Here is a 122,162-nt window from a genome sequence, read left to right as displayed (position 1 = left end):
CTTCCACCACAAGGTGAGAACTTGCAATTGCTACTATTCATGTTTTTCAGTAGAAAATGAAGATGATTATTTTGTTTTGAATATTGTAAATTACCGTTTATTTACAATTTTAGGGAGCATACTTTCATTTGTGCTCAAGCTAGATGAGTGCAAAATTATGAAAGGTCGGAAGCTGGAACGTATGAGCATTACGCTCATGATTTGCATCCATCTTATTAGCCGCTAAAGCATGTGTAGTGTAATCTAAAATATAAAATGATCTTATAGCCTGAACCCAACCCAAAAATCCTAATAGCTTCAAATTTCTCTATAGGTATAACTCTATTAGTACTTGAGGGAATAATAAATGAACCCAAACACCTTCTAACTACCCTAAGTGCTAGTAATGTAACCCAGATAGCCTAAACCCAACCCAAAAATCCTAATAGCTTCAAATTTCTCTATAGGTATAACTCTATTAGTACTTGAGGGAATAATAAATGAACCCAAACACCTTCTAACTACCCTAAGTGCTAGTAATGTAACCCAGATAGCCTAAACCCAACCCAAAAATCCTAATAGCTTCAAATTTCTCTATAGGTATAACTCTATTAGTACTTGAGGGAATAATAAATGAACCCAAATACCTTCTAACTACTCTAAGTGCTAGTAATGTAACCCAGATACCCTAGTACATACCCAAAAATCCTAATAGCTTCAAATTTCTCTATAGGTATAACTCTATCAGTATTTAAGGAAATAATAGACCAACCCAGATACCTTGTAACTACCTTAAGGGCTAGTAAATGAAACCTTATGTCTGTTGAGTATTTGCCCTTGTAACTACCTTAAGGGTTAGTAATGCAACCTTATGCCTATTAAGTATTTACCTTGTACCTACCTAAGGGCTAGTAATGCAACCTTATGACTATTGGAGTATTTGCAACCCAAATACCTTGTAGCTACCTAGTAATGCAACCTTATGAATATTGGAGTATTTATAATTAAAAAATGGCAAGAACTCCTTTGTTCATTTTACCAATATAATGACCAATCTCGGGGTCCTTGCCAATTCTTCTTCCTCAATTTGCACTAGTTTGTCCAAGAAACTCATTAGCATCTTCAGTCTCAAGCTAATAAAAATAATAATTCATTAGATTAAAATTTATGAAGATGACCTGTAGTACGATAGAAATGCATCCAAGGGACTCGGACGCTTTCTCTTCGCACCTAAAGCATGTTTGCATGTCTGAGATGATTCTCCTCCCATAAGTCACTCTTCTGTTTGCATGTCTAAGATGATTCTTCTTTGGTAGACTCTGGTATGGTTGCTCTCAAAAATTTATTAGTTTTAGCCTCTCTTGAATAGTATAGTATAATTTTTTTTTCCTATTGGTGATCCATTATGAGTGTAATTTGATGCTTTCTTAAATAAGACATTGAGGGCCTTAGATACACCAATATAATGTTTTGTATCAATTTCCAAATAAGAGAAGTTAGTCTTAAAATCCACCTAATCCTCCTCATCTTCGATCATCTTTGCAATAGCACCAAGAGAATAATCTTTCCCCTTAAGAAGAAAATGATTTGTATATCTAAAAGTAAGACAAAGTCCTCAATAATGCTAGGAATGGCAAGTTCATTGATCTTTCTAATTCTTCTCCCCACTGACATTCTCCTCCTCAATCATTGTGCTTGCTTTGAGTTGTGTAATGTCAAGTTCTTTACTAAGCTCTACTCCAACATCAAGCTCCAGAGGGTTCTCTATCTCCTCATCTTCTATTATATCTCTAATACATATATTAGTTTGCAGCGACATCGTGGAGTTTTTTTATTGTGACAATTCTCATCTCTCAAACTTTCAAGTATATCTAGCATATTAGTGAACATTAGTGCAACAACCTCGAATAGAAACCTGCACTTTCTTCCTCCATTCGCAATACATGTAGGTGTGCACTTTACATCCTTTAGCAAGGAAATCTATCTTTTTATGAGTCTTGACATTTCATTAGTAGTCGACATAAGAGACTAACATGCACACAATCCTTAGACTTAATAACCAATGAATAACCATATGAAATCCTTTAAAATTCTAAAAAGAGTTCTTTATAGTAGTAAGAAAAAGTTTTGGTTATTAGGTCGGCTAGATTAATCTTGGGATTAAATATTTCTCCTGTTAGCTATAATTTTTTTGTCTGCTTAACTTTATAAAAGAAATCGAAAAGCTTCTCACCAAGACTCTCTTCTTTATAATTAACTCTTCAACATCCTCTGACTGTATCATGTGTGAAGAAACACCATGAACCTGCATTTAAATAATTGTTATATATTGTTCATATATCCGTGTTGTTGAAGGAGGTGTCTCATCCTCTAAAAAGAAGAATTTTAAAGAACCCATGGGCCTTCTCTTTAAATGGTAGAGTACCCATATTATCTTAGGACTAGATGTTGAGAAATATGGTGCCATTGAGCACAAGGAAGAGATAGGGAGTGAGTTGAGTATGCCAAAGAAGATATTATCTAGCAAGAAGCCACATGAGCAAAGTTGAATTATATCCACATTGATGTACAAGCCCAAGGATGTACCTCCTCATATAAAAGGGAGCCATTTCAAGCAATGGAAAATGAAGCAAGATCTTAAGCCTCTATGTCAGTACAAGTCTCGATCTTGTAACCTAAGTATCCTGCTTAATTAGTTTAGCAATTTGTCATTCTGAGTATGCTTAGATGTCACCCACCTCAAATTAATTTAATCATTAGACGATGTAGGATTAGTACTAAATCACTTTTCACATGCATGATATCCATTATTTTTACATGGTATTAGAGCCTTCCCTATCCCCAAACCACTAATCTCAACTCACATTAGCTTAAGAAGTTCACTAATTAAAAAGTAATTAGCCACTAATCATAACCTTATCCAATCTTCCAAACTTCACGTGCTTGGCATTGCTTATTATCTCAACCATTTGATAACCCCTTTTAGGAGATTATTGGTAGACTCTAGCTGAATCTATAGCCTGGAGGAATTGATGCAAATCGATGCGTACGGCCAAAAAATGGCACTTTAGCATATGGGCACTGACTTGTTTTCAGATTCATTCTCCATCCACACTTGCAATTGGACTAATTCCTCTTAGAACTAGTTTAGAAATGCTATAAGCTATTTACATCTCAAATCTTGTACCATCATATCCACTATGTGAGCCACAACAAAGCAAAAACACACTCGTGGATTTATGCCATGTTTGACCTCATCTTTGGTGGTTTAATCTAGAGATTCTTAGTGTGCCACTTGTCCTCATCAAGGATAAGAAGCCTATGCAAAAATCCCCATCAAATTTACTTTCCACAAAACTCAATTACAGACTCCAAGTTTTAGCCTTGTTAATCATTGTTGTCACGATTAACACTTATAACTATTATTAGCAATCAATTAGCAAAAAATGAGCTTAATTAAAGCCAAAATTAAAACATTAGAGTAATATTTCACTGTAAAAACCCTCTCTTGCATCACAATCCATCTCATCCACTTGCATTGCTCAATTTAAGTATTTTTTACCGTATTTAGTTCATTTTTAGCATGTAGTTTGTACTGTAATCACCTGCATCAGCTCAAAATCATTATTGCATGAAAATCTAAAGCACATCGCCAACCTTGTAAGAGATTAGACACTACTAGTGAAGCAAAACACAACATCATTTTAGTAAGACCTTGTCAAATGGCAAACATTTTGCACTTTAAAAAGCATCATTTGGGGAAGGGTTAAATCCTTGGAAAACACATGTGCATAAGTATCAAAAGGAAAGAAAAGGTGCATTAAACACTATCCTAAGCATGCCCAAAGCACAACTATGTGAGATGATGACAACACATTGTATGGCATAGGCACATAAGGAAATCAAGAACAAAGCATCAAAGGAAGCATAAAAGCACCAAGCAGAAGCATCAAGTGGCATCAGAGACAAAGTTTACACCAAAGACACAATGAAGAAGACAATGCCAAAATGTGGACACGAAGACACGCAAGGACAAGAAGTCAAAGTGCAAAGAGTCAATTAACAACAAACAATCAAAGAGCCAAGAGTCAAGCTAAAGAGTAAATACCAAGAGCCAAGAAGCATTCAACAATCCGAAGGACATGACATCAACATAAAGTATAAAGTCAACAATAAGGGATTTTCATCAAGCAAAAGCAAGGGGATCTCAAGCAAGCAGTAGCATTGAGGAATAAAGGCACTGCCCTAACCTAATCGATTCATATGTTGTAGGCCACCAAATGAGTAGGCAAATCTTTGCATTTGAGCATGTGTCAACAGAAGGATTAAATTGCACCACGGGAAAATAATACTTCAAAATAAAAAAACTTATCCAACAACGAGGAATGAACAAGGAATTGCACCATAGGTAAATAACGCTTTTGAATTAAAAAAGAAAAAACCTTATCCAGCAAAATGAGGAATGAATATTCATGATTTTACCTCCTGTAGAGAGTTCGTATGTTTATAGTTTGAGCTCTCTTAAAGCAAAATCTAGTAAATTAGGTAAGGACTCCTAGAACACTAAAGCGTGTAACGTAAATAAAATCCATGTTCTTAGGGTCATGTTATATATATTTACACTAGCATAAGTTTGTAAAATATTACAGGAGTATAAAACATTACACATTTTGTGCCTAGTAAACCCTAGCTTGTAAAACAAAGACTTTTTTTTAAAGTGATACAAGTATAAAAATAATTTATTAGCTCATTTTCCAAAAGTACATATGCCGATTTGAATAGCAACAAAGCTTTCTGCTTTTTTTAGCTAGATTTTCTTTAGATCAAGATAGATTTTTTGTAATTAATAATGAAGCTCTTTCTTGAAAACACTTAAGGTTCTTTTTCCAAAAGAAAATTTGTCTTTTCCAGAAAGAACAAGGGCTCAATTCCTAAGGACATTCATTGGCATTAAACTTTTCCAATTTTTAATTATGAATGGCTCATTTTTTGGACAACAAGGCTACTTTTTTGAACACCAAGGCTACTTATCTCTTGTCTCTTAGTTTTAGATTATTGAACCTATTTAAACCTTCTGGATTTGGCTTTATTCTTTTTTTCCATTCTCTAGATTCCCAATAGCCGCACCGTCTCGGAAATGCTCCATAGGCAAAATTGGTACCATCGGCAATAAATAAACCGTTAGCATTATATAATAGCAAAACAACATGATGTCTGTGTGTGAACATTTCATCAAGTAATTGTTTTTCATTTTTTCACATCTAGGAAATAAATCTTGCATTACTTAGGGTTTTAGGGCATTAGAAGAAGCCCTTGAATTTCCACAAACTGCTCAAGGAACCCCACCGTGTGATAGGCTAGGGCCCCAAATGTATTGGTGGAGTACCTATTTTGCAGTTTACTTATATTCTTTGTTTTGTTTCTTAGATGGCAAGAAAAAAGAATACATAAAGAAAAGTGGGGTAATAATAGGTCTTTGTTCTAAGGCAAAACTTATAAAGGTACAGCATGTAGCTACAAAGGGGAAATTTATAGACCTTTTGATAAGGAATCATGGAAGGACTAGTTTGTTCTCGTAAAACGTGTTAGGGCTTAGAGACATCAGAAAAGCATAGAAGAAGTCACTTACAAATGTTTTCGAAAGCCTCCTTTCTAGAGATTATGCAGGAGCATATGTGATAAACATGAAACCTTACAAGCTTTTGAGTGGCACAGAAAAGCTCTTTATTCTTTACAAGGGCTTCAAGTTTTTACAAGATAGTTATGTATTGGTTGCACATTTTCACAGGGTTACCCCCTTGTAAAGATATGCACTCTCTAAGGAGAGTGTCATATAGATTTGATAACTCAATTAAGCTCGGCCCATGGATAGATTTAAAAAACTTTTAAAATACTAACTAAATTACTATGGGCTACCACACCTTCAAGAAGGAACTCTATGCATTCACCTTTGGAAGAAGCAATAGAACACAACTATCATAGGGAACTTACCAATGCTTCGAGCTCATGTCCCTTGAGGTCTCCAAGCTCACTTGAGAAGCTCCAATCCTCCAAGCTTCACCTCCATGTTGTCACCGTAGAGTCGCTCACACCACCACACAAGGCAATCTCTTTCTCTCACTTCACCACCACACAAGGCAATCTCTTTCTCTCACTTCACCACATAAGTGTTGAGATTGTCAATGCCAAATTGATAGGGGTGAGAGATTAGTTGATCAAATTGATTGGAGAGGTTTTATGCACACACCCAAGTTTACATTGAGGAGGGGTGTTGAAATGTGCAATGTAAAATGAATGGATTATTTAGTTGAGTGTTGGAACACACCCTAGAGGTGCAAGATATTGTGGCGAGATAAGAATGCCATATGTAATATTGTATGGTGTGTGAGTGTTGACAAGAAAGAGTGGAAAAGGAGTGGCCACATTGATGATATGTAAAGTGAGATAAGGCTAGAAGCCTATATCATGGTTCATTTTGTGAATACAAGAGAGAAATAGAATTGAGTGTTGCGTGTGCAATCTCTCTCTCTCTCTTATGGAGTTCTTAGTGTGGTTTAATCCACCCTAATTATATTGCTTAATCTATGTCTATCACCATGATCAATCCCATTTTAGGATTGTTTAACATGGTATCAGAGCTTGGGTGGGCTCTTGGTCAATATTTATGTATAGATTTCTTGGTTCTGTGTTTATTTGATTAAGCATTATTTTCATTTATTATGAAAAAGAATTAGCACACTCATATTATCATTTGGATTTGCATTTGCGAGGATTTGAGAGAGATTTCATTTGCGAGGATTTGAGAGAGATTTGGAGCTATCATTCTTAAGTTTGAGAGGATATTTGCAAATGGGAGTTTTGCAACATGGAGAGCATGCTCATCATCAAAGAAGCTGAAAATGAAGATTTTCACAAGTACGAAGACTATGGAGTCTTCGGTATCAACAAGGAAGCTGCCAAGAAGTTTGTGGAGGTAATTTGTGAAGTTTTACCTCAATGTTTTTGGTTTTTGAGCATGTGAGAATGCTCTTGTGGAGGTGCATGCTTGTCAAGATGATGGCAAGTGAGATACTGGACTCAATGGAGTTCACATGTGTGTGCATCAAGAAGAGGATGCACTTTGGATGTTGCTCAAGGAGATGAGAAACGTTGTGAAAGCTGTGGGAAATTTTAAAATGGTTTATGCACCTTGGTTTCTTGTGGGAAACCTTAAGTGAAGCACCCTTGAGTGGTTGCATGAAAAGGTAGAGCATGCAGATTTAAGAGCTCAATGGTAAGCCCATGGAAGTAATAGGATGGATGGCTTGTAGCATTGAACTAGGCCAAGAATGAATGTATGGAGCCTAATTGTAGAGGAAAGAGGTTATTAAGGCAAATGTTCAATCTTGTGAAGATGCAATTTGGCAATTGCAGCAAAAAGAGAAGAGGAGCTCGAGAAGAGCCCTGGGACATACAAAAGCAGGAGTTATGGCGACTTGTTTGATGGGCATGGCAACTCCAATAACAATGTACACTTCACAGAAGAAATAGCAAAATCAAAGGGCTTGCAATAGGATAAGAGGTTTAGAGCTAAGGTCATAGCCAAGGTGAAATCACCTGCCCACTACACAGATGGCCATCTAATAGGAGGGATGTGATAACCTTGGCTGGCAAGTCATGAAATAAAGACAAAGTAGAAAACCTCCACTGCAGTGCAATCAACAATAGATGGACAACAGCTGCGCAGGCCTCAGAGACGTCTTCTAGATCAAGGTCCGAGAGTGGCAATGGTGGCCATATTGTTGCTAGTGTGCTACAAGGAGTGTGGAGGATGCAGAGGAGGTAGTGGGTGGATAAGGGCCACCCACCACAACCCGTGCAAAGAGAGTGCAGTGAAACCAGATAAGGTTTGGCGCCTGCGAGACCATCAAATTTTTTACTAAAATAAAATAAAAACAAAGTAAGGCTTTAAAAAGCCTTAATCTTTAAATTTGTGTGTGGTGTAAAGAAACCCAAACTAAGCTATTTTCATATGTCGCTTATGGAAATACTGTGGTCCCATTGGTGTAAAGATGCCTAAGTGGAGGCATCTTGCTATTTTCGAGGTGATCAAGAACAATAATCTTTGTTCATTTGGCATCTTTAATGTGTGGAGTAGTATATTTTTTTATCTCTCTCCTTAGCCCTGAAAAATCTAGTGGATATCAGCTTTGAGAAATCCGTGGATTATTTTGACCACATTGGATGGGTTCTCTACCCTTGCATAGCGCATAAAAAGGTTTGTAAAATTAACTCACCCATAATTGAGATGGGTAACCGTACCTGAGATTGAAGCTCAAAACGAGATATGTATATTTTTGTTCTCACTCATTGGTATGAGGGTTGCCTTGCCCGAGCTCACCGAGAAGCTCAAAATTGTTATTGTGATGTGTGCATGAGCGATGCACATGTGAGCTGCATGCGCATGGGTTGGTTCCCACCCAAACTTCTATGTTCAAATTGGACTCAGTGGTTTTGCTCTGCTGTGAGCGAGTCGGCTCAAAATGGACTTCGTGTCTAGATTGGCTAGGCACATGCACACACACTTGTTGAGAACACTCTAATTTGCATTGAGAGGGAGTGTTGAGATTTTCAATTCCAATTTAATAGGGGTGAGAGATGAGTTAATCAAATTGATTGGAGAGGTTTTATGCACACACCCAAGTTTACATTGAGGAGAGGTGTTGAAATGTGCAATGTAAATGAATGGGTTATTTGGTTGAGTGTGGAACGAACCATAGAGGTGCAAGATATTGTGGCAAGATAATAATGCCACATGTAATATTGTATGGTGTGTGAGTGTTGACCAAAAGGAGTGGAAAAGAAGTTGCCACATCGATGATGACATGTAAAGTGGGATAAGGCTAGAAAGCCTATATCATTGTATGGCTCATTTGTGAATGCAAGAGAGCAATAGAATTGAGTGTTGAGTGTGCAATCTCTCTCTCTCTCTCTCTCTCTCTCTCTTGTGGAGTTCTTAGTATGGTTTAATTCACCCTAATTATGTTGCTTAATCTATGCCCAAAACTTACTAACTAAGGCCTTGGGGTGGCCAATCTCTCATAATGTTACAACCTCTATAGTGCCTTTGCATGACAATTATTAATGTCCTCAAATGGAGGAGTATAATTGTTAATCTCTTAACTGGGATTAACATCAACCCCTACCTAATGTAGCTTCTGTCCTCAAATGGAGGAGTATAATTGTTAATCTCCTAACTGGGTTTAACATCAACCCCTACCTAATGTAGCTTCTGTCCTCAGAACCTATCATCGAGGCCTAAAGACCTGGACTCCGAACTCATGACGATAGACGTTACAGCGTGATTGAAGCTTTTTTAGGGTTCTTGTGAGCAAAGTGTGATCTCCAGAACCCGGTGTCTACCATATCTTCAAATGTGACATGCATATATGGTGGTACACACCTAAGGCGATGATAGTATATCATGCCTCTATCAGTGGGACCTTGGTTCATAGTAGACCTTTGATTTGTTTTCCTTTAGATAGTTTTCCATCTCCCTATGAATGTACCACGCCCAATCATCTTCTTTTTGTTCATGTACTTTGGCGATTCTATTAAGGGAAACCCTGTTGTACCGATCCACTTGTTTCACTTGCATTATGAGTGACATGGCTCTACAAGCTTTCTCTATCATCTCATCTCCGATATTGTCATATTCAACTCTGTTGGAGTTGTAAGAGATTTTCTTCGACATGCCATCTAGGGGCATCTTCTCGTAGTTGTGAGAGTGGATTTTGATAGGTGGTGTAACTATAGAACTTCCCATATCAAGTCCTCTGAAAGTAGTACATGTTCTATTGTTCCATTTGTTTTGGTCACATTTCCTCTCTTAGTGGCCTTGTCATAGGACTTCATGTACCTTGCACATAATTCTTGATTGATGGTCCAAGAGGGCGACACTCTACCATTCATCCTAGGCCAACTTTTTCTAGTTTGTCTTTGACTTCTAATTCCTCCAAGATCTGCAAAGCAAAAGCACTCCAAGCTATGGTAGTACAGACTTATCTTCCCACGGGTAGTCTGGACTTCCTTGCTTATGATTGATCCATGGAATGTCTGTGCATACTAACCCTAATAGCTTAATTTTGGGCCATGTGTTGATCTTTTCTTCCTGCTTATTGGTGATCCAGTTGCACGGGCTTGTGTTACTGCCAGAGCCTCCTCGGATTTCGGATTAGAAGTAGCTAAGGTTGACATATGTAATAATGATAAAAAGGTCAGTCCTACGACTGCTATTAGCACGTGCCCATTGCCTCCTTTAAAAAAAAAATTGGGTGTGTGTGTAAGAGTTATATTTGATGAGAAGTGTGTTAGTGGTGTGGGCAATAAGAAGGTATGAGTTTATAGGCGAGAAGGTGCACACCGTGAGAGTGCAGGTTTATGCACCGTGAGATGGGTTGGATCCGTGAATCGTGAAATGGGATAAAATCGTGAAACGGTTAGGAACCTGGAGCAGTTAATCCATGAGATGGTTTGGATCCGTGAAATGGGCTAAAACCGTAAAACGATTAGAACCCTGGAGCAGTTAATTCGTGAGATGGTTGGATCCATGAAATGGGCTAAAACCATGAAATGGGCTAAAATTGTGAAGCAATTAATCCGTGAGATAGATTGGATCCGTGAAATGGGCTAAAACCATGAAACAGTTAGAACCGTGAAGCAGTTAATCCGTGAGTTGGGTTGGATCCATGAAATGGACTAAAACCGTGAAATGGGCTAAAATCGTGAAACGGTTAGAACTGTGAAGCAGTTAATCCATGATATGGGTTGGATCCATGAAATGGACTAAAACCGTGAAATGAGTTAAAACCATGAAACAGTTAGAACCGTGAAGCAGTTAATCCATGAGATGGCTTGGATCCGTGAAATGGGCTAAAACTGTGAAACAGTTAGAACCATGAGAGTGCAGGGTATGAAACCCATGAGACAGTTTAAAACTGTGAGAGTGCAGGGTACAAAACTCGTGAGATAGAAAGTGCACACACCCAGTTTTATTTTATTTTTTGATCAGTTAAATTGTGATTGTAGGGTTTTATGAAATGGTTAGAACCATGAGAGTAGATCAAGGGATCAAGCACGTGCATGTAGCAATCACAGTTTGGGTTTTTTGCAATAATTAATCCTAACATGCAATTTGATTATGTAAAAGAAGGAAAGAAATGAAAAAATGAAAAAGGCACAAGCTTCCACCTTAACTCAAAGATGTCGATCATGTAGGCAACAATCAATTGGAAATTGAGAGTGGGGAGATGCAATGCTTGGTGATGACACACAATCAAGAATCACAAATGAGGAATGCACAAAAAGGAATGAAATTGATTTTATTACACAACCGTCAATGGCATTCCACGATTGGTCAAATGAAGGTGATCGTTTTATGATATGTAGTAAGGTGGTTCACAACGTGAACCATTTAAAACCAGTTCATGGCGTGAACAGTTTGGACTCTTCATGGCATGAATAGTTTGGACTGTTTCACGGTGTGAATTGTTTTGGAACCAGTTCACAGTGTGAATTGTTTTGTATAGAGTGCGCAAAGTTGATACCCTATATTCCTTTCATGCTCAAACACTCGATTATTCAATCAAAAGTTGGTTTAATGATGTGAATGATCATGTTTCATTTTAAATTGTTTTACCTTGCAAGGCCACTTTTGAGTAATGGATACCTTTGTACTTCCTTTTTTATTATTGCCATGGAAACCAAGGTGGTACTTTGGCACTTCTGGGCATTTATTGTTTTGCAATTGTTTTAAATCCGTGTGAGAGTGCTTGATCTTTCCTTCCATCCAACTGAAGAGTGCATCTATTGAATCTTGTTGATTGGGATTTGTCTCTGTCTCCATTGCTTGCACCTTTTCTTTTTTCTTCTCAATAACATTGCCCAACTCTTCTATTTTGGTGGGTGAAATTGGCGAGAGTTCTATCTTCAGTTAATCTTATTGAATTGGCTTCTTTCTCCACCCCAATATTTTCGCATTCCTAACATTAGTTAGGAGAGTTGGCTTTGGTTGCTCTTACCGTCCCTTCCTGTGTTTTTGAAGGTATTTGCAGCAATGAACTTTGGGTGGGATTTTGGCACCCATACTGTTGTATTTCCATGGTAATAGCCTTGTGTAGCTAGAAAATCCCTTCTAATCCATTGCTTATGACTGCCTTGTGGATTGCGGCTTCATTTGGAACACTATTGGCTATCATTTAAAGGCCATCTCTGTTCCTTGTCAGTAATTTAAACTTTTTTCTTTGATTCCTTAATTACTCCTTTTGCATCACTGTATAGTTGGTTTCCAAGTTGATCCTTAGGCACCCACTACTGAGTACCTAGTGAATTTGGCTATTTTTTGCATATGGATTGTGGGGTTGATGTCTTCTCTCGTACGTGAGCTACTTTTGCTGCCCTTGGTGTTTCCATACCATCAATCATAGCTTGCTTCCCCTTGTTTGAGGGCACACGGTAATGCCATTGTTTCCCTCTTCCAGTTGTGTCATCCTCTTTTCCCACTAGATATTACAATTATTGGCACAAATCCAAGATCGTCCCAGGATCATTTCCTTCTCCATAGATCTTGCATGCATAACAAACACCTTTCCAACCAAGGGATTATTTCTAACGAAAATATTAACACTGAGAGATCCCTCAGCTTTGGTAGTTGACAAGTGCACACTTCGTACTTGTGCATTGGTGGCCTTAAGGTGTGGTTTGTTTAGAGTTACCCATGTCTCATAAGAGATCAAATTATGACTTGATCTTGTATCTATTAATGCAATTCTCATTGCATGACTTTTAGTCGTAGAGATTTTTACCCTGAACCATGCTAGTGTAATGTCCAGGTCATCCTCATCAAGGAGGGTTAGTGAAGCCATGTTCACATGCAATACTCTCTTTTGAATTATTTATTTGTCTTTGGTCTCTCTTCCCTTAGCTTCTTCCTGAGCTTGCTTAATGTTTTCTTAGGCTAGCACCTTCCGTTGTTTTAAAAGATGCTATTGCATGAGCATATCTTGGGTGAGTGGTCCATAATATTTTTTAAGCTTGCTTTCATTAATGTAACCCTCCATTTGTACGCCCTCAATTGTTTCAATTCTAACTGACCCTTAAGGTGTGATTTTGGACACTCGAAAAGGTCCTAATCCTATGTAATTGAGTTTCTTTTTTCTAGTGTCACCCACACCGTCCATGAGGACGAGGTTCCCCATTTCTAGTTCCTTTTGTTTCAAGTTATTGTCAAACCAACACTTTCTTCGTAATTCTTCGACCATAATACCATGTAATGCAATTAGTCAGGTTTCATTAAGTTTCTCTAAGTCAACCAACCTTTTCGCTACTACATTCTCAGTCAATCATTATTGCACCACAATTCTTAGGCTTGGAACTAAGTACTCCATAGGCATTACCACCTCAACACCATAAGCTAGATGGAAGGGAGTATATCCCATTGCCACCTTATACGATGTTCGATATGCCCATAAAGATGCAGTAAGATTATGTTACCAATCCATTCGACTTGCTTCTAATGTCTTTGTCAAGATAGTACACAAAATCTTATTTTATTGTCTGCTTGACCATTTGCTTGTGGATAATAAGGGGATGACTTCGGTGGACTACAAGGAATCCAACAAGGAAGTGATCAATCGCCTCATTAATGAAGTGTGAACCGTGATCACTGACTAATTCTAATGGGCATCCGAATCTTGAAATTATTTATTCATATAAAAACTTAGTCGTTGTTTGTGCATCAGCTCTCTTAGAGGCTTTAGCATCTGCCCATTTCGTGAAATAGTCTATGGCCACACGATCACATATCGGGCTTGTGATTGATGCACAGCTGAACTAATAGGTCCAATAAGATTAATTCTCCATTTCTCAAAAGATTGTCTTAAACAACAGGGGTAAGTGGCATCATGTCTCTTTGTTGTGCAGAATAGCAAATGGTTAACACTCTTCGCATCTTTTTACAAACTCCATGGCATCCCTGAATAATGTAGGCCACCATAGTCCCTCTTGAAGCCTTGCGAGCTGTAATTTTCCCAGCAGCGAAGTGTCCTCTAGCTATCCCTCAGTGTGCTTGAAATCTAATATTGTAACAAATTTATCTTCCCGCACACATCTCCTTAAGACATTGTCCTTACCTAGCTTGTATAGTTCTCCAACAATTAATTGATAAGGTGCAACCAACTTAATAAGCCAACACATTTTATCTTTGTTCAAGGGTCATTTTTGCAGAAAACCATAAGCTAGATAATCTGATATTTCTTCGCTCCATTCAGGCACCATGTCTAGTTTTTGAACAAACAAGCATCTGGGAGGTCATCAATTCCAGTTGCCGGTTTCCCATTTGGAATTCTCGACATATGATCGACCAACACATGCTGTGTTCCGCCGACCATGAAGTCAAATTCTAATAGTAATACCAACCAGCATGTGATTCTTCTCGTGGTGCAAAGCTTGTTCACCAAGTATCATAAGGCCTAATGGTCCACCAAGAATATGTGAGAACCTTACCTTCTACAATCTACCAGCGGAATAGCAACTACACAAGGTGGTAGAGTATCCCACTCAAGGCCTTGCCTACGTCTATCCGAGCAAGACACTATCTGATGACTCTTCCCTAAGCCAAACTCTGAAAAAGTTTCTTGCTAGGAAAACATGGGTGATTCCTCCAAGGAAAAATCTAACACAAACTATCTAACGTGGTCATTTAGTCTACTGGTCTTCTAGTCTAGAGACTATGTCATGTTGTTGAGTGACCGAGCCCGAAGAGGAGCAAGTCTTGCACTTGGTTCAAAGAGATCAATGTTTTTCCCCCCTCGAGTGAGGCACAACCGTTGATCCGATCCCCTAAAACAAGACTTATCCGGGTTCTCTCTCTACTGTACATATCTTGAACTAAACTTTTACCCTTGATTTATTTATATTCCCATGGGTTAGTCGACCACCCAACCACTGTATTGGTGGAAATTCAATTACTCACCCACCCATAATTGAAATGTCATTTTGCTTTCGAAGATAATTACTCACACACGCCTCTTAAACAATTACACACACTCCTCTTAAGAGATAAGGATGAGTAAATCAAACATCAGTACTACCAATACATTTTCACAGCTTGAATATACCAAGTTCCATCCTTTTCAAACAAACATAAGTATCATTCCGGATGGCCCTTTGAAGGTCTACTGACCAACCAAGGAGTTCTAGATTCAGTTTCCAAAAATTCATTTCTTATTCATAAAACTTCTCGTCAATCCATGAAGATCTCCCTCATCATACGCATGGGTGTCATTGACAATTGTGAGCCCAAGCATCGCATGGTCAGAACCCTCTAGGATCCTCCTTAGGTGTCCTAGCACTTCACGCAAGGACCGCTTCGTCGGCCCCTTGCCCATCGTACCGGGAGCACACCATTTTAATCATACCAAGGCTAGTCAAGACCTCGGCAGACTTTTTTGCATGGGACATCCTCCGATTACTCCCTGTCGGCTATTACAACAGGAGCTCTTCTATTTAAAACAATAAACCAAGTGCTTTCCCAACATTCTGGCATAAAACATTCCTTTTATCAAAATAGGTTTCTATGCCAGTAAAGATTTCCATGTGATAAATTCTTATCCAAAAAAACTCTCTAACCTTTCTCTATTTATTTTATTTAAAACTATTGAGGTATAAACATGCTATGTGTAAGCATGAAAATGGAACCGAACATCTTTCCTTAGCATCTATATGATTCATGCATAAGCATACCATGAATATGAGAATGTAACCAAACATCTTCTTTTAACATCTATGACATTCATGCATAAGCATACCATGTGTATGAGAATGTAACCAAATATCTTCTTTTGACATCTATGACATTCATGCATAATCATACCATGTGCATGAGAATGTAACCAAATATCTTCTTTTGACATCTATGGCATTCATACATAAGCATGCCATGATTATGATAATGTAACCAAACATCCTCTTTTGACATCTATGACATTCACGCATAAGCATGCCATGAATATGAGAATGTAACCAAACATCTTCTTTTGACATCTATGACATTCATGCATGTCGTTATCATGAATATGAGAATGTAACCAAACATGCTCTTTCGACATCTATGACATTCATACATGTCATGATTATGGGAATGGAACCAAACATCCTCTTTTGACATCTATGACATTCATACATGTCATGAATATGAGAATGTAACCAAACATCCTCTTTTGGCATCTATGACATTCATGCATAAGCATGCCATAAATGTGAACATGAAGATGTAACCAAACATCCTCTTTGACATCTTAATATTTATATATAAATATACATATATATATGTGTGTGTGTGTGTGTGTGTGTGTGTGTGTGTCTACATAAAATACATAAAAACATCTTCTTAAAACATAAATGCTTTAAGCATGGTCTTCCCACCATGAGTATAAACATAAAATGCATCCGCAAGTCCTCTTTTAGTATAAACATTTATAGGTATAAACTCATAACCTAAGAATAAACATAAAATGAATTTATTTATTCACATGAGACCATGGGAATCATCCTTCATGATCTAACCATCATTTCTATGACCACCCATACTTAAAAGGTAATAAGGAAGAAGAGGGGATAGCCTACATGGAGGTTTACCCAAACAAGCATATGTTTACATCTTAATCTTCATTATAAGAGGGTTAATATTCTCATAACTAAACTTTCACTAACTTTAGAATAATATGGTTTAGACCGAAAATTCCCTTAATACTCTGTTTCTAAGTGTCTTCTCCCATACATCTAGGATCTCTTCAGGTGTAAGTTCCATCTGACCTTGAGTTGGAAATGTTAACTGTTCATCATCTAGAACATGACTCTGACTACTTTTTAAGTAAAATGACATGAAACACATTATGTACCTTCAAGTGTGGGGATAGTAAGAGTTCGTAGTCTAGATCTCCTACTTTCCTTGTGATCACATATGGTCTATAGTATCTAGGAGATAGCTTCATGTATTTCCCTAAGGATAAGGAACTCCTTTTGGGTCGCACACGAATGAAGACCATATCTCCTTCTTCAAATACTCTGTCGGTCCTCTTTTTATCCGCATACTGCTTCTGTCTATCCTGGGGGCAGCCTTAATATCCTTGCAAATTAATTAACTACATCTAATGATCCATATCATCAAGCATCTGTCTAGACATCTTGACCCTAATCAATGGGTTGGACCAAGTTAATGGTGTGAGGCAATCTTGTCCATATAGAGCTTTGAAAGGGCTCATCCTGATGCTTTGGTGATAAGAGGCATTATAAGCAAACTCGACTAAGTATAAATAGATTAACCACTTCCTTGGTTCTCTACCACAGTATGATCGAAGAATATCTTCAATCACTTGGTTTACTCTTTCTAAGCTGTACTGAGATCCAAAAACATTCCTATTGCTCCAAAGAAGGCAGTCCAAAATCTTGATGTGAACTTAGTATCTCTATCACTCACAATCCTCCAGGGAAATCCATGCAATCTGAAAATCTCTTTCAGGACGATTCTAGCAACATCTATTGTTGCAGAGTAAGTCTCTTTTATTGAATTCTGATGGGCAACTTTGGTTAGTCTGTCAACTACCACAAAGATGGAGTTGTAACGTGATTGCACTGATGGTAATCTAGTAGCAAAATCCACACTGATACATTCTCACTTCATTTGTGGAATGTCTAAAGGGGGTGCAACTTCCCTGGCATTTTAATTCTCTCTGCTTTGGCTCTTTGACATACTAAGCATTGACGTACATGATTGAGTACATCCTTTTTGAGTCCTGGCCCAAAGAAACTTTTCTTGATAGACATATAGGTCTTTATGAAACCTGGATGTCCAGCTATCAAGCTATCATGGGCTTCTCTCAGAATTTTTCCCTTTATTTCTTCAACATTGGGGATGCATAGCCAGTTATTGTAATACATGCATCCATCTTCTAATTTGTACCCATGAACTTGGCTCATTTCCTAAGGAGTCTTGCTCTCTTGCATAAGTAAGGTAGTAATAGGGCCAAAGGTTTTGACCTGCATGATTGTTTCTTTTGCTTCATTGATCAAGGCATTTGATACTAGGGTTACTGCAAATAAGAAAACTTTCCTACTGTGCATCTACAACCACATACTTAATCTATAAATCATACTCCTGCAGAGTCTGCATCCATCTTCTTTGATGCATGTTGAGGTTCTTTTGAGTGAAAATCCACTTCATACTTTGATGATCAATCATTAAAGTGAACCTCTGCCCCCCCAAGAGATAATGTCTCCATAAATTTAGAGCCTACACCACTAAGAGGAATTCTAAGTCATGGACAGCATAATTCCTTTCATGCAGCCTGAGCTTTTTGGATTCATATGCTACTATGTGACCTTCGTGCATGAGTACATCTCCTAAGGCAAAGCCACTGGCATCTATTACAACTTCAAAGGGTATGGAAAAATCTTGCAATTAAAGAACAGGGTTGGTTACTAAGGCAGCCTTCACCTTATCAAAAGCACTTTGACATGAAGTAGTCCACACTGAAATGGGACATTCTTCTTGAGAAGGTTGGTTAAAGGAGATGCTATCTGAGCATACCTGGGTATAAAGATTTTATACCACACCTAGTTAATCCTAAGAATCCTCTGACTTCTTTCACTGTCTTGGGCTCTAGCCCACTCTATGACTGCTGGGATTCATTAGGAACTCAATGGAGTCTTCTTGGGCCCTTTTATTTGGCAGTTTAAGGGAGTCAAACCTTTTCTCTTAAGAAGAAACATTTTCTAATTTGAAGCTTCAAAATGGCTACTTTATTCGAATTTGAATTTTGGGGGAAAAATGGAATTTAAAATCTAGCGGATAAAACCATATCATGTAACATATCTATGGAAAGCTCTTGATGCGTAGATCACGGATCTGTAATCTCCGCTCAAATCGGAGCTTGTATGTAGAAGTTATGGAGATCCGAAAATTGTAAAATTGCCCCCTCCCCTTTTTGGGAGAAAAAGTGCACCCTTTGACCACTCTTACACCTCTCTTACAAACCATTGGTTTTTGCTTACATGGCGGGCTCCTATTTGTCAAAAAGTTAAACGTTTCCATAACCTCATGGCAAATTAAAGGGCCCAAAAAGACTCCATTGAGTTCCTAATGTCAGCGGGGTCAGGAGGAGAAATTTCATCCCCCTTAGATACTATGAATCCCAAATAATCAACATGATCTACTGAGAAGGTACATTTACTCTTCTTTGCAAAGAGTTTGTGCTCTCTTAAGATCCGTAAGACTTTACACACATGACATTCATGATCTGCTAAATTCTTAGAGTATATCAGAATGTCATCGAAGAAGACAAGAACAAAATCATCCAAGTATTCCCTAAGAAGATCCTACAGGAGGCAGTTTAATGTTGCTAGGGAATTTGTCAATCCAAAGGGCATGACTGTGAATTCATAATGACCATAACGAGTATTAACAGAAGTTTTTGGAATATCTTGCTCTTTGAATTTGATCTGGTAATACCCGGATCTAAGATCTATTTTTGTAAAGATCTAGGCCCCACTTAATCGATCTAAGAGCTCATCAATCCTTAGAATAGGATACTTATTCTTGACAGTCAACTGATTCATACCTCTATGATCAATGCATAGCCTTAATGTCCCGTCTTTCTTTTTCTGAAAGAGAACAGGTGCACTCCAAGGTGATACACTAGGTTGGATAAATCCTTGCTCTAATAGCTACCTCAATTGCTCCTTAATTTTTAAGGCTTCTAGGACTGGCATTTTGTAAGCATGTTGGGCTGATGGGTTGAGCTCCAAGAATCAATTCTATCTCATGGTCTACTTCACGTGTTGGAGGCATCTCAATCAATTCCTCTGGAAAGATATTAGCATACTCACTTAACCATTCTGGCTCCTCAAACTCTAGCTCTTTGCCTACTGGATTCATTTTAACAATATACACGAATTGCTTCTTCCTGCATCCTTTTAAAAGCTTAGAGGCTTTGACTAACTATAAGTTTGGGGATCTGGAAATTACCATTCCCTGAACCTTGTTCCCATGAAGATCAAGAAAGGAAATGGTTCCTTTGTGACAGTGAATATCAGCCTAATTTTTGTGGAGCCAATCCATTCCAACGATCTCGTTGTAAATTCCCAATGGCAAAACTTTGAGCTAGCAATTTGTTAAATTTCCATCTAAATAAAACTGAATAAGATCTGCTTCATGGTGTGTGACAAGAATCTTCCCACTTGCCAACTCTACTTGCATAAATTTTCCTGATTTCTAATCTAGGACTAATTTACGCAAGCATCCAAGGGAAATAAAAGAATGAGTACTGCCAGAATCAATCAAAAGCTTAAAGTTCTTACCCTAATAATTTGCTGGTTGAATGAGAAAGAACTGATGATTATGGCCTTGATGCTCGATAGCAGCATGAATTCGTCCGTTCTCTTTCTCCATTAGCTCTACCATAGTGCCAGCCTTGACTGCTACTATTTGAGGTGGAACTCCTTCTCTAGGGTTTCCCCGATTCTGGGAGGGAGGTTTGAAATTACTTTGTACTACTGAAGCTGCAGAGATCGTGCTAGTATCCTCCCTCTTGAATTTTCTTGACTTTGGCGAGGGAATCCTTGGTTACTCTGGAACAAAGGGATAGGTCTTGGAAGTTTGGTACCTTGATTAGCAAATTGCAAGAGACCCACTTACTCAAACCAAGCTCTGTTCCAGTTGAAGTTGACATTGAGAATAGTAGTGAGCTTTCTCAAACTCCACCACCACGACTACTACTTCTAGATTTGGAGGACGATGAAAGCTGAGAAGGTGATGAACGGAATGAAAACAACAAAAACAGTGAATGCAAAGAGAGCCAAGAAAGCGAAGACAGCGAAATGATGAAAAGTAGGTAATAAGCATGTTAAAATGTGGTAATGATAATCCAAATGGCAAAAAGATTTACTCAATATTTTATGATGATGACATTTAAAAGAACAGGGTGGCAACATGAGTGAAGGAGGGTTAAAGAAAGGCCACTCCATTTTATGGTAATAATGGCCCAATTTTGAAATGCACGAACCAATGCATGACTACAACATGGACTAAGACAAGTGGTGGATGCATACATGGCAGAAACAATGTACAGTGGGATAGATGTCGGTTCTGGTAACTAACCACAATAGGTATTTAATTGGAAACCATTTACGAGCTTTGGTAGTTTCATACCATCCAGTGTCACTAATTCGAATGTGTCGATGCCTAGGTTGGAAAATATCCGGTATGAGCCCATCCACTATAACATTAATTTACTTGTATGTGCAACCATCCTAGAATTAAACACTAAAACCATATCATTAACATCAAAAAATCAAAATTTTATATTTTCATCACTCCACAACTTCCTCCCCACCGGTGCTATAGATGACATTAGATGTCGTCCAAACACTCTGCAAACCGCTTCTCTTCTAAAGCCAATAACTTTTCCAATTGGTGTGCTTCAGATTCTTTGGAAGATAATCGGGTAGACACCATCACTCTTAAGCTGGGTACCACAAATTCCATTGGAACCACCACTTCTAGTTCGTAGACCATGGAAAACGGTGTTTGTCATATTGCATAATATAGCTTCTGATCCCAATCTATCCGGTTTTCATTGACCACTTTCTTTAAGATTCTCAATAAGATTTTATTGGAAGATTCAGCGTGACCATTGGCCTGTGGTGGCAGATAACTTACTATGGACTTCTTATGAATAATCATATGGTGATGAGTTAACCTTTTAATTACTTCTTTCAAAAAATGTTTGGGTACCCAAATCTGGTCATAAACATTTCATGTGTGAAGAAACTTTGCTACAGAACTGGCTTTATTATCTCTTAATGCTATGGCTTCCACCCACTTAATATAATAATTTTTGGCTACCAAAATATATTTATTTTAAACGGTCCAAAAAAATCCACACCCCATTTTTGAAAAGGTTACATCTCGAGAGCATTGGATTGTGGGGCATCTGATCTAATGCACTTGGCTGGCCCAGTCGTGCTGACAAACATCACACTCTCGAGCAAATTTTCCTATATCTTTAATCATTATAGGCCACCATAATCTAACTTAAAATATTTTTTTGGCCTGTTACGTCTCCAAAAAAATGGCCACCACACGTACACCATGGTGTGCTTCCATCAATATATCTTGTTGCTCATGTGATTATACACATCGATAGATTATTTGTTCAATACCCATTTTATACAATTGGCCCGCAATTATACTAAAAAATTTGTACTACAGAGAGCTAAACACTTCCAAATATCTATGGTCATATCTTCTGGAAAATTTCCTTTTATTGAGAACATAAGCATTTTGTCATACCATTCCAGAGCTATAGTAATCTAGAACAAATCCATATTCGATAATTTGGTACACCTTCCAAAGCTTCTCTAATGTCAATGTTGGATAGAAAATCAACTACTACATGGTGTATGAAGAACAGTGAATTCAAATTCTTGTAATATTAGCATCCACCTTGCTAATTTACCTAATAAATTGGGCTTATTGACCAGAAACACCAAAGCTTGATAATCCACATGAAAAATAAACTCATTGCTCATCTTTGTCTAAGTTTTTCTTTATTTTCTTTGCATGTTAATCCCATTTTGGATTAACAAACATGATCCTCCAATTGAGGACATTAATAAGTGTCATGAAATGGCACTATAAAAGTTGTATATTATGAGATATTGGCCACCCAAGGCCTAGTTAAGTAAGTTTTGGGCGCCCAAGTGTGAATAAGGGCCAAATGTATATAAGGAATTTTCTCATAATAATGAAAAGACACAATCCCCTTTTGTGCTATAGAGAGCTCTTCCTTGTATCTTGAGAGAGATTGAGAGAGAGAGAGAGAGACAATTATGGCATTGTTCCTATTCTATGCTTGTGTTGGAGAGAGAGAGAATCATGGCATTGTTCCTCTTCTATGCTTGTATGATTCATGCTTGTGTTGGAGAGTGAGAGCTCTTCCTTGTGTCTTGAGAGAGATTGAGAGAGAGAGAGAGAATTATGGCATTGTTCCTCTTCTCTATGCTTGTGTTGGAGAGAGAGAGAGAGAATTATGGCATTGTTTCTCTTCTATGCTTGTATGATTCATGCTTGTGTTGGAGAGTGAGAGAGAGTGATTGCCTTATGCAACGATGTGAGAGACTCTACAAAGACAGCGTGGAGGTGGAGCTTGGAGGTTTGGAGCTTAACAAGTGATCTTGGAGGCCTCAAGGGACTCAATTTTGAAGCATTGGTAAGTGCCCTATGATAGTTGTGATATATTGCTCATCCTTTAGGTGAATGAATTGAGTTCCCTCTTGGAGGTGTGGTAGCCCATAACATTTTTGGCATCGCTGTCGGGGAAACACCTTTGTTTCTTCCTTCCTCTTGGAGTTTCATCTCCCATTGCATAAGATTCATGATTGCCCTTGCATTATGGTAGTTCATTGTGTAGAAAATGAATGGATAAGATTTGTGTGGAAGTAAGAAATCGTGTGAAATTGGTTCTGTTTGTTGTGTGTGTGTGTGGTGGAGTGGTCTTAGAATAGAGCTTCACTGTTTTTTCTAGTTAATTTTGATAATTACATCATTGGAAGTATCAACGTGAATGAACAGGTTGGTGTTCTATTTTCTTCTTTTCCAAAAATTCACAAAAATCAAAAACATAAGGAGCCATTGACTATGCCGTAAACTTGTATTCCACTCCTTAAGTGTGGCACAATCATTTTGAGATCCGTTAGATAAGTATTTTGCACCCAAAATCATAACATTTGACGTGGGAAGTTTCCACGTGAAGCTGCAGAAAAAAGTTCATGCTGTGAACTTTTTCTGCAACTTCACACGGCAACATCAGCATCGCAAATCACGGGATTGCCTTGCCAAAAATAGGTAACCTTATCCTGACACCTCTGATGCCACAAATTCTGACAAGATTTAGAATTGTGAAAGTTCAAAAATTCGTTCACGCCATGAACTTTTTCAAAACTCTTCATGGCGTGAACCAATTTGTTCATGACGTGAGCGAATTAGAAAACCTTCACAGTGTGAACCCTTTTTTGTTCCTCACGACGTGAACTTTTCATGCAAACGCATGGTTTAGTCAAATCCAATAGGTAGTGAGGGGCTAAGGCCACGAAGGTCGGTAAAGGAGGGATGCCTACAACAAGGATGAGGGGTTTTGACCCTAAGAGAAAAACTTTTTGAACATGTGAAAGTGCATCAAAACATTCACGACGTGAACCGTTTGCTAACACTTCATGCCGTGAACTATTCTGTGCAATCCCACGGCCTCAAAAACAGAGCGCCCAAATTGGATCAAATTACGTTGGGTCAACAAAGTAGCTTATTAAATCATACATACATGCACTTAAAATCTAGAAAGCTCATCGGAGATGAACTTACACCTGATGATAGTGCATCGAATGACCCAGGATCTTCCTATCAAAAAAGTGTGGGTTCAAGTCATTCAGCAAGCACACACCTGAGTGTCTTAAGGAACCTGACCACCGTTGAAACTAGTAGTGAAGAATCCATGGAAGAAGGGCTCAGGTACTTTGGGTTTGGGGAAGAGGATCTTACACCTAATGATACCACCCTCCTCAACCATGTCCAGTGGTATCATTGATATCACCCGGGTATTTTTTGGTCTCCAAACTAGTCATGAACGAAGAAGTGCAATTTGCGAGCATGGGTCTGTCAACCAGTACTACTGGACTTGGTCCAGTAGTACTGGGTCTATCAACCAGTACTACTGGACTTAGTCCAAGACAAGAAGTGCCCATCCAAACGTCAAATTCAAGGCTATCAAACACCGACACCCCCCGAATGAGACAGGACATGGATAGTGTAGCCACACGGGTCAAGTATTCTTCCCCACCTTGGAGGAAGTAGAGTTAGATCTCAAAAGGAGCGAGGTGGAATGATAGCTACGAGAGTTGAGCTTAAGGAAACAAGAGCTCGATATGCAAAGGGCGAGAGTTGAGAAAAAGGAAATGGGAATTTTAAACCTGCTTCAATCACAAGGTAAGGAACCGAAATTGGTCATGGGAAGAAGTGAGGGAGAAATTCCAAACTTGGAATCCATAAATGAGGAGCCCAGAGCTGAGAAAGGGTTTATAACCATAGAAGAAGAGGATAACCTAGCAAGAGTGACGGGTGAAGTGGAGGGCTGTCTGTACACAAAAAACGATATTGAGTAGATGATCAATCATCCTACATTCCTACAAGACTTGGAACTTCTAATTCTGTAAAGGCATATAGAGGCAACTAATGATCAGCCACTCCAAGGTACAGTGGGGCAGGATCATCCCATGGACCGGAGATACCTAGAAGAGCCAATATAAGAAGGGGAAGAGGTCTAGGAAAGGGGGGGAGAAATTCCTCAAAGACCAAGGATGGATCCAACCATTGACCTTAACATAGCCACAAGGATAGATCTGCTAAATATGGCGGTAGATATGGGCCGAGTAATGGTCAAAGAACTAGACACTGCTCTAGAATCCTGACCCTCTTAGATGAAGCCACACATCATTTCCAAACTCATCCAAAAATTTAGGGACGGAGATCCTATCCAACATGTAGAGATTTTTGAATCCACATGTGAAACCTGTGGCCTTGTCAGTGATGTGACAATGATTCATGCCTTCTATCTGACCCTGGAAGGGAAAGCGCATCAGTGGTTTTGAACCCTCAAGCCCAAGGATAAGGTTAACTTCACACACACGACTCAAGAATGTGTTTGTGCTACCCAGCTTTGCCCAAAGTGGTGATAGATGGAGCCATGTGGCACAGTTGCATAATATTCAACAAAAGGAAGTTGAGTCAATGAAAGACTATGTGTCCCAACTTAAGCACTTAAATTCAAGGTGCAAACTATGGGAGAGGCTAACTGACGATCAGTTATTGCCTTGCTTTTGGAGAGGGAGAGTGGAGAGACGGAAAAACTCTCTCACTTGTAGCAAGAGTAGTATGATCCACACTTAGCTCAATCCAATGGGATTTGCATCCCTTTCGGAGCTAGGGATTCAACCCGTACCGGTGCACAAAAGCTTATCCATTTGATGGAGAGAATGCTAAGAAAACTACTACTAATGACATAGACTCAACACACACTCAAGCTCAATCTTGCTATTGCTCACTCAACTCCACATTCCACTCATCCATACATCCAAACAAGAAGAAAGCTTAGCTATTGCTTACACAAGATCAAAGCATTCTTCATTCTCAAATACTCATTTCCCTAGCATGCACACAATCCTTGAAGCTATCAATAAGAAACATGCACACTAGAGAATTGACATGAGAAGAGAGACAAATATCAACTCATTGCATTGAATTAACAAAAGAATAGAACTTACAACAATGTAGATGGGGAGAGAGAAGAGCTTGCACCTCTATGGAAGAAGAGGGAGAGCTAGTCTCAAGAGAGCTCAAACATGAGTTTGCCCAATGTTCCCATGCTCTCAAATGAGCCACCTTTTATACAAAAATTCTAGAACTCCCAAAAGTTCCCATGTGGGATTAATGTCAAGCCCTCTCCCACATTCATCTACAAAGTGGAACTCTTTACAAGAGCCCTAAGTATCTTTTTTGTTGCATCCTTGTATTGATCTTCATTTGTCATGCAACACTCCCCCCTTCCTATTTTGCGCACGTCCTCGAGCGCGGTAGTAGCAAGAGCTGCAACAAAAAAACAATGGATACAAGTAAAGTCTCTTATTGAAGAAAAGAAAAGAAAAGAAACCAGCAATGATAATTTCACACGTGAGCATACAAGTGCAAGGCTGATTAAAGTTTTAATGAGTCCTAAAATAGGTGAGTAAAGACTAGTCAAAGTGAGACTTAAGTGGTAGATAGTGCTATGCAAAGGCAAGTGTGCTTTGTACACCGCCGGTTATGACCGCAGTCTCAATGTCCTACAAGTATTTAAGTTATTCCTAAGTGGCAAACCTACTCCTAAATTTGAGCAAAGGTGATTGGAACTCTCTTTTTCTTTTTCTTTTTTTTTTCTTTTTTTTTTTGATGTGTGTGTAGAAGGTGATAAAGATTAAGGTTCCATCCCAAAGAGACCCAAGCAATGGCCCAGAGACCTCCGCCAAGAGAATCTAAAGACCGCTAAGTATCTCAAGGGCGACAAACCCTTTTTCTTTCTTTTATGATCTAAGGTGTACCCCATGAAGATGAGGGCATCGGTCTCGAGGGCCCATAGTGTACCCCAGAGTCCTACCAACATCCATCAAGGCAATAGATTCCTCAAAGGTCTTTTTCTGAAGCTTTTCGACATCGATGTTCACCCCATGGAAACCAAGGCATCGGCCCCAAGGTGCTAAGACAACCCCAGGTCCTACCAAGCATTTCTCATGGCTGCGGACACGTCATGTCTCAATTCACTTTGTACATATTTTTTTTTTAGGGTATAATTTTTTTATAAACTATTATTACTCCTAGCACCTAGCTCATATCTAAGAGGTAGCTACCACTAGGAATAACTTATATACCTTGAAAGCATAAGAACTTGGCATATTCCCTTGGTATATATCCTACACTGTCTTTAGATAGAAATATCTTTTCCTAAGTCTTCTAAGACTCTAGAATTCACTCACCATATTTTAACAACTAATCAAAAACTTAAACCAGCCAACATTGTGTGAACATGCAAACCATATATTCGAAAGATAAGAGCACATAAAGAAATAAAGATTAAGATTTGAATACACCTGTTGTAGTGCCCTGTTGATGTTGTTCGTTTGCATTGATGCATTGCTGATTTTGTGCAGATTGCTCCTCCTTGATCTTTGTAAGCGTAGCATGTCTCCCCCCTTCCTAATTTGTGTGCATGATAGGTGGACTAGTGGGGCGTGTTTGATGCTCTTGTTTTAGCGAAGATCTCTGTAAAATTTTTATTAACAAACAAGAAAAGAAAAGAAAAAAATAAAATTTGCCATTGGTGCCAAACACCGAATATAGCCGAGGGGAAAAACCCAGTGGGAGAAAAGTGCCCTGGCTTGTCGATCTTATTATGGAGTCGTTGAACTTACCCTTGCGCTGGTGGTGGATCCGTGTCCTCGTCTGCTGGAAAGATGGTATCAATTTCCTCAGGATGCAGAGACAACCCCTCACAAAAACCGGCCGCTGGAGAAGGTGGTAGAGGAAGGAGTGCTTCCTCACTAAAGTATGGCATTGGTTCTATGGGAAGGTTAATCAGACAGTTTCGATTTTGGAACTGCGCAATGTAGGTACTCATATTGATCCAATATTGACATGTGGAGGCTTGGGGAAGGAGGGCTTGCAAGATCGGTGGTTGCAAGTCATTTAGGCTTGTATCCCTCCATTGTTGTGCTTGAACCTCCTCAGGTAATCTACGTTGATTTGGTCCTCTCTCTGGTATTCTCACATTAAGAAGATTATGGCGTTGGGGTGTAACTCCCACAATTTGCTTCATTAAGCCCGTGCCATATCGTCTAAAGTAAGAGCGGCATATCCAACAAATATGTGAAGCTTCTTCTAATACAAGCCGTGCACACTCTTGACAATGTGGAAATGGGTGATGCTGTTGATAGAATAATGTGACAAAGTGATGCCCACAGCAATTTTCACCTAAGGGAGCATAGAAGTACCTAGAATGTGTTTGAAATGGAGGAGCACTATAACCCCCGCGATGATCTGGTCGAGTACTATCGGGGTCAATGCATGGTGGACATGTATCTCGCCAAATATCCATCAGGAGTTATCTTATCCTCCGCCACTCCCCGGATTTCTCGCCTGCGCGCACGTGCCTCCTTGCGGTGCAGCCTTCGTTTTCTCTTCCACACAGCCTTCATCGCCTTCAACGGCCTGCTGTTTCTACTTTCAGCCGGCCACTTCACAACCGCCTTGCGCCACCGCCTGCACGCTCGCCTCTTGCCCGCTTACAGTCACACAGCCTCTCTTCTTCGTCTCCTTCCGCCTCCGCCTACAGCCAGCCGCTACACCTTTCTTGCGTTCGCCTCTGCTGCTGTGCGGACCACTGCCTTCTCTTCTTCACCTCTTTTCCTGCAGCAACCGTCACACTCGCTACTACAGCCGTCTCTGAGCCTGCCTGTTTGTAGCTGCTGCCGTTGGCCACTGCTTCTTCGCCGCCTTGAGCCTGACGTCGGCCAGCTCTTCACACAGGCCTTTGCTTTCGTGGCCTTCAGTGCAGCCGCCTTGACCTTCGCTCTTCGTCTCTCCCACTGCTGACGAGCCTACTGCTTGGTTGCAGCCGCCTTCGTTAGCTTCAACCCTTCGCCAACTGCACCTCACCTTTTCTTTAGCCAGCTACTGCCAGCGCAGCTCAAATCCATATGAATTTGGAGGCAGAACTCCCGCTCCCAACTCCCTCCTCCAAGGAGCAATGCGATCCACGTCTAAGGATGACCTGATGGTTTCTCAGAGTCCTGATGTAAAAAGAAAAACTGAGCAGATCCCTCGCCCTTCGCCTCCACGCATACAGGCCTATGCCTATGCCTATGCCGCAGCCAAAGCCACCGCTTCGGCCTTCCTTTTCTTTCACACTTCTTTTATTATTTTTTACTAATTACATGTTAGCGAGAAAAGCTTGAAAGCATGAAATGACATAAAAAAAACAATGAATGTAAGCATACTGATGGTACTTGAAAAGCAATAAAACATAAAAAACAATGCAGGAGAAACCTCAACCTTCAATGGGTTTTTTTTTATCCTAACCATATCCACTCACACCGAGATCACACACCCGAACTTAACCTAATCACTCAATGGTTTTGCAACCAAAAGAGGAAATAGTGGTGGTTTCCACACACTCTCAACCGGATTTGAGTCTTCTCCCCGGCAGGCGGCGCCAATGGAGAGACGGAAAAACTCTCTCACTTGTAGCAAGAGTAGTATGATCCACACTTAGCTCAATCCAATGGGATTTGCATCCCTTTCGGAGCTAGGGATTCAACTCGTACCGGTGCACAAAAGCTTATCCATTTGATGGAGAGAATGCTAAGAAAACTACTACTAATGACATAGACTCAACACACACTCAAGCTCAATCTTGCTATTGCTCACTCAACTCCACATTCCACTCATCCATACATCCAAACAAGAAGAAAGCTTAGCTATAGCTATTGCTTACACAAGATCAAAGCATTCTTCATTCTCAAATACTCATTTCCCTAGCATGCACACAATCCTTGAAGCTATCAATAAGAAACATGCACACTAGAGAATTGACATGAGAAGAGAGACAAATATCAACTCATTGCATTGAATTAACAAAAGAATAGAACTTACAACAATGTAGATGGAGAGAGAGAAGAGCTTGCACCTCTATGGAAGAAGAGGGAGAGCTAGTCTCAAGAGAGCTCAAACATGAGTTTGCCCAATGTTCCCATGCTCTCAAATGAGCCACCTTTTATACAAAAATTCTAGAACTCCCAAAAGTTCCCATGTGGGATTAATGTCAAGCCCTCTCCCACATTCATCTACAAAGTGGAACTCTTTACAAGAGCCCTAAGTATCTTTTTTGTTGCATCCTTGTATTGATCTTCATTTGTCATGCAACACTCCCCCCTTCCTATTTTGCGCACGTCCTCGAGCGCGGTAGTAGCAAGAGCTGCAACAAAAAAACAATGGATACAAGTAAAGTCTCTTATTGAAGAAAAGAAAAGAAAAGAAACCAGCAATGATAATTTCACACGTGAGCATACAAGTGCAAGGCTGATTAAAGTTTTAATGAGTCCTAAAATAGGTGAGTAAAGACTAGTCAAAGTGAGACTTAAGTGGTAGATAGTGCTATGCAAAGGCAAGTGTGCTTTGTACACCGCCGGTTATGACCGCAGTCTCAATGTCCTACAAGTATTTAAGTTATTCCTAAGTGGCAAACCTACTCCTAAATTTGAGCAAAGGTGATTGGAACTCTCTTTTTCTTTTTCTTTTTTTTTTCTTTTTTTTTTTGATGTGTGTGTAGAAGGTGATAAAGATTAAGGTTCCATCCCAAAGAGACCCAAGCAATGGCCCAGAGACCTCCGCCAAGAGAATCTAAAGACCGCTAAGTATCTCAAGGGCGACAAACCCTTTTTCTTTCTTTTATGACCTAAGGTGTACCCCATGAAGATGAGGGCATCGGTCTTGAGGGCCCATAGTGTACCCCAGAGTCCTACCAACATCCATCAAGGCAATAGATTCCTCAAAGGTCTTTTTCTGAAGCTTTTCGACATCGATGTTCACCCCATGGAAACCAAGGCATCGGCCCCAAGGTGCTAAGACAACCCCAGGTCCTACCAAGCATTTCTCATGGCTGCGGACACGTCATGTCTCAATTCACTTTGTACATATTTTTTTTTAGGGTATAATTTTTTTATAAACTATTATTACTCCTAGCACCTAGCTCATATCTAAGAGGTAGCTACCACTAGGAATAACTTATATACCTTGAAAGCATAAGAACTTGGCATATTCCCTTGGTATATATCCTACACTGTCTTTAGATAGAAATATCTTTTCCTAAGTCTTCTAAGACTCTAGAATTCACTCACCATATTTTAACAACTAATCAAAAACTTAAACCAGCCAACATTGTGTGAACATGCAAACCATATATTCGAAAGATAAGAGCACATAAAGAAATAAAGATTAAGATTTGAATACACCTGTTGTAGTGCCCTGTTGATGTTGTTCGTTTGCATTGATGCATTGCTGATTTTGTGCAGATTGCTCCTCCTTGATCTTTGTAAGCGTAGCATGTCTCCCCCCTTCCTAATTTGTGTGCATGATAGGTGGACTAGTGGGGCGTGTTTGATGCTCTTGTTTTAGCGAAGATCTCTGCAAAATTTTTATTAACAAACAAGAAAAGAAAAGAAAAAAATAAAATTTGCCATTGGTGCCAAACACCGAATATAGCCGAGGGGAAAAACCCAGTGGGAGAAAAGTGCCCTGGCTTGTCGATCTTATTATGGAGTCGTTGAACTTACCCTTGCGCTGGTGGTGGATCCGTGTCCTCGTCTGCTGGAAAGATGGTATCAATTTCCTCAGGATGCAGAGACAACCCCTCACAAAAACCGGCCGCTGGAGAAGGTGGTAGAGGAAGGAGTGCTTCCTCACTAAAGTATGGCATTGGTTCTATGGGAAGGTTAATCAAACAGTTTCGATTTTGGAACTGCGCAATGTAGGTACTCATATTGATCCAATATTGACATGTGGAGGCTTGGGGAAGGAGGGCTTGCAAGATCGGTGGTTGCAAGTCATTTAGGCTTGTATCCCTCCATTGTTGTGCTTGAACCTCCTCAGGTAATCTACGTTGATTTGGTCCTCTCTCTGGTATTCTCACATTAAGAAGATTATGGCGTTGGGGTGTAACTCCCACAATTTGCTTCATTAAGCCCGTGCCATATCGTCTAAAGTAAGAGCGGCATATCCAACAAATATGTGAAGCTTCTTCTAATACAAGCCGTGCACACTCTTGACAATGTGGAAATGGGTGATGCTGTTGATAGAATAATGTGACAAAGTGATGCCCACAGCAATTTTCACCTAAGGGAGCATAGAAGTACCTAGAATGTGTTTGAAATGGAGGAGCACTATAACCCCCGCGATGATCTGGTCGAGTACTATCGGGGTCAATGCATGGTGGACATGTATCTCGCCAAATATCCATCAGGAGTTATCTTATCCTCCGCCGCTCCCCGGATTTCTCGCCTGCGCGCACGTGCCTCCTTGCGGTGCAGCCTTCGTTTTCTCTTCCACACAGCCTTCATCGCCTTCAACGGCCTGCTGTTTCTACTTTCAGCCGGCCACTTCACAACCGCCTTGCGCCACCGCCTGCACGCTCACCTCTTGCCCGCTTACAGTCACACAGCCTCTCTTCTTCGTCTCCTTCCGCCTCCGCCTACAGCCAGCCGCTACACCTTTCTTGCGTTCGCCTCTGCTGCTGTGCCGACCACTGCCTTCTCTTCTTCACCTCTTTTCCTGCAGCAGCCGTCACACTCGCTACTACAGCCGTCTCTGAGCCTGCCTGTTTGTAGCTGCTGCCGTTGGCCACTGCTTCTTCGCCGCCTTGAGCCTGACGTCGGCCAGCTCTTCACACAGGCCTTTGCTTTCGTGGCCTTCAGCGCAGCCGCCTTGACCTTCGCTCTTCGTCTCTCCCACTGCTGACCAGCCTACTGCTTGGTTGCAGCCGCCTTCGTTAGCTTCAACCCTTCGCCAACTGCACCTCACCTTTTCTTTAGCCAGCTACTGCCAGCGCAGCTCAAATCCATATGAATTTGGAGGCAGAAATCCCGCTCCCAACTCCCTCCTCCAAGGAGCAATGCGATCCACGTCTAAGGATGACCTGATGGTTTCTCAGAGTCCTGATGTAAAAAGAAAAACTGAGCAGATCCCTCGCCCTTCGCCTCCACGCATACAGGCCTATGCCTATGCCTATGCCGTAGCCAAAGCCACCGCTTCGGCCTTCCTTTTCTTTCACACTTCTTTTATTATTTTTTACTAATTACATGTTAGCGAGAAAAGCTTGAAAGCATGAAATGACATAAAAAAAACAATGAATGTAAGCATACTGATGGTACTTGAAAAGCAATAAAACATAAAAAACAATGCAGGAGAAACCTCAACCTTCAATGGGTTTTTTTTTATCCTAACCATATCCACTCACACCGAGATCATACACCCGAACTTAACCTAATCACTCAATGGTTTTGCAACCAAAAGAGGAAATAGTGGTGGTTTCCACACACTCTCAACCGGATTTGAGTCTTCTCCCCGGCAGCAGCGCCAATGGAGAGACGGAAAAACTCTCTCACTTGTAGCAAGAGTAGTATGATCCACACTTAGCTCAATCCAATGGGATTTGCATCCCTTTCGGAGCTAGGGATTCAACCCGTACCGGTGCACAAAAGCTTATCCATTTGATGGAGAGAATGCTAAGAAAACTACTACTAATGACATAGACTCAACACACACTCAAGCTCAATCTTGCTATTGCTCACTCAACTCCACATTCCACTCATCCATACATCCAAACAAGAAGAAAGCTTAGCTATTGCTTACACAAGATCAAAGCATTCTTCATTCTCAAATACTCATTTCCCTAGCATGCACACAATCCTTGAAGCTATCAATAAGAAACATGCACACTAGAGAATTGACATGACTCAGAGAGACAAATATCAACTCATTGCATTGAATTAACAAAAGAATAGAACTTACAACAATGTAGATGGAGAGAGAGAAGAGCTTGCACCTCTATGGAAGAAGAGGGAGAGCTAGTCTCAAGAGAGCTCAAACATGAGTTTGCCCAATGTTCCCATGCTCTCAAATGAGCCACCTTTTATACAAAAATTCTAGAACTCCCAAAAGTTCCCATGTGGGATTAATGTCAAGCCCTCTCCCACATTCATCTACAAAGTGGAACTCTTTACAAGAGCCCTAAGTATCTTTTTTGTTGCATCCTTGTATTGATCTTCATTTGTCATGCAACACTCCCCCCTTCCTATTTTGCGCACATCCTCGAGCGCGGTAGTAGCAAGAGCTGCAACAAAAAAACAATGGATACAAGTAAAGTCTCTTATTGAAGAAAAGAAAAGAAAAGAAACCAGCAATGATAATTTCACACGTGAGCATACAAGTGCAAGGCTGATTAAAGTTTTAATGAGTCCTAAAATAGGTGAGTAAAGACTAGTCAAAGTGAGACTTAAGTGGTAGATAGTGCTATGCAAAGGCAAGTGTGCTTTGTACACCGCCGGTTATGACCGCAGTCTCAATGTCCTACAAGTATTTAAGTTATTCCTAAGTGGCAAACCTACTCCTAAATTTGAGCAAAGGTGATTGGAACTCTCTTTTTCTTTTTCTTTTTTTTTTCTTTTTTTTTTTGATGTGTGTGTAGAAGGTGATAAAGATTAAGGTTCCATCCCAAAGAGACCCAAGCAATGGCCCAGAGACCTCCGCCAAGAGAATCTAAAGACCGCTAAGTATCTCAAGGGCGACAAACCCTTTTTCTTTCTTTTATGACCTAAGGTGTACCCCATGAAGATGAGGGCATGGGTCTCGAGGGCCCATAGTGTACCCCAGAGTCCTACCAACATCCATCAAGGCAATAGATTCCTCAAAGGTCTTTTTCTGAAGCTTTTCGACATCGATGTTCACCCCATGGAAACCAAGGCATCGGCCCCAAGGTGCTAAGACAACCCCAGGTCCTACCAAGCATTTCTCATGGCTGCGGACACGTCATGTCTCAATTCACTTTGTACATATTTTTTTTTAAGGGTATAATTTTTTTATAAACTATTATTACTCCTAGCACCTAGCTCATATCTAAGAGGTAGCTACCACTAGGGATAACTAATATACCTTGAAAGCATAAGAACTTGGCATATTCCCTTGGTATATATCCTCACTCAAATGCAAGATTATTCACAGCCAGAGTTGCATTTGGAATGTGCATGAGAATGAATGCTATACGCATTATGTATTGGGCACATTTTATCAGTGTAAAAATGGGAACAGACACTGCCCTTGTCCAGATTAAGGCAAGAGGTAAGACCTCCCGCATAAATTTGGGTTTGCATTGCATAATGATACAAAATAAACATTAAAAGCCCAAAGGAACTGTCAGCAAAACATTGAAACATGTTGCTCACATGGAGCAAAATGACCTGACGGACGAGCTCATGGCCCCAACCATGAAAGAAGAAGAATATCTCTTCCCAAGAAGAGGATCCACACCGAGAAGAAGATCTGAAGGAAGACATGGACATGAGAAGAGAAGCTGCCACGAGAAGAGAAGCTGCCCCGAGAAGACTGAAAGAAGAGACGGACGAGTGGAGAGAAGCTGCCACGACAAGAAGACTGAAGAAAAGAGAAGATGTGAGGCTCCAAAGAGTGAGGAGCCATGTGAAAATCTCTGAGAGAGAGAGAGAGAGAGAGAGCCCACAACCCAATGTAACCTGCCCCAATAAAGTAAAACCACCTCTGAGCCACCGATGATGTAGGCCACGTGGTAGATGTATGTGTGAGCACTTTAGTCAAGGTCGCGGGCACTTATAGTAGCCTTGGACACATAGAGAGAGAGAGTGTCAAGGACTATGGAGTTTAGGGACTTGAGGCACTGGTCGCGGGCTGTCAAGTAAGAGAGAAACTTGATATAGGGTCCAGGTGTGCTGAGATAACTTGAGGGGAGGAGTAGACACTGGTCGCGGACTACCAAGTAAAGGGAGACAAACTTGGTATAGGGTCTAGGTGTTCTAGGATTATTCACTTGAGGGGAGGTGTTGAAAATACAAGTGAATAGGGTGTGTGTGGGAACAAGCTCTTGGATAGAGGCTGTAAAAGAGGAGATGTAATTGTGAAAGAACCTGTGAAAAGGTTAGAAGAATCTACTAGGAGAGAATAATGGGTAGCATGAGGGAATTTAGGAGTGTGGAGATATTCTGGGAGATATTCAGGGAAAAGAGAAGAGGTGGAGAGAATCAGGCAAAAGGTGGAGATATTCAGGGAGTAAATCATGGAGAAATCAATGGGATTTGATGCTTGATGTAAACTCTATAAATTGAGGCATAACCCTAATGAGAATTTGCTGGTTTTTGAGTATCCATGCCTACATTAATCTATGTGCTAATTATTCACTAATTATATCTTAATTATTTCTTAATCACTTTGTTAATCATGTTGATTCTAGTGTTTGATCCACCATAGCTCATCATTTAGCTCAAATTTCAACAGTAGGAAGCACCACGAAAAAGAAACTCAAATACCGAGGCCTGGGACCATTCTAAGTGTCTGAGATCACACCTCAGGGGTCAATTCAAATTGAGACAATTGACGGCATACAGATATGGAGGGTCACGTCAATGGAAATAAACCTAAAAAATATTTTGGACCACTCACCCAAGAGATTCTCTTGCAAGAACATCTCTTAAAACAACAGAAACAGCTTGGAAAGGAAAAAAATCCAGCAAGCTCAAGAAGAAGCTAAGGCCAGAGAGGCCAAAGCTAAACAATTACTCTAGAAGAGACTGATACATGTCAACATGGCTTCTGTGACTCTCTTGGACGAAGAGGAACTAAACATTGAGCCAGCACGACTCAAGGTGGGACGACTTACTACAGCTAAAGCCCATGTAACAAGCATTGCACTAATAGATACGAGATCAAGTCATAACACTTGATCTCGTATGAAACCTAGGCAGCATTAGATCGACCATGCCTTGAACCCACTTATGCACAAGTACGTAGTGTGCACTTAATAACTAAGTGTTTCCATCAAAAATAATTCCTTAGTCAGGAAGGTGTTTGCCATGCCTGTAGGTTCCATGGAAAAGGAAATGATTGTAGACGATCTTGGGTTTGCACCAGCAAATGTAATATCCAATGGGAAGAGAGGACACCATTGTTGAGAGCGAGGGTGATAAGGTCATTTCCATACCCTTATGGAGCTTGACAACAAACAGAGGGAAAGAGATCATGAATGATGAAAAAATGACATCGAATATAGTGACATCACCTCATAAAATAGAACAAGCATCAGTCTCATGAAACTCGCAAAAACAATACCCAAAATCTAACGGTAGATAGAAGTGGGTGCCCAAGATTCAACTTAAAAACCAACCCCACAAGAAGGACACCATGAATAATGTGGGGCCAATAAGAAAAATCTACAAAGAAATCAAAAGTCAAACCTTGCTAACACAAACAGATTGGTAGGACTCCAAGCATCCCAATAGAACTCAAGCGTTCCATAAGCAATGGGTTCGAAAAGACTTACTGCAATTCAAGTCACAAAAGAGAGAGTAGTAAAAGCATACAGCATCAACTCCCAACCCAAGTGGGAACCTCGCCAACCTTTGTGTGGAGGAAAAAGACAACTCAACAAAATAGGTTGGGAATTGCCCCAAAACAATGACAGTAGCCACTCTAGTCACAGAACTAAACAGGGAACCACTCTAGTCACAGAACTAAACAGGGAACCTAAAGGTAGAAACAAAGAAGTTCAGCAAACAAAGGGACACAGATAGAAGCCCTCCACCACAGGACCCAGTAATAACATTGTTCAGTTGGGTGGAAGAATTAAAAACTCCCACATAGAACTAAAATGACTGCATCAACAAATACCCAAAAGTGCCCAGGTGTCAACTTGGTTCTTGTGGCAATTTTATTTTTTTTAAAGAGGGTACAAGGTAAGCAGGGTATCATTCACTCATTATATGCATGTTGGACTGATTGAGCATGAAGAAAACAATAGAAGGTATCAATCTTGTGCATTCATGATTTAAAAAATTTCACGTCGTAAACCAATTAAAAAATGTTCACGCCGTGAACTGGTTCACAAAGGTTCACGCCATGGGAGCAAGCAAATTTTAGGAGGATCATTGAAATGCAAGCTCGGGAGCTATCACAAGTAAAGCAAGAAAAAGTGCAAATGCAACAAGAAATTCAGAACCTGCAAAAGAAGTATACAGATGCTAATCTACAGAGCCAAAATCTATTAAGCCAGCATATGTTCGTGATGTAACAACATGAAGCTCAAGTAAAGGCAGACAGGGAGACTCTGTAGGTGCTCCAAAGTAGAGTTAGTGCACTTGATGCAGCTGATGATGTAGAAGTTTATGAGTTGTCAGCAGCAGCTACTAGTGAAGTTGATACATATGAAGCTCAGACCTGTGAGCTTATGGACAGCCTATATGATGGATACATATAAGAATTCAAGAAGATCATTGAAATGACATGTCACCTAGATGCACTCTAACAATGTCAAAATTATGATGAGTCTGGTGCACGCATGTGAGATCCCTGTCCCCACCATGCGACAGATTCGTGGTACTAGCAGCGAAAGTAGCACTTCATGTGCAAGGCAGGGACCCACACTCGGGGCCTCGTCCACGGATATCCGGACAAGAGACTAATCCGTCGGTTTTTCCAAAACCGAACCCGGAAAAACTTCCCTTACCCGGAAAGCACGGGCGATTCCACCAGGATAACTCTTTACTCTAACGTAGTCAAGATCATTACGGATCAACTGATCTGACTGCACCTTTAACGGTACTTGGTCAAATCAAGGAAGAAACTTGCACTTGGATCATTGGGATCAACGCTTTTTTCTCCATCAAGAGGCACAGCCGTTGATTCCTATCCATAGAACAATTTCTATCCGGGATTTACTTCATCTATCGTAATAATAGAAATTAAATCTCGATTTACGGATCCATCAGTCCAGCCTAACCCCATCCAGTCCCATGGGTTAGCCAACTGCCCAACCACTATAGTGATGGGATCCAATTAAGAATTTGGTTAGGTTTTGTCCCGGGTATCAAGGAAAAGAGTTCCAAGGCCCCCTAGCCAGAAGTTCATGCAATCATAAAACTAGTCACACCACTTACACACCCAATATGAAATTGCCTTTTTCTTAGCATCAACTAGCTTTAAAACAATCCTTTAATAAAACCATTATGTCACTGATGACAATCCTCAAAGTCTCTGGTTGAATCCTTATTTCCAGTCATTCATTCATCGGTATACTTATGGCATCATCGATATACTTATGGTATACTTATGGCATCATTGGCAACCAGAACGCTCACCACCTGTTCACTCAGGGGCCTTTTCCATAGTTCCTAGCTCATAGTAACCGGCAATATATTCATATAATAGAATGGAATCTCCGTGGAAGATCAGCTAGATCAACCCACAGATCCATATAAAAGAGCCATGGACTCATCCGTTGAGGACCAGCAAGGTCAATCAACCAGATCCATGCCCGGTTTCAGAAAACAACTCTTACTCCTTGTTCCAATATCTTCCACGACGCACATGTGGGTATCTTCGGCGACCCAGAGCCCGAGCACCGTATGGTCAGCACTCTCTAGGATCCTTCGTAGGTGACCTAGCGCTTCACTCATAGGCCGCTTCCTTGGTCCCTCATCCACCGTACCGGGAAGCTCACCATTTAAATCGAACTGAGGCTGGTCAAGACCTCGATCGACCTTGCTACGCGAGACGTCCTCCATTGACTCTCCGTCAGCAGTTGCAACTTTATCAGTTCGGTCTTCATGACCTTAATCCTTAAGATGGTCAAAATGCTTCTCAAGCATTCTTGACATAAAACAGTCATTTACAAACAGTCACAAAATACAGTTTCTAAATCGAACTCTCGTCTTTCCACATTATCCCTCCTTAGTCCACATTACTTATTCCACATTCCATTCAATGTGTACTCATTCTCATCCATTTCCTCATATCGACGACACATTAATTCACATACACATTCACATTCACATCCATACATCTACATCTACATGCATACATCCATTTTCACATCCTCATTTATACATCCACATCCCATATCCACATTCATACATACACATCCATATCCACATCCATACATCCACATCCACATCCACATCCACATTCACATTCATACATCCACATCCACATTCCCATTCACATCTATATATCCACATACATACATCCACATCCACATTCATACATCCACACTTCCATTTCCACATCCACACATCCACATTCATATTCATACATCCACATTCACATACATAGATACACATCCGTATCTACATTCATACATCCACATTCACATTCATACATACACATCTACATGTATACATCCACATCACATTCATACAACCATATTACATCCATTCTCGTCCTAACACATCCCATATATATCTTAACACATCCTAACTCATCTTAACACATTCTATCACATCTCATACACCTCTTATCATATCTTATCACATCTCATACACATCTTTTCACATCTCATACACCTCTTATCACATCTTATCACATCTTTTCACATCTCATACACCTCTTATCACATCCTATCACTTCCCATATGCATCTTATCACATCTTATCACATCTCATACACCTCTTATCACATTTCATATCTTTTTATAGAATACAAGAGAATTCTTATATTTGATATAAGATTTCTCTACACATTTATTTATGCATAAATTCCATTTAAGGAGACTAACACCTTCGAAATAAAAATCAATCTTTTATGCATCTTCTTATGCATAAATTCAATTTGGTAGGAATTACACTTTTAGAAGAAAAGAATTTCTCTTATGCATCTAAGTTATGCATAAAATCCATTTATGATGAAAATCACACTTTTAGTATAAAAGAATATCATTTATGCATACCTCTATGCATGAAATCCAAATATAATAAAAGTCACACTTTTAAAATAAAATAATCAACTTTTATGCATACCTTTATGCATGAAATTCAAATATAATAAAAGTCACATTTTTATAATAAAATAATCAACTTTTATGCATACCTTTATGCATGAAATCCAAATATGTTAAAAGTCACACTTTTATAATAAAATAATCAACTTTTATGCATACCTCTATATGCATGAAATCCAATTATGATAAAAGTAACACTTTTACAATAAAATAATCATCTTTTATGCATACATCTATGCATGAAATCCAAATATGATAAAAGTAACACTTTTATAATAAAATAATCAACATTTATGCATACCTTTATGCATGAAATTCAAATATAATAAAAGTCACATTTTTATAATAAAATAATCAACTTTTATGCATACTTTATGCATGAAATCCAAATACGTTAAAAGTCACACTTTTATAATAAAATAATCAACTTTTATGCATACCTCTATGCATGAAATCCAATTATGATAAAAGTAACACTTTTGCAATAAAATAATCATCTTTTATGCATACATCTATGCATGAAATCCAAATATAATAAAAGTCACATTTTTATAATAAAATAATCAACTTTTATGCATACCTTTATGCATGAAATCCAAATATGTTAAAAGTCACACTTTTATGATAAAATAATCAACTTTTATGCATACCTCTATGCATGAAATCCAATTATGATAAAAGTAACACTTTTACAATAAAACAATCATCTTTTATGCATACATCTATGCATGAAATCCAAATATGATAAAAGTAACACTTTTATAATAAAATAATCAACTTTTATGCATACCTTTATGCATGAAATTCAAATATAATAAAAGTCACATTTTTATAATAAAATAATCAACTTTTATGCATACCTTTATGCATGAAATCCAAATATGTTAAAAGTCACACTTTTATAATAAAATAATCAACTTTTATGCATACCTCTGCATGAAATCCAATTATGATAAAAGTAACACTTTTACAATAAAATAATCATCTTTTATGCATACATCTATGCATGAAAATCAATTATGCATAATATAAAAATTAATATCTCTATGAATATCTTCAATTAATCTAGGATGATAATTCCTAGAATATGGTAGGAAGTCCTCTTTTCATGCTTTGAATGAAATTATTTTATGCGTAATTTTTATAAAAATTTTGCCATAGCTCCGCTGCTATGATTGATAAATCTCAATTTTTTCTAAGGGATAAAGCTTATCATTAAGAAATAATTAGAATGATCCCTAATTGGATCAATAATCCATAATGGATTGAATCATCAATATTCATGAAATACTTAAACTAAAAGCATAGAAAAAAGCCATTAATTTGACCTCAAGTATAGATTAATCTTGGATTAAGGAAAAGCTTTATGAAAAGCTTCATTTGGATTGAGAATGGGTCATGAGTATGACCATTTCTTGAGTGAGAGAGAGAAATTTCATAAAAACCATTTGAATTAAGCATAAATGGAAATTTATGTAATTCTTAACTATCATTAATCAATTAACTTCAATAGCATTCATCAAATTATGTAACTCTTCACTACCATTCATCAATTAACTTCAATAACATTCAAAAACCATTCCAATTAAGCTTCTCAAGCTTGAGAGGGATTGAGAAGAGAGAAACATTGAGAAATTATAGAAAATGATCAAAATTCACTAATTACCTTACAAATTGCTTGATTCTTTGTTCACGGTAGAGGCCCCCAACCAATCAATTGGTTAAGTATGTTGATGGAGCCACTAATGGGGATTGAAGAAAGAAGGAAGCTCCAAAAACTAGTGAATTATTAATGAATTCACAATTCTTGGCTTAGGTGGAGTAGAGTAACGATGCATAAACATTATATATTTTTCAACAAGGAGGAGGCTTCTATTTATAGGAAAAATTGAGCTCCTAACCAAACAAACTGATTCTAGAATTTTCCAAATCAGTTTGGTCAATTTTTGACCATTTTTAGGTCAGTTAAGCTAACTTTTTGAAACTAGACTTGAATGAGGAGAGAGGAGAGATGAAATATCTCAATTTTTATGAGTTTAAAACTCATTCAAGCATGTGAAATATGCACCTCCTTTAAATAACTCCCCTTCCTTACATATGTGTCAAAATGGAATCATTATACCCAAATATCTCATATTTTTAATATTGCTCATAGTTTTTTACTAATAAACCTTGTACATTTTCAACTCTTCATCTTATGTGAGCATTTACTCATTTTTGGATACCCAAAATATCTCATATTTTTAATATTGCTCATAGTTTTTTACTAATAAACCTTGTACATTTTCAACTCTTCATCTTATGTGAGCATTTACTCATTTTTGGGTATCTTCTTTTACAAATTGGATTTATCTCCTCCCTACACATGGATTGATGCTATTGGCCCATAGGAACCTTAATTGGACCATAATCCAAAAATTTTTGAAAATCTAGACCCTTAGGCTAAGGTCCTTTATACCCATTTCCAATTAATTCCAATTGCACATTGGAAAGTTCTTTTTGAATTTTTGTTTCAGGGTATTTTAATAAGATGAGATAATTTTCTATCCAAAAATATTAAAAATCTGAATATTCTCTCTCTAAAATATTTTCTCTCTCTAAGTTAAAACAGTTAGAAACAAGTCTTTTATATTTCTGAAGAGGGATTGATTACAGGGGAAGATGCTGGACATTTTGAGAGACTGGGGAGGAATCTTACAACGCAGATCCGACGAGCTAGACCAGTTGGACAATTTGGTCCTATTCAGTAGCTAACAAAAGAGAACACATAGATGGTTCAACAGTAGTCTACAAGTAAAGGCAAAGGTGACTAGGCAGGTCCTTCTAAAGATCTAGTTCTAGCTCAACTCATAATACAGTATGTCTTGATTCAAGAGCAAGTGTGAACAATCCATAATAATGCAGAATAATTCAAAAATGAAGCTAAAGCTTTGAAACTAGCAAATCAATAACTGGAGGAGCGTAATGCACAGCTAGAAGATGAAGTCGAAGCTTTAAAACTGGCAAATCAACAACTGGAGGAGTGTAATGCACAATATAAAGATGGAGCAGCTCAAGATTTAGCTAGGATCAATAAATTGAAGGAAAAAGATGCATCTTAAGACACAGTGAAGAAGTTGGATACATACAATCTAGATCTTTAAAGACTGCAACATGAGCTCAAAGGTTCAGTGCAAGTTTTGGATAGGGAGATGCAGAGGTACACAATCTGTATGCTAGACGCAATGGAAACATTGCACTCCAATAATTTTCCTCTTCCCTCAAACTGGCAGATCATGCAGAAAACCGTTAGCACAGTTCAGCAGGGATGTGCCACCATTGAACCGGTCGAAGGATCAACGACAAAGTGCAAAACGACCAGGTCGATTCAAATAATCTGCATAGAAGGGTCAGTCTTCTAGATGAGTGGCATGAGCAAACAAAGTGCCATTACCTGACTATATGGTCAAAGTAACCAGTTGGAAGCCAACAAGCAGACAAAAGATGATCAAGAATCTGGCAATCCGGATAATCCAGATATTCCTTCTCATATTATAGATATATATTTTAGAAACCCTTTAGATAGAATTGGATTAGGATTTCAAGAGGATTTCTTTAAAGAATTTACAAAATATGGTTTTACCTAGACTTATCCTCATCATCAAGTGGGTTCATCTTTTGTCCCACTAGGCGGAATACCCACCTCGTGTGCTAGGTGTTAACCCTTAGTTTTATCCTTAGTCATTCAATAATTATCTATTGAATAGCTATGAGAATCCAACCGACATACTGAATGTATGTGACACTTTGTATCACACCTATAAGCATCTTATGGTGCAAAGTGCAAAGCTTATGTACTCATTCATTCATTTTGATGGTTGCCAATTACTTATCTTTTATTTATATCTATTTGAAATGTTATCTTTTGATATTCTATATCTATCATAAGTTAATATGAATAATCACGTACATTGGCTTTCCGCCAACAACATGAATGTTGTGTAGTTACAAATCTCTTAAAAGGACCTGACATGTGAAATTGGCCAGCCTGATCCTTTCTAGGAAGATCTCACCTAAAAAGGTGACAAATTCACAACTATTCTAAGCCTTTTGTTTTTGGATATGCTAATGTGTGTCATGAATGCGTTTAGAGTGCAGATTCACAACTATGCTAATGTGTGTCATAAATGTGTTGAGAAGACATTCACAAAGAAGGACTTTTGAAGGAAGAAAATACCTTGTTAAAAATTGCTTCACCATCGACAATAAACCCTTTTTTTCTAAACTCCTAGGAAAGTGCAAGAGTATCTCACTCACACACCATGCACATAGGATAGAGGCCTTGTCCGATAACCCATAGAACCCTCACCAAGTTTCTTGTGTACAACATGCCATATTTGCATTATGCATAAGTAGGGAACTACATTACAAGGCTCATGCATAAGTAGGGAACTACATTACAAGGGGCATGCATTATAAATAGTGAATTGTTATCACCCATGCATAAAATCCTTGCAAGAAAAGAAATAAATAAAAAGGTGACTCTTTGATCATCTCTTAGTTTTTAAATGAGATCCCAACTTCATCATGGCCTTCTAACTCCTCAATATTATGATCGCTCTTAATTGCAAATCATCACTTCTTAACTTTGAATGTGTGATACATGTCAACATATCACATTCGCAAGTAAGGGAAGGGTTCAAGATACATATAAGAAGATGACCCTAAAAGAAAGCAGAATCAAAGTATAAAGTAGATGGAAGTGAAAAAGGTGGATTAAAAGTGAAAAAGGTGGATTAATCCAACTCAATAACATTGCCTTGGAACATAAATAGAAATGAAAGGTGTATTAGAGATCCTCTTTCAACAATCCACAAAGTGGCAAAACTCAAAAACCAAAAATTGGTGTCTCAAAATAGAAGGATACATGATGGTACCCTAATAAGCCGGCTTGAGCAAAGTGAAAGTGAAAAAGGTGGATTAATCCAGCTCAAAGGATAAAGTAGATGGAAGTGAAAAAGGTGGATTAATCCAGCTCAATAACATTGCCTTGGAACATAAATAGAAATGAAAGGTGGACTAGAGATCCTCTTTCAACAATCCACAAAGTGGCAAAACTCAAAAACCAAAAATTGGTGTCTCAAAATAGAAGGATACATGATGGTACCCTAATAAGCTGGATCATTATTGACTTAAGAAAAATGAGGTACCCTAATAAGTTGGCTTGAGAAAAGTCAAAGTGGATCATTTATTGACTCAAGAAAAAAGAGGTAAACACAAGGACAAGATCTAGTACATCACAAACCTATGGTCTAACGAAAGAAAGGATCACAAAAATTTAATTTGGTGGAACTAATAATTAGTAAATAATTTGAGGCTTAAAATATGGCAAAGAGGTTAACAAATTGTCCTCTCGTGTCACCTAAAACCCAAAATTTGGTGGAGAGATGTAATTTATCTATTTCTCTTTAATTATTTCATGTAAACATCCTTGTCTAAATGTGCTGAAGAGACACATTGTGTGGTGGCTAGGTGATCGCCTCTATACACACTATAGACACACAAGAAGATAAAATGTAGGGATCAGAACTCCAGGACACTCAGATCCCAGCTCAAAGGGTACCAACCAAACTTGCAACTGTCCCCCCCTAGTCCTCCAGCTACCTCCTTTTTGGACACTTCAACACCCTCCCAATCTCCCTATTTGATCTAGTTGATGACTTCAGATTTCCTCTTAGGCTAGCATTGACATCCAAATCCTCAAATCAAACACATATTAGCCTCTCCTGACCACAGCTAATCTCTGACTAACCAAACTCCTCTCCAACTGACTCCCTGATTATAGGCTGACACAGAACTGAATCTGAATGATGATGCTAACACCAGTCCAAATTATGTCTTCTTAGATCCTCTACAATCCTCCATTATTAGCTAAACACAAATCCACATCCTCAGAACCATCCTAGTTCATCCTATTCCAACCCTCAGCTGACCTTGTGCTGACACCTTCTTGTCTGAACCTGACTAGGAACTCACTTAGTAGTCGGAATCAACACCGACTGATCCAACTCACTCTCTTTAATTAGAATCCTCCTCCCATGAGTTGTATGAAGTTCTCAAACCTTGAGGGGCTACACTAAAATTAACATAATATCACTCTAGAAACCCTCTAATTTGATAGTAGTTGTTCCTCAACTGAATACTCTCTCTCTGTGCTGACCATGCTGATTTCAAATCAGCTGATAGCTAACTGTTGGCTGATTTGTCTCCCTTCTCCTTTTTGTGTATATCTTCAATACATTCAAACCACTTTTCTTGGAGATTCCTCTGCAAAAACTCGATTCCCCCTCTTGAACCGGCATCGCCTTCCTTTTCTCTTCAAGAACTTTGCACCTGCCTGCTTCCTTATGGTCACCATGCACTTGCTATTTTCGTTTGGCTCACCTGCACATTATCCATTCGAATTTCAAAGCGTCTTTTACCTCTTGGGATCCATCACACAGCTTATTATGTACAATGTTTCCATCTTCACACCATATTTTGGAGTGGGCTTGTAAGATTCCTCCCCAGTCCCTCAAGATGTCCAGTTTCTTCCTGTGCAATCAATCCCCTTTTCAAAATAATAAAAGATCTTGTTTTTACCTATTTTGGCCTAGAGAGAGAAAATGTTCTAGAGAGAGGTAACTCAGTTTTTAGATATCTTTGGATGGAAAAATATCCTTTCTTATTAAACTAAATTCCCCCAGAATAGAAGTTTAAAAAGAATTTCCTAAGGTGCATTAGAAATAAATTATAATCTGCTCAAAAGGCCTTAGCCTAAGGGTCCAAATTTTTTAAAAATTTTGGATTAAGGTTTTGAGGGACCAATTAGATTAATCCAAATGTAGGGAGGAGATAACTTGAAGAAATAAAGAAAAACCCCCCAAAAATGAGTAAATACTCACATAAGATGAAGAGTGGACTAAGGAAAATAGTTAAAAATTTAATTTTTGACACCTCAAAATAGGGATTCCCCCTCATGAAGGAGGCACCTTTTTTCTCATCATTGCTTTCCATTTTAAACCAATAAAATGAGATATTTCATCTCTCCTCTCTCCTTATTCAAGTCTAGTTCCAAAAAGTAAGCTCAACTGACCCAAAAATTGACCAAACTGATCTGGAAAATTCTAGAATCAATTTGCTTGGTCTGAGGCTCACTTTTTCCTATAAATAGAAGCCTCCCCCTTTGTAAAAGTTTAATAGTGTTTATATAGTGTTACTCTACTCCTCCCTAGAGCCAAAAATATTGAATTCACTTGATAATTCACTTGTTTTTGAATAATTCCTCTATAAAGAATTGGTGGCCGCTCTTGATCCAAACAAGAGTAGAACCCTCAATCCCTCAAGCCAAAGGAAAGCTCACAAAACTCCATGTAAGTTATTACTTCTACTTTTCTTTAATTCTAATCTATGATTTTCTAAATTCTTTGCTTTTTAATGTGATTATGGACTATAAGCCTTGATGAAAAGGCTTCCCTCTTCTCTTCATCATTAAGAATTTCAGCCTTTCTTTATCCTGAAATGAGTAACAAATAAATTGATTTAAACTTTTCCTATTGATTACTCTTTAGAAGTGAAAAATTGATATGATTAGAGTGCTTTATTTCATCTTGGGATAAAATTTAAAGTAAATTTAGAATGTAAAAATTGAGAAATGGTCCATACAAAGGAGGTTATGGTAAAAAAATTTTAAATTTTGTGGAAATAAGTTTTATCTTTATGTTATTCAAAAAGAAAAATCTCCACCGTTTGTGCATTCTAAAAGAATTTCTTTTTATTTTAAAAGTGTTATTCCTATTTTATGCATAAATAGATGTATAAAAGGATTTTCTTTTATTATAAAAGTGTTATTTTCATTAGATTCAATTTCTATGCATAGAAAGTTGCATATTGGATATTTTTTTATTATAAAAGTGTTATTTTCATTAGATTCAATTTCTATGCATGGAAAGATATATACTGGATATTTTTTTATTATAAAAGTGTTATTTTCATTAGATTTAATTTCTATGCATGGAAAGATGCATATTGGATATTTTTTAATTATAAAAGTGTTATTTTCATTAGATTCAATTTCTATGCATGGAAAGATGCATATTGGATATTTTTTATTATAAAAGTGTTATTAGATTCAATTTCTATCCATGGAAAGATGCATATTGGAAATTTTTATTTATAAAAGTGTCATTTTTATCAGATTCAATTTCTATGCATGAAAAGATGCATAATAGAAATATTTTTATTATAAAAGTGTTATTTTCATTAGATTCAATTTCTATGCATGGAAAGATGCATAATAGAAATACTTTTATTATAAAAGTGTTATTTTCATTAGATTTAATTTTTATGCATAGAAAGATGCATATTGGATATTTTTTATTACAAAAGTGTTATTTTCATTAGATTCAATTTCTATGCTTAGAAAGATGCATATTGGATATTTTTTAATTATAAAAGTGTTATTTTCATTAGATTCAATTTCTATGCATAGAAAAATGCATATTGAAAATTTTTATTATAAAAGTGTCATTTTCATCAGATTCAATTTCTATGCATGGAAAGATGCATAATAGAAATATTTTAATTATAAAAGTGTTATTTTCATTCGATTCAATTTCTATGCATGGAAAGATGCATAATAGAAATATTTTTATAAGTGTCATTTTCATCAGATTCAATTTCTATGCATAGAAAGATGCATATTGGAAATCTTTTTATTTTAAAAGTGTTATTCCTATTAAATTAATTTTATGCATAAATAGATGCATAAAGAATTTTTATATCAAAATTAGATTCTCTTTGATTCTGTGTTCAATTTCCATGAATATTTGATAAATGAATAAGTAAATACTCTGACAGGGAAAATTCTATCGTTTTATATTCACTCGATTTTTAAAGAGAAAATTCAAAAAATCTATCGAAGTCAAAATATTCAGATAAATGATTAAGTTATTCCATCGAAATTTATGATGATTAATTTAGAAATCAGTTAAGTGAATATTCAATGAATGAAATTCAATAAATTAGTAATTGAAATATCATTCCCTTTTCGAGAAAGATAATTCAGGAAGAAAAAGAGATATGAAGTAAATAGAAGTGATGAGATGTGTTGTGTGATGTGAATCAAATAGATGTGAATGAAGGGATGCATAGATGTGATGTAAATAGAGGTGATGAGATGTGAGGTAAATAGATGTGAAGAGATGTGTGATGAGAATCAGATAGATGTGAATGAAGGGATGAATAGATGTGATGTGAATAGAGGTGATGAGATGTGAGGTAAATAGATGTGAAGAGATGTGAAGAGATGTGTGATGAGATGTGTGATGAGATGTGAGGTAAATAGATGTGAAGAGATGTGTGATGAGATGTGTGATGAGATGTGAGGTAAACAGATGTGATGTGAATAGAGATGATGAGATGTGAGGTAAATAGATGTGAAGAGATGTGTGATGAGAATCAGATAGATGTGAATGAAGAGATGAATAGATGTGATGAGAATCAGATAGATGTGAATGAAGAGATGAATAGATGTGATGTGAATATAGGTAATGAGATGTGAGGTAAATAGATGTGAAGATATGTGTGATGTGAATCAGATAGATGTGAATGAAGGGATGCATAGATGTGATGTGAATCAGATAGATGTGAATGAAGGGATGCATAGATGTGATGTGAATAGAGGTGATGAGATGTGAGGTTAATAGATGTGATGAGATGTGTGATGTGAATCAGATAGATGTGAATGAAGGGATGGATAGATGTGAGGTGAATAGATGTGATGAGATGTGTGATGTGAATCAGATAGATGTGCATGAATGGATGGATAGATGTGATGTGAATCAGATAGATGTGCATGAATGGATGGATAGATGTGATGTGAAGAGGGGTGAAGAGATGTGAGGTGAATAGATGTAATGAGATGTGATGTGAGGTGAATAGATGTGATGAGATGTGATGTCATGTGATTCAAGATGTAAATGAATGATATGGGATGTGAGTAGATGTATGTGAAAGAATGGATGTGAATGTATGTAAAAGAATGTGATGTGGATGTGTATGCAAAGGAATGTGATGTGATGAAAAATGATGTGATGTGACATGAATATATGTGGATGTGAAGTGATAGATATGAATGTATGAATAGATGTGGGTAGTCGTACAGGGGTGAATGATTGGATGGATGTGTATGAATGAGATATAGTGTGGACAGAAGTGATGTGATATAATGTGGATAGAATGTATGTGATGGGATGGCTATGAGAATGTATGTGGTGGTATGAATGAACGAATGTGATGGATATGAATGAATGAGATGTGATGGGTGTAAATGGATGTGATGTAATTGAATGTGATGGACGAGAATTGATGTGGTGTCATGTGAATTGTGATGTGAATAAGTATGATGTGATGAGAAAGGAAATATAGATGAAATAAATGAGGAATGATGTGGAACAATGTGGAAAGATGAGAGTTCGCTATAGAAACTGTATTTATGACCTTTTTTTTAATGACTGTTTTAAGTCAAGAATGATGGGGAAGCATTTTGACCATCTTACGAATGAGGTCGTGGAGACCTAATCTGATAAAGTTGCAACGGCTGATGGAGAGTCAATGGAGGACGTCTCATCATGTAGCTATCGACCGAGGTCTTGACCAGCCTCAATTAAAATGGTGAGCTTCCGGTATGGTGGATGAGGCACCAAGGAAGCGGCCTATGAGTGAAGCGCTACGTGACCTATGAAGGATCCTAGAGGGTGCTGACCATACGGTGCTCGGGCTCTGGGTCGTCAAAGATACCCACATGTGCATCGTGAAAAATATTGGAACAAGGAGTAAGAGTTGTTTTCTGAAATCGAGCATGGATCTGGTTGATTGACGTTGCTGGTCCTCAACGGATGAGTCTACGGTTGTTTTATATGGATCTGTTGGTTGATCTTGCTGATCTTCAACGAAGATTCCATTTTGATATGTGAATATTGCCGAGTACTATGAGCTAGGAACCATCAAAAACACCCCTGAGTGGACAGGTGATGAGCGTTCTGGTTGCGAATGATGCCATAGGTACACTGAAGAAGAAATGATCGGAAATTAGAATTCAACCGAAAATTTTTGGAGGATTATGATCAGTGACTATGATTTCATTAAATGATTGTTTTAAAGACAGTTGAATCTGTGAGAAAGGCAATTCATGTTGGGGGTGTGTAAGTGGTGTGACTAGTTTTAAGTTTGCATGAATATCCAGATAGGGGGCCTGGGAACTCTTTTCCCTGGTACCCAGGACAAAACCTAACTAAATTTTTAATTGGATCCCATCACTACAGTGGTTCTAACCCATGGGACTAGATGGGGTTAGATGGATCCCTAAATTGAGACTCAATTCTATTATGGTACGATAGATGAAGTAAATCCTGGATAAAAATTGTTCTATGGAAAAGAATCAACGGCTGTGCCTCTCAATGAGGAAAAAGCATTGGTCTCTACGATCCAAGTGCAATATTTCCCTGATCTAATTATGGGACTTGCGCGTTTGGTCAGATCAGTTCAATTAGTTAAGACTTTTTTAACTACGTTAGAGAAAAATTATCCTGGAGGAATCGCCTGTGCTTTTCGGGCAATGGAAAGTTTTTCAGGGTTCAATTTTGGAAGAACCAATGCATTAGTCTCTCATCCAGATATCCGTGGGCGAGGCCCCGAGTGAGGGACCCTGGCCCGTGCAAGAAGTGCTACTTCCACTGCTAGTGGCCCTGAATTTGTTGCGCAGTGGGGACACGGACCTTACAGGGCTAGGATTCCCCACACATTTAGCCCACCCCCCATCATGGTGAAACACATTCATGTGTTTCGCTATTTCCTCTAAGCTTCAAACTCATCTCTCCACAAGCTACTCTGTACAAGTCCATATACAACAAAGGCATAAGTATAGAGTAGCTTGTGGAGAAAAATTATCCTGGAGGAATCGCCCGTGCTTTTCAGGCAATGGAAAGTTTTTCAGGGTTCAGTTTTGGAAGAACCAATGCATTAGTCTCTCATCCGGATATCCGTGGGCGAGGCCCCGAGTGAGGGACCCTGGCCCATGCAAGAAGTGCTACTTCCACTGCTAGTGGCCCTGAATTCGTTTGTGCAGTGGGGACAAGGACCTTACAGGGCTAGGATTCCCCACACATTTAGCCCACCCCCCATCATGGTGAAACACATTCATGTGTTTCACTATTTCCTCTAAGCTTCAAACTCATCTCTCCACAAGCTACTCTGTACAAGTCCATATACAACAAAGGCACAAGTATAGAGTAGCTTGTGGAGAGATGAGTTATCCCCTGGACCCCTGGATCAAAGAGATATAAAGCTATCCTCCACCGCCTTCCAATCGACCTGATCCATCCATATGGATCAAAAACCTGCAGATAGACTTCACACATTGTTAAAATCCAGCCTACCTCCCTTCCAATCTTTTCATCCCTACCAGTACTATTCCCTTCATATGATCCACTATACTTTGCAATTTTCTATAACTCCCACTGGCCTTTATTCCATTCCCCCAATATATCATCACCTCCACACAAAAAAACCCCAGAATCACTATGAGCTTTGACAACCAAACATCCCAAGTCAGCAACCCATTGCACTCCCTGGTCAGCATCCTCAGCTTTCTTCGTCTTCCAACAACCTGATCACAACATCCAACACTTCATCATCACTGACATATTCTCTAGCATCCACCTCATCCTCATCTTCAAAGTCAACTTACCTGGTCTATTCTAATGTGGCTAGTAAACTACTTAACCCCTATCCTAATACGCCACCTACTAACACATCTCAAGCTGACTGCATTTTCTCAACCTTCATTTCTCAACAAATAGATTTTCCCACTAACCCTCTCCCCCCCACGAGGAGATACTGGCACCTCACCAGTCTCCACAATGGCACCCTCAAGAGGTATGCTATCCTATTCCCCATAGATAATATTGAAGCATTCATTGATGACATAATTTTGGAATCATTGTTTGGTGCAGAGTACGAGGGTTTCATTTGTGCCGGCAATCCTCTCTTAAATCCAAAATTAATGTTCAAGGTCCTCATGCAAATCATTCCATTTGAGCCAACTCGACAGATCATGCTAGACGCCTACTCTGAGATCACACCAACAAAGCAGCACAATATGTCATACCCTCTACGAGCTCCTCACCCTAAATTAGAAGAATTAATTCCTTTGGCTAGAGAGGAAACATTATGGGAAAATGTGGCAAAGCACACAAAGTTGTCAAACCCCCAATTATTTGCCTTGTTGGAAATAAGAATCGTCACCTTCATGATCAGCTACTTATTCTGCAGGTGGAGGAAGGCACACCATGTACACACAAGAGGTGACTATGCCACCATTGTCACCATTGAGGTGCAACCCAAATTGGAAGATTTTGAAATACAACGGAAGGAGTTCTTGACAATTCCAAAGTACAGCTAGGTCTATATGTGCATGCCACCAACACAGCGGGTACACCCATTATACATGCCAGTTAAGAGAAGATGGACGCTGCTAGAGTTTTAAGAAGCCAAAAGGCGCAACTCCCATGTTTGCTACAACTTTCCAATCTTCATGCCAGTGACATTTGCAGAAATACGGGAGCAAAGAAAGCAAATGCTTACATGGATACAAGCATGGTAAAGAATTCCGGACCCAGCAATTGTGGCAAGTGTTAGATTTCTGAAATTGCTAGTGGTGCTGATTGATCAACCTAAGGAGCCCTTTGATGGCTATTAAGTTGAACAATTGAAGTTTGGCATGAATCAAGGGCCATCCAACAGAGACATGATGCTCTACTGCCATTGTCTAAGATATCTTCCGGGCTACATGTATGTAACATTCGAAGACATGGTGGACACAGGATTTTGGCGCTCCCACTCAGCGTTCAGACACACACTCGAAAAGCTCTAGTCACGAAGAAATTCCTACCGACATGAGTTTCGTGTGACTAGGTCTTTAGACCTCGGTAACAGGTTCTGCAAACAGAACCTACATTAGGAAGGGGGGGACGTTAATCCCATTTTGGATTAACAAACATGATTCTCCAATTGAAGACATCAATAAGTGTCATGAAATGGTACTATAAAAGTTCTACATTGTGAGATATTGGCCACCCAAGGCCTAGTTAAGTAAGTTTTGGGTGCCCGTGTGAATAAGGGCCAAATGTATATAAGGCATTTTCTCATAATGAAAAGACACAATCCCCTTTTGTGTTATAGAGAGCTCTTCCTTGTGTCTTGAGAGAGATTGAGAGAGAGAGCATTCTAGCATTGTTTCTCTTCTATGCTTGTATGATTCATACTTGTTTCTCTTCTATGCTTGTATGATTCATGCTTGTGTGGGAGAGTGAGAGAGAGTGATTGCCTTATGTGACGGTGCGAGCGACTCTATGGTGACAGCGTGGAGGTTTGGAGCTTAACAAGTGAGCTTGGAGGCCTCAAGGGACTCAAGCTTGGAGGCCTCAAGGGACTCAAGTTTGGAGGCCTCAAGGGACTCAAGTTTGAAGCATTGGTAAAAGTGCCCTATGACAGCTGTGATCTATTGCTCATCCTTTAGGTGAATGCATTGAGTTCCCTCTTGGAGGTGTGGTAGCCCATAACATTGGCCTCTATCTTTTTCTTTGCCAACTCTTGATTATGTTTTGACTCAGAAGAGGCTGAGCTTTTTTAGTTCTTGGGGTTAAGCAAGATGGTGAGGGACTTCTACCTTGCATAACATGGTGTGTGTTATAGTCCATCCCTATGGAGTGCAACATTGATTTTTCTTGTGGAAGAATTTATGGTGGTTATGCTCCCCCCTCCGTATTGACTTTCTAACTTCAACAAAAGTCTTCCTAGGTTTTCAGACCTCCAAGGTAATTGTAAGATTCCTCCCCCAACCCCCTTTTGATGTCTAGTATCTTCCCCTGTAATCAATCCCTCTTCAGAAATATAAATACCTTGTTTCTAACTATTTTAACCTTGAGAGAGAATATTCAGATTTTTAATATTTTTGGATAGAAAATTATCTCATTTTATTAAAATAAGTTCCCCTGAAACAGAAATTCAAAAATAACTTTCCAATGTGCAATTAGAATTTATTGGAAATGGGTATAAAAAGGACCTTAGCCTAAGGGTCTAGATTTTCAAAAAAAATTGGATTATGGTCCAATTAAGATTCCTATGGGCCAATAGCATCAATCCATGTGTAGGAAGGAGATAAATCCAAATTGTAAAAGAAGATACCCAAAAATGAGTAAATGCTCACATAAGATGAAGAGTCGAAAATGTACGAGGTTTATTAGTAAAAAACTATGAGCAATATTAAAAATATGAGATATTTTGGGTATCCAAAAATGAGTAAATGCTCATATAAGATGAAGAGTTGAAAATGTACAAGGTTTATTAGTAAAAAACTATGAGCAATATTAAAAATATGAGATATTTTGGGTGTAATGATTCCATTTTGACACATATGTAAGGAAGGGAAGTTCTTTAAAGGAGGTGCATATTTCACATGCTTGAATGAGTTTTAAACTCATAAAAATTGAGATATTTCATCTCTCCTCTCTCCTCATTCAAGTCTAGTTCCAAAAAGTTAGCTTAACTGACCTAAAAATGGTCAAAAAGTGACCAAACTTACTTGGAAAATTCTAGAATCAGTTTGTTTGGTTAGGAGCTCAATTTTTTCTATAAACAGAAGCCTTCCCTTGTTGAAAAAAATATAGTGTTTACACATTGTTACTCTACTCCACCTAAGCCAAGAACTGTGAATTCTTTAATAATTCACTAGTTTTTGACACTTCTTTCTTTCTTCAATTTCCATTGGTGGCTCCATCAACATACTAAACCAATTGATTGGTTAGGAGCCTCTACCGTGAACAAAGAATCAAGCAATTTGTAAGGTAAGTATCGTGAATTTTGATCTTTTCTATAATTTCTCAATGTTTCTCTCTTCTCAACCCCTCTCAAGAATGAGAAGCTTAATTGGTATGGTTTTTGAATGCTATTAAAGTTAATTAATTAATGATAGTAAAGAATTACATAAATTTTTATTTATGTTTAATTCTAATGGTTTTTTCTCTCTCTCACTTAAGAAATAGTCATACTCATGACTATTTCTCAATCCAAATGAAGCTTTTCATAAAGTTTTTTCTTAATCCAAGATTAACCTATGCTTAAGATCAAATTAATGGCTTTCCCAATGCTTTTAGTTTATGTATTTCATGAATATTGATGATTCAATCCATTATGGATTAATGATCCAATTGGGGATCATTCTAATTATTTTCTTAATGATAAGCTTTATCCCTTAGAAAAATTGAGATTTATCAGTCATAGCAGCGAGCTATGGCAAAATTTTTATAAAAATTACGTATAAAATAATTTATTCAAAGCACGAAAAGAGGATTTCCTACCATATTCTAGGAATTATCATCCTAGATTAATTGAAAGATATTCATTGTAAGCCTAGAGAAATTGATTTTTATATTATGCATAATTGATTTTCATGCATAGAAGTATGCATAAAAGATTATTATTTTAACATAAAAGTGTTACTTTTATCATAATTAAAATTCATGCATAGAGGTATGCATAAAAGATGAATATTTTATTATAAAAGAGTTACTTTTAGCATAATTGAATTTCATACATAGAGGTATGCATAAGAGATGAATATTTTATTATAAAAGTGTTACTTTTAGCATAATTGAATTTCATGCATAGAGGTATGCATAAGAAATGAATATTTTATTATAAAAGTGTTATTTTTAGCATAATTGAATTTCATGCATAGAGGTATGCATAAAAGATATGGGCAGTGATAAGATGTGATAAGATGCATATGAGATGAGTTAGGATATGATAAGATGTACATGAGATGAGTTAGGATGTGATAAGATGAGTTAGGATGAGATAAGATGTATATGAGATGAGTTAGGATGTGATAAGATGAGTTAGGATGAGATAAGATGTATATGAGATAAGATGTATATGAGATGAGTTAGGATGTGATAAGATGAGTTAGGATGTGATAAGATGTATATGAGATGAGTTAGGATGTGATAAGGGGTGTATGAGATGTGATAAGATGTGATAAGATGCATATGAGATAAGTTAGGATGTGATAAGAAGAGTTAAGATGTGATAAGATGTGTATGGGAGGAGATAAGAAGTGTATGTGATGAGATAAGACGAATATGGGTTGTGATAGGGTGAGAATGGATGTGATGAAAAAGAATAGATGAGAAGGCGTATGGGGTTATATGAATGGGAATGAGAAAATGGATGTATGTATGTGGATGTATGGATGTATGCATGTAGATGTGGATGTATGCATGTGGATGTGTATGTATGGATGTATGTATGTGGATGTGGATGTATAAATAAGGATGTGAAAACGGATGTATGCATGGATGTGTATGAAGAATAATGAAGGTGAATGTGTATGGGAAATAATGTGTCGTTGATATGAATGAATGGATGAGAATGAGTACATATGAAGGGAATGTGGAATAAGTAATGTGGATTGAGGAGGGATATTGTGGAAAGATGGAATTCGATATAGAAACTCTATTTTGTGACTGTTTGTAAATGTTGTTTGTAAATGACTGTTTTATGTCAAGAATGCTGGGAAAGCATTTTGACCATCTTGTGATTAAGGTCGTGGAGACCTAACTGATAAAGTTGCAACTGCTGACGGAGAGTCGATGGAAGACGTCTCGCGTAGCAAGGTCTCGGCCGAGGTCTTGACCAGCCTCGGTGCGATTAAAATGGTGAGCTTCCGGTACGGTGGATTGGGGGCCAAGGAAGCGGCCTATGAGTGAAGCGCTAGGTCACCTGCGACTCGAAGGATCCTAGAGGGTGCTGACCATACGGTGCTCGGGCTCTGGGTCGCCCAGGATACCCACGCGTGCGTCGAGGAAGATATTGGAACAAGGAGTAAGAGTTGTTTTCTGAAACCGGGCATGGATTTGGGTGATTGACCTTACTGGTCTTCAATGGATGAGTCCATGGCTCTTTATATGGATCTGTTGGTTGATCTTGCTGATCTTCAACGAGAGTCCATCTTGATAAGTGATTATATTGCTGAGTATTATGCGCTAGGAACTATTGAAATGGCCCCTGAGTGGACAGGTGGTGAGCATTCTAGTTGCCAATGATGCCATAGATACTCTGATGAAGAAATGATGGGAAATTAAGAATCAACCGGATAAATTGGAAGATGGTGATCAGTGATACTATGGTTTTATTAAAGGATTGTTTTAAAACTGATTGAATCTGTGAAAAAGGCAATTTCATATTGGGTGTGTAAGTGGTGTGACTAGTTTTATTTTTGCATGAATATCCGGCTAGGGGGCCTGGGAACTCTTTTCCTTGGTACCCGGGACAAAACCTAACCAAATTCTTAATTGGATCCCATCACTACAGTGGTTGGGCGGTTGGCTAACCCATGGGATCGGCGGATGGGGTTAGGCTGGACTGATGGATCCGTAAATCGAGACTCAACTTTTGTTATTACGATAGATAAAGTAAATCCCGGATAGTAATTGTTCTATGGATAGGAATCAACGGCTGTGCCTCTTGAATGGGGAAAAAAGCGTTGATCCCAATGATCCAAGTGCAAGTTTCTTCCTTGATCTGATCAAGTATCTTGAAGATGCAATTGGATCAGCTTGATCAAAAAGGATCTTGACTACGTTAGAGTAAAAAGTTCTTTTTTCTTGGTGAAATCGCCCGTGTTTTCCGGGTAAAGGAAGTTTTTTCGGGTTCGGTTTTGAAACAACCGTCGAATTAGTCTCTTGTCCAGATATCCATGGGCGAGGCCCTGAATGTGGGACCCCTGTCCTGCACGAGAGGTGCTACTTCCGCTTCTAATACCCCGAATCTGTTGCCCGGTGGGAACAGGGGGATCTCACAGTTGGTATCAGAGCATTTGGCTAATAAAGATCAACTGAAAAACCAAATATGTCAAAAATTTATCAAGAAGCACAAAAAGGTTGTAATTGTGTGATATAATTCATACAGCTTGATATTCAAACTGAAATTCATAATTTGGTAATTAGGTCTTCAGATGGAAATACCGCAATTATATAGAATCCCTGACTTGCTTGAGGCCTAGACATGATGGTATTTACCTTATAATTCCAAGGGCCGTGACTACCGTATATACCGAGAGTATAACTGCAGCTCTTTACTGATAGTATATACGAGTAAATCTAAGACTTGAAATTATAAGCGTTAATGCTATCCAGAATGATGATTTCGAATGTGGTTGATATGATTTTTAATTCTGTTTGAGAATTGATGAATTGATTTGGATTCTGATTGAAAATTCTGATTGAAAAATGATGAATTCTGAAATTTAGTTAAAATATAATGAAACCACAATGAAGAGGAATGGGACGAGTCCCTGTGATGATATTCATAACTAGAATGATGATAATGAATTCAGCAAATCACTATGAGATTAGTGGGTTGTGCTGTCAAATTGTTACTGTTAACACTTGATCGGTAGATCAAGTTAAGGGATGACAAATTGAGAACTTGCTTGATTGAAATTCCCGTGGAGGAATGTTCAGAAGGAAATTTTTCAGTCTAATGGACCATTATCATGTTAAAGATATGAATGATAAGATCTGAATGAATTGTTATTTAATTATGAGTTCTATATAAGGGATATTTATCCCAGTATTTTGTTGGGTTGACCAGAATATAAGGAATCCCAGAAAAAAATTAGATCTTAAGAAAAAGAGTTATCCTCTACCTTGCGAGATGAGGACATCTCGCACTTTTTTAAATGGGGTAGAATGTAAGATTTCTCCCCAACCTTCGAGGTATACAGGAGTAAGAATCTCCCTTTTTGATCTTATAATTATTCCCTCTCTAAAATAAAAGAAAGATTCTGTTTAAAAAAGGAAGACCCTTTCCCTAGAATACTTCTCAGGAGTTCCACCTGTTTTAAGGATTCAGAACAATGAGTGCATAAGTAAAAATCGGTGTTTTGGATACCAAGGTTTTGGTCTTCATTCGAGTACGGCCCAAAAGAAGTTCTTTATCTATTGGGGAGTTTAAGAAGTTATCCCCCAGATATTGTGAGCCTTATCTGAATTCAAAGAAAGTAAGTGACTTAGCTTACTAGCTTCTTTTATCTCCTCATCTCAAAGTTCTTAATGCCTTCTATAGAAAATTGTGCCAAACCCAAATCATGGAAAGACGGTAAAACTTCAGTGGCAAGTTACCGTTGGCTTCTAAGTTACGCTAGCTCCTTCCTTTATATAAGTCGTAACTTTTACTTATCGCTCACCGTAATCTTACTCCCATCGATCTCCTTCTTTCTTAATCTCCTTCATGGCTTGGCAACAAGAATTAGTTTTATCCATGATGATTTCTCACCTTCAAGATGCAAGCGAGTCTGTGAAGAAGGATTTTATAGAACAGTATGAGCGCTCATTTTTTCCTCACTTGGGAACTTCTGTAGCTCAGACCAAATGGCGGACCTATCAAAACATAACTAGGGTAACACCCTGGGGTCAGCAGCATTTTCGTAACAATGTCCGCTTGGCCATGGTTATTGAAGCTTTGGGTTTGGGTCCCCGATACTACTGCGTCATGAGATCAAGGCATCTTGGGTTTTCTGAGCGGGTCTTCTTACTGGCGTGTTTTCTTCCTCATCAGAAGATATGCCTTTACCCCGTTTTTGGCTTACCTCTCAGAGGTCCTTTTGTTAGATCACCTCATACCACTGAGATAGGTGCGACAATAACCAACAGAATTATTCCCATAGATGAGTTACCTTATACATGCGCATCTTGTGAGTGCTGCTTTTGTGATCATATGATGGACGGGCTTATGGAAGTGTAAAGAGTTCTTCTATCTTTACTATATATGTTCCAAGAATGAATAAAGTTTAAATCTTGTTCTTGTCTTGAATCTTACTCTCTTTGAGACTTTTCTTGGTGGTTAATCTTTATTCGTGCATCTTGCGAAATTATCCCAAGTTGCGAGATGAGGACATCTCGTGTTTTTTAAGTGGGATAGAATGTAAGATTCCTCCCCCAACCCCCTTTTGATGTCTAGTATCTTCCCCTGTAATCAATCCCTCTTCAGAAATATAAAGACCTTGTTTCTAACTATTTTAACCTAGAGAGAGAATATTTAGATTTTTAATATTTTTGGATAGAAAATTATCTCATTTTATTAAAATAAGTTCCCCTGAAACAGAAATTCAAAAATAACTTTCCAATGTGCAATTAGAATTTATTGGAAATGGGTATAAAGGACCTTAGCCTAAGGGTCTAGATTTTCAGAAATTTTTGGATTATGGTCCAATTAAGGTTCCTATAGGCCAATAGCATCAATCCATGTGTAGGAAGGAGATAAATCCAAATTGTAAAAGAAGATACCCAAAAATGAGTAAATGCTCACATAAGATGAAGAGTTGAAAATGTACAAGGTTTATTAGTAAAAAACTATGAGCAATATTAAAAATATGAGATATTTTGGGTATCCAAGAATGAGTAAATGCTCACATAAGATGAAGAGTTGAAAATGTACAAGGTTTATTAGTAAAAAACTATGAGCAATATTAAAAATATGAGATATTTTGGGTATAATGATTCCATTTTGACACATATGTAAGGAAGGGGAGTTCTTTAAAGGAGGTGCATATTTCACATGCTTGAATGAGTTTTAAACTCATAAAAATTGAGATATTTCATCTCTCCTCTCTCCTCATTCAAGTCTAGTTCCAAAAAGTTAGCTTAACTGACCTAAAAATGGTCAAAAAGTGACCAAACTGACTTGGAAAATTCTAGAATCAGTTTGTTTGGTTAGGAGCTCAATTTTTCCTATAAATAGAAGCCTTCCCTTGTTGAAAAAAATATAGTGTTTACACATTGTTACTCTACTCCACCTAAGCCAAGAACTGTGAATTCTTTAATAATTCACTAGTTTTTGACACTTCTTTCTTTCTTCAATTTCCATTGGTGGCTCCATCAACATACTAAACCAATTGATTGGTTGGGGGCCTCTACCGTGAACAAAGAATCAAGCAATTTGTAAGGTAAGTATGGTGAATTTTGATCTTTTCTATAATTTCTCAATGTTTCTCTCTTCTTAACCCCTCTCAAACTTGAGAAGCTTAATTGGTATGGTTTTTGAATGCTATTAAAGATAATTGATTAATGATAGTAAAGAATTACATAAATTTCCATTTATGTTTAATTCTAATGGTTTTTTCTCTCTCTCACTTAAGAAATAGTCATACTCATGACCATTTCTCAATCCAAATGAAGCTTTTCATAAAGTTTTTCCTTAATCCAAGATTAATCTATGCTTAAGACCAAATTAATGGCTTTTCCTATACTTTTAGTTTATGTATTTCATGAATATTGATGATTCAATCCATTATGGATTAATGATCCAATTGGGGATCATTCTAATTATTTCCTTAATGATAAGCTTTATCCCTTAGAAAAATTGAGATTTATCAGTCATAGCAACGGAGCTATGGCAAAATTTTTATAAAAATTTAATTGAAAGATATTCATTGTAAGCCTAGAGAAATTGATTTTTATATTATGCATAATTGATTTTCATGCATAGAAGTATGCATAAAAGATTATTATTTTATCATAAAAGTGTTACTTTTATCATAATTAAAATTCATGCATAGAGGTATGCATAAAAGATGAATATTTTATTATAAAAGAGTTACTTTTAGCATAATTGAATTTCATGCATAGAGGTATGTATAAGAGATGAATATTTTATTATAAAAGTGTTACTTTTAGCATAATTGAATTTCATGCATAGAGGTATGCATAAGAAATGAATATTTTATTATAAAAGTGTTATTTTTAGCATAATTGAATTTCATGCATAGAGGTATGCATAAAAGATATGGGAAGTGATAAGATGTGATAAGATACATATGAGATGAGTTAGGATGTGATAAGATGTATATGAGATGAGTTAGGATGTGATAAGATGAGTTAGGATGTGATAAGATGTATATGAGATGAGTTAGGATGTGATAAGATGTATATGAGATGAGTTAGGATGTGATAAGGGGTGTATGAGATGTGATAAGATGTGATAAGATGCATATGAGATAAGTTAGGATGTGATAAGAAGAGTTAAGATGTGATAAGATGTGTATGGGAGGAGATAAGAAGTGTATGTGATGAGATAAGACGAATATGGGTTGTGATAGGGTGAGAATGGATGTGATGAAAAAGAGTAGATGAGAACGCGTATGGGGTTATATGAATGGGAATGAGAAAATGGATGTATGTATGTGGATATATGGATGTGTGCATGTAGATGTGGATGTATGCATGTGGATGTGTATGTATGGATGTATGTATGTATGGATGTATGTATGTGGATGTGGATGTATAAATGAGGATGTGAAAATGGATGTATGCATGGATGTGTATGAAGAATAATGAAGGTGAATGTGTATGGGAAATAATGTGTCGTTGATATGAATGAATGGATGAGAATGAGTACATATGAAGGGAATGTGGAATAAGTAATGTGGATTGAGGAGGGATAATGTGGAAAGACGGAATTCGATATACAAACTGTATTTTGTGACTGTTTGTAAATGTTGTTTGTAAATGACTGTTTTATGTCAAGAATGCTGGGAAAGCATTTTGACCATCTTGTGATTAAGGTCGTGGAGACCTAACTGATAAAGTTGCAACTGCTGACGGAGAGTCGATGGAGGACGTCTCACGTAGCAAGGTCGGCCGAGGTCTTGACCAGCCTTGGTGCGATTAAAATGGTGAGCTTCTGGTACGGTGGATGAGGGGCCAAGGAAGCGGCCTATGAGTGAAGCGCTAGGTCACCTGCGAAGGATCCTAGAGAGTGCTGACCATACGGTGCTCGGGCTCTGGGTCGCCCAGGATACCCACGCGTGCGTCGAGGAAGATATTGGAACAAGGAGTAAGAGTTGTTTTCTGAAACCGGGCGTGAATCTGGTTGATTGACCTTGCTGGTCTTCAATGGATGAGTCCATGGCTCTTTATATGGATCTGTTGGTTGATCTTGCTGATCTTCAACGAGAGTCCATCTTGATAAGTGATTATATTGCTGAGTATTATGGGCTAGGAACTATTGAAACGGCCCCTGAGTGGACAAGTGGTGAGCGTTCTAGTTGCCAATGATGCCATAGATACTCTGATGAAGGAATGATGGGAAATTAAGAATCAACCGGATAAATTGGAAGATGGTGATCAGTGATACTATGGTTTTATTAAAGGATTGTTTTAAAACTGATTGAATCTGTGAAAAAGGCAATTTCATATTGGGTGTATAAGTGGTATGACTAGTTTTATTTTTGCATCATGAATATCCGGCTAGGGGGCCTGGGAACTCTTTTCCTTGGTACCCGAGACAAAACCTAACCAAATTCTTAATTGGATCCCATCACTACAGTGGTTGGGCGGTTGGCTAACCCATGGGATCCTGATGGATCCGTAAATCAAGACTCAACTTTTGTTATTACGATAGATAAAGTAAATCCCGGACAGTAATTGTTCTATGGATAGGAATCAACGGCTGTGCCTCTTGAATGGGGAAAAAAGCATTGATCCCAATGATCCAAGTGCAAGTTTCTTCCTTGATCTGATCAAGTATCTTGAAGATGCAATTGGATCAACTTGATTAAAAATGATCTTGACTACGTTAGAGTAAAAAGTTTTTTTTTTCTTGGTGGAATCGCCCGTGTTTTCCGAGTAAAGGAAGTTTTTCTGGGTTCGGTTTTGAAACAACCGTCGGATTAGTCTCTTGTCCGGATATCCGTGGGCGAGGCCCCGAATGTGGGACCCCTGTCCTGCGCGAGAGGTGCTACTTCCGCTTCTAATACCCCGAATCTGTTGCTCGGTGGGAACAGAGGGATCTCACAGTAATAGAGCCAGTCATGGTCATTTTCAATCATAGGGTTCTTCTGCAAGGATTTTGATAGTCTTGACTCTTTTCATATTTTTTAAGTCATTACTTAGTTTAATAATGCTTGTTTTAACCATGCTTGAATTTTCAAGGGGGTTCAAGAATATCTAAAGCTCAACCAAGGTATCTAGGACCTTTTTTAAGGATTTTTTGAGCTCACAATTCCTTACGTTGAGTTCTTGGTACAATCTTATTGTGGTCTCAAGACTCTAGATAGATTCCATGGTCATGATAGGAGTGATTTATTTACCATCAGCATTGCAAAAATAAGAACCACTAGTCTTGGGTTTAGTATCTATTGTTGCTAGAATATAAAGCCAATTGATAGGATCTTTAGAATTGAATTTTAGTTCCACAAATGGCAAGAAATTAAATTGGACTTTTTCGAAGTGACACACTTCTAGCTTCCTCTTCTTCACTTCTATCAGTTTGGTGACAGAGTCCTCATCCTCTCTGCATGAGCATTATAGTTGGGTGATGACTCCAATTTCTAAGATTTAACTTCAATATCACTTCTTTTTTGCGCAAAGAAATTTATTATTCTAAGTTTTCTTATATATGGTGTTAAGCTTGTCTTCACCTACTCTCAAGAGAACACAACACCCATGAAGGCTCAACAAAAGAGAAAGCATAGAACTCACTTACAAGTTGATGGGGATGCAATACCAGTCTATCTTGAGCTTCCCAAGGGAGGCCCTACAACCCACTGAGCAGAGGCCAATTCTTTCTCACCTCCCAGTGTTTGTCACCAACAAGGGAGGCCCTACAACCCACTGAGCAGACACTCTTGGACAACTCCTCTCATAGATCCATAGCCATGGTGGTGCAACTCAATAACCTACAAGCACACTCGCACACAATCTCTCTCTCACATTGCTAGCATGAAGATAAGAACATGTGGCATACAAGTGCACATTTTTCTCCTTATTGTTGGTATTTATACAAAACTTTCTTAAAAAATGGACAGGCACCCAAACTGGGGCGACCTTTTTGTAAAAGAGAGACCAAGTTCTTCTATACCTAATAGTGTACACGTGGTCTGGGGCCAGCTTTATACTTAGCTTGACACCCCTAGTTTACATTGTGTAGTGGGAAAAATATATAACATATTCATGAAAAGCTTAAAAACCCGCGTGGATGATTCAATCATCACAAGTGGCCCCTTTGACATAACCTGGTGAATGATGACCACCTCCTTTGCTTTGCCCATCATCTGACTACTCTCAGGACACCTTAATTGCCTTCAATCTAGCTTAGGCGATACTTGCATTTGTCCTCCCCAGTCACCACAGTCCCTTAACACATCTCTGACCATCGAATTATATGGCTCACTTGACTTCAGCTGATCTTCACCTAACCAAAACATCACTCAGTTGATGCTCGGCTGACTGCATGCTGACTTCTGACAGAATCTGAAATGTGCTATTGTCCTCAGTCAAAAATACATCTACCTAGCTCCCATAATGCTTCCCCCATGTCAGCAACCCTCAAATACTTTCTTGGACACTTCTCGAACTTGTCAATACCCTTAGCTGACCCTTGTTGTCTCAAATCTGATGTAGCTGACTTGCTGACTCTTACTCAGCTCTGACAACTGATAGCTGGCTTCAGCTAATAGCTAACTGCACCTTTAGAAGCTCTCATCTTACTTCAAAAAGCCTCTCCTCACTCTATCTGACATCTAGCTAATCAAAATAGTTCTCAAGTGACACAGATAAGTTGAATTCTACCTCCAAAATCCTCCACTAGCACACCGAGGTAGAAATCTGTCCTCCAAGCCCTCATATTGTCTTCCTATTGTCAACTGACTACATACTCTCAGCCCCATGACCACTCTAGACCCTTTGCTGACACTCCTCTGCCACCTCTTCTGGCTGAAATAGATTAAGTTATGCCTCATAAGTCAGATGCAAAATTTGTATGTAGAAGCCTTCACAAAATAGAATCTTCTCCTCTGCATCCACATAGACTCTTCCTGGCTCTCAGTCTTTTGGACACTTGGCTAACTTAAACCTAGCTACAGTTGCATGTCTGCTTCCATCTAAGCTGATTGCATGCTGGCTATTGATAGCTGGCTTCAGCTCACTGTTGGTTCTATTGGATGATCTACACCTCCAAAAGCTCATTCATTCTTCCAAAAAGCCTTTCTTGATGAAAGATCCCTGTCCCCACCGCGCAACAAGCGTGCTAGTAGTAGCGGAAGTAGCACTTCTTGTGCGGGGCAAAGTCCCTCACTCGGGGCCTCGCCCATCGATATCCAGACAAGAGACTAATCCATCGGTTCTTCCAAAACCGAACCCGAAAAATCTTCCCTCGCACGGAAAGCACGGGCGATTCCTCCAGGATAAAATTCACTCTAACGTAGTCAAGAGTCTTAATTAACTGAACTGGTCTGACCGAACCAGTAAGTATCATAGTCAGATCAAGGAAAAGACTTGCACTTGGATCATAGTAGAGACCAATGGTTTTTCCCTCATTGAGAGGCACAGCTTGATTCTTTTCTATAGAATAAATTTTTATCCAGGATTTACTTCATCTATCATACCATAACAGAATTGAGTCTCATTTTAGGGATCCATCAGTCTAGCCTAACCCCATCCAGTCCCATGGGTTAGCCAACCGCCCATCCATTGTAGTGATGGGATCCAATTAGGAATTTGGTTAGGTTTTGTCCGGGGTACTAGGAAAAAGAGTTCCCAGCCCCCTAGCCGGATACTCATGCAAATTTAAAGCTAGTCACACCACTTACACACCCAATATAAAATTGCCTTTTTCACAGATTCAGCACTCTTTAAAATAACCATTTAATGAAATCATAGTGTCACTGATCATAATTCTCCAAAATATCCAGTTGAATCCTAATTTTCACTCATTCCTTCACACTCATTCCTTTATCGGTGTACCTATGGCATCATTGGTAACCAGAACGCTCACCACCTATCCACTCAGGGGCCTTTTCGATAGTTCCTAGCTCATAGTACCCGACAATATACTCACTCATAAAACTCAAGATGGAATCTCCGTCGAAGATCAGTAAGATCAACCATGGACTCATCCATTGCGGATCATCCCATTGAGGACCAGCAATGTCAATCAACCAGATCCATGCCCAAATTCAAAAATAACTCTTACTTCTTGTTCCAATATCTTCCACGATGCACGTGTGGGTATCTTCAACAACCCAGAGCCCGAGCACCGTATGGTCAGCACCCTCTAGGATCCTTTGCAGGTCACCTAGCACTTCACTCATAGGCCGCTTCCTTGGTCCCTCATCCACCGTACCGGAAGCTCACCATTTAAATCAAACCGAGGCTGATCAAGACCTCGTCCGACCTTGCTACGCGAGACATCCTCCGTTGACTCTCCGTCAACAGGGGCAGCTGTTGTAACTTTATCGGATAGGTCTCCACGACCTCATTCACAAGATGGTCAAAATGCTTCCCTAGCATTTTTGACATAAAACAGTCATTTAAAAACAGGTCATAAATACAGTTTCTATAACAAACTCTCGTCTTTCCACATTGTTCCACATCAATCCTCGTTTATTTCATATGTATTCCCATTCTCATCACATCATTTTCCATCTCATCACATCTTTCCTCATTTATCCGCATTAGATCTCATCCACTTGCATCTACCCATATCCACTTCATCTACCCATATCCACATCTCATCACATCATATTCATTTACATCACATAACACATCTATCCCATTCTCATCACATCTTTCCTCATTTATCCGCATTAGATCTCATCCACTTGCATCTACCCATATCCACATCTCATCACATCATATTCATTCACATCACATAACACATCTATCCCAATTTACATCACATGTCATTCACTCACATCCCGATTCACATGACATCACATCTCATTCATTCACATCCTGATTCACATCACATCACATCACATCTATTCACGTCCATCACATTCATTTACATCACATCCATCACATCACATTCATTCATATCCATCATATTCATTCATTCATATCCACCACATTCCTTCTCATAACCATCCCATCACATGCATTCTATCCACATTATATCACATCACTTCTAACAACATATCTCATTCATACACATCTCATCTCATTCATCCACATTCATCCAATCGTTCACATGTATGACTACTCACATCTATCCATACATTCATGCCTATGACCACATCCACATATATTCATGTCACATCACTTCACATTCTTTCACATACACATCCACATCCATTCTTTCACATACACATCCACATCCATTCTTTCACATACATCCACATCCATCCTTTCACATACACATTCACATCATTCTTTATATACACATCCATATCCATTCTTCACATACACACATCCATTTTCACATACACATTCACATCCATTCACCTTCCATATCATTCATTTACATCCCGATTCCCATGACATCACATCTCATTCATTCATTCACATCTATTTGATTCACATCGCATCTCATCACATTTATTCACATCACATCTCATCACATCTATTCTCATCACATCCCATCCATCCATTCATTCACATCTATTTGATTTACATGACATCACATCTATTCTCATCATATCACATCTATTCACATCAATCACATCTCTTCACATCAATCACATCTCTTCACATCTATGCTCCCTTCATCATTCTGGCATAAGATAGTCCTTTAAGAAAACAGGGTTTCTATGTAAGTTTTCAGTTTGATTTTCTTTTGAATACAAGGAGTATTTCTTGAATCAGTATCTCCAAAACTTTTTGATCGGGATTCTGAATTTCATACAAAAATTCCCCGAATTCTATAGCCTTGATCCACAGATTAATTCGAAGAGTCTCAAACTTAGTTTCAGATTTGGCAGGAATTTTGAGTGTATTTTTTTAAACTGGTCACACCTTCTTTCTTCAAAACTGATGAAAGAGTTTAGTCTTGGTCATAGTTTGATTCAAGGTTCGAGTCAGATAAGATTTTTTGTGAACTATCTTTCTCAAAAAGGGTTGATAATTCAGTTACTATTTTACTGAATTTCTTTCTTTAAATATTCACTTAACTGATTTCTAAATTAGTTACAAATACCAATGAGGAATAGATTAATCATTTATCTAAATATTTCGATCTCGATAAATTTTTTGAATTCTCTTTTTACAATCCGTGTGAATATAAAACGATAGAAATTTCTCTCTTAGAGTATTTAATTATTCATTTATCAAATACTCATAGAATTTAAGAGAATTCTAATTTTGATATAAAAAATCTTTATGCATCTATTTATGCATAAAAATCAACTTCAATAGAAATAACATTAAAAAATTATTTTATGCATAAAATCAATTTTAATGAGAATAACACTTTTGAAATAAAAATAATTTCTTTATACATCTTTCTATGCATAAAAATCAAATTTAATGAGAATAACACTTTTGAAATAAAAAAAATCCTTTATGCATCTTTCTATGCATAAAAATCAAATTTAATGAGAATAACACTTTTGAAATAAAAATAATTCCTTTATGTATCTTTCTATGCATAAAAATCAAATTTAATGAGAATAACACTTTTAAAATAAAAATAATTCCTTTATACACCTTTCTTTGCATAAAAATCAAATTTAATGAGAATAACACTTTTGAAATTGCACAATAAGGAGTGAGGTTGTTAAAGATTATATGTTCCCAATCCTCCTCATAGCCTTCTGCCACCATAAAAACAACCCAAGAGTTTATCCTATCATGCTCGTCAATGTATTTCACTTTAATGAGAAGACAGATTCCTCTACAAGCTATTTCTATTGTAGGATCCCTGATCTGTGCAAAGAATTCTCCATGTAGTGACTTACTCCATTTTTTCATGTGCATACTGATATTTATGGTACCTGGTTTTACCTTTGAATATGACACCTCGGAAGGCAGGCCAAAAACTTTAATGATTAATCTCAGCCTCATAGACTCCTATGGTTACTACACCCATTTGTCTATCTGCATCATAAGAGTTTAGGAATTTATGAGAAAAGAATCATAGTAAGGATTCTAAAAGCTGTCATATTATCTAAGCTAGTTGCCTTCAATTTCTCCATCACACCATCTGCCTCTTAAGAATCGAGTAGAATTCTAGCGCATGGTAGGTAGACAACCAAGGCTCCTTTTCTATATTCCTTTGGGACACTCAAACACGTATGTGTTCTCCATCTTTTCTAGAATCACCTAGCCAACTAGATGAATGACCATGCTTAGTTACCCACCCTTCAGCATCTTGTAATGACCTATCCGTTACCATTAGGATTCCTTTTAACCCCTTGGGTTCTCCCTACTTTTTTGACTCCTTGGGAGACATATCCTATTTCCTTTTCATCTTTGCACTCGATTCGGTGCTTGCTTAGGTTTTTTGAAACCATTTTGCTACAAAAAAGACCTCATATTAGTGATGAAAGTTGTGTGTTTCGTTTTTTCTACCTTATAACTTTTTACATGCAATACAGACCCAAGTTTCTCGGTGAACTACACTATATCCTTCCAGACATGACTGGAACGTTTGATTGACATAATAATATCCCCCTTTCAAGGCGAGTTCCAATGGCCCTTTCCCACTTCCTTGCATTTGAAAGTGGTGGTCTAAATCATGTAGGTTGAAGACCCACAAGATGTCCCTCCCCCTACCTGTACACTTCTCCACAAGTGTGGATGCCCAAATTAATGCAATCATTATAGCCAGAAAGGGTTGGTGGACAAGAATCATGAAATTAGGAGTGCAGGTGACTAGTCCATGTGTACAAGATTTGGCATATTGTAGAAAATTTTGGAAAAATTTTGGTAGAGTCCCTTTGTGTTTTGAATGAATTTTCAATTTCTACTTGTCAAAGAAGCATAAATGTGTAATAGAAGACAAATAGGGAAGGAATAACTTTCCCATTTGAAAATGATGTTCAAGGCCCTGCTCAAGATTTAGTAGGCTTGTAAAACAATAAAAAGATCACATTATACCAAAGGGTGAAGTGATATGAGGAGCGGAAGCCCAGATTTTACCAAAAGTGGAACTCTGATTTGGAGCATTTTTACCTAGTTTAAAACCGATAAGTTTTACCAGTCTAAAGACCCATGGAATAAGTAGACCCTCAGGAATCAACTCTAAGAGTTGAAGAGTTTGTAGTCATCACGTTAGCTACTGTCAAAAGACACCTTTGTCTTGTCCATGCTATATTTTAGACTGTTGAGCTTTTAATCTGGCTGACCGAGTGTATGCATTGGTTAGCCACCAAACTTTGAAAATAAGTCTATAGAACGGTGAGTGCAACGGTGAGTGCTATTGTCTATACCCGAAAGAGGCATAGAACTAGAGGGTAGGTTGCGGATAAGATCATCAATTATCTTTAGGTCATCTCTGTAGATAATCCTTGATCTAATGAAAAATAGGTAGAGGGAGAGAGTACACACACATAGGAGCAAACCCTAATGTATTAGTCAAACCCTAGCCATAGAGGGAAGCCATGTCCCTTCTCACACAATGCATAAAGCCATAATCCCAAAAGCTACAACACACTACTTATGTTGTGTCCACACACTGCTAACCCTAGCTATTGTCCACATAACTATGACGAGCTGGACGCAGTCATTTATGTCTCACACATGTTACTACCTAACACGCCAACACATAGTGCAACTGGCACAAGCTGTCATCGAGCTTGAATCTCAACAGCCCCTCTCAAGCTCATGATGTACTGCCATAGATAAAGATGTAGATGAGCTTGGGCTATCAAAGCTCTCAACACTCCTCCTCAAGCTCATCCCATATACTCCTAACATGGTACGGAAGTACTCAAACTTCACCTTTCTAAGTGGCTTTGTAAAGATGTCGACCACCTGCTCTTCAGTCTTCACATATTGTAAATCCACTATACCATCCAACACTTTCTCTCTGACAAAATGATTGTGGACCTCTATATGTTTGGTCCGCGCATGAAAGACCAAATTCTTGGCCAATTGTATGCTACTCATGTTGTCATAATGAATGACAACCTTGCCATCAATAGGCTCACCCAAATCAGCCAAGAGACTCTTTAACAATACTCCTTCACATGTAGCTATGGCTGCACCCCTGTATTTAGCCTCTATACTGGATAAAGCAATAGTAGGTTTCTTCTTACTGCTCCAACTCACCACTGCGCTTCCAAATGTAAAGGCATAACCACTAGTGGACCTCCTGTCATACGAGCTACGTGCCTAATCTGCGTCTCTGTAGCCATGTACATCCAAGCCTTTACCATGCTCATAAAGAAGACCATAATGTGCAGTGGTCTTTACATAGCGCATAATGCATCCAAATGAGGTTTTCTAGGACTTTGTCTTGACTCCCCTAGAAAAGGAATATCAAGTAAATGTCGAAGAAAGCAACAAAGAGAGTCAAAGAAAGAAGTTGAGTTGCAGAAGTTTTTATGTTAGAGAAGTGCACACACACAGGAACACCTTTTGCCCACTGCCCATGCATCTCACACCTTTCTACATCACAATTTTTTCACTTCTCGCACATCTCATGGCGCACACAAATGCATGCACCTATAACTAACCTCGTCAATGCCAGCCCTCTAGGTATATCTCTAGATGGGGGACATGCCTCCTTGTGCATGGACTCTCCCTATCATCAATTCATACAGTGCCATGACTCCCCGTATCATCTCCACTGGAAGGGCCAACTCCTCAAGGCACCTTAGAAGACGCACTCTATGCACAATATCAAAGGCCTTGTGGAAGTCGACGAAGCAGCAGCAATAGACCTTTCGCCCCTTCAACCATGACGACTCTCGATGTAAAAATATGATCCAAGGAAGAATAGCTTCTTCAAAAACTTGGCTATTCCCTAGCTCTATGCCCATGTCAAAGGTGTTGACCTTGATGGTGCGGTAGTCATGGATCGGCACATTGGTGTTACTAGACCATGCGGGTGAAAAACCTTGGCAAATAGCTATATTAAACATATCACCTAGGGAGGGGCTAGAGTGTCACAGGCATGGGTGACATGCTCAACATGTAAGTCCTTGTGGTCCTTGGCCTTCCCATGCTACAATTTTACGATTGGCTTTAGTAACATTATGTGTGGTAAGGAGGGTGGCGGAAGTGGGTCAGATGAGGTGTGATAGATCTATGGGGAGTGAAGTTAGGAATGTGGTATGCGTTTTTGGGCGTAGGTGTGCCAAATGGCCGGATCTATGATGGGGATGGGTGGCCTATGCTCAGGAAGTTTATGGCAAGCCACCTCACTACTATTGGCACTAAAAAAGGATAGGTAAAATCATCCTCTCACTTGACCAAAAATGTCATCTTCATACAACAGATGAGGCATTGGAACATCCTTTGTGCTTGGTGTTCTCAACAATGTTGGTAGACATAATATTCACCAAATATCCCTAATCAACCATGTATGCAAGGGTCATATGGCCTAAGGTTATTATCATGTGTAACATTGGCACTTTACATTAGTTATTGGTTCTAGAATTTAGCAGGAATCCACAATTTGTACTAGGAACCAAGGAGCATTGAATGCATTGAATATATTGACTCTTGGGCCTAGAATCAGGGGAAACATCTCATGAAGAAATGCACATGATCTCTTCTCCATTATGTTGTTATTATGCTATTCTCTTATGCTTAACCTAATCATTTTTTCTTAAGCTCTAATTTATCCTAATCATTCAGATTCATGCATTCCTTGATGCATACGAGCCTCCATGACTACCAACAATTGGTTTCACAGCCAAGCCAATCAATATATTGCATTAGTTATAATTAAGTTGCCTCTATCATACCCTACTAGAGTGGAGTTTAGGTTTCTCAGTCCAGTCACCACCATTAGCCAAGCCGTCACTAAGAGAACCTTCCCATCACTTGGAGGGCCTTTCCAACTCATAGATGCTTGTGCAAGTTAGAAGAATCGACAAAACTCTCAATGCATCACCAACGGCACTATTATCAGTCGCTTTCTATTTTCGATCAAACCCTAAACCCAAGATTAATAGAGCACATGCTCTAATTACAGCTGGTCTAGAGGATTTCTCTACATGCATGTAGCATCAGAAGTAGCTGAAAATGGCTCCAGCATATAGATCTACGACTATGCGGTCCACAGAGAGTTTGTTTGGTAATGTGGTGGTGATTCATTCCTGCTTAAACCATCTACTGACATGGTTAAGAGGTTGAACCTCAAGCTAACCCATTGCTGTCACATCATTAAGAGAATTTGAGCTGACTCCAAGATACTTTGTTTTCTGCAACAATGAGTCAAACTCACTAATCAAGCTTTAATCAATCCTATCCCATTGCTTTTGGACCATCCGTGGTTCACTCATGCCATTCAAGACCTCCTACAAGCTCCTATTACATCAAATCACAAAAGTGCTTCAAATACTCACTCCAAGTCACCTTGTTTTTTGCTCGTACACTAAGTCAAGTGATAAGATCTTGCTCAATGGATTCTAAGGATCGCACTGGCACACTAATAAGTTTGATGGAAAAGGCTTTCACACTTGGCAAATCAAGGTGAAGTTTGTATTGATAAAAAAGGGACTTTGGAACAATGCAAATGGGAAGAATAGGAAACCAACCCCTAGGGCGGATAATGAAACTCTATGGCTCACAAAGAATGAAAAAGTATTTGCAATTATAGCCCTAGGTTTGAGTGACACATACATATACCATATCACTGAGGCTAAGAGTGCACATAAGGCATGGGACACCCTTGACAAGATTTTTGGAGAAAAAGGGAAACATTCAAAGATAGGATTATAAATCCAATTTTATGAGCTTAAAACGAAATCATCTGGCATCCTCCCAGAGCACATTAATTACACGAAGAGTCTTATGGCTCAACTTGCAGTCATAGGTGCACACCAGTAGATGAAGAAGATGCCATAGCAATAATTCTTAAAAGTATGTCTAGTAAGGACTACTCACTTCTTGTGTCCACTTTGAAAAACTTACCAGAACCTAACCTAGATGGTGTGGAGACAGCACTACTTGAAGAGTACAAGAGATTATAAGGGAACTCCAAAAAGAGCTACATTGACGCAAAGACCAAGACTTGCGAGTTCTATGGAAAGAACAATCACATCGAAAATAACTTCTTCCTAAAGAACAAGATTCGAGCTCTCCTTGTAGTAGGAGAAGAAGAAGAAGAAACTGAAGAAGACCAAGAGAAGGAGGTCTCACATGAGGCCAACTATGTTGCTGATGAGAGGGCTTTCTAAGGAATCCTAGGACCATGAGCCTCGTCTTCGACTACCCCATAGCGTGGACTCTCACATATGCCTTTGTTTATACTAGAAGGCAATAGACTATCTTTAAACCCATAGTTTGGTACCTGACATAACTGACCACTAGGTAACGAGATATTTGTTTACGAGGGATTTGTTGGGTGGTAGACATAATATTCACCAAATGTCTCCAGTCAACCATGTATGTAAGAGTCAAATAGTCTAAGGTTAATATCATGTATAACATTGGCACTTTACCTCAATTATTACTGGTTCTAGAATTCGTCGAGAGTCCATGAGTTGTACTAGGAGACAAGGGAGCATTGAGTACATAGAATATGCCTTTATATCATGTATAACATTGGCACTTTACATCAGTTATTACTAGCTCTAGAATTCACCATGAATCCACAAGTTGTAGTAGGAGTCAAGGGAGCATTGAATACATAGAATATGTTGACTTTGGACCTAGAATCAAGAAAGAGAATGTAGGAATTGATTGAGGAGATACCTGACGTCTATAGAAATACACTTAACCTCTCCTCTATTAAGTTGTCATTATGCTAATCTCTTATGCTTGACTTAATTATTTTTATTAAGCTCTAATCTCTCCTAATCATGTATATCCATGGCATTCCTTAATGCATATGGGCCTCCATGATTAACATACAGCACCCAAGTGTGCCTTTGGAGTAGTCATGAATAAAAGTCACAAAATAAAGATATCCCCCAATCGATGGTGTCCTCATAGAACCACATACATCACTATAGCTGCAAATTTTGAACCACCCTTACTGATCCATCTTTCGGGAATGATGTCCGCTACACACTCCACATATGTGTTTGTTGACGAGCCTCATGGCACCATCGCTTAAGACACAACAAACTGCCAAAATTCAAGTGACCAAAGTGAGCATGTCATAGCTCCGCATCACTCACAGCACATGTAGCAACAGTAGTTAAACAATCATTATATACTAATCTCTCATACCTATCCAACCTATAAAGCCCATAGCTTAGAGTATTGAATACTACTCCAATCATGAATTGTACACCTACCATCGACAAATCTGACCACTAGACTAGTCCTCGCAACGACAAAGATTGGCAACAGATTCTTTCTGGTACCTGACACATCAATCTTTTTGGTGCCTTATGGTGATTGTATTTATAATTATGTATATATACACATCAACATCTTATGAGCCTTATTCTACAGTTGCCTGATAGAGAGGCACATAAGCACAACCGGCAATAGACAACAGAGTCATGTCATATATCATATTCATATTGACATCAAAATTATACTCCTTGTGAAGATAAGAGTTAGACCTAGGTCAATCAGGTGCTTTACACGGAGTGGAAAAGGGAGAGATCTCCCCCGCCCATTCTCATCGACAAGTAGTCTCCCCGACCCATCCGAAAAAAGAAATCTCCCCCGCCCATTCTCATCGACGAGTAGTGTCCCCCGCCCATCCCAAAAAAGGGGGGGCAATCTGTATGTAACAATCCATAGTAAACCATTTCTAGTGTTGCTTGAGAACGTACAAATCTATAAGTACCGGTGGTGGCCATAGACTTCCACGAAACCTACAATACATTTTAATAATTAGCTGACTAAGGATTTTTGAAGGCTTGAACGTTAAATATTCATACAGAATCTGTAAGGGTCCATGGCCATGGACTACTCCGTCATCCTTGAAGGATCAAGACCTGTCGCCGAACCCTGATGACTTTCAGATTCACGAGAGTGATCGTTTTGTTGCGACTGGTTGGTAAATCCATAATGTAAGTGCTGAAATTGTGGCTGCTGTAAGTGGTGAAATTGCTGATTGTGTGGTTGTCCAGCTCCATGAGGCATTGTCTCTCCATTTCCGGTGTTGGGTATCCCAGTCACGAGCTTCAATCTCTGAACCTCCTCTCTTAATGCATCACTCAGAGCTGCAACAAGCAATATAGATGTGTAATTAAGTTCACAACTCATTATGTAAAATTCTCTCTCTCTCTCTCTCTCTCTCTCTCTCTAAGTTTTCACCACCACAGAACTTTCTCCCATCGGGAGGATCAGAACCATCACCTCCCACCAACCACAGGACTTTCTCCCACTGGCCCAGCTTTACTACATTGGGTGCCATGTTGCAGCGTCCTATGCGGGATATTTTAGGGTGATATGTAAGCTGGACACTTTTTGTTTTGGGATCATATCTGACATTTCATTTCAGCTCTTATTACTTTCTTTGATTTTTATTTTTAGTACCCATGATGATGTATTTCATGGACATGATGTAACTTTTTGATCTCATAGGTCATTTTGGCCTTTTTTCTTTCTTAATCTCTCTCTCTCCACTTTCTTGTTTTTTACTAGAGTTAATGCAACTTCAGGATTTCTGTACAGGCAGTTGGTTTCACTGCCACGGATACTCGGGAGTGGATTCGCGCGATAGTGGTGCTTCTAAGCACACGACTCCTTCGCGAGAGTTATTACAGGATCTTCGACGACAGCCAGGTCGCATTTTCATTGGTAACAATTCCACTATCCCAGTTCAAAGTGAGGACAGGATAGGGATTATTCCCAATGGCAAAGGAGGAAGCATTCCTCTCGCATTCTTTACGTCCCAGCACTTGGTTTTCATCTTTTGTCAATGCATGAGGTTTGCAAGACTGGCATCCAGGTGGAGTTTGATGAGCATTTTGTTGCTCTACAGGACAAAGCAACAGACCAAGTTGTTTGGGAAGGCGGAGTGGAGAATGGGATCTACAAACTCTCGGCACTCTCTTCTCTGAATGACAGGCACTCAGATCGGTGATTGGTGGCATTTCCATTTTGGCCACTTGAATGTGGATGCGCTGCGACGGGATGTTGGCAACAAGCAAAGACACTGTAGTTCTTGCATTCATGTAAGCAACACAAGGAATCTTTTCCGATGCAGGCTCCTAGGCGGGCTTCGAAACCTTTGGAGTTGGTACACGATGACTTGTGTGGACCTATGCAGACCCCATCCTTTGGAGATTCTTTGTACTTTATGCTGCTGCTTGATGATTGTAGCAAATTTACATGGGTTTATTTTCTTTCCCAGAAGGACCAAGCTTTTGCTCGGTTCAAGGAGTGGCATGTCCCAGAAGGACCAAGCTTTTGCTCGGTTCAAGGAGTGGCATGTTATGGTGGAGAAGAAGTCTGGATTGCAGGCAAAGACTATTCGGGCTGACAAAGGAGGAGAATTCTCTTCGAATGCTTTTGTGCGGTTTTGTGCGGAACATGGCATCAAGCGGGAGCTGGCCAATACACGTTCGCCTTCACAGAATGGAGTAGTTGAGCATAAGAACCGACTGTGGTGGAGATGGCGAGGACGATACTGGAGCATCGTGATCTTCCTCGTCCACTTTGGGGAGAGACTATGGCTACGGCTGTCCATATCCTCAACCAATCTCCGACGACTTCAGTACCAAAGATGACTCCATTTGAGGCTTATTTTGGCAAGAAACCAAATGTCTCCCATTTTCGTGTGTTTGGGAGTGATGCCTATGTTTACATTCCAAAGTGCCACAGTAATAGCACTCTATATGGTATTTGCATTTTGATTTCTTTGCCAACCACCTCGGCCACTTTGGCTCCCCATGGCCTCTTCCACTTGTCTTTGATGAGCATGTTCTAGCTTGATGAGCCGCCACTTCTTGGAGAACGAGATGAGTATGAGGATGATTCCCAGTCTATTGTTTCAGCTAGACAGCCTCAATCAGTTATAGAGGTTGAGCCCGAGACTGGAGATGAGCCTCAATAGCATCAAGAGACTCGAGTTCTATTCGAGTACCAAAGTGGTTGTTAGACAACATTCGAGAGTCGGGTGTTACGGAGCTTTCCTCCAAGTGGACCACAGCGGATGGACCTTGAAGATCGCACAGAGTTCGTGGCAAAAGTCATTCAGAGGAGCTGTTATAGGTGAACTATGCTTTGATGTCTCGTATCATTCGGGACAAAGAGCCCACTTCCGTTAAGGAAGCTCTTTCTCAGGAGGCTTGGAGGAAAGCCATGCAAGTGGAACTAAATGCCATAGAGAAGAAAAAAACTTGGGAGTTGATTCCGAGGCCGTCAAAACAGTCAGTCATTGATGTCAAGTGGGTCTTTAAGACCAAGTATACATCTGATGGGTCGGTGGACAAGCACAAGGCCAGACTTGTGGCTAAGGGCTATGCTCAGCGGCCTGGCATCGACTATGAGAATACCTTTGCACCGATAGCGAGGATGACCACGATTCGGACAATTCTCGCCCTTGCCTCTTCTCAACAGTGGCCTGTATTTCAGATGGATGTAAAATCTGCCTTCCTTAATGGTGACTTGCAGAAGGTGGTGTATATTGAGCAGCCTCCAGGCTTTGAGGTTCCGGGATCAAAGGAGATGGTTTGCAGGTTGCAGAAGGCCTTGTATGGTCTTAAGCACGCTCCAGGGCTTGGAATCAGAATATTGATTCCTTCTTTCTACGGACAGGCTTTCACAGATCGGTTGCAGATCCTAACTTGTATCTCTTTCGGAAACGCGGTTTGGTCACGTTGATTATCCTTTATGTGGATGATCTCATTCTCACTGGCGGTCATGTGGAGCACTAGCAGTGACGAAGGCTACCTTGTCCAAGGTGTTTGAGATGACCGACTTAGGCTTACTTCATTTCTTCTTGGGATTGGAGATTTGGCAGACCTAGAAAGGGTTCTTTGTTTCTCAGCAACAATATGTTCATGTGTTACTGGAGACCTTTGGGATGGAGAATTGCAAGCCTATTACTTCACCAATGGACCCGAACACCAAACTTATAGTGAATGATCCTTGTGAGCAGGTTGATGCCTCTCTGTATCGAAAGCTTGTTGGTTCATTGATTTGATTGCTGAACACCAGATTGGACTTGAGCTTTTCCGTGGAGCTATTAAGCTCGTTCATGCAGACGCCTTTGAAGACTTATTGGGACGCAAGATTGCGCATCTTGCAGTATCTGCAGGGTTCGAAGGATCTTGGAGTCTTCTATGACACTAGAGAGGGAACAACAGAACGAGTCAAACTTCAAAGTCGGAGTGACTCAGATTGGGAAAGAGATCCAGATACGAGGAGATCTACATCAAGCTACGGATTTATCCTTGGCGGAGGAGCTATTTCATGGAGCAGCAAGAGAGGCAGCCAACCATTGCCTTGTCTTCTACAGAGGCAGAGTACAAAAGAGGGTGTGTTGAGAATAGGTTGATCTACATCCATTACTTAGTGTGTGTATCCATGGGTTAGATACATTAATGCTTAGAGTATGGGCTAAGGTATAAACCATGGATTAGCTTGTAACCCATGGTCATTGACCATCATTCAAGGCACCTCCTCTAGGTGGCATGAGAGAGGCAAGTGGGCAAGTGGATGTGATCTAGGCGCCTCCCTTCACAAGGCTCTATTAAGGCTCTAGTGGTTTCGTTAAGCAAGTGTCGTGCTCAAAGAACACATCTCTGCGACCCTCTTGCACAAAGCTCTCATGGAATCTGGTGAGGCACAATAATTCTCCTCCAAAAACCTTTCTATTAAGGCTCTAGTAGTTTCGTCAACTAGGTGATCATGCCTTGGTGCATGACCACACTATCACCCACAATGCTCCGACATCATTGGTATATCCAAAATTTGCCTTCTACTAGAGCCAACACTAAGTGTGGGTGCTGCTATGGAGAGGATGCAAGATGTGGCACTCACGTTACGCCCCATTTGGGAGTTACTAATAGCTACTACAATAGCTCTTCATGCAACTAAAGCATCTACACTATTCCGCTTCTTGTTGATAACCGCATAGGATCGATGCACACTTGTGAGCACTTCCATGCCAGCTCTTCTCTCTCTCTTTGACCTCCAATATAAGATAGCGCCCTACACTCCGCCATGTTGGGATGCTTGATCCAAGCATCAAGCAAAGATGACTATGATGAATGTGTGAGATCCTTGAAATAGACTTCAAAGATCACACTGGCACGATAATGCACTAGGAACCTTGATAGCTCTTTCCTAAATGTCAAGTCACCAGGGTCGGTTCTTTGATAGAAATGACCACTTTGATTGCACTAAATATCACACGTGGGCCATCAAAATGCAAATGGCCTTAATAGATAAAGATCTATAGGATCTTGCAAGTGGGATTGAAAGGAAACCCACAGCAAGAAATCCGGAGGTAGTACAAAAATGGAAAGAAAGTGATGCAAAAGCCTTATCATTCATCACAAGTGGTCTTAGCGATAATCAAATACATCAGGTCAGCTCAGCATCTAGTACTCATGAAGGTTGGCTTTGACTAGAAGCTATTTTTAGTCAAACCAATACAGCAGCAGCAAGACTGTTTCTCAGAAAACGTCTCTATAGGTTAGAAAAAGCTGAAAAGACATCCATTGCCACGCATATGAATGATCTTAGGTGTCTCATCGACCAACTCTCTGGAGCAAGAGTTACAATCTTAGAAGAAGAAGCTATCTTTGTGCTTCTATGTAGTATGCATGCTTAGTTCCGTACGTCGTACGGATCTGGCCGTACGCACGAATCGTACCGTACGGTACCGTACGATCAGGTACGAATTTTGCCTGTTTCTGTCCGTTGGAAGTAGCCGTTCTCTGCTCGTTTTTTTTGGCCGTTTTCTGCCCGTTTTTTTGGTTGTTTTCCTTTCATCTCGCCTGAGTCCTTCTATAAAAGCCTCAAGGACCAAGCCTCTCCTCCATCTACTCCAAGCCTCTCCTCCACCACCCTCCATCTACTCCAAGCCTTAAGGACCAAGCCTCTACTCCAAGCCTCTCCTCCACCCTCCTCCAAGCTCCTTCCATCCCACTTGAGCCTCTACTCCAAGTTCTCTTCCTCCAAGCTCTTCCCATACTTCATCTTCTCTACGCTCTCTCCTCTACTCCACGCTTTAGCCCTTCTCTTATCCATCATGCCTCGGGAGAAGCATGAGGCTTTTGATTTGCATTGCCTCAATGTGGAGAAGGACACCAAGAAGTCCAACTCCCATCATTGGACATGCCGATATTGCGGCAAGTCATACACCAGTGGAACAACAAGGCTTCTCCAGCACCTTTCAAAGATTGGGGGACAAGTTGCCCCATGCAAGGAGATTCCGCAAAGCATTGTCGATGACATTTCGTGGAAGATGAGTGGCGGCTTAAATTCAAGTAGAGGAGCATCATCAACACACGCACCGGCACCACCATCGGCACATGATGAAGCGGCCACCGGCTCTTTCATTGGTGTATCCTCCACTGCCACTTCCACGGATGCACGGTCCGTCTCCGCACCGGGCAAAAGGCAAAGGGTGGTGGAGCGTGAAGGGGTGCAACCCTCTCTCCACCAAGTCACAAGTGTGAGAGGTTCGGTTGCATTCCTTAAGGCGCAGCAACGCCTTGCGGAGATAGAGATTGCTCGCACCATTATCGAATGCAATCTTGCCTTCAATGTACTCCAAAAGGAGCAATGGAAGAAGATGGTGACGGCGATTGCGAATGTGGACCCATGTGAGGGGTGGACGGGGGTCTCTTACACGGCTATGCGCACGAGGAAGATTGATGAAGAGAAGGAGAGAATTGATCGAGCCCTTGACCCAATTCGAGCCGCATGGACGAAGTATGGATGTTTTATTCTCACAGATGGATGGAGTGATCAAAGGAAGCGTGGCATTATCAACATCCTTGTGTCTTGCCCGCTTGGCACATACTTCTTGCGTGCGGTTGACACCGGGAGAAGGGGGAGAAAGACTACCGGGAGTTTCATCTACCGCCTTTTAGGCAAGCGATCATAGAGGTAAGCATTATTTTACTTAAGTGTGGCTGATTTTGTCATTTGTGCAAAGCCCTCAACTCATATGATTTATCTACCATGTAGGTTGGGGCTCAAAACGTGGTGCAAGTCATCACTAACAATGCATCAAATTGTCAACGCATGGGCCGCTTGCTTGAGGAGGAATTCCCCACCATTGTGTGGACTCCATGTGCGAGTCATTGCATTGACTTACTCATGGAGGATGTGGCGAAGCTCGGGTGGGTGAAGAGGATTGTGCAACAAGCTACATCTATTGTCAACTTCTTCATGCTAAAGGTGAAGGTGCTTGCTATGTTTCGTGAGCATAGCAGGCTTGACTTGAAGAAGCCATCGGCCACCCGCTTTGCCTACATGTGGCTGGTTTTGGAGCGTCTATACGATGTGAGGCCCGCCCTTCGCCAGACAGTTGTTTCCACCATGTGGAACGAATGGGATGAGCACGTCACTGAAGAGGCCAAAGCCATGCAACGCTTTTGCCTAGAGGAGAGATTTTGGACTAGAGTCCGAGCAATTGTCATTGCTATGACTCCATTCTATAGGCTCTTGCGGATGACAGATTGCGAGGGGTCCACCATGGGCCTTCTTGTCCACTTCTTTAGAGCTGCCCTTGTGGAGTTGGAGGCTTGCACAGACATTACATTTGATGAGCGAGCACAAATCATGGAGATTGCACAGAAGAGATGGAGGTGGATGCACAAACCAATCCACGGGTTTGCAGCATTAGTACATCCAACCTACAAGTCTCCAGTAGTTTACACCGATAGGGAGCTTCGACAAGATCGGGATGCATATATGCTTCGAGCTGTGCCAGTTGATGAGCACAATGCCTTTCTAGAGGAGTTGGGCTGCTATGTTGATCAAAGAGGTCAAACCTCCTTTTCGTCTCCCACTTGCTGGAGGAGGGAGTCACTTGTGAAGCCCCTTTTTTAGTGGGACAATTTTGGGTATGGACTAGAGCATCTCCAACCCATAGCCTTAAGGGTCCTAGCCCAGGATTGTTCTACGGGTGCATGTGAGAGGAACTGGAGTTCCTATTCTCTCATACACACGAGGATACGCAATCGACTGAGCACACAACAGTTGGAGCGGTTGGTCTAGTGCCGCACTAACTTGCGCATGATGCAGGGCATTCTTAGTATAGGTAGTCCCAAGCAAGTAAGTGACAAGTCTAGACTCTAACTTGTCATGACTCATAACTTTTAAGTTTTGTGTACACTGTACAGACTCTTTTGTGCCTTAATGTGTAGGTCAATGTTGACACTTTCACGTTGACGAGTGAAAACTTTGCAAGTGTCAATCAACAACCTGATGAGGAGGAGGAGGCAATCTTCATGGAGCTCTATAGTGAGCTTGTGGCAGCAGATACTCGCAGCACTAGGAGTCAGCATGGACGGGACCGAGCAGTTGGAGTTCATAGGCCTCCGCCTTCGACATCGGCAAAGGGTGGCCTTTGCACATATGTGAGGCGGGGATCCTCGAGCTCCAATCCCCGCCTTCATGATGATATTCCATTGCCCCCTCATGATGATACCCCACTGCCTAGAGAGCCCTTGTTTGATGATGATGGCAACCTAGTTAGCGAGAATGATCCCCAGAGTATCTCGTCCACCTTCGAAGAGTCCTCTTCAGAGAGCTCTCTTGATGGACACTCTAGTAGTGATCATGTTGATGTTCATGCAGATGTTGGTGATGATGTAGACTTTTGATATGTTATAGCTCTCTAGACATTGGGCATCTATCTCCTTCTAGCCCATCGATGATGTATTGTAGTATGTAGTATCATGTATGTACGCATGTTGGCGGTCGCCCATGCCATGAGTTTTTGGCCTATCCTTTTGTAGCAATTTTGTACTCTAATGGCATGATGACATTATGTTCATGGTTCTACTATTTTGTAACTTCTTGTCTACAATTTTTAAGTTTAGGAAGTTTTTTTTTTAACGTACTAATATCGTACCGTACCTCAAAAAATTTTAAGGTATCAATTAGTACCGTATTTTATCGTACCGTACCTTTCGTACTAACTAACCATGGTAGTATGCCTCCAACTTTTGAACAATGTGTTTCAGTCATTTCAAATCAACCTAACCTCACACTTGTCTTAGCAGCATCTTCTTTAATCTTAAGGAAACAAGAACGGAGGCAAGTCCATCGTCTTCAACTGCACCTCAGCTATTGGTCGAACAGGTTTTGATTACAGACCAAGATAAAAAGAAGACTCCAAGAATCTGCTACTACTGCAGAAAAAAGAGGCATATGATCAAAGATTGCAGGAAAAAGAAGAAGGATGAAGAGAAAGGAAACTCCACCAACACCGACAAAGACAAAGACAAAGACAAAGACAAAGTCAAAGAAATCTGAAGAGGAGGCTAATCTTGTTGATTCAGATTGGGCCTTTTAGTTTCTTTGTGAAAGTTAGTTTCTTTGTGAAAGTTAGTTTCTTTGTGAAAGTATTTTCTTTGTGGTACTAAGTGCCTAAGTGATTCCTTGATCTACACACCCTACGTGGTATGTATGTAGATCAAGAGAGGGTGTTGAGAATAGGTTGATCTATATCCATTACTTAGCGTGTATCCATGGGTTAGATACATTAATGCTTAGAGTATGGGCTAAGGTGTAAACCACAGGTTAACTTGTAACCCATGGTCATTGACCATCATTCAAGGCACCTCCTCTAGGTGGCATGAGAGGGGCAAGTGGGCAAGTGGGTGTGATCTAGACGCCTCCCTTCACATGGCCTATAAAAGCATGGTCTCTACACCTTCTCTAGTGTGTGAGAGCTCTAGCATTGTTGTATGCACTTTGTGTCTAATTCAAGCTTAGTGTTACTTTGTGAACTTTGGCTCTTGTCACCATTTTGGCTCCTTGTTGAGTGTTCTCTAACTTAATCATGTGTTGATGTATAGCTTAGTGTTGTCACAAGCTATCACTACATCTATTGATGATTAGCTTGCTAACTAAGTAAATCCAACAAGTACTAGGTTGCTTGTGGTGTTGCTTGCGAGGTTGTGTGGTTGCGGAGGTTACTTGGTAAGATTGGGTTTCCACAGAAGAATCCAACGATCATCTAGTGCGATAACCAGAGCTGTATAGCTATTGCTCAGAACCCGGTCTTCCATGCCCGGACCAAGCACATAGAGATACAATATCACTTTGTTCGTGAGAAGATTTTAGCTGGTGACATCTAGCTTGTTTATTGTTCGACGAAGAATAATGTGGCCGACCTCTTCACGAAGTCTCTACCTCAAGCTATGCTCCGGTAGCACTCCAGCTCTCTGGGGTTGGTTCCACATCCAAGACCTGAGAGGGGGTGTTAGCAATCATCTCCTGTCTATACATATTGCTCAGTGAGGGCCTTTGTTGTGGGTGTGTCCGTCCAGGAGTTTCTCCCATTCTTCCCTATTTTCCCGTGTTTATTTCTCCCTGTTTTTGGTCGTGGGGGCCCTTTGTTGTTGGCCAACTCCTCCTAACATGGCTGACTTGTTGTTGTCTTGGCCGACTGGATATTTGTTAGCCGACTCGCCTCTCTCTCAATCATGGACATGCAATCTTGCTATCAATTGCTTTTAGGCTGGCCGACCAACACTGGAGGGTACCACCCTTGGTCCCCCACTTCATTTTGTATCGGATCCTTGTGTATATAGCAGAGTTTATACAGCTTCTCTCTCTCTACACTTCTGCGTTTTGTTTCTCACAACACTTGTCTCATTTTCCGTTGTGTGCTTGCTAAACCATTTGGCACCTGCCAACTGACCCAACAAATCATCGATGTGAGGTAGAGGAAACTTGTTCTTCACAGTAAGCTTGTTCAACGCTCAATAATCCACACACAAGCACATAATCCCATCCTTTATGACAAAAAGAATCCAAGCGCCATAAGGGAACCAAGGTTGCATCCGAACGACGTTTGGATTTAATCCAAACGTTTGAAACGTTCACTAACATTTGGAAACGTTAGTGAACATGGCACTTATGATTTTGTAGGGTAAAAAAATGGACGCACGTCAACATCGTTTTTTTTTTTCGCTTTTCCTTACGTGCATGTGACAGCCTCTATTCGGCGGCGGGCGCTCAAGGTTCTCGTGCTGGTCGTGCTGCGTTTTGAGCCTACTGCACACGCTCAAGTCACTCTCTCTCTCTCTCTCTCTCTCTCCCCCCCCCCTCCCGCACACACTCAACTCAGCCAGAGACTGACTTCTTCCAGAGATTGGCACCAGTAGCCCAGCCACACACATTGGGAGTGACATCTCAGCGAGAGCAGAGGAGATTCGAGCTAGGCAACGACCCAGACTAGCCGGCTACCAGACACCACGGCTACACCATAGAGAGATCGCGGCCATCCGTTCTCGACACAGCAGAAGGTCCAGGAGCAGCTGGCACATTTTCGCTCTGATCCAGGACGCATGTTCCAGACATTTACGGCATCCTCAGGTGCACGACCTAGAGTGGAGACTCGTCCCATGTGAGCCCAGCCCGAGAGACAAGTCAACCAACGTTCCACTCTATGCGTCCGAGGTCAAGTGTGCATTGTCTCCCTCTGGAATAATGTCAGATGACCTCAGTGTTTGGTTTGCAACCAGAGATGGGCAACTGTATGAGCATGTAGGTTGCATGTAGAGGAGGAGGCAGCCCTTTTGGCTACCCCAGAAAGGGAGTGAAGACTCCCTTCACTTTGCATGGGAGGTCTCTAAGGCCCCCCTAGAGAGGGCCAAGAGGCCCAAGAGAGCCAGATGGCTGTTGGCCAGCCTCAGGGTGGCCTGGACAGAAAGGCAGACAGCCTTAGGGCTTGGCCAGCCTGTTGGCCAGGATAGGAGGCCTGGGCAGCCTAGTCGGCCAGCCTCAAGGCTTGGCCAGGACGTGGGCTAGCCCACCGGGGCAGCCAGCCTGCACAGGCTGAGACAGCTCCAACCAGTGGCTGGACAGCAGCACAAAAAGGCGAGAATTCAGCAGTGTGAAAGCAATGATTTAAATATCATTTTATAGCAGGACCAGGTCATGGAGGGAATTTAGAACAGGCCCACCAGCAGGTTTGACGGATATAAATACCCAGTCTAGAAATCAGTCTTAGCATCTCATTATTCACAAAGGTTGCTGCGTTCCAAGGGCCAGGACAGCCAAGGGAAAGGTGCTCAACCACAGTGAAGAAGTGCAGGTCAAGAACCAGTCTTTATTTTCAGATTTACATCATTCTAATACAGCACATACACCATTCGTGGTGGGGGCCCTACAAAGGGTATTCAGGACCCAATACCGTGTCTTCTTCTCCCTCTCTGCACATCTTCTTCTATGTTGTGTGTTATATTTGTCATGAATGATTGCTGAATTCTGAGCATTGAAGTTACCAATTCTTCCACCAAGCTTCCGCATGTTACATTGGTATCAGAGCCTTCTTCAAGTGTGAAGACTCAGCCAGAAAACCATTTTAAAAAAAGAAAGAAAATTTTTTTCTCGCTTGTGTGGTTGGTTTCTAAACTCCGACGGACCACCCCTTTCGGTGTGACTCCTATCCCTAGAAGGACAGTAATTTTTAGCCCCCGGAAGTCTCCCGCACGCATAGTGGATGGTCAGATTGCACTCTGGAAAGGAAGTGCATTTTCCTACTGTCACCAATTGGCCAACCATTTGGTCCATCTCCAGTTTTTGCGTCTTGTTCACTTGAGGCCAGGCCGGTGTCTCGTGTGAAGATGCCAGTATTTTGCTGACATGGACGGGAGCCAGACTGGTGCCACCCGTGTGTTAGCAAGATGGTGTCATATGGACGGGAGCCAGACCAGTGCCACCCGTGTATGACCTGGACTGTGTTCGACCCATGGGATTGTCACGCCATGGAAGAGCCAGTATTCGTGCCGTGTTTTGCCTATGGGACTGTCACACCATAGGGAGACTCGTGCCTGGAACTATGTCTTACCTATGGGACTGTCACTCCATAGGAAGACCAGGTTTTTATGTTTTTATGTCGTGCCAGTTTTGTGCCGACAGATATTTTGTACTTGTTCCATGAACGGGAGATATGTCCATGTTACTATTTGCACATGCACACATGATTTGCATGCTTGAAACTGTTTTCGCATGACATGTATTTGTGTGTTTGCCTGCTTGACGTGTTACTTACTGAGCGGGGACGCCTGTCAGTGAGTCGTGAAGTCTGCTCTGTATTCTGACGAGTTTTGGTGCATGTGAACAGGTGGTAAGTATGTCGCACATGTTGTTTTAATGTTTTATATTCTAACCCTTTATTTTATAAGGTTAGGTGTTCACATTTATTTAAAAGTGGGCACCCCCTTTGGGCACCCACTTAGGGGCCAAGGTGGGGAGCCCCACTTTAAGTGAGTGTGGGGGTGGGCATGGTCACCTACCCAAACTCCCCACCCACATGCATGCGTGGAAATCTTTAGTTGTAACTTCACCTTAATTTCTATTAAAAAGGACTCCCTCCTTCAAGCGTGGGGACCCCATCGCCTTTATCTAGCGTTCGCTCATCAACCGGCGATCACCTTCGCTGGCTGCTCTATAGTCTACAGCACCTGGCGGCTGCTTCACCACCCATACAAGCGACTGTTTCTCCCTCTCCTACCAGGCGGATGTACTGCTGCGCCTAACCCTTTGAGGCGACTCTGAAGTGCTGCAGCTGCTCCCACAGGCGGCTGAATTTCAGCAGGCTGCGCTGTCCTCACCTCCACGTTGAAGTTACCTGCACACTACCCATCTTCTACCAGCTGTCACCTCTGATAGGTTGAGCTGCTGTACAGGCCAGAGACGGCTGCCTTTTCCTCTGCAGGCGGCCATAACAAGCAGGTTGTGCAACCTCTCCTTCACCTCCTCTGCACAGTAGCTACTATCAACAGAAGGATACAATCGGCTGCACCTCCACGCCATCTTCCTTCCTCCACGCTGCAGCCAGGCCTCTCCGCCCTTGCAAGTGGATACTTCTTCTCTCACAGCAGGCGGCTGTGGATTTTCTTTGCGGTGGTACTTGCCTCGGTGGTTCACCACGAGGCGATTGCAAGGGGACTTCGCATCTCTTGGGTAGCTTCATCAAACCACGGGTATTGGTTTTCTATCAACCATCTACAAGTAAGTGATTTTCAGATTTGAATAAAGTATTTTATGTTTAAATCTGATAAAGGATTCATTCCGCTCGGCCAACACCCGTTCGGTGCCGGGTTGTCCAAGCTAAATTGGCGAACCTCGGTCCAAAGGTGCTGAGATCGGGAGAGCCAGGCGTTAGTACGAGAGCGCCTGTCTGTGCGTGGTCTCGGAACACCAGTGAGGTGCTCTCCGCGGAGTCCAGTGAAAGCACAGGACCGTAGAGATTGGACCACACTAAGTGGTCGTTCTGCTTCGAGCTTCTACATCGAAATTCGAGCCTATTTGTTTGGTACTGTTTTCATATGTACATGGACATTATCTGGTTCTTGGAACCCATGGAGCATTGTATTCATTAAATACTCCCAATAAATATATCATATATTGAGGGGGGGGTCGGCCCGTTCCGGCCCCAGTGCTGGTGTCCATCTTTCCATTTCATTTCATTTAAATTTCAAGTTGTATTAAGTTGTCCATTTCAAATTTGTGGTTTTAAAGTTGTGCTATTAAGCGTGTGGGTGTCCAACGGAGTCTTTCCCACTTGACGGGATCGGTTCCATTGGTATCAGAGCACGGTTGTTTCCCTCTTCCTAGTGGGGAAACGAACCTGTGTACTGGACATCCCGCTTTTAGCAAACTTTAAACACAATGGACAGCCAAGGCAACCCTTTGGAAGTGCCAAATTCGAGGGGTCCATCTAGTGCCTCTCGTGGATCTGATGCCCTGCGAGGAAGACACAAGCCCCTTGAAAGGGTTATGGATAGTGAATCCAAGGGTCAACTGTCTCCAGGAAAGACAGTTATGCTTGAACAAGAGCCTGATGCTATAAGGGCTGAAATGGAACATATGAGAATACTTTTGCAGGCTCAAGAGCAAGAATTAAAGTTTTTGCATGAAGATCCCCATCTACAAAGTGCTATTGAAGCCAGGAAGGCTGATGCTATGGTTGATGTAACTTTTGAATCAATGGCTCGTGAAGTGGGCAAGAAACCAAGGGAGTTGGCACTTGCCTATCTCCTTCGCAAAGGTGATATCAAAGAGGGGGATGACGGAGAGCTGAAATTCAGAAATCCACCTCGTTTGAAGCATGGAGATCCCGCATCCCAAAGGCTGAAATCTTTTATGCAAAAGGAAGAGGTGACTATCACCTCTCGTCATGCATCCTCTCCCCAAGGCACTAAGCCTGACAGATATATGTATACCAGTGCTCATGGAGGGCATGAAAGTCACATGCATGCAAGACATGTATCTCATGGTGACAGGTCTACTTCCAGAAAAATTTTGCCTTCTGAGTTGTCTCATGGAGAGACCATGCCATATGCAGGTAAGTCACATGCATCTGAGTTTCGAGTTCGTGGAGCACATGCCACCGTGCCTCATGAAGCTTCTATGACGGCCCATGGAGCCCATGCAGACAGGGCTACCCCGTTGGATAAGGGGAAAAGAAAAAGAGAAGACCATGAGCCTCATGCCAGGAAGCTCAAGGAATTCAAAGCAGGTGATAAATCTGTCAAATTTGATGTCTTTCATGGTGAACATGATTCTTCTAAGGTGTTAGCGTTTGTGGCACAGTTCGACATTGCTTTTAGCGATGAGGACTTTACAGAAAAATCAAAGGTGCGCCATGCTAGCATGTTTTTGAAAGGGACTGCTGCTCATTGGTGGATCACTGAAAAGATCACCAAGGATCCCATTTCTACTTGGAAGGAATTCAAAGATAGATTTTATGCTCAGTTCTTGCCACCCAATGCAGAGCAAACTCTCACTCAAAAGTGGGACAGGCTGGAACAAAAAGATAATGAGAGTGTGCAACAGTATGTTAACAAATTCTGGAAAGTGTTGCTGGAAGTGACTCCCTTCATGCTAATCACTGAGGATGAAAGAAAGAGGAAGTTTCGTTCTGGACTGCAACCAGCATACCGTTCGGGCATTGAATTGCACCCGAAACATACGTTGCAACAACTCACAGCTTTTGCTCTTGCTACGGAGCAATTGGTGCTCAAGATTAAGCAAGATCAAGGAGGTTCCAAGGGGAAGGACAAGGCTGTCCCAAATCAGCAAAAGGGTGGACAGCCACCTAAAAAGAACTTCCGGGAGCCTTACAAGGGTGGTAAAGCTGAAAATAACACATCTAAAGAACAGGGCCCAAGAAAGAACAAATTCGGCTTAACCCCGGAGCAAAGAGAGCAATATGCCAAGAATGGAAAATGCTTTTCTTGTGGTAGCAAAGACCACATGTTTCGGCAATGCCCAGATCGCAAATCAAAGCACGAGGACAAGCACACCAAAGCAAATGTACATGTAGTTCCTGATGTGCAAGGAAATACAGGTCATGATGCAAAAGAGCGTATGGTTTGCAAGGCTTGGGGGCAAATCAAGGATCAGCCCGCACTCTTCATGTTTGAAGACTGTGCAACTAACAATTTCATCTCTATGCAAATGGCAGCTGCATTGGGTATTGAGGTTGAAAACATGGGACCTCAGATTGAAGCCGAAGCTGCATTTATTGGTAAAGAGGTGCAGGTTACTCCTTTGATAGGGAAGTTGCGTATCCATATCCAGGGCTACCTTGACAATGAGCATTTCTTAGTTGCTCCACTGAATGGATGTGATGTATTGTTGGGCAAGCCGTGGCACCATAGGCTTGAGCCCCGCAAAGATTACAAGTCCAATATGATTTCTTTTATGCATAAAGACCGCATGCATTTTATTGATGCTGGCAAAGAAGGGGATTCCATCCCACTTGTATCACACATCCAAATTAATAAAGCAATGAAAAAGAGTCTTTCAGCGTACTTGGTTTTTGTGCGTGATAGTCTTGTGCCAAATCATCAAAATGTGGATGCTATGTCTAATGATAGGCTGAATTTTCTTAATGCATTCAATGACTGTTTTGCTGACTCGTTGCCAGGTGAATTACCTCCCCAAAGGCCCGAAGATCACCGCATAGATCTTGTGCCAGGTAGTTCTCCTCCTAACAAACCCGCATACCGAGTGAGTACTGCACAACAAGAAGAAATCATGGAGCAGGTAAACGAGCTTTTAGAGAAAGGTTTGGTTCAGCCCAGTTCCTCACCTTACTGCTCTCCTGTGCTTCTTGTTCAAAAGAAGGACGGATCATTCCGTATGTGTGTACACTATAGAGCTTTGAACAAGCTTACCATCAAGAACAGATTTCCAATTCCACGTATTGATGATATCTTGGATAAGCTTGATGGTTCAGCTTGCTTTAGCAGACTTGATTTGAAGAGTGGTTATCACCAGATACGCGTGGTGCCACAAGATGTCCATAAGACTGCATTCAGGACAGCCTTCGGATTATATGAATTCTTGGTAATGCCTTTTGGTCTCACCAATGCTCCTGCTACTTTTAATCGTATGATGGATAGGATATTCCGACCCCATCGCAAGTTTACAAGAGTCTTCTTTGATGATATCTTGGTTTTCTCCAAGAATGAGCAGGAACACGGAACTCATTTGGTCACAGTGTTCGAAGAGTTGCGAAAGCATAAACTTTTCGTCAATGCCAAGAAAAGTGAGTTTTTCCTTTCAGAGATTCATTATCTGGGACATATTGTATCCAAGGATGGAGTTACAATGGACCCTGCAAAGATAGAGACCATTCGGAATTGGCCCGAATTGCAAAACGTACATCAAGTACGTAGTTTTCTGGGATTATGTTCGTACTACAGGCGTTTCATAAGGCATTTTGCTATGATTGCCACTCCTCTACATGATCTCACTAAGAAGAAAACTGCTTTCAAATGGACTTCAAAGGAACAGGATGCTTTCTTGCAGCTCAAGCATGCGATCATATGTGGTCCAGTATTGATTGTTCCTGACTTGCACAAGTCATTCGTGGTTGAATGTGATGCTTGTGGTGATTGCATAGGAGCTGTCCTAAATCAAGAAGGGCATGCAGTTGCATACGAGAGCCGTCGTTTGCATGATGCTGAGCTTCATATGGATATCTATGAGAAAGAGCTCTTGGCTGTAATTCACACCTTAAAGATTTGGAAACATTACCTTCTTGGGGCTGAATTTGTAGTCAAGACAGATCATCAAAGCTTGAGATACTTTCTATCTCAAACCAAGCTTTCAAAGAAGCAGATGAGAATGGCAAATTTTCTTTCCATGTTTCATTTTCAGATTGTGCATACTCCAGGAAAGAAAAATGTGGTGGCCGATGCACTATCTAGGAGGCCTTATATTACTGCAGTCTCAGTGGCCTCTCATGGAGATCTATCTGCTATGAGAGATTTGTATCATTTGGATGCTGATTTTTGCCATATATGGACTGATTTGATGGCTGGTCATTCACATGCCTCTTATGTTATCAACGAGGGTTATCTTATGAAGGATAATTGCCTATGTGTGGTGAAGGATTTGCGTCCAAAGGTTATGGACGAATGTCACGCTCCACCATATGCTGGTCATAGAGGTATTATGCCTACTACTCGCATGATTCAGAGGTATTTCTTTTGGCCGAGCATGCGTAAAGACATTGAGGCTTATGTGCGTGCATGTATTACTTGCCAAAAGGTGAAATTTGATAGGCAAAAGCCTCCAGGTTTGCTTCAGCCATTGCCTATTCCCTCGCAACCTTGGGAAAGTATCACGATGGATTTTATTATGGATTTGCCTAGATCCCAGCATGGGAATGATGCTATTTGGACTATTGTGGACAGGTTTAGCAAGCAAGCTCATTTCTTGCCCGTCAAGAAAACCATTAAAGCTGATCATATGGTAAAGCTTTTTCTTGCTAATATTTTCAAGCATCATGGTATGCCTAAATCCATTGTTGGGGATAGAGATCCCAGGACTACAAGCCTATTTTGGAGGGCTTTGTTTGATAATATGGGTACTAAACTTGAGTTTTCATCAGCTTATCATCCCCAAACGGATGGCCAAAGTGAAGCTGCAAATTCGGCCGTGTTGGATTTGTTGAAGTGTTATGTGGCAGATCAAAAGAGTGCATGGGAGAAGTATCTTCCACTTGTTGAGGTTGCCTACAACAATACAATCCATGCTTCCACAGGAAAGGCTCCGTTTGAGATTATTTATGGCAGAGTGGTATTGCCACCCATCCTTCGTACTAAGGATGAGATTTTTGCAGCTGATGAATATGTTCGTGACTTGGATGTTGCCTTTGGTCAGGTGCGGACAGCCATTGCAAGATCTCAGGATAAGCATAAAATGGCTGCTGACAAGCATAGAAGGGACATGGAAGTCAAAGAAGGTGATTGGGTATTGCTGAAATTTGAGAAGGCTAGGCTTCAGAAGAGGCCAGGACGAGAAGGATCATATCCTAAGCTTTCTCCTCGCTATTATGGACCCTTCAAGGTGATTCACAAAATCAATGAAGTGTCCTACAGGCTTGCTTTACCTAGTCATTGGAAGATTCACAATGTTTTTCATGTGAGTCTATTTCGGAAATATGTGGGGCCAGATCCTGATGAGCTTGTCACAGAAGATCCGCCAGAAATTGAAGAGCTTGAGGAGATCCTCCAGCCAGAACAGATTGTTTTTCACAAGGAGAGAAAGCTACCTGCAGGAAAGCTTTCCAGGAGATACCTTGTGAAGTTTAAGAATTATTTGCCTATTGATGCCAAGTGGGTAAATGAGGATTATTTTGCAGATTATCCGCAATTGTTGCAGGCATATCTTGAGGCTTTTCAGTTGAGGTCAACTCTTTAGAAGCCCGGGGGGATGTCACCAATTGGCCGACCATTTGGTCCATCTCTAGTTTTTGCGTCTCGTTCACTTGAGGCCAGGCCGGTGTCTCGTGTGAAGAGGCCAGTATTTTGCTGACATGGACGGGAGCCAGACTGGTGCCACCCGTGTGTTAGCAGGATGGTGTCATATGGACGGGAGCCAGACCAGTGCCACCCGTGTATGACCTAGACTGTGTTCGACCCATGGGATTGTCACGCCATGGAAGAGCCAGTATTCGTGCCGTGTTTTGCCTATGGGACTGTCACACCATAGGGAGACTCGTGCCTGGAACTGTGTCTTACCTATGGGACTGTCACTCCATAGGAAGACCAGGTTTTTATGTTTTTATGTCGTGCCAGTTTTGTGCCGACAGATATTTTGTACTTGTTCCATGAACGGGAGATATGTCCATGTTACTATTTGCACATGCACACATGATTTGCATACTTGAAACTGTTTTCGCATGACATGTATTTGTGTGTTTGCCTGCTTGACGTGTTACTTACTGAGCGGGGACGCCTGTCAGTGAGTCGTGAAGTCTGCTCTGTATTCTGACGAGTTTTGGTGCATGTGAACAGGTGGTAAGTATGTCGCACATGTTGTTTTAATGTTTTATATTCTAACCCTTTATTTTATAAGATTAGGTGTTCACATTTATTTAAAAGTGGGCACCCCCTTTGGGCACCCACTTAGGGGCCAAGGTGGGGAGCCCCACTTTAAGTGAGTGTGGGGGTGGGCATGGTCACCTACCCAAACTCCCCACCCACATGCATGCGTGGAAATCTTTAGTTGTAACTTCACCTTAATTTCTATTAAAAAGGACTCCCTCCTTCAAGCGTGGGGACCCCATCGCCTTTATCTAGCGTTCGCTCATCAACCGGCGATCACCTTCGCTGGCTGCTCTATAGTCTACAGCACCTGGCGGCTGCTTCACCACCCATACAAGCGACTGTTTCTCCCTCTCCTACCAGGCGGATGTACTGCTGCGCCTAACCCTTTGAGGCGACTCTGAAGTGCTGCAGCTGCTCCCACAGGCGGCTGAATTTCAGCAGGCTGCGCTGTCCTCACCTCCACGTTGAAGTTACCTGCACACTACCCATCTTCTACCAGCTGTCACCTCCGATAGGTTGAGCTGCTGTACAGGCCAGAGACGGCTGCCTTTTCCTCTGCAGGCGGCCATAACAAGCAGGTTGTGCAACCTCTCCTTCACCTCCTCTGCACAGTAGCTACTATCAACAGAAGGATACAATCGGCTGCACCTCCACGCCATCTTCCTTCCTCCACGCTGCAGCCAGGCCTCTCCGCCCTTGCAAGTGGATACTTCTTCTCTCACAGCAGGCGGCTGTGGATTTTCTTTGCGGTGGTACTTGCCTCGGTGGTTCACCACGAGGCGATTGAGTCCTCATCAAGGGGACTTCGCATCTCCTGGGTAGCTTCATCAAACCACGGGTATTGGTTTTCCTATCAACCATCTACAAGTAAGTGATTTTCAGATTTGAATAAAGTATTTTATGTTTAAATCTGATAAAGGATTCATTCCGCTCGGCCAACACCCGTTCGGTGCCGGGTTGTCCAAGCTAAATTGGCGAACCTCGGTCCAAAGGTGCTGAGATCGGGAGAGCCAGGCGTTAGTACGAGAGCGCCTGTCTGTGCGTGGTCTCGGAACACCAGTGAGGTGCTCTCCGCGGAGTCCAGTGAAAGCACAAGACCGTAGAGATTGGACCACACTAAGTGGTCGTTCTGCTTCGAGCTTCTACATCGATATTCGAGCCTATTTGTTTGGTACTGTTTTCATATGTACATGGACATTATCTGGTTCTTGGAACCCATGGAGCATTGTATTCATTAAATACTCCCAATAAATATATCATATATTGAGGGGGGGGTCGGCCCGTTCCGGCCCCAGTGCTGGTGTCCATCTTTCCATTTCATTTCATTTAAATTTCAAGTTGTATTAAGTTGTCCATTTCAAATTTGTGGTTTTAAAGTTGTGCTATTAAGCGTGTGGGTGTCCAACGGAGTCTTTCCCACTTGACGGGATCGGTTCCACCTACTATGGCGAGCTTCGACGAAGAGAGAGAACGACAAACTTTGGAACAAAGAGCACCACGCAGTCCTTCGAGAGGGCGGCAGACATGAGTGCATTATATGTTCCAACAGATGATGCGAGCAATCACAGATCATAGCACGATCATACTGGTTGCATGTTTCAAATATGCTAGGAAACTCGTCTGTCCTTACTAAAAAGGAAGGGTTCGAGGGTCCAAGCACGAAGAAACACATCTCGCCTCTCCTGCATGCGCTTCAACTCGCCAATCAAGCGCTCGAAGCGCCCTCTCACTGTGAATGAAATCCATCCATATGGTTCGGATGGTCTCTCCAGAGGTGGGGTAGTCGCTCCATCAATGGAGCTCCCATTGTTGGCCAATGCCCATCTTCGGCTCCCACCTCTCTCTCTCTCTCTCTCTCTCTCTCTCTCACACACACACACACATACACACACACACACACACACATCCCTAGAGATGAAAGTAAAAGTAAGTAGTACCATCACGAAGTTGAGCTTGTTGTTCCATAGATTGGAGCCGAAGCCGCAGTTCATTGTTCTCAGATGTTAAGCCTGAGGTGTCTCTCTATAAGAAAAACACAATTATAAATAAGTTATGTCTAAACACCAAAAGAGTCTAGCAATAGAATTTACTTCACATGGCAAGGTGATTTACTTGCAATATGGTAAGCTGGGCAGAGAGTGTTGTTGCTTCAATCTGAAGGGTCTGCACTCTCCTCTCCAATTCAGAAATGTAGCGTACTTTGCGCTCTTTCGAACGAGCTGCCGATTGTCGGTTAGCCAGAATCCTGTTCACACCTTAACTTAGATTATGATCCAAATGTAGCAGTAGGTTTTCCTATGGTTGATGTACCTTGATCCAAGGCACACAATGTATTAGATGGAAACATTCTCTAACCTCTTTGCACGCTTAGGATCCATCAATGCAAGTTCTGCCAATTTGTTAGCAGGCATTGCTTTTTTGGCCTCATGTAACTCAGAGGTGATAAACTCTTCTTTGATAGGCATGGAACCGTCTATAGAATTGCTGTGCTGATGCCGCGGTTTACGATGATGTACCTGCAATTCAGCAGGGACCCCACCACTGCTGTTCATTAAGCCTGTTGCAAGCGCCCCATCAACAGAAGCACTCCGCATATGGTGTGGCTGGGGAACAAGCTGAGCATACGTCTCTGACAAAGACTTGGAACCATGCGAAGCCACAGAGGTTGCCGTGTGTGAGTTTATTTTGTCCATGTCAATGTACATGGAGAACAGGTCATCACTTGCTTCATCTGATATGGTTGGGGTTTCTAGCAAGCTGGGTTCATGCTCAGGCGACAAATGATCCGGTACGTGGTATGCAATCTCTGATTGAGCTCTGCGGTGCCCTCGATGACGTGGGGGCATGTCCTGCATGAGGCTCACATCGGTGCTCATGCCCTGCATGAGGCTCACATCGGTGCTCATGCCCTGGCCTTGGCCTGGCATCCGGGGTACCGCATTTTCCTGCCTAGCCACATCAAACCCACTGTGCATGGATGAACTCGAAAGTGAAGAAGAGGGCTCCTTGTTCGCTGTGAATGCATTTAATGAAGAAGGGTAGCTCATGTACTTCGAAGGGCAAGGAGGGTACTCATGCTGGGAAGCATTGTCTGCATTTTGTCTCGAGCCCTTAGCCGCAACACTTGAAGTGGCAAAATCAGACTGTAGGCGTTCTACAAAGGCATCATAGCCATGCCCTAAGCCATCCATTCCTATGTATTATAGGGCACTTAGCACCACACACAAACGGAAAAAAAAAAGCCGATTTTGTACAAACAACTCAGAGAATTTGAGACTCCGTGTTTAGATGTAGATCAGATGGTGAAAGCCATGGCAGCTTCTGTATGAATGTTGCTGATGGGTGAGGCAACAAAAAAACTCAGTTCATTCGGAAAATTGCGTTGCAAAAGAACCTTCGAAGACAATGGCTAGCCTTGAAGGCTATCTTCTTGCTTTTCAAATGTGCCCACTATGGCAGTTCAGCTAATTACTGGCAGATCTAGACGCAGAGGGAAAATGGGCTGCTACAGTGGAGACACACAGTGCGAGAGGAGGAGGCTCAAGATGAGATTTGATGATGATGATAAGTTTATTGTAAAACGCGGAAACTGACGAAGGCGACGAATGTAGGTCTGGTCTGATGCCTTTTGTGTCAACAAGAAAGTGTGTTTTGGTGGGGGGAAAGACTCCGTGAGTCTCAGGGAGTTTAAAGCCTCGAAATTTGAGTAGAAAAAGAGATCCCCTGCCCCCACAAGTCAATGAGTGAGAGAAGATTTCGGGCAAAGGGCGAAGACAGCCTAACAACAAACAAATCACGAACGAAAGAAAAAGGGATCCCTTGTAAGTTACCATTGAAGAGAGGTTGCCGACAACAGACCAAATATTTTTGTTGATACGCAAGATGAGTGGTGCTAAGGGTACCAAGGGTTCCTTGTTTTTAAAGCAAGTATGGTTGCCCTGCAATCACTCGGCTATAACTACCATGCAATCCCTCAGCTATAACTACCACAGGATGAGAGTAGCGGGATCTACGGTTCTCATCCTGTTGCCATAGATCTACGGTCGAGATTGGGCGCCGATAGTAATCTCGGGCAAAACGGAGTACCCCCTCCCCCCACTAGGATTCGGACCCAGCACCTCGAGTGTCTGAACCGCAGGCTCTACCATTACGCTCATATGTGTTTCATGCAATAGGGGCAAATCATGTTTAATATATTCAAAACCTTCGTCTCACCGACCCACGAAGAAATCTCGGCCCAAGGGTAATCTCGACCACAGTAATCTCGGGTTGCTCGAGATTACTTCACGAGCCAGCAAATATTGGCCATAGATTTTTGGTGGCACAATGGGGGCCCTAGATCCCACAACTAGGACCCCATGGTAGATAAAGTTGAGGCCTACTTACCCCTCTAGCCCCTTGGTGGGACGCAGCTCTTATAAGTTGGCGGAGGGTAGTTATGAAAAGAAGGGATGATATTTTTTTAAGAGTTAAGGTTGAGTTTTGGGGTGGGTGTGGGTGTGAGGAAGGGGGAGAGAGAGAGGGGGAAGGGGAAGGGGGAAGGGGGTTGGGTTTAATGAATTTGCCTTTACATGTATGCATGCATGCCTTTACTCGTAGGCGTGTGTGTGTGTGTGTGTGTGTGTGTGTTCATTTACTTTTCACAAAAAAAGTGTGTCCATTTACTCCTTTAGAAGAGAAAGCAGAAATGGTAGTGCTAGATGTAATAATAAGAATACGAAGATGGCAAAGGTAGGATTAAATCTTGAGAGTGTGTGTTTTGGGGCCCAAAGGTGTGGGGACAAAGGATTTTTAATGCAAAAACGGTTCGATTATGCCACTAGGTTTCTTTTGTATGATATTAAGCTTTTCAAACAAGTAGAGTTGCTTTTAATCTATAATGCAAGAATGTGCAATACAAAATAAGACATCAATGTGGACATATTTGGAACTGGATGTGGGAATTGTCAATTGATACACCCAAAGATGTATATAATGTTCTTGAAGCAGATGTTTGTATATTGGATGTTGCGTTGCTGTCAATGTGTTTTTCCCAATTTGATATTCTTTAATACTTGAAAATGAGAGCCATATTGATTATCAAAAATTTGTCCTAGAAGGCTCCCAAAGGAAGTATAACACACAATACATTTTCTTTCCACTTTTGCATCCAATCCTATCTTTGCCCAAGAGTAAGACATTTAGCCAAAGGAATGCCCAAACAGGCATTACCTCTCCATCCTAGATAATCTTAAAACCTAACTCATCATCAATAGACCAGATAACTATTATCTCACTTTTGATCATTGATCTTAATGCTTCATTAAAAAATCACTAAAAGGCTTCCCAAAATTTTAAAGGAAAAATAAAGAAAGTGTGAGTGCAAATTGTTCCAAGAAGTGGCATTTGCCAAAAGACAACCTTAATCCTTCGACTCTTTCTTCATCTTGTGTGTGTTGAGGACCCCATGCTAAAGCATTCATGGCAACACCAAATAGGAGAGGAGACAATGGATAGCCCTTCCTAACACTTTTACCCAAGCTAATAAGTTAGGACCATATTCTTTGTAAGGGAATACAACATGCAATGTATACAAGGGAACACACACAAGAAGTAGAATCTTTCACATCATAAAAGTTTAAAACTCAAGTTGCACAATAACAGAGATAGAGAAGAATATTGTATTATTGAATTGATTATTGAAGGGATAAAATATTATTGAAGAACATTGCATTACTAAAGTGATATAATAAATGGCAAAGCCCTACACCTGTGTGGTCCTATGAAGGGAGCTTTGATTTGGTGATTCGGAAGTGCTAAGATGGAGACTATATGCTAGTAGAAGCTAGGGTCTCAGTGATTGATGAATTATGTTAAAAGGGTTGGTCGTGTATATATGTAGGCTTGTATACGTGGGGACCGGACATGGCATGATCATGTTAGTTCATTGTGCCACTCTTCATAGTATAGACCTAGCCCATAAAGATGAATTAGAAACTAGTTTGTAGCCCCCCACCTCTAATGGCCATCCAGGCTCATCTTGGGCCTCGTTCAAGCCTCTCAAATGTCAAGATAAGGTTTCCAAGTGTAAATTCAACCTATTTCATGTGTGGACCGTTATGGAATAATGAGTAGTAGCATGATATAGCCTATTTGTTGGTAGTGTACCAAATCTAATCCAAGCCATGTCTAAACCATCTAGGCCACCATTCATGAGACGAGGATGATCTGCTCAACAATGGCTACTCCTTATGATGGGGATGACTATACAAACATGAGCTAGCCGATTCCTAGACAATACAATATGAGGGTGGAGAATTAGTATCCAACACGCCCAAATATGAACTATCTATGTGATGCTCTCTTCCTCTACCACTCCTTTAGCTAAGGATCACCCAATTTGAGAACAATGAGGGGGGGGAGGGGGGCGCAGGGGGGGGGGAGTGAGCTTGAGCTCCTTGCAAGTGAACTTCTTTATGTGCATGTGCACGTGCGCGCGCGCGCGCACACACACACACACACACACAAGAGTTGATAATAAGTACATAAGAGAGAGACGGCTGAGTTTTCTTCTTACGTCTCTACAACCATAAAATAAAGATAAGAGTGCATGCTATAAGAGAAAGAATTCTACTACTTGAACATACAAGGTCCATATTGTGAACCCAACAATAATATGAGCTAGTATAACTATGCCAGCAAGAATGCCTAATTGCCTAAATCTTACAATTATAATATCTTGCATGATCCCATAATAATCAAGATTGGAGGCGAGAAGATTTATATCACTCACTCGCACTCACTCAACTCTCATGGTGGAGAAGATTGGAGGCGAGAAGATTTATATCACTCACTCACTCAACTCTCATGGAGAAAGTTAGCCAATACTCTAGAATCAAAGGTTATTCTTGTCTTATCTATATACTTCATGCAAAAGTGACGACCATGTGACTATAGTCTCTAAATTTACAATACTACAATAAACATTTAAGCAATAATACGAGAAAATTAATTAAATATGATTATGTATGTGCTTCAACTTACCTATATGCCAGTTGCATCCGCTTGCAAACTTTGTATCTTGCACACTATGATCCTTTCACCATTATCCCTTTCTTGCTTGAGTATTATCTATCCATCTAAGTGACATATCTATGAGGAGAAGTGCAAGCTTGGGTGGGTATGGAAGATATCTATATCTTCTCTTAGAAAGTCTTCTAGCATTTGTTCTTTCTATATGTTCCTCTTTATACCTATTAATCCACTTTTGCATTTCTAGAGAATTCAAGTTTGATTTTATGTCGTAAGGATTCATCCATCTTATGAGAGTGATCTCATTTCCGTATGGTACCTCCCCAACTATGTGTTCATCATCTTTGTTATGCCAAAATCGAGCCATACGTGGATCTATTTGACTAGGAAACTCATAGATATGTGCTCATCATCTTTGTTGTACTAAAGTCGAGGCATACGTGGATCTATTTAACTAACTAAAGAAACTCAGAGATATATATTAGTGATTCTTGAACTAGCCAACCAACTACCTTGCTCCCTTCAAGCTTTACCCTTTGCCTCACAAAACCCTTTAAGGTCTTCATAAATCTTTCCAAAAATAACATCCATCAACAATGGATAGTCCTTGCTATTACAACCTCATCTACAATGTGTACCAATAAGTGCATTTGGATAGTGAGAATAGACGTTGGAAAATGCTTCCCAATTAAGCACACTACTTCTATTTGAGTTAATTCTTACGTGGTCAATAGATTGTAAGTTGATCTCCTTTAAAGAAATCCATCTTACTAATCGATCGATCTTATAAATGGGAATCCTATGCCTTTAGTTATGAAGCCTTTAATTGCAATAGGAAGCAAAAACTACAAAGCAACACCATTTACAAACATACATTAGTGAGTTAAGAAACTTTCATCAGTGATGATTGAGAAAGTCTCAAATAAAAGAACTTGAAAGTTTACACACTTATAAGAACTTGTGCCAATCATGAGACTTCAAGCCACTCAACTTAGTAATTTTTGTGAAGGCACCCTTGAGGCAACATTTGAACATTCTTTATGGAATTTATGGAATTCCCTAAGTGCCAGCATATCTTGCTTCTTCACACTTAACCACTATCCTCACACTTGGGATCTTCAAGGCTCTTCATTCCTTTGATCAACTCCATAGAAATCACCCATCACTTCATGTCGTTCACACCTTTGGCCTTTACATGACATGGTTTTGTCTTCTTGGAGCCTACAAAGTACACACACACACACACACACACACACACACATCCACACGAGGGGGATGATCTCCCCTTCCTTTGGAAGAATCTTCATCTCCTCATTGGAGGAGCCTTCATGTCATTATCACCTCATTGGAGGAGTCTTCATGTCATCATCTCCTCATTGGAGGAGTCTTCATGTCATCATCACCTCATTGGAGAAGAATGAAATTTGAGGAGATTTCTCCTCTTCCTTTGGAAGAGTCTTCATCTCCTCATTGGAGGAGTCTTCATGTCATCATCAAACTCATTGGAGGAGAACGACATTTGAAGAGCTTTCTCCTTGCCTTGGTGTGCACCCTTTGGTGCCTTGCTCTTTAACTTTGCCTTTTGTTTTCAGGTTTATTAAAGATAAGCTTGAGAACCTATTTGAGATTCATCTCTATATTTTCTTGAAGTTATTCTTTGTCTTAGACTTCATCTTCAATTTTAAATTCGATGATGAAGATGAACTTGATGATTATGAAAATCTATTTAAGCTTCTCATTTTTCCATTCCTTTTCACCACAAATGAGGAATCCATACTTCAATTCAATTTGACAATTTGCATGAACACCCTTGGTAATAATTGTTGAAGTCTTCTTTGAAGTTAATGCAAATTGCTTTTGCATGTGAATAGCCTCTTTTAACCTTAAAGAAATTAAGGTTGTTTAAACCTTTTGTATGTGAATAGCCTCTTGAAGCTATTAAGGTTCCTTTAACCTTTTAAAGAAATTAAGGTTGTTTTAACCTTTTGTATGTGAATAGCATCTTGAGGTTGTTTTGACCTTTTAAAGAAATTAAGATTTATTTTTGTTAGTTAAACCTTTTGTTTTTTTCTCTTCTATTTGTTGTGCATGTTTGTGTTGGCAATGACTGCTTCAAAGGCTTCCAAGATTCTTGCTTATTTGTCTTATCACTAGTTGAGCATTGGTACTGCTCTTTGAAGCTAGCATGGGTTTTAGTCGTGCTTGCTTCAAGCATTGACACATAGTACGTTCAAGCAATGGCCTCTCTCTCTTTCACATTGCATATGCATAGGAAGTAGACCAAACAATGGAAGAGAATAGTGAATTGAATTATACATAACAAAAAGAATCACACACTTACATTGGTTGAAGTTGAAGATGGTTGCCACCTTTCACGTGAAACCAATAACCTTTAGCATGACCACTCACTAGTGCTCAATTACACCCTTTCACATCTCTATCGAAAAAAGTGTAAAATGGTGATTTATATAAATGGGGTTGAACGCATGTGATATGGACATCTCTTAAAGAGTGACCACCCTAGGGAATTTATAAACAAGGGCTTGAACGCACATGATACGGACATCTCTTGAAGAGTGACTGCCCTAGGGGCATGTGGGTTGGGATACTCCACTAAAGGGTGTGATGTAGCAAATTCATTTACCATCTCTAAACATAACCCAATGCTATTGATATGGGGTGGAGCAAGAGAAGTTATATGTTTGTGCACGTCCATAGGTAGCATCTCCACTAATGGGCATTTATTGTGCACATTTGTTTTGCACAATCCCAAGGGCTACTAGCCTCTACGCATGGCACATTGGGACTTCATGAAGATGCCACCAGAGAATCCAACCTTCTTGCCCAATTGCATGGCTAACACATCTACCACCACCTTTTCCCATATCCATTTTCACCACAACATCATCACTGCCTATTACACCCTCGCAGAGTGCATAATGGCCATTTTTGCCCTAGAGAAAACATGCATCAGTGGTGTTGGCAGTCTTCTTTCTGAAGACTTTTAAATGGTTTTCCTTTCGAGAAAGTTTTAAAAAAAACCTAAACCTCTTTATATCTCTATGCTTATTGTGGTCAGGTTTTTTGCATAAGCAAGTGTCTGTCCCAAACTTTCGTCCATGATTTTTTGATTCATTCCAAATATCACAAAGCTTACTTGGAAGATTTACTATTTTGTGGTAGCTTTTTATCATTATTGAGGCTCTTTTGTCTCTACACATTTATTGTAGAGTGAGAGGAATGCGCGTGTGCACTTCTCCAAATGTGTAGTTGGTTGCAAACCTTTGTTTCTAGCTGCATCTTTTGAGGTCTAAAGGTCTTTTATAACCTTCTCTAAAAGCTCCTTTGGATAAGAGTTTATGTAGAAATTCTTCATCAAGGAATTATTCCAAAGTTGGCCCTCATAGATTAGATTTTAAATCTTTTCCTAGTATTGACAAATCTTGGTCACAACACTTCATCCTCAAGAACTGATTTCTGTAATGCTCCTTTTCATCTACTTCTTCTCCAAAGAATTGTTTTAGGAGAAGCTTCTAAAGGGAAGAGATTCCCTTACCTAACACAATGGTATATACATCAATAAGCAATCTATACCACCAAGTTCTAAGGTTTATTTCAAATAATATGATGAGGGTGAGCATTACCTGATTTTTATCCTTCTTTCGATGGTTATCTTTATGAAGTAGTAAGCAGCCATTCTCTCAAGTACTCCTCTAGCTTGTTGTATGGTTAGTTCATCTAGATTGATTAAATACAATCCTTTAGGCTTTTCAAAGGGGACTACTTCCATATTTACCTTTCCTTTGTTTTTTATGATCAGCTTTGCCTTTGCTAGTCATTTCTTGTAGTCAAAGACCCTTTTTGTGAGTCATCGAATTCCTTTTTCCCAATTGTATGTGAAAAAATATCTTTGTCATCTTCTTCATCCCCATTCTATAGAAAATAGGGTGTCTCTCGGCTAGGGGTGGCATGACCCATCTTCCAAGATTGTCTATACTTTCTTCAAGGACATGGAATTTTCTACCATTACTTGTATCTTCTTGAGAAAATAGGGTGTCTCTCGGCTAGGGGTGGCATGACCCATCTTCCAAGATTGTCTATACTTTCTTCAAAGACATGGAATTTTCTACCATTACTTGTATCTTCTCTCCATTGTATATGTGCTTTTATGAGAAATTTAGTGTAGAAAGGGGCTTCTTGTAAACATAAATGTTGGAGGCTTAGTGTCTGCCTCTATGGTTTCTAGAGATTCTTAATCATCAGATTTTGTAGATAATTCTTGACTAGTTGGAAGTCAGGCTTAGAATTTATACCTAATATCCTAGGTTCCTTTTATGTTCTGGCAAGCTTTAACTGTTTAAGAATCCTCACAGTGCTTTCCCATTTCTCTTCTACATCAATGCTTTGTTTTTGTATGTCCTCTTTTATATATGGCTGAATTACCGCAACCATTTCAATTGTAAGAGTTGGCATGCTAGTAGGAGATGCTTCAGTAAAATTAGCTGCAAGGACTGGGGTACTTTTCTTTCAAGAATCTATTCAGCCTAGCTATATTATTTTAAAGAAAGCCTGTGATTTCATAAAAGCCTATTCGCATTCTTGACATAATTAGATCAAGTCTTTCATTAATCTTTAACATTGTCTGTCTCATTTAGATTGCTCTTTCATTGATAGTTAAGAGAGCTTTAGTTTGCCAAAGCGAAAGCAGAGCTTATCAAAAGTAACTAGCGAAGGTAGAGCTTATCACAGAAGTAACAAGGGAGAGGTAAATGTTATGGCTCACCCTAACCCTCCTTGAAACATATCCAATAAGAGATTACTTTCCAATGGCCGAGCTCGTAACCCTCGAGGTCTCCAAGCTCTACAACTCCTTGATAATCAATTCCACTGTGCCTCTTGCGAGCGTTGTCACACCGTCGCATTGCACTACGGGTACTCGTCCCTCCTCTCACCTCACTTCACTCACATAAACTCACTAGCATGCATTAGTGAGAGAGATTAGCAAGAGCCAGACTCAATTTCACAATGGGAGAGTATGTTGTATTATGAGAGATATTCAATTATATACATGGCTATAAGTGTTCACACTTACTTAAACTGTGGCCAACTGGGCACTTTAGGCTCATAAGAGACCTAATGCTATTACAATGACTACTCTCATAATATATCCATGAAGTACATCACTTAGGACTTCATCCTAACTTGCTACCCCATGCTCTTGAAGTGGGAATCGCCATAAATACTCCATCACACTATTACGGGCGCCTGTCCAAGTTGTAGCTTTGGACACTATTACTTCATATCTTGAATGTATGACCCTTTGATGTATCCATCCTGACTCCTTGATGTAAGATAATGACGGTAGATCTTGTTAACACCCTAGGAATGGATTAACATCCCCCCTTCTTGGGGGCGATCGCATCCTTCGTGATCGCGTTGAAGACTTTTGTGTGGGGAGATGGACAAGCTTTGTCGATGGCTTTGATGTTGATTGACCTTCAATGTTCTTTGTTTCTCCAGAAGGAATAAGAAAAGCTAGTTAGTGAATGAAAAGGTTAGTGGTTTTTTGGGAATTCCTAATGGGGTGGGGGTGGGGTTTTTTGCGAGTGATTGCATTTTTATATTTGTGTGAGCATGTTTTTTATTTATTTTTTTGCTCATTCCTTTTTTTTGGCAATCATAAGCAAGGTTACATGTGATTTGTGTTAGTGGGGAAACTAAGAGATGTTAATAATGGGAGAGAAGAGAGGGAAGGATCCGAAGGAACGTAGACATTATCATCAGAATGAGATGGTGATTCTCAGTTCCTCATCATTTGAAGAAATTGGTCTTCGATGATGTCCCTTTGTGTCGCAGGATTCTTGTCCAATGTTGTTGAGTAGGACATGTTCCTGCATGCTTCTTCCCATGTGCTTTTCATATTTTTATGTATATTTAAGTGCTCTTATGAAGTAGATATACATGAAGTATAAGAATTGAGTCAAATAGACTCTTATTGAGTTGCTGCTTTTTGTTAAAGTAGCCACTTGTTGAAGTAGCCACTTGTTGGCGAGGTTGAAAGAATTATGTTGACGTGCGAGGCTAATATAGATATCTTCACTAAGAATTGGAAATGATTGCTTTGTGAAGATGGTAGCGTTGTTCGGAGAGGTTTGTAATTTGAAGGAAAATTCCAAGCGATGGGTTGTACTATGACTAGGCTTTTGTCCACCATGGCCCCCCTATCCAGAGATGTACTTGGAAGTTGTTGATGGTGAGGCTTTGGTGCAAATGTCCTCCAGTGCATGAGTATGGATATGTACTCACAGAGCAATTGAAACATTAATTTAACCAAAAGAATAGTAAGCTATAAGCTTAACAAGTATATAATGGCTATTGAAGATCGTTTTGGGAAGGTGTTAATGTGTGAGATGGCTTAATCCGTGATATGGCTTAAATCATGAAAGTGTAGGTTCTTAAGCTGTGAGAAACCTGAACTCGTGAAATTGCAAGTTTTTTGGCCCGTGAAGGATTATTCCGTGAAATGGCCTAAACTCGTGAAAGGTAATCCCGTGAAATGGTGTCTCTGTGAAAGTGCAGGTTTTTAGGCCGTGAAGGGTTTTTCTGTGAAATGGCCTAAATCCGTGAAAGGTAATCCCGTGAAATGGTGTTTCCCATGAAAGTGCAGGTTTTTAGGCCGTGAAGGGTTATTCTGTGAAATGGCCTAAACCCGTGAAAGATAATCCCATGAAATGGTGTCTTTGTGAAAGTGCAGGATTCTAGGTCGTTGAAGGGTTATTCCGTTAAATAGCTTAAAGTGAAAGGTAATCCCATGAAACGGTGTCTCCGTGAAACTGTAGGTTTTTAGGCCATGAAGGGTTATTTCGTAAAATGGCCTAAACTTGTGAAAGGTAATCCCGTGAAAGTGCAAGTTTTGACCCTGTGAAGTTGTAGGTTTTGATCCCTTGAAGTCACAGGTTTTGATCACGTGAGATTGTCAATTTTTGACCCCGATGGTTTTTTGATTTGAAATGACTCTATAGGTCAGCTAGGGCATGACATACGAGCAATAGGTTCTTGTGCACTTATGCTTCACATCCAGAGGGGTGACAAGAGCATTATTATTCTGTCTCGTTGATGCACTCATAAGTCTCCGTTTGTAGACGTGGGTATTGATTCTTAAATTTGTTGCTCAAATGTTATCGAGGTGGTAGGTACGACTGATGGTTGGTTGATTGAACACACAAGCTCTTGTGTAGGTGCTGAATGCACACAATAGTGGTTGAGTGACTTGCTTGGTGTTGCTTGGTTCTGCATTCTTGTCGAACTTTAGGTGAAGCTGTTGGGGTTGACATTAAGATACCTTGATTTTTGTTGTCTTGGTGGATTTTTCTTCTTGTTAGAAGTGGAAGGTTGTGAGCCCTCCTTCACATTTGTGGTGCTGAGGCTGTAGGTTTGAGACTCATGGTTATTTTTGATGATGATGAGGCTAGAGTCTCTTGTGGAGTGGCTGTCGACGATGATGATGAGGCTAGAGTCTCTTGTGGAGTGGCTGTCGATGATGAGGCTTTCGAGCATGCGGTTGTCTCCTTTGGTGAAGTTTGTCGATGAAGAGACATAGGCTCTCCGAGGCTTTTCCTTGAGTTCCTTGTTGTGAGAGATAGATGGTTGCGTGGGGGAAACTTCTTCAGGAATAGCTGTTGATTGCAAGGTTTTGGCATTGAAATTCGTTGGTGAGGATGGGGTTGAAGGACTAGATGCTTTATCGGAGTTGGTCATTGACAAAGATGGTAGGTCATTGTGTAGAGGGGCTTCTGTGGAAGAGGCTTGTAACCTTTTGCATTCAGCATCATAGAAATCCATTAAAGTTGGATCCTCTTCCTTGCAGTATGGTATTGTAAACTTTTTGTCGTTGATCATCGTGATGACTTTATCGCTAGCAAAGCACAGTGGTGCTTGGGTAGCAATAGTCTATTTATGTCCCAAGATTAAATATACTTCCAAAACATACTCAACCACAAAAAACTTGCAAGTAAGGGGGTTAGTTTTAATATACATTGTATGTTCAAAGTACCCCAAACATGGCATGTTCAAGTCTTGTGTAAAGGGAACTCTTTCAGGATGAGGCGTGAGTGTTGGTTGTCCTAATAATTCCCATAACTCAAGGATCATGAGATTGTGTTCTCATGTTGGATAAAGCTGCGCTTGAGCTGTGGTGATTTTATTTGAAATTTCTAATCCAACCAAAATCCTAGGGATCTTTTGAGTAAGATATGTTGGATGTTTCAGCTCCTCCAAGATCTCTTCCTTCCATAATAGCAATTATACATTGACTGTAGGAGTGTTCAAGGTGACTATTTGTATGGATTCGTCTATTGAATACAATGAGTCACGTATCCAAGTTACACTAAGGATGACATCATACTCAAGGGAACCTAGGGTAACATGGCATGTAAATTCCACATCTGCACTGATTGTTTGAGTAGCATAGCTAAAGTAACCTGGAACTTCCATGCTTTGTCCATTGGCTCCTCTTGCAAGACCATTGTCTGTAGGGATAAGTTTAGGTTGTCCCAATGACACCCAAGTGTCTATTGTCATCATGTCTAGATTAGTCGTTGAGCTAGTCATCATGTTATGACTAGCTCGAGGGCTAATCAATGCGCGTTTGTGCTTAGCATCATTGCCTATAGGGAAATCTTACCATACCATGATAGAATCTTTAAAAGGAACCATGGATGTTTCATTTTTTGTGTCAGCTTCAGATCTCGTTTCTGTTTTATATTCCCATTCACTTTTATCCTCTTTTTGGCTCTCAATTTTTTCAAGAGTACCCAATGTGTACACTGGCACACTTGGCCCTCTAACAATTCTAAATGAGGTCTGTTTGGAAACTAGTCCTATTTTCTATGGAGCTCTTTATGTCTTGGTGTAACTCATGTTGACCTCTTAAAGGTGTAAGTGCTGATGTTATGTTGGCTTCACCATGAGAGAAGAGCATTCCTCCAAATGAGGTTTTGAGAGATTGCTTTAATTTTGTAAGGGAATTATCGAATTCCTTACGTGCTTTCTTGACTGCATGATTCGTGCAATTTGTCTCGAATGACTCTTCTGTTAGAGAGTATGTCTTCCTCTTGGAAGGGGAAGTGGTACTCCTCTAGGCTTTGTATTTTGGTTATTTTTTTAGGTTTAGCATTATTAGGTTCAATCACACAACCGGTGATCCTATAAGACACTCAACCAAGCTAAGCATCCTCTCTTGAGCTTTCTTTTTGCGTTCCACATGTCATGTGATCATGATTTTCAATTTGGGGTGGTTGGGTGGATTCTAGTTTCTTGACTGATCTATGAGGTACACTGAGTGAAGAGTCAGAACTTATTTCATCCATACTAGAACTTGTTTCATTTTCTAACTTTCTTTGGATTGTTAGTTTTTCATTATGTTTGCCCATGCGACGAGATCGAATTTTCTTTAGGGATTTTGTATCCTGTGTCGCACATATGGGTTTTGTGGTTTGTGTGGTGGCCTTTGAGATGGATGCTTCTGCATCATTTTTAGCCTTTGGCTCTTTTGGGTTTATGTCCTCCATAGGCTCCTTTACCTTGTTGTTTAATTCAACCTTGGTTTCGATAGTTTGTTGTTCCTTGTTTTTCTTGGATTTAGAAGGTTTTATTTTCTCTTTTGGGTTTTGCTTTAAAGCATGTTCTTCTACCCATGTTGAGGTATTATTTTTTGTGTTCTTTTTGATTGTTTCTTGTGCCTTGTCTTGTAAGCATGTAAGCACATTCAAGGGTATTGTGGGCAATTGCTCATTTTGTACACTTAAGATGTTAAGAGTTGTATTTTGTGAGACAAGTTGCATTGAAGCAACTCATCTTGGGAAATCTTGGAACATGTGATCAATGCCACATCATTCACACATGGGTTGCAAGGCATTATTGACTATGGGCATGGAAGTATTCCAAACTATGCAGTATGCCACCTTGTGAGGTCCACGACAATAGAAACACTGAAGTGTTCAATTAACTGCTTCTAGAGCAGTTTCTACCCTTTGGACTGTTTGTGTTTGGTGCACGGGAGATGGATGTTTTTGATTCAATTGTTGATGAATTGGGACACTTTATAGTATCATGATCAAAGGATTTACAATATATGCAATATAGAAAAACAGTTGCCTTGTATGCACAACAGGGATTGGGATGGTCATAGTGATTGCATTGAACACAAGGCATTTTGTTTCTCACTTGTAGAGGCATTAAGGATGGTTGATTTTGAAGGATCTTATTCTCTCTTAGAGATGTGGGTTGTGAGCTTTTAAGAAAGGCTGCATAAAATTCAGGGAATGACAATTTCGAGATCAATCTTTCTTTTTCCATTGCTTCACTTGGTTTAGATGAGGGACATCTCATAGCATGATCATCTTCTAGCATGTTGTCATCTAAACGCATTGCTTCTTTATAACATTGATCGAATGTTTCCAGGTTGGATACAATGATCAATTTGTGTAAGCTATTTTTCTTTAAGTCCATCATGAAACATCTCTTCAATTGAGAATTGTTTAATTTCTCCCATGACTTACATCGTGATTCCAAGAGTTTTATATGAAGGATAAAGTCTACAATGGATTCATTTGGTTTACGCTCAATTGAATAGAGTTCTTTTGCTGCACTCCCACCGATCACCTTTTCTAGAAAAGTTGTGGTGGATAAAGGCTATTTTCAAGGTTCTGAAGTTGGTCTTGATAGTCGGCATCAATGTGATGAACCATCGACTAGCTTTTCCCTCTAAGCATAGGTTCAACGCATGTATCTTGGTGGGGCAGTTTGGGTTTCCAAAGGCTTCACATCTCTGTTCAAACATTTTTATGAATTAAACAGGATGAGTTGTGCTGTTGTATTTGCCCATAATTTTGAAAATTTGTACGGCCATATTTCTGTATGAGTACCTGAGGCCATATGTGAGTGCTCTTGTTGGGAGAGACTCACTGAGTCCTTGGGCTACCTCCTTCCTAGATGAGTCAGTATGTCCAAAGTGTGGGCATCCAAAAAAGGGTTGGTACCTATAGGATTTGTGGAGATGTTAGGTAAGGGACCAAAGCCCGGTGGGATCAAAGTGATAGGGGGTGTAAAACCCGATGACACGCTTGTTATAGATATCGCCAATGGCATTGGGAGGTGCATTTGGGGCATAGATCTCAATGGCTTGAAGATGTCATCTCCTTTGGGTTCAGTCCTTGTGTGATCCCTACCAATCCCTCTATCGTTGCCATGTCTGATTGCCTAAATGCTTCTTAATACGTTTTTTTTAAATTTATTTAATTTTCTCACAGCCCGTTTACAGCCTCAGAGGCTTGGGGTACTCTTTGTTGGATCAAACGAGTGTCCGTTTGTCCTAATTAGTTGTGCTATATGCACGTGAATGACCTTAGATATATTTTTCCGAAACAAGTGCATGCTAGTAACTTCCCAGATGGAAGAGGAAATTTTATCAATAAAAAAATGAAATTTATGCATAATTAATTTTTATGCTAAAAGTGGAATTTTAAGCATTCTCATTTCATAGAAAATAAGGGAAAGTTATGCTAAAATCTTTATCATTGGAAAATGGAATTTATGCATAGATAACTTTTATATCAAAAGTGGAATTTTGAGTATTATCATTTCTTAGAAAATGTGAGGAAGCTATGGAAAAATTAATGTCTTTAGAGAATGAATTTATGCATAATAAATTTTATGCTAAAAGTGGATTTTGAGCATTATTCATTTGCCTGAAAAATAAAGAAGGTTATGCAATAAATTTTCTAGATGAATTATGAAAATGATTATAAATATAATTCACTGAGATAAGAATGGATGTGAAATGATGTGGATTGATGTGGGAAGATATGAATAGATGTGGATTGATGTGGGAATGATGTGATTAGATGTGGGAATAATGTGATTAGATATGGATTGATGTGGGATTGATGTGATTGGATGTGAATTGATGTGAGATAATGTGATTAGATGTGAGTTGATGTGGTAGTGATGTGATTGGATGTAAATTGATGTGGGAAGATGTAAATAGATGTGGATTAATGTGGGAATGATGTGAATAGATGTGGATTGATGTGGGAATGATATGAATAGATGTGGATTGATGTGATTATATGTGGATTGATGTGGATGTGGGAAGATGTGAATAGATATAGATTATGTGGAAATGATGTGATTAGATGTGGATTGATGTGATTGGATGTGAATTGATGTGAGATGATGTGATTGGATGTGAGTTAATGTGGGAGTAATGTGATTGGATGTAAATTGATGTGGGAAGATGTGAATTAATGTGGGAATGATGTGAATAGATGTGGATTGATGTGGGAATGATGTGAATAGATGTGGATTGATGTGGGAATGATGTGATTAGATGTGAATAGATGTGGATTGATGTGGGAATGATGTGATTAGATGTGGATTGATGTGGGAAGATGTGAATAGATGTGGATTGATGTGAAAATAATGTTATTAGATGTGGATTGATGTGGGAAGATGTGAATAGATGTGGGAATGATATGATTAGATGTGGATTGATGTGGAAAGATGTGAATAGATGTGGATTGATGTGGGAATGATGTGGTTAGATATGGATTGATGTGGGAATGATGTGATTGGATGTGAATTGATGTGAGATGATGTGAGTTGATGTGGGAGTGATGTGATTGGATGTAAATTGATGTGGGATAATGAGAAATGATATGGAATGATGAGAAATGATGTGAAAGAATGTGTAAAGATGGGAATTTTGTTGGAACTGTATTTGTATGTGAAACCTGTTTTTTAAAGATTGTTTTATGTCAATAATGCTGGGGAAGCATTTTGACTATCTTGTCTCGGGGGGTTCACTATGTAGAAGTCCTATGTATCACGTGCGTTCAAGGCTCCTTTTATAAAGCCTATGTAACCTATTTTAAGAATTTTTCTTCACCCCTCTGTAAATTTTTATAAAATTTATAAATCCCTTATTGTAAATAAATTAAGAGTAATTTAAAAAATCCTTATGTATATGAAAGCCACTACATCTTGAAGGGATTTATAAATTAAGAGTAATTTAAAAAATCCTTATGTATATGAAAGACACTACATCTTGAACAACCAGCTCATCGAGCCCTTATCAATCTTACGTAAAAGCATCACACTTGGCATACACAATATCCACCACTTGACATCTCTTCTAAATTCCCCTCTAGCACAACAGTGATGCACATTTGTGGAACATTTGTATGAATAACATTAGAGAAAGACAATTGAGTCTTCACAGCACATCCGATAGAATAGGGGAAAAAAACTTCAGTCATTCTAATATAATGCAGCTCTACAAATGGGACACATGGCCAGGTCATCAGCCTACTAGGAATTGGAGAGAAAAAATGTAGTCCTAAACTTCCCACCGGAGGTGGAATCTCCATACAGGGTGTAAGATCCCTGATCCATTCCACCATGGGGAGGTTGGTCAGATCCCTATTGATGACAACACCTCTTGCCTCCACTGGAAGCCAGGATACGAGCAATCGAGAGAGACCCTACTCTATCTTGCAGGGGGATCATGCTCATCCTATCATGAGTCTAACCCTCAAGTCATGCTATGCCAATTGGGCTGGATAGCATGAATTGAAGGCAGTCACACTTGGTTCATAGCCAACACTTTTTTCCCCATATGAGTGTAGGGCACAACCATTGGCTCAGTCCCCTAAAATGAGGCTTGCTTGGGTACTAATGCCTACCGATGCTAGCAAAGGGGAAACTTACCCCACTAATCGGGTCCACCCATCCGTGGATGGCACCATCGGGCCTCCATCCACTGTCCACTACTAAGCAAGTTTTTTTTTCTAAATAGGTTGTGCTACCACACAAAAAAAACCAGTTGCTGCTTGACTCAACTTGAAAGTGCTTATTTCCTATGAAACTGAAATGCAGAAAGGTAAAAATGTAAAAAATTCAGATAAAGGATAGTAAATCCTACCTTGTACTCATCGGAGCCACTTTGATTGTCTTTGTAGTCTAGCAACAACCCCGGAGTAGAGAGAAAGTTGCACAATGGCACTACAATCAGCAATATTCATCAAAAATACACTTTCCATCCTCAAAAATGTGTATGTGGTTTGTATCTTTGACCTGAATTTTCTGCTACTCCATCTTCGAAGTAAGCAATGTTGGAAAATGGCAATCACCCCACAAACACACTTGTTCTTCGTAACATGTATAGGCGTTCAAGTGTATTGTTAAGAGCACATGCAATGGGGCCAACTTCTCACTGTGCCCACATAGCACATATTCCTTTCCATCATCTGATATGGCTTGTGACACCCAATGCAAACATGGGGAATACCCTTCCACCAATATCCCTTGACCAATTTCTTTTAGCCTTGCATTGATATATTCACTTTCCATCATCTGATATGGCTTGTGACACCCAATGCAAACATGGGGAATACCCTTCCACCAATATCCCTTGACCAATTTCTTTTAGCCTTGCATTGATATATTCACTTTAGGGATGGATCTTATCCCCCACAGTAAATGAATGCACATTTCTACCTATATCAGTCCAACAATGTCCTGGTATCTTCCATGTTCCATTTCTCTTTCTCAAACTTCAACCTTGTCGACTTCCTCCTACAAGCCAACAGCTGCATATATATTACTCATGCACACATATGTTGCAGCACATTTTTCATCCAGCCATATTGCATGCTTAGTGGCCCATCTCCCAAGCTCCAAATTTATCCATTTTCTACAAGCACACAAAAGAGCCAACCACATTTCCAAAATTGGTTTCTTTACGATAATGCTTATTGCCTTGTCAAATTGCCCTACACGGCTGAATAAATCAACCATGCAAATGTGTTGTTCTATAGTTGGGATGATGCAATAGAAAGTGCTTATAGTATCCAAGTACATTAGCCCCTCCTCCACTAGCCCTGCATGACTGCAAGTAGTAAGTAAAACAACATTTTCTTGAATGAGTTTGAGAACCCTTTCAACATTTGCAAGCCCATCATATCCAATGATTAGTGCATCCCAAGAGACTACATTCCGTGCTGTGGAAGCTCATCAAACACTTCTTGCGCTTTTCGAGTGTACCACACTTGGCATACATGCTCACCAATGTAGTGCCTAGCAGCCTAGGGACCTCGGCATGTATCTCTTTGCCCTTCCCAATAGCTCCTATGCTGATGCATTAGGGAAAATGTGGACTCATTTTCGGGCCCTCTAAGAAATGCCAAGTCATCATTCTATTATGAAAAGATTGGGCCCTCTAAGAAATGCCAAGTCATCATTCTATTATGAAAAGAGGGATCGTGGATAACTCTATCCATAGTACCTCAAAACTATATCATGTAGCATATCATTGGAAAGATCTTGGTGAGAGGATTCTACGCACCAACCTTTGACAAATTTTGAGTTTTTATGCTCAAGTTATGGCCCCCCCACCAAAAAGTAACCTCAAAAGTTCCGTAATGGAAGCCTCACCCTCATTGGTTCTTATGGAATATTCCCTAGAATCTCAATGAGCTTAAAAGGCCCAAAAGTGAGTCCAAATTTTCCCTAATGCAAGCTTTCAAACGCAAACAAAGGTGTCTGTGGCAACAAGCTTTCAAAACACAAACAAAGGTGACTGCATTTGAGAAGAGGCCCTTGTCCTGCATGCACCCAAAGTGTTGAGATTCAAGCTCGATGTTAGTGTGTGCCAGCTATGCTATGTGCTGGCATGTTAGGTAGCAGCATGTGTGAGACATAAATAACCGCGTCTAGCTGGTCATAGTGTGTGGACATTAGCTAGGGTTACATGTGTGTGGACACAACTCATAGTGTGTTGTGTGTATTATGGATTATGGCTTTATGCATTGTGTGAGAACGGAGATGACTTTCCTCTATGGTTAGGGTTTGTAATATACATTAGGGTTTGCTCCTGTGTCTGTGTCTCCTCTCCCTCTACCTATTTTTCAACATGGTATCAGAGCCTTGTGCTGTCTATTAGGGTTTATGAGTGAGTGAGAGAAGAGGGAGAAGAAGAAGCTGTGAAGCTTGCCATTGATGCTGTGAAGCTTGGAGCACACCGATTTCTATCAAATCTAAGAGCTTGGCCTACCGGGTAAGGTATTCTAAACATCCTTGAGTGGATTGCAGGTGATTCAGGCAGAAACAAAGCAAAATAGGGTTGCCCAAAGCAAAGGAAATTTCTGGTTTTTGGAAGCTTTCCATTGGAGCTTGGAAGCATTGATGTATGGTGAAATAGATGCGATTCTGGCAAAGAAACATGTATCTGGCAAAGAATGAATGTATTGGCAACTCATGTACAAGCCCTACACTGATTTTGGAGCATTTTTGATGCATTTGAATGAGTGGAAATTACTGGTTTTTGAGCTCTCACAAAACAGAGAAAAGGAAGCCAAATTTTGATGCATTTGGAGCATGTTTTTGGCAAAAATCAAAGAATTGATGGATTGCACACATGCCTAGGTGTGTTGGAAACTTAA

At 40.1% G+C, this 122,162-nt stretch overlaps 1 protein-coding gene across 1 annotated transcript; it reads right to left on the bottom strand.

Moving 5' to 3' along the window:
• Window positions 1–78,707: 78,707 nt before the first annotated feature.
• On the bottom strand, window positions 78,708–102,496 carry LOC147604439 (transcription factor RF2b-like). Its single transcript, XM_086794862.1, has 4 exons — window positions 101,008–102,496; window positions 100,765–100,897; window positions 100,590–100,674; window positions 78,708–79,374 (listed from the first exon to the last, which is right to left on the bottom strand). The coding sequence occupies exons 1-4, from the start codon at window positions 101,841–101,843 to the stop codon at window positions 79,118–79,120; spliced, it is 1,311 nt and encodes a 436-aa protein (XP_086650988.1). The 5' UTR covers window positions 101,844–102,496; the 3' UTR covers window positions 78,708–79,117.
• Between the last annotated feature and the right edge of the window lie 19,666 nt (window positions 102,497–122,162).

The sequence above is a fragment of the Cibotium barometz genome, chromosome 61 (assembly GCF_041138505.1).
Source record: "Cibotium barometz isolate CiBa-2024 chromosome 61, ASM4113850v1, whole genome shotgun sequence".
NCBI classification, from domain to species: Eukaryota; Viridiplantae; Streptophyta; class Polypodiopsida; order Cyatheales; family Cibotiaceae; genus Cibotium; species Cibotium barometz.
This window is presented reverse-complemented; position numbering and strand designations above follow the sequence as displayed.

What these genes read in the sequence shown, in the direction of transcription:
- LOC147604439 (XM_086794862.1), bottom strand. Translation starts at nt 101,843, where the DNA reads ATGGATGGCTTAGGGCATGGCTATGATGCCTTTGTAGAACGCCTACAG. An exon ending in CCCAGCTTACCATATTGCAA is followed by an intron (nt 100,675 to 100,764) that starts GTAAATCACCTT and finishes TTTTTCTTATAG; the next exon opens with AGAGACACCTCAGGCTTAAC. An exon ending in ACAAGCTCAACTTCGTGATG is followed by an intron (nt 79,375 to 100,589) that starts GTACTACTTACT and finishes TGCTTGTTGCAG; the next exon opens with CTCTGAGTGATGCATTAAGA.